This window comes from Topomyia yanbarensis, chromosome 1 (assembly GCF_030247195.1).
Source record: "Topomyia yanbarensis strain Yona2022 chromosome 1, ASM3024719v1, whole genome shotgun sequence".
In the NCBI taxonomy this organism is placed as follows: domain Eukaryota; kingdom Metazoa; phylum Arthropoda; class Insecta; order Diptera; family Culicidae; genus Topomyia; species Topomyia yanbarensis.
Genome location: NC_080670.1, coordinates 159760112 through 159904290, shown reverse-complemented (window position 1 = coordinate 159904290; position 144179 = coordinate 159760112). Strand labels below are relative to the sequence as shown.

The window sequence follows — 144179 nt, the reverse complement described above, 5'->3', positions numbered from 1 at the left end:
GACGCACGGCTGCTCCAACCGGTGGAGGTGGACACCGTGCACAGCTTTCTGCTTCCACTGTGCAATCTTCTACTTCGCTGTTTCCATATTACAGTGAAGGTTGTGCTAGGTGAAGTGCGCTATAGTTGCAATCCGCAGCACAAACTACTGATATACTCAATATCGGTTGGTACCTTCCACAAAGTATTCTCGCAGTCGTCGCACGTACGCTGCGCATAGTACCTGGATGTCGACTATTCCTTGTCACCTTCATCTCGTGGCAATGTGAATATCTCCAGCGCCGACTCAAGATGACGCATTCCTTATCTAAACGCCTTCCTCAATTTTCTCTCAAGATCTTCCAGGTCAGTCTGTCTTCATTTGATAACGCCTAAACTATAGGTCAACACAGGGACTGCAAACGTGTTGATTGCTCTGATTTTATTCCTCGCGATCAGGAAACACATCAAGACACAGTTCCCTGAACTCATGAACTTATCTCGAACCTTAAGCTTGATTTCAGTGTGGCGAATCCCGGGGAGCTGCTGAAATTCGACATACCCACCTTCGTCGATCTCGTAGCAACCAGTGTCGACCAATCGCCCTGGTAGTAGCTGAGCTGATCAGTATTTCTTTAGGGCAAACTCCATGCCTATGTCGCCATCAATCTTTTCGATTAGTTTGATGACTACACCCAGTCGTACCGTCGAGAACACATAAATCTTAAGATCGTCCATGTAGAAGCTATGGGTCACCTTTTCAGGTGAGCTTTCTCCATACTACATCGGATAACAATGCCCATTTCGATTGAGTGGTTCATCGTCAAACAAAACCAAAGCGGGCTGAAGGAACCGCCTTGGAATATCCCCCTCAATATGCAGAGTATTCTAGACTGCAACACGTGTTCTCCACTTCTGAGCTGCAGTGTTATCGTTCACCTCTCCATCGCCTGCCGCAGGAACCTCACGACTACAGGATCATATCTAATACCTTAACGAGAAACGAGTGCGGTATGGAGCCTTCCTGTAATCGATATTGGCCACACAAAGACTCCGTTTGTAATACACTGCTTTCCGACAATGACTGCATCGACGATGGCTTAATCTTTGCAGCCATGTGCTCCTCTCTCAGGCTCCTAATCTGTTCACAATGGGCCGATACATATGTGGTAATGATGATGCTCAGGATCTTCTACACACTCGATAGACAGGTAATTGGTTTGTACTTTAATGGATTGGACGTGTTACTGTCCTCGGGGAGGAGAATTGTGGTACCACGGGTGATGAAATCCGGCAATAAACGTGCTTCGTGTAACGTCCTGATACAACATACAGCCATAAATACAATAGCTAGCTTTTGTACCAAAGGTTTTGGACACCGTTTGGTCCAGTTACTGCCCAATTACTAGGGTACTGCGTTGCCTCGCGTACGTCATTGGTTTCGACAGTGACAGCTGACATCTCATTAATTTCTTCGCCTGCCCGTTCCTCCTCCCGCCATAGCCAAGGTTGCCCATTGTGATGTTCTACGGAAGCCTCCCAAATACCGGTGCAAAAGCTAGTGACATCACCGATATCCGGTGGAACGTCGCTAAAATCAGGGTTAATGGTGAATTGGTCATAGAAGGCTCGCTTTCATCGGTTGTCACTGAACATCCGATTTTATTGTCGTCGCTTCGCAGAGTCCCAAGACGTTACACTGCCTTAGCATTTTTGTTAAGACGCTCAATTGCTGTACTATTGCTTCGAGTTTCTCCGGTTGCTGATGAGCTTCCAGTATGCGAAGGTCAGTAGGTGCAATGGTCGCAGCCATGTGACGAAATAATTTCGCCGATCTTTTGTCGTCTCTGAATGCGGTCAGCCTTCCAATAGCGGCACGTTGATTCGAGATCCGGCTCTCCAATCTCCTCTGCCTTACTCGGTGATGTTGGAGTGGACCGCCTCTAGGTGTAACGGTTGCCACTGCATCACAGATATTCTAGGTTCTGGATACATTCCAGGTGCATTGAAAGAACGTTACCATCCATGACCTGAAGTGCGCAGGCACTACTATTACAAATACTGCAGCTTCGGGATCCAGATGACTCCATCAGGACTACAGATTCGCGGTCCTCACTCGCAAATGACGCGCTCAACCTTACTGAGCTTTTTCTCCTTCTACTCAGCTCTCTCTTTCTCTGTACTTCCTGCTAAATCAGATCGATTTCCGCTGAAGTGAGCATATTGTTTCGAAAGATTGCTCTACGCCCTACGTTTCATCGCGTTCTGATTCAGATATCCCGCAAACTCTGAATTCATCTCATCGAACATCTCGAGTGTCCGAGGTTGTACACTCGTGTCGATCTCTAGCGCTGTACAAAGATAGTTGGCGTGAATCGCGAATTTGTTCATCTCCGCCGTCCACATGATCCTACGTCTCTGTGTTCCACTGAGGGTGAGCGACTGGCATTTCCAAGACGCAGCATTCCTCACAGGTACAGCGTCCCTTGCAGTGTGTTATCCATGACTGCTCTCTCCGTCCGCTCGTAGCGGTAGCTCTTAGGACTCGTTCCTCCTGGAAGCCCGCTGTCCCGCCTCCAGTCTCTGATCGTTCGCATTGTGCCCCATACTGAGACCAGCAGTAGTTGGAGTGCTTTCCTAGGGCGATCGCATGGCCAAAATTCTTCTTGTTTGTAGCTCCATCGTTGGGTTGTAGTGATAAACCGCCCTTTGACGTCGGAAGTGCCACTCACCCAGTTCCCCCTTTCCTGGTAGCATACGACCAGAGATCGGATACCCGATTCTTCAGTATTTTTTTTTCTCTTTTTTAACGGACAGCTTTGTGAAACACACAAGGAAAAGCTGGAAAAGCACAACATTAATAAAATGGAATTTGTTGTTTCTAGCATACCTGGTACAACTTCTAGCATGCCTGGTTGTTGACTCTAGCATAGCTGATATGATTTTGGCACGTCGGATCGTTGTCGCATATAATGCATCAGACGTTTGTTCAATGAACGCCCGACAAAGTAATAATGTACATTAATTTATATCAAAATTAGGGTTATTAACCTATTACGAACATAACAACATAAGCCGCAATTATGGCACGTTAACAGCTGTGTATTGTGATTTAACAATTTGTTCTAAATATTGTTTTCCAGATTGTGTAATTGTTTATTATTTTTCTGGCACATACTTATAAAAATAGCGCAAAATTTAAAATCGTTTTTCTTTTTTTTTCGACTTCAGGTGAAAATTTCACCTGACATGTTGGTTTTCACCGAGTGCTAGATAATTCGCTTTTTTCACCTTGATTGGGCGAATTACTCGTGCTGTGGTGGACCAATTTTGTGGCGCTGCGAGTTTATCGTCGGTTAGTCACAAAAAGTAAAGTCCATTGGACTATAAACGAAAATTAACTGGCAATATAGCTTTATATGCTGTGCCATTATGGGCTTTGTTTCACAAACAAGCCAAACAGAAGCGAAGAAGAAGAAGAAAATCGTTTTTAATCGGTTCCAACATAGTGATCGAATCGAATTTAACTACAAGACAAAATTTGTTTTAGTGAAGGTTGTAAAATAGAACAGCCAACATAGAATACATCTGCGTTAAGACCAGCCTAAAAACACTCTTCCAAATGTTTTTTGCCCTTGTAGCAATAGTGAACCTATAAGTTCAATTCGCAAAAATCGATAATTTGATTTGACAATTCACGAGTACCATTAACATGGGTAACATTTGTGGAAAACTAGGTCCACACGAAGCAAATCACAAAAAAGTCCTTGTTAACAGTGCAAGCAAACTGTCAAAAATGAACACTCTAATGCATTTGTGACGTCATCGTAAAGTATTGAATATCCATCCGGACTTATCTTCAATGTTCAGTGACGCTACCGAAAACGTTAAACGAAGCAATTGCGCTTTTATTCAATGCAGGAATTCTTTCGCCTCTGTTTATTGCACAAAACGTACGTGCAATAGGGCATCAAACGCATCCAGGTAGACCCTGGTACAGAGTAAGCGGTGATGATCATTGGTTTATGTGAGGTTCTTTACTGACACAATTAACCTCATTTTTCTTAAGAGTTCGCTTGTACTGTTTACATGGACTTAGAAAAATTTGTGGACGACTAGATTCGCTCGACGCAAATTGTAAAGAATTTTTCTAAGTCCATGTAAACAGTACAAGCGAACTGTCAAAAATGAACACTCAGTTCATTTGTGACGTCACTATAAAGTATTCAATACTTTACCAATATTTGAAAACATGTACCTAGATATTTAGTGAAATGAATATTTTGTGCGATATGCAATTGAATGAATACTTATCCTTTTCATCACGAGTCGCATCAGATTCATTCTCAATCATCCAAAAAGAGTTCCGATCATTTTCAACTCCACCCCGGATAAAACAACAATAGTTGCAGCAATGTGACAGCAAAGGTCCAATAAAAACCAACAATCTTCATCCGAAACACCACCGTCGTAAGCCACTCTTCCAACATCTTAACCACACCGTCCAACAAAGGATGCGTGAATTCGCAGGAAGCCGTTCAGGATTCAATTTTCGCTGATTAAAACTTGAACACGAACATAAATAGTTTGCATTGCTAGCTCGCGAAAGGCTTCCGTTTACTCCAACATCTTCCATTTTCCCTGCCGCCAGTAGAGAACGGCAGCAGTTGCTTGCTTAACCAAACGGATCGTGCCAAACATATAGGACGCGAACAATATGACCACCATATCCATTCGATGTGTTGCCGAGCGGCGGTGGCCAAGTAGTTTCACCAACTAAAGACTGGAGAAGAAGCCAAGTTTTTAATAACTTTAATCCCTCAACTATCATCATCATGGTATATCCCTACAACGAAGCACCGGATGCCGAAGAAGTTCTCCCCAGCCGGGCGCTTGTTCTCCACTCACAGACATTTATAATGAAGATAACGCGCGATGAGTGTAATAAAGCGAGAAAGGATGGTTTTGTGCGAACGAGAGCATTTTGTAGTAGATGGCGTTGTACTTCATTCCGAGCACTATATCGCATCGACATCTTTCATAATGGCTGTTGCTTTACTACAGAAGGGAAGAATTTAATAATGTATAGCTTTTGCGAAATTTTCTTCTGCTTCGGTGGCGGGCTTACCGACTCTCGACTGGTTTCGCGATCCGTTCAGGCGTGAGAGGAAGCTTAAGGCTTGAGTTTGAATGTGAAACAATTAAGCTGCGTTGCACGTAGGGTAGGGTGCGATATTAACATCGTAACTTTGGAATACATCTTTGAAAGGGTTTCAACGCAACCCAAAATGCATCCAGGGTTTGAGCAATGTTCTTGTTTAGTCTATTTAAGAGTGATTTTAAATGATTATTCAGTTTAAGTGATATTTAAGTCTAAGTTCTCAGCGCATTTTTCCTTAAATTAGTTAATATTTTCGGGACGTCTAATAAATATACTGTTTCTTATGGGCGTAGCAAAGAAATCGATACCATATCCCTACTTGAGCTAAACTCGGCTGATTACCTTAAATTGATGTTCCTTAAAAGGATCGTTGGTAAGTGTATCTCAGCTGGAATCTCCGATTTGGTAGTCTTGTCTCCTCCTGTCACTTGTGATACATTTTAGAAAATCAACGAAATTACATGCAATTACTTTCCATCAAAATAGAAATTTAAAATGCAATTTGCATTGCGTGTAAGACTAGGGGCAGATCACTCTAAGAATGTATTCTGGTTGCAGTTGAAAATCGAATAATTGACTTGCGCCTTTCGTTTTTTCCCTATTTGCAGAGTGGGCATCTAAAGCGCATATTGTGTACATGTTAGAGAATCCACTTGCGCATTATCTACACCAGTTACGCTTTAGTTCCGTACGCTGAAAATAGGAAAAAAATCGAAAGGCGCAAGTTCACTATTTCGATTTTCAACTGCAACCAGAATATAACAAATTTGCATCAAATTAGAAAAAATGCATTTAATTTCCTTTTTGCATCAGCTTTGCACTCCCTCGCAGAAAAGTTTGTTTAACAAACGTCCTACGCTGATCCACTTTGTTCGACGTTTTGTTAAATGTAGGGCTAGTTTTTCTGTAGGGTTTTGACGTCTTACACGCAACGCAAACAACATTGCACGCAACGCAATAACATTGCACGCAACGCAAAATACATTATGAATTTCTATTTTGATGGAAATAAATGCATTTAATTTCGCTGATTTTTAAAAATGCATCACAAGTGATCTGCCCCTAGGTGTAAGACGTCAAAGCCCTGCAAGAAACTTACTCTACTTTCAATAAAGCATCGAACGAAGTAGATCAGCGTAAGACGTTTGTTGAACAGATTTTTCGGCGTGGGAGTGCAAAATTAATGCAAAAATAGAAATGAAATGCATATTTTCAAATTGGATTCAAATCTGCCCCTAGCATGTCTCTTATGATGTTAAATAGGACATCGGACCCGCTGCCTCTACCCTGTGCCAACATCGATGCGGAAAATACGTGTACCCACACTACAACGACGGTTGATTCTGATTCATGCATTGATTGCTTCCTCACCGTGGCCTTTTGTTGTTTTAGAAAAGAATACTGTTTACGTTTCCCTCCTTGTCGAAAATATGACACCTTCAATACCAATGCGTCCTACAAAGGTAATGTGAATATTGTGGAACGCAAACAACAGATAGCATGGAAGGTTGACTTGTTAAAGTAAAAGAAAACTTATAATCGGGAATTATTGGCATGGAAAACATCAAAATCGACATCGGCGCCCACAACAATTTGGTCACGCACAAGTTTCACCTAGCAAACATTTCCAACGAGTAACGCACATATCTCCTCTCGCTGCGAACTGCACTTTCTAGGATTGTCGCTGTGCTTGGTACCCACTTACACTTAACTATACTCACACTTACGAAGGGGGCAGTAGGGCCGGGGTTCTGGGACTGAACGTCCACCCGGATATACTGCGAGTTGCGGAGTCTTGCTTGGATATGGTGGGGTAAGGCAATGTTGGACTCTCCTAAACCCTTTATAAAAAGCCATATAAATCCGTCGAAGCGAGTCGGTGCCGCTTCTGCTAAGGTTTTATCCAAGACTTTAGCACAAAGCTCCCTAACCCAACTGGAGTGTCAACCGGCACATTACGATCGATACCAGTAAGATACTAATTACGACGTACTGACGGCGGACCAACAGCCACGCTATTTCACTACCCTAGTAAGGATAGGTGACACTTCCCAGAAACGGCGAGTGGGCTAATGGTACTGGCTGCCACCTGTCCCGTTAAAACTTTGGTAGGTGTCCAAGTACGAAACCCGGCACCTGTTAGTCGGTGGAAGAAAGCTCAATTGAACGTTCCTGACTAGCACCGATCCGGCTCTGAACGAGCTACCCTATGAAGGACCGCGTCAACCCTCACATGCGGCCTCACTAACGGAACCCAAAAAAGCGTGAAAGAAGACAAAAAGTACGAAAATTAAAAAAAACTAACGTAGCAAGTGTGGTGAACCCGTTCGACAAAGGTGGGCTACCGAGGTCGCCGACCCAGCAAAATGACCAAGTGCAACTGCAGCTGCAACCACAACAGCAGTAGCAGCGAGAGCAGCACAGGGAGGCCATACCGAGCACGAGCGGCGACAAACCAATAGGACGCCACGGAAAGCTAGAATTTCAGGCGCGCACGTTGAAACCAAGCCTTACTCAAGAAGACCAGCAGTCTGGGTTGCCTAAAGTGACGCAGCTGAGGAAAAAATTGAATTGAGCTCTAAGAATTCGTGAAAAGCAAAGGCAATGGGCAGATCAGGGATTTAGTGATTAGCATTAAATCCGCTGTAGCAGCCGAATGCGAACAGATGGCATTGCTGACGAGAGCAGAAAATACACTGGAGACCACGGAGATAGTGAAAGCAGAAACCTACGAGACGCCGAAGGGTGACCGTTCTATGAAAAAAGTAAAAGAAACACCAAGAGGAACCGAAAAAACCCAAGAAGGTCGGTGAAAGACGACGAAGCAGCCGACAAATGGAGAGTGAATGGCAAACCATAGAAGAGAGGAGCAAAAAAACCGGAAGGAATGGACAAAAAAGAAAAAAGGCCTTTCGTCCGTGAAAGGAGAGATATAGGGGAGACGCTTTAGTCATCAAAGCAAACGACGGCGCCGGCGGCGTGTCGTACGCAGCGATCCTCAAAAGGGTGAGAGAGGATCCCAAGCTGAAGGAGCTGGGGGATAACGTAATAAGAACTAGGCGCACTCAAAAAGCCGAGATGCTGTTCGAGCTGAAGAAAAATCCATTGGTCAAGAGCTCGACCTATTGGGAACTCGTGACAGAAGCGGTGGGAGGAGAAACGGACCTGAGAGATTTAGTCCAGGATGCAGTAGGCGAGTGCAGGAATCTGAACGAGATCACAGCAGAAGACAAAGTGAGGAGCGAGCTAATAGAGCAATTTAATGTCAATCAGCTTGAGGGATGCATACAGTGGCACACAGGCAGTAGCTATACTCAGCATCCCCCGTTCTACCTGCCTAAAACCCAGAAACCGAGCAAATTCTGAGGCAGTCAGAGATGAGCGCAATGTGACATTAAGACTGCTTTTAAACGCGAGATAGTGCTTAGTAAGTCCACCTGCTACAAGGAGCTGTATAGAGAAATAGACACTAATTCCTGGGGCCACGCACACCGTGCGTGATAGTCAAAATCTTTTGATCCAACGATGTCAGCTGAAATGTGCGCTGATAAATTGACAATTATTGAAGAAGCTCCCGGTCCGGACGGTATCCCCAACGTGGCACCGAAGACAGCGATCCTGGCGTTTCCGGACATGTTCAGGATAGTTCTACAGAAATGCCTGAACGAATGCCACTTCCCGGACAGATGGAAGATCCAGAAGCTGGTGTTGCTGCCAAATCCAGGGAGGCCACCAGGAGATTTAGTACCGTATCGGCCTATATACCTGCTGGATACTCTTGGTAAACTTCTGGAAAGGGCCATCCTATACAGGCTGCCGAACTAGACAGAAAGTGAGAACGGACTATCGAAGAGGCGCAGAGACGGTTCGGATTACGGAAAGGAATCTCGACGGTGGACGCCATCCGCAGTCATCGTGAGCGCGGAGAAAGCATTGAAGCAAAAGAGAAGGGGTAATCGCTACTGCGCCGTGGTTACAATCCAGGTAAAGAATGCGTCTAACAGCGCCAGCTGGGTGGTGCGGGTCCCGGACTATTGGTGGAAGAGATGTTACTTTTAGAATCGAGTACTGGTCTATTAGACGAACATGGGACAGAAGTCGATTAGGGTCACGACGGGAGTACCACAGGGCTCCATACTCGGCCCAATGCTCTGGAAGGGAGTTTCAACACTGCAACTGTCCAAGAGACGAAGTCGTCGGCTTTGCGGATGACGTTACCTGTCCTGACGATAACCCGCGAGACCCTCGAGGAAATGGAGATGCTGAAGGCAGAGATAATAAGCATCGTGGAAACCTGTATGGCTGATGTCAAGTTGAACCTGGCACACTACAAAACGGAGGTAGCGCTGGCCAGCAACCGAAAAAAATCCAGCGTGTCGTGATCAGTATCGGCGGACACTCAATTCCATCGATGCATGCGCTGGGGCACCCAAGTGTGGTTGTCGATCATCGGTTACATTACAACACCCATGTCGACTATGTATGTGAGAAGGCTTCGAGGACAATAAACGTATCGGCAAGGACCATACCGAATATCGGAAGTGCAAGATGTAGCACAAGACGTCCCCTGGCGGGTGTCTCATCTTCAATGTTGCTGTATGGCGTACCGACCTGGGCTGCTGCACTGAACTCAAAGCGGAACCAGACGAAATTGACAAGCACGTTTCGCCTACTAGCTGTTCGTATCGCGAGCGCGTTCAGAGCGATATCGTCGGAAGCAGTATGTGTCATTGCCGGGATGTATCCCATCTGCATCTTTCGAGCTGAGAATGTGGCATGCTACCAGCGGAGGAATACATGACATGCGAGGAGACTGACCAGAGCGGATTCGTTGGCTAAGTGGAAGAAATAGTGGGAGTCAGGAATCAGAATATATTGACTTAAATGGCACGTTCCCCGTATGTAGTCGAACGTATAGTGGAATAAATAGTGGGACAACACGGAGAAAAGAAGGTGGATCTACCGACTCATCCCAAATGTGTCGGTGTGGGTGCGTAGGGAGCATGGTGAGGTGAACTTCCATTTGACGCAGTTTTTGCCCGGGCACGGACCCTTCCAGAAGTATCATGGAGTAGGGGAGCTAAATGGCTCGAGGAAGCGGGTATTGTTGTCGGGAGAAATTCCTCCGTAGGGGAATTCTCACTCGGAGTAGAGTGAGTTCACCGCCAGGGACTATCAGAGCAGATTGTGATAAAACTGGAAACTGAATGGCTCACGGAAACAGGAGCGAAATAGATCATGAAATCAGCATCTAAACTGCTCACTGGGACGAGGTTGCGATGAAAACACAACGAGACCTCCCCCCCCAGGTACCACCTCGAAGTAGTTCCGTGGGGAAGAAGGGTGAAAAAAATAAGCAGTGCGTTTAGTGGTTAGACAGGAAAGTGAATCGTGATTCCCACGCAGTGTCAATAAACTAGAGGCCAGGCTTTTAAAACTTTTTAAATTCTGCTAGTTACGCCATCCATCCGGCAATCGAGTTTTATTCAATTAAAGTATTGAAGTATTGATAACAGGGATATTGAAGCTTTAAATATTTCTTTTTACACTCTCATACCATCCCAGTCTTCGAAACCGGTGGCAATGTCCAACCTTCTTTAGCGGGTGAGGTTGTAGAAGTTCCCTAAGGGCATAGACATAAACATACGCTGATAATTTCATTTAGATCGCACATTAGCGGAGATGACAACTTATGGAAATTATATTTTAACATTTAACCGCTTTTGTCTGACCTCTTCCTACAAATCCTCCTTCCTGTCCAAATGGTGCCTCCCAATCCACTAAATTTTGCATGCGACAGTAGCTAAATATGGCTTCGCTCATAGCCTCCAAAACAGGAATGTTACACTCTGGGGTGTAGATAGATGATAGATCACTTAAGCGAAGCTTTTCACCTTGCGCCTAACCTGACTATGTTTTACCACTCTCATATCGTACGAAACAAAGGCTGTAAATACGTTCGAGTACATGTTCCCTGCCAGCAATAAAAGTCCAAATTATTTTGTTTGCCATCATTTTTGCATCAACTGCCCAACATTCCTATCCGCCTAACCATACCAAATAATATGCCATTGAACGCTGACATACTGTTTTTTCTAGTTTCATATTGAGAATTAAAATCACCACAGAATAAAAGCAGTGCCAATGATTTGTTTTTAATAAGCACCTTTTTCACTAGTCCGGTTGAACTACTGAAACTCGAACCGCAACTTGGTTTTTCTCTCTTCTTTTCCCGTTTTTGTCGGTATTTCCCCCCTGAACCAAATGCCAAAAAATGCCGAATGCCGGCGTTAAAAGGCGAAGAAGAGACAGTATCGTTCATCGATCTACCCCCAAACAATATCTCGAAACTTCCAGAAAAGGGCATACTTAAAAAACACGGATTCGGTCTAGTGTTGGCCGATAGCAATAAAGAAAAATGGCCCGACGACACACAATCCGATAATCTCGAATTGATAGCTCAGCAAGAATCCACTATTCCTCCATCAGGTGGCCAGGCGGGCCCAGCGGCCGTTGGCCCCGTATCGGACGTCGAGCGTACGATGAAGAGCCTCAATGGTTATCACGAGGATATCCTCGAAGCCCTACGACGTTCGGCTGCCCAGGTGCCACGCAGTAGCGCCAACACTCCATCGGGCAGCATCAGCGAAGAGTTGCTCCGGAAGACTCTCTCCGATTGCGTCGCCGGAATGCAGCTTGGAGCGCCCAATGTCTATCCCACGGAGCGGGAGTACAAACGTAGCAGTAGTTCACGAACTGGCTCCAAGGAAAACATATGCGATCCCCAGCAGCATATACTCAGCGATGCGGGGGCAACCGCAGCCCTGCTGCAGCATCATCGCCAACAGCAGCACACTCAGGACGAAGACGACACACCCTCGGTCGGACCATTACGTATCCGAAATCTAGAAGACCTAATACGGCAGCTGGAGCACCATTCGTCACGGCACATGAGCCCCAGCGGGTCCGAAGATATACGGATGTCGGAAACGGAAGTCGATCGTCACTATAGAGTAGATAGTTCAGCCGCTTGTAGTGAATCATCACATGGGTAATAACCAAAATCTATCAATCACGTATGCTATGTCGACATCGTTTCACTAACTCTTTGTTCGCTTTTCTTCCAGCTCAAACCAACAACTAGCTCAATCGCAGAAAACTGCCACTATACTGCCGCCCTACAGTAGTCGCTGTCGTCCACCGCGATCGGACGACGAATCTCGGTTTTCGTACGGTGGTGGTGGCGGCCCCGGGAGCAGCGGTACCGGTCGTTATCGGCATCCAGCAAGCCGTCACCCCACACACCAATCGCACTCGCCTCATTCTCCCCACTCGTTCACGCACCATACCCATCACGGGCACGCCCACGGCCATTCGGCGCACGCGGGCCACTCGTCCCATCACTCGTCGCACACGCACCTGCACCAGGACGACGAGGGTATCTACGAAAGTGCAGACCCCCATCCGGTACATCCGATTCACCCGCACGAACGGAATGCCATGAGCGATCCGCGCGATACCAACGATAGCGAAAGGTAAGTGATCCGAGCTGACCACGATCGGAAACAGTGTCTAGAACCTCTGAGCTGGTGGTGTTTGGCTGCCACGATCATGCTTCGTATGTGCACCCGTGTATATAAATTTGTGGAAGTTTTAGAGAGTTTTTAGTTTTTGGTTGATTTTTTTACCCAATTGATCGATAGTACACGCTTCTTATTGACATGTTTTCTTTGGTACGACCGACCCAGTCAAGCATCCAAATCGATTCAAATGCACAAAGTATGCCCAAACCGTTCAGTTGTGATCATTCATCAACCATCATGCTATTGTATCGAGGTGGTAGTTCACGTGCAGGAAAGCTGTTCTAGTAAATTCGTGATAAATGAAGAAGTTCGAAACACAACAAATTGAACTAATTAACTGTTGAATGACTCAATTTTTGAACTGTCAAACGACTAAACTATAGAACGGCTGAACTGTTCAACGGCTGAACTGTTCGACGGCTGAACTGTTCAACGGCTGAACTGTTCAACGGCTGAACTGTTCAACGGCTGAACTGTTCAACGGCTGAACTGTTCAACGGCTGAACTGTTCAACGGCTGAACTGTTCAACGGCTGAACTGTTCAACGGCTGAACTGTTCAACGGCTGAACTGTTCAACGGCTGAACTGTTCAACGGCTGAACTGTTCAACGGCTGAACTGTTCAACGGCTGAACTGTTCAACGGCTGAACTGTTCAACGGCTGAACTGTTCAACGGCTGAACTGTTCAACGGCTGAACTGTTCAACGGCTGAACTGTTCAACGGCTGAACTGTTCAACGGCTGAACTGTTCAACGGCTAAACTGTTCAACGGCTGAACTGTTCAACGGCTGAACTGTTCAACGGCTGAACTGTTCAACGGCTGAACTGTTCAATGGCTGAACTGTTCAACGGCTGAACTGTTCAACAGCTGAACTGTTCAACGGCTGAACTGTTTTGCGGGTTTATGTCTATGACGGTGACGTGTGGCACTAATTTGGGATGTATTCAAAGTATTGACTTGAATAAACTTGAAACAGCTTTCCAGCACTGCTAACCACCAACCACGTAGTTGCTTATGTAGTGTTGAAGTGCATTTATATTTTCGTTATGTAGGATTTCTTCTGGTCTTTATAAGTTTTCTTCGTTATTTTATACATGTGTAACACCGAGTAACCCCGCACATACTCACTTACAACTCGCCGCACCCACGCTTGTGCTAAGCAAGCCGAACGCAGCCGATCTCCAGCGTTCGATCTTCTGTTTTCCTTATTACGATTACTCTTCAGTTGGTTAGTGCTCTGAAAGACCAAAAGAAAGTTTTTTCAACCATTTGTTTTTTTCTTTGTTTGTTTTGGTATAAACCACCACGAAATTGCCCTGCTGCCAATCACTGTTTTAGTGATGACTTATTTCAAGCTCAACAACAGTTAGCCCGATGGGCGAGTGAGGACGTGGTTTCCGTGGTGGTAATGGAGCAAGGATCGGATTCGTCCCACGCGCAAGGTCCATCATCAGCCAGTACCATGCACGGCCATATTCAACAACATCCATCGCATCAGCAACAGCAGTTGCATCACGACAACCCTACCACCACCACCAGCAGCAACGTCAATGGAGTACAAGCAATGGGCAGCTGTCACAATATCAACAGTATGAACCACCAACTGGTGAACAGCAGAGACTACTATCCTTCGCCACCCTCCACCGAGACCGAGAGCAGTGGAAGCGTAATCCAACCGTCGAGACGTGGACCCATTATGCCCGGCCCCGGACCAGACGGAAATCATATAATGGAGAGTACAGGTCGCTATCCCGAATATAAACACTGATAGTAGTTGAACGGGATTTGATCTTGTCACAAATTGAATCCCCACTAGTGAAACGTAATCTCAACAGTTATCACGAATACAGCTAAGCAGCACACACAGTGCACACAAAGTGTTTATCATCGAGTCGAATTTATACTACCGTAAAAGAGCGCCTACTGGGAAAATGTGAAGACGTCAAACCTAAAAAATCGTAATATAAAGGAATAATCACTTTCCACAGAATAATTCCAAACAAAATGGTTGAGAACAGTATGAAAAAAGTAACAAAGTGTTCACCGTTATCATCACAGCAACCTTTCGCTATAGGTCTCCGGAATCACAACTAATAAAAACAAACAAAAGCTGTATAGGATATAAAAAAAATTAATAATCCTCCCTCCCTTTAGGCATTGAAAAAGATGTACAATGGCGGCCTGTTTTTATCAGGCCATGGTTGAGACAAAACAAAACAAAAACACACGAAACGCGCACTAAACCATATTCATCATACGCAAAATTCGCCATCATCGACGTTCAGGAAGCAGATAGAGAAAAAGAAAAACGCTGAATCAAAATAATTTGTACAGAAAAAGTTTATATCACAACATAACACAGATGCGGTAGGCCAACGTGAACGAAGCGAGAAATACTGTATGTATGATATTTTTACTGAACTACACACACGAACAAAATAGCACGACAAATAAGCGATTAGTTGGAAACAGCCGAATGGTGCTCGCTCACGATGGCGCTAGGGAAATTTATAAATAATTGTTATAAATTGAACAAAGCAAACTAATTGGCTTCAACATACCCCCACAAACTAATAGTTTAGAAAAAAACTAAACTCACTGCATCTCTGGCACAGCATTCTAAGCGCATTACGAATAGGGTCATTTCAAACTGGGAAATCAATTCAAAACAACTGGAAAACAAACGTATAGCTAGAATAGGTCGTCCGTGTAGCAGAAGCGATCGAATTTCATAGAAAATTGCATTTACATTAAAACACAATAGTTCATTCATTTTACTATACCCAGGGCAAAATTCGATTACATATGCATCCTTCTTTCTCCGACTTGAAACGATAGAAAGGGAAATCATCATTACCCAAAATTAAAGGAATATATGTACTCCCAAAACCGATGAACATGTATACTCTAGCTCGCGGTTGTGTGGGAAAACTTCAAAACTAGCGGGCACAGCACTTTTTGAGTTCCTTTGTGGTCACAAATGCAGGTGCAAAATTTCGTTGCGGTTGGTTGCTTCCCGGGTTTGCGCATTGTGTTCAAAGTTTGTATGGGATTTTATATGGAAAAATAAGTTATTTGCATTTACGTTAGTTAAGATCGCTAATTCACTCAATATGAAAAACCAGCTTTATAAAACTATAGCCCAAACCTTGATTAACAACTTTGTCGAAGACGTAACTAGCTACGTGTTTTCAAAAAATAGTTATTACGATTTCAAAGTTATGGTTCAATCCAAATGCAGAAATTTATTATTTTTTCCAACACTGCCAGTGCACCACCGACATTGAGATGAAATGTTCAGAATGAATTGCTAAATAACATAAACGTAGTCAGAAAATGAAAAGAAATGCTGTGGGAAGTAACATTCACAACATTTAGGATTTACACCTAAAAAAAGCTTTTGCTTGAGGTTAAAGCTACTTCAATTCTGGAAATCGTCTTGGGTTCTAACCTGAAGTATGTTTCAGTGTTTCTAACATCGCCACTGTTTCGCGTGAACCCAACTCAATTCCATCAAAAACGCTTGTTTGAAGTAACTATCCTGGTTTCGTCCCTAGATTCTCAAACGAAAACGTCAATAGAAACAATTCCGAGACTTCAAGAAATCTATGGATATGCATTTTTTTTTTATTCTGACCCTGAACGGCTAAGAAATAGGGTTTTAAAATATGTAAAAGTTTTCAACTGTTTATATTTTATAAGAGATAACAGAAACGCCCTTAACCCTTTCATGTCCAACTTTTTTCTAGTGCATGTAGGGTTTCAAAACTATTTTTTCTTGAAAACGGTGGGGTTAAGAAACTAGAAAAAACTTTTTTCATAAAGGTAGGTGCTTCTCTTGCAGTGCTAGAAGCTGTTCAATTTTTTCCTTACAATGCTCACTACAATTCTCCTAGAATATTCACAATAGTCCGATTGCTTGGAAAACGTAGCCAAAAATAGTCTCAATTGATATGTTTTATCAGTTTTTACTAATATTGCATCATAACGAAGTTATATGAAAAATTCATTTTCCGTCGTCAACGTAAAATGTCCCTGGCAGCACTGCTCCATCGGAATTCAATCAGACTAATTGCAATAACTTCAGTTCTAGAGCTGATCCTTGTAACTGTTATAACTCAAATGAAAGCCAATAGTCACATTTATTAGTCTTACTTGTTTTTGTGAGGAAATCTTGCCTCAATCAAAAGTTATAGCTGTTTAAAAACGTTGTTGTCCACAAACAACATGGGCATGAATGGGTTAAGTAGTAGCATTCAAACATGTTAAATTAATTTTTAATTCCGCGGTATAAACCTGCGTTGAAGATGTATTCCTTATGTTATACTAAACTATCTAAAAAGTGGCTTGGGAGTGCTCAAGTCCCCCTCTCTTCTTCTTATCATTTTCTGACTACGTCTACGTTATTCAGCAATCCATTCTGAACATTTCATTCAAAGGTACCAAGACTGCGATGACTATATTCTCATTTATTTAAGTTTAAAGTATCGGTGTCGGTATAAGATTTAAAATCGTTATAACTATTTTTTGAAAACTCCTAGCTAGTTACTGTCTTCGATAAAGTTATTAACCAAGGTTTAAACTATAGTTGTATAAAACCGGTTTTTCATATTGAGTGAAATAGCAAATTTTGCATTTTTTAACATAAATGCAAAATAATTGATAATCCCATAAAACTTTGAACGCAATGCGCAAACCCGGGAAGCAACCGACCGCTTCCAAATTTTGTACATGCATTTGGGACCACAAAAAGGAACTCAAAAAGTGCTGCGCTGAAAAATGTCATATGTCGAGCCACTCTAGTTTATTCCCCCTCCTGGTTGAGTTCAATATTCATCTCTCTATCGTTATCTATCAGAGGAAGTAGTACGTCGCTGCTTGGTAATTCAATATGTCCGTACACTACAGTTTGCAAGAACATGACAACTACTCAGTACAACTCTACTACGGCGTAGCGTAGCTGGCCATGGAAGCAAGCAGGAATCAAAACAACAACAAACAGTGAATGTAGAGAATGGGCTTACAGTGACGCGAAATTGTTCTAAATGTTGATAAAACAATTAACTTTAAAGTTTTAGTAGAAAAACTCTAGTAAGAGAACTGCGGAGAGAAAAACAGCATTCTCTTTCTAGAGTTTTTCTAAGTTTTAGTACATTTATTCACTGATGCCAGGCGTATAGGTTACGTGTAATCTTTTATGTCGATATATACACGTTGCAAATCAGCTCAGCACTATGCAAGCTGTGGTTTACCTTGACTAATATGAATTTTTACCCTTTATTTTCCGACAAGCTCTCGCTGATCGACTAGTTGCAGGGGGACTGCCCCGGCAGTGCTCCTTTGCATTTAGCTAGGCTGTGAATGGCCCATGTAGACACCTACCGCTAGTAACAATTGTGGTTTTATAGCACTCTTGAAACCGCACTTAAAACTGAGACGAAAGATACAGTGTTCTTCTTGGCGATTAACGGCTATGGTGTCCTTTAGGTCCTTTTTGTTATACCGGGAAAGTCCGTGGATCCTGCTTGGCGATTAGCTATCCCTTTTCGGTGTTCCTACACTAAGAGTACCCGAACCATGGGCCGGCTCTATTCGACGGATTTCGACGGATTTAACTTGCCATCGCTCGCACGCACTTCACGGTTTGTTACTGAGGCGTTAAATCGCTGGTATAAAGGCACGATATCTTAATAGTGGGTCCACCACTTACCTGTCAGTGTCATTCCAATCGCAAACGAGAGCTGTCAATGGCCCTCGATCGAGAAGGATTTGGAGAGATTATCCTCGATTCGAATTGGAATGACAGGTCATGAGTCCGATTGTAATGACACTGACAGAGAAATGATAAACAAAAGATTGACTATTCAGAAAGTCTGCATCGCTAACCAAAACATTCGACGACGTTTTTTCGTTTTTCGTCAACTGAGAGCATAGTCAGCACACTCTTGCATCGCAAGAAGGGTATTGCAACCTGTCTAAACCTATGTTACTCAAACACAAATATGACAACAACAAAAATTATCTAGCCTACCTAAACCGACGAAACCGTTCATCGACTCGAAAACAAATAATTTAACAACTAATTGTGAATGGTACTGAATAGCGGTAAGCATTGTATGGCAAATACAAATATTTTTCCACCCAGTACAAAATTTTTGACAAACATGTCAAATGGTCATAAGTTCAAATGAGAGCCTCTCTTTGTTTACTTTTTATTTCAGTAAGGGGAAGTGAACTAATTGGGACCGCTGCTGGCCAATTCGGACCCCCAGCTATTTCTCAGTTATGGTAATTTTAAGAAAAGCGCCGCGTATATCATTTTCATGGCTATCATGTAGCTCTGTCCTATCTCACAAAATTTTGCGGTTGTCAGTTTTCGTGTGTGTGCGCTAGGGGCAAATCTTGTTTTGGAGCGCTATTTTGAAAAAAAAAATCTATGCCATATACCAAGATTTTTGTTGGCAACAAACACTTTCCCTGTAATATGTCACATTTACTCTGACGCAAGGCTCGATTAAAACGATTGGAGAGCGCTTACAATGGCCATTAGGCTGTTTCGTTGTGAGATAATGAACCTTTATGAGCTTGTAAGCCTTAACCTTCAGCCCATTTTCCAATATGCGTCAGATGCCGCAGTCGAATATTTTCAGTTCCTTGGCCATTTGATTGGGATTGGCAACTAGGAGGGTATTTCAAATGCAACATTTAGGCGATTTGCCGCCGTCATTTTTTTGGCGCCCTACCCGCTCTTAAACCGCCTCCCTTCGCAAATTGCATTTGTTCCTAGGGGCAATTAGCACAGGCGAGTTGAGACAAACGTCAAAGTGTTTAAATCGCTTGACCATGCTCGTCCGCATTTTTTTTTGACTGGGATTGCACGTGACGTTGCAGCCTTTTGAAGACCACCTCCGTGGTGTTTTGCGATGCTACCAGTATTATTATAACGAGTTATGGTGCGATAAACAAAAACTTTATTCACGTTTAGGTGTTTGAGCTCACGACCAATCGCTAATTGTGATTGTAATTGACTTCCATCGCTGACCACTTTTTGTTGCATTTACTTATGGCAAATTGCATTTGTACTCTTGTAAACAATACTCCGAACTGTCATTGAGCCAATTTATAGACAGCTGAAGCCAGTGCGACAGTTGCACGAACGGTCATTAACGGAAGTAAACAAAGAGAGTAGTCGAGATCCCGGAGAAGCTACTCTCGTCCATAATTCATAGCTCTACTTGGTACACCATATCATATGCGGCTTTGATTTCAATGAACAAGTGGTGCGTCGGGGCCAGATAGTCACATTTTTGGAGGATTTGTCGCATGTTAGAGATGTAGTCAGTTGTTGATCTGCCCTTGATGAAGTCGGGTTGAGAACTACCAACAAATCCATTTACCCAATTATGATAGGGATTCAAATAAGATCCAATAGTGCACTTTGTATACGACATTTGAAATCCTGCAGTCCTCACAGTCCAATTTGTGACCTTTCTTGTATATCAGGGTTCTGACGCTTTCCTTCCACTCCTGGGATAGCTCTTGTATATCCCAGATACTTTCGATAATTCGATGAATGCATTCCGCCAGTTTCTCCCGCTCCAACTTAGAGTTCCACACCTAAACCACCCTTACCATATGCTTCATTGTTCTTGACCTATTGGATAGCCTCCTTGACCTCATTCGTAGTGGGCACATCTCCATCGCCTGCAGTATTGACATAATCATGCTTCTCAAACGGTTATTCGCCTATGCACCATTCTCCGTTCGTAGTGCTATCTTCACCTTTCGACCAATATACGTTTGTCCATCCTTCTCTGTGTCTACAGACTTTGCTTCGCAGCATAAAGCCCTTGCGAGAATTACTCAGTTTCATGTAGAACGCACATCATTTCTGCGAACCATACAGCAGCTTCATCTGCTTCTCATTCCGTAGTCTCATTCCGACTACTCCAGGTGGCACTTCTTATCCCAAAAAAGGTGTCTGTTGTTTGTTGGTGCTTTGACGCAGCATTATGCATTATTGGTGCATTGCGCGTAATGCATTATTCTCGTCAAATATCGCTAGGTACTCGCCATCGAACCAAGCATTCCGTCGACTCCTCCGCACGTATCCCAGGACGCTCTCCGCTGCGTTGCTTATGGTTGCTTTTGTTCTGCTTCAGCAGTTCTCAAGTGGCACTTCAGCTACCTTCATCTGTGTTTCGAAATGCTGCGGTTGGTTTCAAAATCGTCCAATGAAGGACGTTCGTTGGACCAATTTAGACAACGCCCAAATAACCGTTCAACAAATGTCCATCGTTGGACCCGTCTTGAACGGTTTTGAAACAATTTTTTGGTCGTCTCAATGGGCAGGCTGTCGCTACGTCGGCCTCTTTCAGTCGGTTCAGGTTACACCGCGGCGGAAAACTGTATCTTAGGTTGTTCACTACGAACAATTTTAACGCAATTTAACGCAAGGTTTAGGTCCAAGGATATGTCATCGCCCTCCTGACACTACAGTGAATAAAGCGAAATCACTGTGGTAAAAATGTGGACTTTTGGAATAATGGGACAAATTGTGTTTTTTTTCCTACATCGCCAGGATACCAGGACAGTCAGTTGAAAACCATGGCAACCGCATAGAAAATTTGTCAGTTGATAAATTTACCAGTCGACCGACAAAATCGGGTGCTTCGAGGTCGATTAATCAACCGACTAAGTTGGGTTTCATCGGTGAACAATTTCCGTCAACATATCAATCTCCATATTTTGTATGTGCAATTGTGGGTCCATTTTTGAACTACCAACCAATCGACAAATGTAATTGTGTAAAATAGACCGCTGTCGACTTTCATATTTAATCGGTTATCGATTCGGTAGACGCCTTTGTTAAACTCCCATAAGAGTCGGTCACCCTTTACAATAAGGTCATACGTATTGAATCAAAAAGATGCTTTTGCGGGGCTTACTTACAACTTACATCTAAATTTCTTTTATTTCATTTCTTTATTGAAAACAAAACAAAATAACATAATAAAATGTCGGTTGGAATGATTGAATACATTTTTTCTACCAATACTAATACTTCTCTTGCATGTCCACCGCAATAGAGTTCTATGCAAATGATTTCACTCACACTACTGGAAGATTTGTTTTCCTCCAGCTGTCATATGTAAAACTGTCAGTCAATTTAAACGTTTGAAATCGTTTGCCTAAGGTATTTATAATGGTTTTTAAATGCTCTGTGTCATTGTGAAACTTATTCCGGAGACTACAATACCGGTTGGGTTGGATCCACCATGCAAATAATCCGACTGAAAAGCTTTTTTAGATTTGTTTTCCTCCACCTATTAAAAATTATGACAGGTGGAGGAAAACACATCGTTGACCACACTAATAGTTACAGCTTGTCAAATACTCTATATAAATGTTTGATTGCTGTTTACGGAAGTTGGCCACTAAATAAAGTAACCAGATTTTAAGGATGTGTCACACATGGCTAAACGTTCCGGAAAGTATCGCGCATTTTCCAATATGCCGCCTTTTATTGAAAAATACTCATATTGTACATTCAAAATTTAAAATATTCTTGTAAAAAGTTAATAGATGTGTGCATCCCGGAACCATTCCAAAAATATCTGATTACTTTACACTATCGACTAACCTGTTCAATAGGTAGATTTATACATAAACAGCATATGTGTTACGCTGACGAAATCGACCGATAAACCCGAGATGTACATCAAATTGCATCACAGAAAAAACGCTGTAGGAAATTACCTAGTGAACCGATCCTTTTCAAACTTTCAGACAATAAAATATGGCATATTTATTTAATTCAACTTCAATACCATAACCGCACCTTACGCTTAACTCCATTCATTAGGTTCTGTACAATATTTGGCTGCAGTTCCTTCTGTACGAAAATCCACTGTTTCTTCATGTGTTCCTCATTATTTGACCTTCTTGGGATGCTTCCGTAGTTCCTGTTTCATAATTATTCAGTATTTTTCATTGGGCCTTAGTTCCGGTGCGTTGGGAGGGTTGTTCTTGGAAGTGCTCCCGTTGGCTTCGTACAACTCCAGGACATAATCAATGGCACGAAGCTAGATCCGGCGAGAAGATCGTAGCTCTAGTGTTCAACAGAGGAAGGAGACGCTTCTTCTGACACTCCTTGAAGTAGATCTCTCCGTTTACAGTCCCGGTAATCACGAAAGCCGCACTCGGTTTGCCACATGAGCAGATCGTTTACCAAAGCATGTATCTATGGTAGATTTTGAAAGTTTCTGCTTCATTACTTCCTCCGGAACATCGAACTTGTGCTGGGCGGTGAAGAACAGTAGCCCCGAAAGCTACCGGAAGTCCACCTTGACGTAAGTATCGTCTTCCATGATGGCTTTATCAGCATCTGGGTGCACAGTTTCCGGGTCCGCGACTTTCCCACCATATTTTGCCGTTCGTCACTATTTGGAGCCTTCTGCACTTTGTACGTATGCGGCCCCTCCCGGTCCTTGACTCTCTGAACGAAAGACAGATTCAGCTTTTTGACCACATCCCTGACCGAAACATTGGGATTCCGCTTAAACGATTTCCTTACACGCTTGTGATCCTGATCACTAATACACTCAGAGTTTGATAGTAACGTTTAATCACACGACTCACCGTTAACTGCACGATTCCGAGTTGTTTTCCGATGTCCCGATGAGAGAGTTGATGATTTTCCAGGTGCTTACGCATAATCAATTCGCAACGTTGCTTTTCGGGTGACGTCATTTTTTCCAATTTACGAAAAACTGACAGCGATAAAAATAGAGTGTAAACAATACACTCTAGACTGCTTCTACCCAAATTTTCAAGAGAAAATTGATCCGTGAAGCAATTTGATGTGGCACACCCTTTACTGTGAGCCGTGTTTACCAACACCCCCATTGAGCTGTGAAGCAGTGTTTTTAAATACGGCTTATAGTAGAAGTAATTTTATGTTGTCCAATCAGTCGACTTTGTCAGCGTACACAGACTAATACATCAAGAAGTCGCGTACATCACAGAGAATAGGAAGAGATACGAATAGTGTGAAGCCAAATGTTTCTTATTAAACAGGCTGACGAAACCGAATCTCTAAATTAAGTCTCGACATATTGATATCTGATTTATTATTTATTTTGTCAATGTGATCTGAAATCCAAAAAATGGAACGATCACGATACGAACTCAAAATATTATTTGAGTCACTTAAAATGCTACATGCAGAAGCAATCGCCGAAATTCTACTGTTCAAATCGTAATAAAGGAAGAGTTGCCGTTTTGGCTGACATTCACTCTTCCTCTCTCTACCTAATTCCCCTGATGTGCATAAACTAAAAATTCAATTATGGTATAAAATGCCAGATTGTTTACAATTGTAAATGATATATGCATCGAAATTCTTTCGCAGTGCCGATAACTCCATCTGGAAATTGTTGAACACTGATGGCGAAACATCTATTTGGATCCTCAACTTTCTTGATTTGGTGAAAAATATATTCAACTTCATTGTTTTTTTTAAATTTATAAAGATTATTAAAGGAAATCAGGAAACATCTTAAAAATTTCATTTCAACGGAAATCGATTAAACATGAGAAAAGTAGGCTTTATGTCTGACGGGAAGCGCCTATTCTCAACATTAGATTAGAACTCAACGAGAATTGTAAAGCTTTCACAAAGCAAACCTATTTCCGAAATTACCGACCTTGACGATATTGCCTCCGATTTTGTTGTGCTCGGAATTCACTTAATTGATTCAAATCCGACTAACCATTGTAAATTCGCTAGCAAACGATTGAACACAGAAGCTGTTGTTTTACTTCCTGTTTTCCCAGAAAATAACCTAAACGAGCTTCAACTCCGTCGACGTTTGCAAAAGTCGAGAACAGAAGTGGGCCCTAGTTGTGACTGTAGTTTCTGGACATGTAGAAATATTTGCTGGACACACAAAATATTTGACGAATTTTTTGCCATTTTCATTTATATTCCAATGCAAACATACACCGTAAATGTCACTGTGCCTGCAATTAGGCGCCCTATTACAAATTAGACTCCCATTGATCACACCAACACTGAAATCTTTATACACATACTCACACGGATTGTACTTTCATGTCATGAATGTACTAAATTTTGTACTGAAAACACTGGGAAAACTATGTGTCATAGAAATGCTGCACTAGCAAAAATCAAAAGAAAAGTCTTGAAGAAACACGTTATTGAGTTTACTTTCTCGGAATTTCTACCACACGGTAGAGTTAGGAAATTTGTAAAATTGATTTAAATTAGGAATAATGTCAATTTTTATACAAACATGAACATGAAACGAATGGGAAAACTAGAAAAAATCAGTAAAATTACGATACGATTCTCAGAAGAAGAACAAATTCGGTAGACTTTTTCGAAAACGTTTTCTAAAAATGAAATAAATAGTTAAGGCAAGTAAATTAGTAATACAAGAGACGAAGAGGAGCTAGGAAAGACAGTTGACTTTTTTCATCTCAACTAAACAGCATCTTTATGTTACCTGATGTACCCGGGAGCGGGTCGCGACTAACTTACCCAGCATACATTGCATCATACCATACATACCTACATACTCACCACCCACACTCTGTACTGAATGTGTGAAACTCTCTGTTACCAAAAACCCAGTAAGTCTCGATATAAGCTACTAACAAACTCACGCAAGCATGGTATCACATGCGAGCAAAACGAGAGCGAGAGATAGAGAAACGAAAAGATAGGAAACATACGCTGGATGAAAGGATAACCTAATGTTAAGTAATTTGTAAGGAAAATCGTAAACGTCATTCTAAAATAGTTGTATATATTTACAAAAAGCAGCGTAATAGCATGTGGGAAAACTGAAACTAAAGGGCAAATGAATACAAAACAAAACAGTGTTAAACAAACCAACAAGTCAGTAAACGGATATAGCATAAGTTGAACTGTTTGTAAAAAAAGCTGAAAAAAAATTGAAAATAAAAACTATAGTCATAATCAAACTAAGACAAAGTCGAAAAAATACACTCACACATGCATTGAAACAGAAAACAGAAATTAGGAAAAACAATAGTCACATATTGAACGTTATTAAGGCATTATTTTTCCTCGGCAAAATACGATTCGGTCCTTGATAGTTTCGCGCGAAAAAGGGATTCGCTGGTACACGTAATGCGGTGATATATTATTAAATAATAGAGAAACCGCAAACCTCGAATCCCCGCATACTAGCAGAATGAGAAAACAAACGGGGAAAAGGTAAATAAATTTCATGCGATTGTATATAGTTACTGGAACAACAAATTTCTAAAGAAAAACGTAAACCAAATGTTTTTAAAACATATGATGCATTTAGGCATAGCGAATCTCACACACACAGAAAATGTTCCGAAATGAATCAGAAACAGAATAAATAGAATGTATAAAGTGGAAAAATAACTATATAATCGTTTTATATTAAATCAAAGGAAGGAATCCAAGGGAAAAGTGGTATTTATTAAAAATGAAACAAAAATAGTTAAATAAATCAAATTAATAGATTTTAAATTATTGAGATAAAAACGAGTGACCGAAGGCGTTAGAAATTAGCTAAAACCAGTGAATGAAGGAACTTAAACAAAATCAAGAATAAAACGAAATCATCAACCCCCGGATCAGAACCCATAGGTCGTCAACACATTTCATGCATTGGTTTCCTGTCAAATTCATAGCGAAAAAATGTATTGCAATTTTTTGTTTCGGATTTTCCTCAATTGAAACCAAACCACACATAAAATACGCCCTCGTACTCACACAGCCATAAGCAGCAGATCAGTTCTGTTATCAAGCAATTCTAAAGTTCGTGGTAAAATATGAAAACGAGGGAGAGGGAAAAACAGTAGAAACAAAAAAAATAATAACGCAAAACCGAGAAACGTGAAAATACTTTTTTAATTGAAGATGTATAGAAGCAAATACACATCACCCAGCTGTAACGGAAAGTGAGGTGTATTTCAAGTTTAATAACTAAGCCCATATGTAAAACAGACACACAACAACACAAGATAACAAGAGTAATGTTTTCGTTGAACAAGTCTACTGTAAAGCAGAACAAAAGAGGACCCGTTTGATTTTATACGTAGGTAAAACCAATTTTCTAAATTTGAGAGTATGTGGTTGGAAGGAGTTGGAGAATATTTTCGAGATGTGAAGTAATGTGTTCACTTTTTTGTTGCTGTACAAAACACAAAAGTGACATGGTTTTGTTAAACTAATTTTATGATAGAGAAATAAAGTTTATAAGTTACTAACAAATGGAAATCGTAAAAAAGTGGATGGTTTTAATATGAACTGTGATGACAACATTGATTTCCGAAAAGTCCCTTGACATTTGGGCATGGCTGTCTGGGCTCCGGGAACATTAAGGGGACAATACACTGTTTCCGTCAGTTCGTATCGTATACCGCATCATTCAATGAATTCATATGGAAAAATTGAATAATAACATAATGACATAATTGTTCGCACGGAGGCCTGATTAGATGATAGGATTTATTTTCGTTAGCATTTTGGCGATACATATGCGGTTAATAGAAACGATTGCAGTTTTATAAACAGTCGTAAGCAGGCATTGCATTTATCGCTCATATGAGTAAATGCGCCCGGATAATTTGCTACTGCGACAATAAAAACTCACATTTTCGCACGAAAAGTTATTGGCACTCACACAACTTCTGCGGATAAATACAACGTGTTATTTCTCCGGATAAATAAAACAGCCGGAGAATGAGTGAATGAGTTTATCACGGTATCCTTTTTGAGTTCCCTGCTTTGCTGTCGTTATTCCAAAACACGATAAAACAAGTCTATCATACTTCTTTGCCGCTTTTCTTTGTAATTAAGTGTATTTTTTGAAGTTTTAATTGATTTTCACGAAATTAAAATTTTATTACCTTCTCCGGTGAGAAGGAAAAAGTCAAATAAATTTTATCCGGAAAATCATTCTCACGCTATTTGTGGAGACGGAGAATTTTGCGACTCATCTTATCTCGGAAAAGTTGGACATCGGATAAGCTACTTCTCGCGTGAGTGAGAGAGAATTACAATGCCTGGTCGTAAGTAACATGGAGGTGGCGTACTCATCACCGTATCTACTGCATTGAATAGCTTTGTCGATCCATCACCTGTTGACGTTTCGTTTGAACAACTGTTCGTTGAACTGAAGCTAGCTGACCGTTTTGTCAGCATTGGAGTAATTTATTTACCACCAGACGATAAGAGTGATCTAGTCAGTGCAAACAACCATGTCCAATTGGTTGATGCTTTCTCTTGCCTTGGAAGTAACGATTGAGTGAGACAGCACTAGCCGACTGTTAGCTCTGCTGACTCTATTTCTGTGATTGATGCATATCATTCTCTCATAGAAGTTATTATCTGTCTGTCGAAACCTGTTATTTGTTAGGATATCCCGAATGATCTTGGTCTTGGCTTTCATGAGACTTGCATGGCTGATTTCTTGGGACTTGCATCAGCACTACATCATACAGATTGGCATTTACTTGAACATGTGGAATATATTGACTTTGCCGTTGAATATTTCACTGCCGTGATTAATGCTCTCCTGGCTTATCATGCTCCTCTGCGTAGGCCAGCTCGTAATCCACCGTGGGGTAATGCACATCTATGAAATCTTAAATTACTCAGATCTAACGCACTTCGACTGTATTGCCGTTGACGCTGTCTTTTTGCCAAATTTCGTTTTGTAATAGAAAGTAATAATTGTCGATCCTATAACCTTTTCTTGTATAAACGCTATTCCATTAGAACACAAGCAAATTTGCACAATGATCCCCGACAATTTAGGAAATTCGTGAAGTCTAAGGGGAAGGAGAACGGATTGCATACTGATCTGTTTTTGGAGGACCAGGGGCGGATCCAGAAAAAAAATTCGGAGGGGGTCTGAAATTTTGATTTTGAAATGTTCAGTGTATAATACGTAATATCTAATAACCTCAAATAAGTTTTGGTGGTTAAATCAGATTTAGAATTATTTTGAGCTTAGAACGAATTTAAAATAGAAATTATTTTAAGATTTCTTAACAAATTAAAAAATTTCGGAGGGGGTCCGGACCCCCAGGACCCTCCCTCTGGATCCGCCACTGTGGAGGACCAAACTGCTAGTCTGGCTTCGTAGAAGTGTGACCTATTCGCCACTCATTTTAAAACCGCATTCAATGAAACTATTTCATCTTCTAATCAAATTGTGCACGCTTGCAGAGACACTCCATTAAATATTTGTCCTTTGAGAAGTTTCACTGTTACAAAAACGGCAAGTTATAGCAGAAATCAGCAAGCTAAAATATTCAGTCACTCCTGGGCTTGACGGTATACCTTCATGTGTTTTCAAGAAATGCGCTGATGTATTAATTTCATCGTTGCCAACTCTATTCAACAGTTCCTTTGAGCGGTGTCTTTATGCTTCCAGCTGGAAAAGTTCAGTTATGTTTCCTGTATTCAAAAAAGGAGATCGGGAAAATTACAGAGGAATTACATTGTTATATGCCTGTGTGGTTTAGAGATCATAATGAACGATGTGCTCTCTGCATCCTGCCAATGTTACATTTCTCCTGATCAACATAGATTTAGCCCAAAAACCTTTACGAATCTCGTTCCATTCTGGTTACGTATTATGGACACTGGTGCTCATATCGACAGGGTATATACTGACAGAAAACCAGCATTAGACAGAGTTGACCACGAAATATGTCTGGTACGGCTGAAGTGCATGGAATGTCTTTCGATCTGATTCGTTCGGTCGAATCGTATCTGAGAGATCGCCAACTTGTAGTAAAAAATGGATGTGTTCTCTGCCCCATTTTTGAACAACTCGGGTGTTTCTAAAGGAAGTAATTTGGACCCACTCTTATTCACACTCTGATTCAATGATCAAGTGCATGAAGGACACTTTCAATTACTGCAATTACAATTACAGTTAATAAATAAAATAAAAAGTAAATAAATGTTCAAGCACTCCAATGTACAAACGATTCCAATCGTTTTGTAAAGGAATCTTCGATTCCCTCCTCAGATCGGTTGAGATATTAAAAGAATCCCAGTAAAATCCAGCCGGAAAGCGATTCGGAATTCTGGCCAAGTCGGAATCGGTTATGTCATTTGAGCTAGAGTTTCAGCTGAAGCCAACCGGAAGACCGTTTAGCTTTTGCTAGATTTACCGATTTGACAGGTGGGACGAGTTCTGCCCAGAAGAAAAAGTCTAAAGCCTTACTAATGATGTTAAGTAGACGGGCGGAAACTATTGTGAATCCCCGAGGTACGCATTGGGCAATGCTAAATCATTTACCTCCTTAAGGTTCCTAAAGAAGAGATCGCTCGGGGGCCCCATTCTCACAAAAGTTTCCACCTAGACACTAAATAACTTTAGGGTCCCTGATCTTTTCAGAATCTGGGAATCCTATACCAAACATTTTGAGGTCATTCTGGTTCTAGCGGAAACTGGGCATTTTCATAGTATGTGTTGAAAATTTCCTCCGCTTGATGGCATTTCCTGCAAGTACTATCTTGTACCTTTCCTAACTTGACTCTTCGGATACAGTAATGGCCTATTTATAGCTCAGGTTTAGGAAACGCAAGGAATTCTCTAGTCTTCTTCTTTGAGTATCAAATAAACCGTAAGAACGCATGAGTCAGCACCTATCACGTATATGGCACCCTATCCCATTTGTATTGAACTGACATAAGTCAACATCTCAGCAGGCACACAAATTATGGGCCCCACTGACAGTTCAAATTGTTCTGCTTGTTTTGCTCGAAGCTCGATTTTCACTTGTCAGATACCGTACGGCATGACTCAATTTGTAGACATTTGAATGACATTGGAAGAAATGTATTGTTTTGGACATGTCGGTGAATAACAAAAACTTTACACCATGGTGCACCAATAAATTAAACGAATTCGACTATCACAAAATTATGTCGAATGAAATTGATTCTGTTTATTGTGGATCGACCCTAACGCGACGTTTTAGATGTTGGCATAGAAATCATGGCGGCGTAGCAGATACCTGGCACCTATAGACTGAGAGCCAGCTCGTCAACCAACTCGTTTCCTTCGATTCCCATGTACCCTAGCATCCACATTTACTTGCCAGATCCTTCAAAATTTGCCGACAGACCTAGACGAGTTTAGATTCAAAGCTACATGAACCCAGCCAGCGCCCTTAACCTACTATGCTATATTTCACCCTAAGGAGGAAAATTTGGTAAAAACCAAAATTTCTCGCTAGGGTGAAAATTTGTTGGTAAAAACCTAGCCTAGCTACCTGGTAGAATAACCAAGTTCCTGACCAGGCGAGTATTTTGTTTTAGGTGATGATTCCCTTCCTGAAAACCTCTTGATTTCTAGCATACCATCGGGTACACCAATACCGTACAATATGCCGTACGCGTCACGTGACGTTGATAATAATTTGCGAAATTGTAGTACTGTTACGAATCGGGCACAATTCGATCCATTATTATAACTACTAAGAAATTTTAAAATACAGTACAACGACGAGAATTTGAATTGAATTTACTTTATTAATAGGCCCAAAGAGCGTTCTGCGAAGGTTTATTGTTGTCGGAGATTAGAAGTTTCGCACTGATTACTCAAAAAACGGTTGTGAGTTATGATGCTTAAATGATTTAATCATCTTAATAAATATGCAGCTTGAAGCAGTGTCCAACAGCCGACAGAACTCTGCGTTTAATTCGACCCCGGAACAATTTCTTCAAGAAAATCATCGCATAACCTCGCTTAACACTGGCGTATTGAATCACGGTAGCCCAATGGCTAATAAATCATCAGTGATAAAGGCTACAATTGTATGAAATGTTACCATCTAGATGCTTGGTGTGACCTCGTGCAGTGTGAAGATTGCCTAAAGTGGTGGCATCAGCAATGCTCCAGCGTCACCAGGTCATCACCGGTCATAACGTAATTGTATAGCAGCTACCAATGTCAAGTCCAAAAGCACCACCGCTATTACAAAAAGAAGATCACTTACCATACAGCTATCCAAGCTGAATGAGATGCGTGATGCGAAGAGAAGCTGCAAACCGATGCAGAAGATGATCTCACCCGCGGGAGAAGCAAAAAGGCGTACGCGAACTCTAGAATGGGTTCAATCAGAGCAAGAAGATGGCGCTACAGGTGTGGAGGATCAACAAGTAGCCGCTCTGCCCGATGGTATCCAATCTAGTAGAGCAAGTGAAACGAATCAGTCACACGACAAGGGCACGATGCCGAAACACAGTCCGAAGCCACCGCTGTCGAAACGAATGGTAGCGGACAAGCAGAAATCAACACCAGTGCCCAGAGTTGACGACACCAAAATTACCGCCTATGAAACAGCGGTTGTCGAAAGGAAATCCAACTATATTACAACCACTGCTATTCGGACAACCGCAACGTTTCACTCAAACGAAGCCACATCTGCTGGTTCAGAAGTCATTGCCTTCGAGTACTCCAAACATGGTTAAAACTCCACGGGCATCAGATAAACTCTTGCTAATTCTTGCAGTTGAGACCGATGGTATCGATACCAATGAGAACCAAGATTAAAATCCTGCCTTGCCTTAGTGAAGATGAGAACCTTAGTGAAGATGGGCACAAATCCCCGACTATGTACGGGGAACTTGCCATTTGAGCCAATATATTCTGATTCTGATTCCTGGACCGTCTGACATTCCCAATATACAACAATTCGCTCATTATGCAATGGATTGTGAGACAAGAAATGCCGCGCCACCTATCTCCGAAAATCCTACTACTAATTGGTCAATGATACATAGAAGACTCGTTTTTATCAGCCCCCGATTTTATCGGTTTTTTACCTAGTTTTGGCAATCAGCCAGGATTATAAGATTATGTTTTGGGATTGCAGAACAACATGATTACACCTTCGGTTTATTGAAAAGAAATAAACAAATATGTTTTGTTATTGTTTTCATGTTTTCAACCCAAACTAAGCCAAGGGGCTGATAAAAACGGGTCTTCGCTGTAGTAAGTTTATCACAACTCTTGCCTGTGGATACAGTCCCGCGGAAAACTTCATTCCTCTGCAAAGATGCCTAAATGGTCCGGCTTTAGAAACCGGTCGCAGGCTTTTACTCCTCCCAGAATCTGTCCCTCACATCATCGAAATGCTTCGTTTGCTATACAGTCGTCCTGGAGTATTGATAAACCTACTTTTGGCGAAAGTACGATCTGTCCCTCTACCGAAAGCAGAGAAGTGTGAATCCCTGATTCGGAGAGCAATTCAAAGTGTGTGCGTTCACTTGTAGACAGCCAATAAACGCGCTCACCTCTCAAACCTATCGTTTCTAATCGAACTGGTCGACAAACTACCGCTGTATGTGAGGCTTGATTGGGCTGCATACGAACGAGAGGTTACGCAGGTGAACTTGCAGGACTTCGGGGAATTTAGGTCCGAGGTAGTGAGGAATGCTAGTCATGTTACACTCTATTCCAGAATGGTAAAAATATGTGAGCAAAACAAACAACAAGGTGCGAAACACAAAACATACCTAACGACAGTGTGGACCATCGCCCAAAAGATTGCGATCGCTCAAGATGTAGTGTAGACGGATGTCATTATCGCCGCCACCCCCTACTGTACAAAGTCCATCACTCCAAGGAACTAATGCAAGGAGGAGTATCCACGATAGATTAGTGAACGCTGAAAATCATATCCATCGCCAGGGATGCATGAAGCAGCCTAACACGAGCTGAGCGGCCGCTTTGAACGAACCAAAAACAATAAGCACTGGAACAACTCGTGCTAGGTAACATGCATGCTCGAGCTGCAGGATTCGAAGAGCTAGCAAGATGAGTTAGCACCATGAGCTGGCTCGGTAAGCTGGCAAGAGCTAGTTCGGTGAGCTAGCACGAGTTAGCTCAATGAACTAACACGGTAAGCTTGCCCGCCCGATGAGCTAGAAAGGCACTGTAGAGTAAGCTGTGGAACGAAAGAATAGGCAAGAAATATGCGTTGGTAAATGTGCGACAAGATGCTGAAAAAACGATACAAGCATTGTTACTCACACTAACGCATTGTATTTTTTTACAACTTCACTATAGCTGAGCTATAGCTCAGTGCAGGGTACTAGCTATCACCGTGCCAACGAGAGCTCTCGCTCATCGGTGCTCGTGCTACCTGCTAAGTCTAACTCATCGAAAATCAGCACAAGTACTAGCTTAATGAACTTAGCTCTGACACATTATGAGCCAGTACACAAGAATAGAACACGATTCAGCACCGTTCTTGTGCATGCCTGTCTATCACTGTTCGAAGCAAGCCTTCAGAATTGTCCCGATTACGCTTCACAGACCGGAAGTGGAATGAAAACTTTCGCGTTTCTGGATGATGGTTCTTCTACAACACTGATCGAGAGTGTTCCACTTTGCCCGATGTGTACCGAAAACATGTCACGCGCAGAAAAAGTGTCGATGATCATCCAACTGGCGGTGTCGGACTGCAACTAATCGCGGTTTTAAATGAAAGACATGCGCACGATCGAAAATCCCAACCTGCCACAACAAACCCTGAGTATTAGAGTGGCTCGAATATGACATTTTTCAGCACAGCACTTTTTGAGTTCCTTTTGTGGTCCCAAATGCCTGTGCAAAGTTTGGGAGCGGTCGCTTGCTCCCCGGGTTTGCGCATTGCATTCAAAGTTTGTATGGGATTTTATATGGGGAAATCAATTATTTTGCATTTACGTTAATAAAGATCGCTATTTCATTCAATTTGAAAAAACCAGCTTTATAAAACTATAATTCAAACCTTGGTTAATAACTTTGTCGAAGACGGTAACTAGCTACGAGTTTTCAAAAAAAATGTTATAAAGATTTTAAAACTTATGGTTCAATCCAAATGCAGAAATTCATTATTTCTTCCAACACTGTCAGTACACCACGACACCGATACTTTAAACTTAAATAAATGAGAATATATTCATCGCAGACACCTGGTTCCTTTGAATGAAATGTTTAGAATGAATTGCTTTATAACATAGACGTAGTCAGAAAATGAAAAGCAGAGGGGTAGGGGGCTTGTGTACTCCCCAGTCCCTTTTTAGATAGTTTAGTATAAAATAAGGATCACATCTTCAACGCAGGTTTCTACCGCCGAATTAAAAATTAATCTTACGTTTTGAGTGCTACTATTTAAGGCCTCTACTGTTATATCATTTAAAATGGTACAACGGTTTACAAGTTTCACATATTTTAAAATCCTATTACTTAGCCATTCAGAGAGAGAATTTAAGTCTCGGAATTGTTTCTATTGACGTTTTCTTTTGAGAATCTAGGAACGAAACCAGGATAGTTACTTCAAACAAGCGTTTTTTGATGAAATTGAGTTAGGTTCACGCTAAACAGAGGTGATATTGGCTAACCAGAAATGTACCCAACCCAACGGGATTTCCAGACCTGAGTGCCTCAAGCAAAAACAACACATAAATTTGTAGGTGTAAATCCTAAATTTTGTAAATATTATTTCCCACAACAAAGATTGTAATATGATTCATATTTGCGTCTATTAAAAAATTAAGAAAGTTCAGTCGTTGACATTTACAAGGACGTAATGCTTCTTTGTCTTATACGAAACAATCTAAAAAAGGGACTGGGGAGTACACAAGCCCCCCTCTCTGCTTTTCATTTTCTGACTCCATCTATGTTATACAGCAATTCATTGTGAACATTTCATTCAAAGGTACAAGGTCTCTGCGATGAATATATTCTCATTACTTTAAGGTTTTAATGTCGATGTCGGTGGTGCACCGGCAGTGTTGGAAAAAGTAATAAATTTCTGCATTTGGATTTTACCATAAGTTTTAAAATCGTTATAACTATTTTTTGAAAACTCGTAGCAAGTTACTGTCTTCGACAAAGTTGCTAACCAAGGTTTGAGCTATACTTTTATAAAGCTGGTTTTTCATATTCAGTGAAATAGCGATCTTTATTAACGTAAATGCAAAATAATTGATTTGCGCCTCGTGTTTCATTTGTTTTGAAAAATAAAAAGGTATAAATTTCCCAAACGAATCAAAATTCCGTGAAGAGAATCTATTCATCTGCATAAGCTAACATGGTTACATACAGAGATACAATTTCTAAGCAATCTGAGATTTTTACATTTAAGTTACAAACGATTTTGTCTTGCGCGCCAATGCAATGTTTTGATTTTGACGATGAAATAAAAAGAAGAAGCAGAAACGACGGCAGCCATTTTAGCTGCCACCTTGTGACTCTATTCAGCATGTCCTTTAAGACAAGTAGGAAATCTGCTGCGCATTTAATATATGAAATCTGTCGACCTGTTAACAACGAATAAACGCAGCACGGAAAACCGATTCATCACAATTTCAACTAAACAATTAGTTGAGTTTTTGGTTTCGTCTAGTTAATATTTGGGCGAACTAAATTTTTATTGAAAACAATAATCCAACGCTGTTGGTTTGATACTGTCAGTTTCAGTCTAGCACAAAACTTTAAAAGCCTACCTGAGCTAAAGCTTGAAACGCTTGTCTCAGCTTGTAACGCTTGTTTTAGTCCAGACACAATTGCATATTGTTATTGTTGAATTAAACTGCTTCATCGTAAAATACAACAAAGGATATTTCAAACGTTTTGTTTCACCGACTGACGGATGAAGGTATGGAATTAAATTGTTGAAATACTCCGTATGCCAGTAATTCACACGTAAATAAAATATAGAGTTATGTTTCTCATAATGTTATCTTTTTATAAACTGCACTCTTAACCCTCAAAAAGGCAACCGGGTCTCAGAGGCCAGGCACGTTACAATTTTTTAGTTACAAAAAAATGTGTATGCAGTATAAGTACTCTTCAACACGTAACTCCAGAACCGAAAGTCGGATCAATAAAAAAATCAATAGCGACCGATGGTAAGGCTGTACCTTTCATTTGAGACAATTTGTACAAATCGGTCCAGCCACCTCAGAGAAAAACCGGTGAGATTGTTTGCCACATACATGCATCCATACATACATACACACACATACAGACATTTTACGATCTCGACGAACTGAGTCGAATGGTATAAGAGATTTGGCCCTGCGGGTCTCGGTTAAAAAGTCTAAATTTCGACCGATTGCATAACCTTTCTATATGAGAACGGCAAAAAGGAGCTTGAATTTAGACGGGCCTGAGAGGCCCGGCTTGCCCTTTAATGTTAGGATTTTAGCTTGCCTTCACAAGGGTTAAATGAGACGAAATAGCCAAAGGTATTTAAGGATTGTTGGTAATTGTTTGATGATTGCAATTTTAGATGAAAAGTATAATTTTTTTTCTATTTAGTCAGCCAGCACTACAAAAAAACTTCATACTTATTCCACATCTAGTTTGGAATCTCAAAAAAGATGAAAAATAATTATCATATTGCATATTACATTTGTTAATGATTCAAATTGCACTATATAATCGACTAAATACGATATAGAATGATTTTGACAATTTTCGACAATACTTTCAACTTTCTGTATTGAAAAAAATGTCAATCAAAATCATTCCTTTATTGAAATGTTTTTAAAGAAAAACTAGGTAAAACCAAAATGAGGTCAGTTGAATTTGTTTTTTTTTGTGTACTGGTTCAGGTAGTTGCGTCCAAGCTAAAACAAGCTTTCCAAGCTGAGACAACTACCTACGTGCAAAACCGTTATGCCCAGCGTGTATGAACATAGTTGCTGTCGCAACCTTGATGTATTTCAGTAAGGTGTGCATCTTGGCTACTTTGCTGTCATTTTGTATGATGTGCGTCATAAATCAAAATCAATAATAATTTTCAATAACTATTATTTGAGAATCTCGCAAAATTAAGAGAAAATTTAGTTACGTTTTTCATTTTTCTGTTGAAATCAACTAATTAGGAAAACAAGAATTTGTTTTGTTATTTTCTTCATCGAATGGTTTTCAGTGCAGAATAAACGCAAACCACGAACAAATAAGAGAGAGCGTAGCAGATCCAGGTTTCAGTCAGCCAGGGCATATCGACATCATGTTGTGTTCGGACGTCTTTCTTGCACTACTGGTAGCAGCGCAAGTCAAGGATAATTTAGGTGTTCCGGTTCATGCGCGTCATCGAACGGAGTATCCCTAAACGATCGGCTAATGGCGGGGCCTAACGTGAATCAGGAATTTCTTCAGGGTGTTTCTTCGAATTCGTTCGAACCAGGTGGTATTTGCAGCATAAGTGGAGAACATGTACCGCCAAGTGTTGGTTCGTACAGATGATAGAAACTATCAGCGGATCGTGTGGCGAAGCAGTCCCGAGCAAACGATAGAATTGCATGGTGACATACGGTGCGGTAGTGTACACCCGAGTAAAAGATATGGAAAGGAATATAATTATTGGTGGCTAAAACAAGGGTGGCACCAATCAAGCGTCTGTACCGCGACTAGAGTTAAATTCGGCGGTACTACTTGCAGAACTGATAGAACGGATAACAATCGCTCTCACTTGGAGGTGGAAATTTGGGCATGGACCAAGAGTTCTATTGTTCTTCAATGGCTTTCTGCCCATCCTCGCAAGTGGCAAACTTACGTGGGGAATCGTACCTCATTGATTCTAAACATTCTACCACGTGAACGATGGAACCATGTGGCCACTTACGATAACCCTGCGGATTGTGCGTCACGCGGTCTCACTCCAGAAGAACTTCTCACGCATCATATCTGGTTCCACGGACCGGACTGGCTAAGCATGGAAGCAGAACATTGAAAGCGGACGTCAATGAATGTGGTTGACGATGATTAGTTGTTGGAAACTCGCAAGGTAAGGGTAATGCAAGTGAGAGTCATAAGCGGCTCCAGCCGGTTGGCAACGAGGGGGGCACCCATATAAAATCCCATACAAACTTTGAACGCAATGCGCAAACCGAGAAAGCAACCAACCGCTACCAAATTTTGCGCAGGCATTTGGGACCACAAAAGGAACTCAAAAAGTGCTGTGCCCGCTAGTTTAAACCATTTTGAAGTTTTTCCATACAACCGCGAGCCACTCTACTGAGCATCGAACAGCTGTCGAGTAAACATCAACATGCGAGACATACCAGTATCCAGCTATTACGACGCGGAGCCACGTGTACTCTTCAGGTAAAAGAAGGTGACGTTGGAGAGCCAGTTGCTGTACGCACTCAGGTTAGGATGGAGTACATATATACGGTGGAACTAAATCTCGCTGAACTATCCCGCCATTGAACTACCACGATTGCCAGTGTTCGACCGAAGAAACACTCCCCGCCACCGTCAAAGACTGTTTTGCCAAGGAACTCATCCCCACCGTGCGCTAAAGACGAACAAAGAAAAAATAGCCCGATATGTACTGGAACATAGTACAGCTCGTGTTGGTGATAGGCTCGAGACAGACTTGATCTAGACATGTGACAACTTCGAATTCCCAGATTCTTCAGTATTCTGATTTTTAGGTCAACCTGAAAATAACAGGATTCCACCGAAATCCTTAGAAGGACTACATCAAGTGAGCTTGGAGTTGAGGAGAATTTCGTCGGAAATTTACAGAACTCTTGGAATGAAATTTTCAAAATCCTGAATAGCGTTCCATCATAAACATGGGCAGGACTCCCTCAAAATCTTGAGCAAATTTTCGCCAAAATATAGAACAGGATTCCGCAAGACTGCCATGTAGCACTCTGTCACAATCCTTGGTCAGATTACAACAGAAGGAACCAGAAATCGACTTTATGAGGGACCGGATTCTGTCAAAGTATATGCTATGTATCGCAAGTTTATAATTAATGACGTTTATGTCGCATATCAAGTTGCACAACACGAAATTACGGAAGTAACCGAAACCTGTACCAGAATTCAGCGACGGTCGGGAATCCTTCATCAGCGTAACTATTAGTATATAACTGTAGTCCATTACTGGTGGCAAACATGAGTTGAAGAGTTAGCGAAGACTATTTACATGCAAATTGAACACCTAGCCATCCAGTTATTGTTTACCTATACTTATTTATTCGATGAAGGAAGTCTGTTCTCCGCGATCAAGTTTCAAATGAATACTTTGGTTGGGTTTTTGGGATATAGCTAATCCAAAAATATTTTTTATTAAAATCAACCATCGCTAGAATTGAATCCGTCAGATCAACGAATCTGTACTTGATGTACAGTGTGTGAACATAATAAGCTGAAAACATCCAAATGATGATAATTGATAACGTGGTATTTTTGTATGCACCATCATTATCAGTTTCATTATAGGTATATTTTCTTTTACAAGCGAATGAAAGTATATGATGCGCACTGCTGTAAGCAAACGATCCGAATTCCCATAAGCAGTCCATTGTTTGATACTTAAAAGCAAACGACTTGATCGCGCAATCAGTTCTGTTTGGTGCCTCTTCGCAGATACTACGGACGATGGAGACACTGATTTGTATTTCGCTACTGTTTGGCATTCTTGTTCCTTTCACTGTAAGTCTTCACAGTGCAAACAGTGCACCAAAGATAGTTGAAGTACCAAGATCGGATTTGTTTCTCAATTTCAAACATAATTTATTGAGATCAATCGGAAATGAGTTTGCTGGACAGTTTCCATTCTTTCCATTCGGAGCAGCAACCGCAGCTTACCAAATTGAAGGCTCCTGGAGTGAAGACGGTAAAGGACCCTCGGTATGGGACACCCTAACTCATCAACATCCAGAGCTAGTAGTGGATCATGCAACCGGTGACGTAGCCGCAGACTCGTATCATCGCTTCCAAGAAGATATCGCTGCCCTGAAGGAAGTCGGCGTAAGTTGACTTTTTCTTTCGGTTAAGGTTATTCATCTTACAGAAAGTGTTTTTCCTAGATGCATTTTTATCGCTTTTCAATATCATGGTCACGAATTCTTCCAGAGGGAGACCTACCCTCGCTCCAACAGGCAGGTATTGATTACTACAACAATCTGATCGATTCGCTTCTGGTTGCCAAAATCCAACCCGTGGTCACCATGCTCCACTACGATGTCCCCCAGTACCTGCAAAATCTGGGTGGACTGGCATCTCCTTTATTCGTACGATATTTTGCAATTTACGCTGATACGCTATTTCGCTTCTTTGGCGATCGTGTCACGGTTTGGATCACCCACAACGAACCAATGGATTTTTGCGTTACCGGATACGGTAGCGGAAGCGAAGGCCCCCTAGTTTATGCTCCCGGTGTTGGAGAGTATCTTTGCGCTCATTACGTACTGCTAAGTCACGCGGCTGCGTATGATGTCTACAACAAAACATACCGAAATGTTCAAGAAGGGCATGTTGGCATCACGCTCAGTGGAAGATACTTCTATCCGGCAAACAATGCCACCGGAGCTGACGTAATAGATCGTGCGCTACAATATCAGGTAACATGTTTTCATGCCCTGAACGATGTTGTTTATAAGAATCTCTTGTATAGCTAGGATGGTTTGCTCATCCACTGTTCAGCGAAGCGGGCGGTTACCCTCCCATCATGGTACAGGATATTGCAGATCATAGCCTGCGTGAGGGACGCACCATATCGCGGCTTCCGGAAATGTCGGAATTCGAAAAACAATTTATTCGAGGATCAGTTGATTTTCTCGGTTATAACTATTACAGCAGCCGGCTGGTTAAATTGGATGAACGCGAGTACAATATCACAGGTCCACCTTCACTGGACAAAGACGCTGGTTTAGTGTACAGTGTCGATCCTTCGTGGAAGCGAGCTAAATCTAGCTGGCTATACGTGGTCCCGGAGGGTCTGCGAGGAGCATTGAACTGGTTGAAATCGGAGTATAACAACCCGTTGGTGTTGATCACCGAAAATGGGTACTCGGACGATGGTCAATTGGATGATCACGATCGGATCGAGTACTACCGAAGTCACTTGGTTCAGCTGTTGTATGCAATGGAGGATAAATGCAACGTGGTAGGGTTTACCGCTTGGAGCATCATTGATAATTTTGAATGGCTCAGAGGATACAGGTGAGTAGTTCAGAACCTATTTGGTTCAGCATAATAAATCTGTTCTTATCGATATACCGGATGGAATTAACATGATCATAGAATAATACATGTCATGCTACAAAATACATGACATTTACTTTATTACGATTAATACGAGGTTGGTTACCTACGTTATTTTGGATATATAGGATGGTTTTTAGGGTGCCACATAAAGTATTTATCCAATTTTTACTTTTTTCGTGGCATTAATATGGCCACCATCGCTTGGCTGTATCGAAGCCATGTGGTTCATAGTTGGTTCTCCTAAAAGGTAGTCGCAGAAGAGAGTTAGTACGTAGTATTCGAATGCGGGCTTGAAGATTAAGATCTTCTTCTGATCTTGTATTCCTGCGCACCCTTGATGGTGCAAAGGGCCGTTGTGAAAGATAGCCATCCTGGGCGATTGCCCGTTATCGCCTTGACCTGCTGCCAGGTGAAATTTTCGTCGACTTCTTTCATTTCCTTGTTGAGGCTGCGCCGCCATGAGCCTCTGCTGCGATGTCCTGCTGGGTTCCAGTATAACGCTTGCTTGCAGATTTCGTTTCTGCCCCTGCGCAGAATGTGGCCGACCCACCTCCACTTTCGTTCCCGAATTTTAGTCGCTATCGGCTTCTAATGACGTACCGCAGGTATCTACTGATGAAAACCTGCAGCCATTGCGTGTTCTCCACTGATACTCACCAGGTTTCACTGGCATATAGTAGTACAGATTTCACGTTCGAGTTGAATATTCGGATTTTGTGCGTCGACTAATCTGATTGTTTTTTAGAAATTTCTTAAATTCGCAAAAGCAGCCCTCGCCTTCTTGATCCGTGCTGCTATGTCGATCTTGGTGCCTCCATCAGACGCCATTTGGCTACCAAGATATTGGAAGCCTTCGACATTCTCCACTGCTTGCCCAGGTACCGTAAAGCTGGAAGGGTTGACCGTGTTTATATCCAACGATTTGGTCTTGTTGACGATGATTTTGAGACCTGCCGCTGAGGATCGATCGGCAAGATCATCAAGCTTACTCTGCATGTCAGAGCGCTGTTGTGCTAGGAGAGCAACGTCATCAGCCAATTCGAAGTCATTCAGATGCCTCATAGTAATAGGTTGCTACAGCAACCCACGATTTGGTTCACGGTCAATCGTTCCTACCTGGATCTCGTCGATTACGATGAGGAACAGTAGCTGTGATAGAATACATCCTTGCCTAACTCCAGCCGCGACCTGGATGGGGTCAGACAAGACACCATCGTGCAATATTCTGCACGAAAATGCCTCGTACTGTGCTTCGATTAGATTTTCTCAGGGACTCCCTTGCGTATCAGGTCTCCCCACATATTTTCGTGATTGAGACGGTCGAAAGCCTTTTCGTAGTCGATGAACACTAAGTAGAGAGACTCTTGGAATTCATTGACTTGCTCCAGGATGATACGGAGCGTGATAATATGGTCCGCACAGGATCGTCCGGCACGGAATCCTGCTTGCTGCCGTCGGAGAGTTGCGTCAATCTTCTCCTGTATCCGGTTCAGGATCACTTTGCAGAGAACTTTGAGAACGATACACAGTAACATGATGCCCGCCAATTATCGCATAGTCAGGTCACCCTTTTTGGGTACCTTCACTAAGTCGGCCGGAAAAGTCGCGGTGTCCCAGATATTGTGGAATAATTGATGCAACAGTTGGTCAGATACTACGGGGTCAGCTTTGAGCATCTCTACTGATATGCGATCGACCTCTGGGGCTCTGTTCGATTTCATGCTCCGGATAGCTGCTTCTATCTCTTGCAATGATGGAGCTTTAGTGTTGACGCGGGTAATACATCGAACCCTTGGCGGATCATGCCGAGTTGTTGGTCGCGTGGCCGACATTTAAAAAAGGTTTTCAAAGTGTTCGAACCAACGTTTCAGCTGGTCAGCGTGGTCGGTTAACAACTGTCCAGACGTGTCTTTCACGGGCATCGTAGCATTAATCTTTAATCTAAGGCGGTGTGAGATATCGAAGATTCAGGCGTTTTAGAATTGTAGAGCAATCCACTCTTGCAGAAACTAAGTCCGAGGCGAATAGGGATCGAGACCAGTCCCTCTGGATGCTGAGTGTAACGAGGTGTATTAGCTGGAAATGGTTTTCGTAGGTCGACAGTTGGAATCTGTTTAGTTGAGTAGATTAACGCGCAATAAAGCGATTTAAGACAGTATACGTCCCTGAAGTTTTTTTGCTATTCAGAAGATGAACCCCAGCTGCCTTGCCCACAATATATGAAGTATGTGGTTTGAACGTTAGTGCCTAATCCAAAATGACTCCAAGATCCTTGACTTGCGAGTGTCTTGGAATACTCGAGTCGAACAGACGGTAATTGAACTCGATCGGATGACGTTTCCGCGCAAGCGTGACGATTGAGCATTTACTCGGGTTAACAACCGCTCTGTTCAGATCACACCAAGCACTGAAGCTATCCAGTTCGCTTTGAAGAAATTCGGTATCGGTTGAATCCCGTATCTGTCGAAAAATCTTCGTATCGTCGATGAAGGAGAGGTTGGTTCTTGTAATTTGATATTGACGTCATTAAAATAGAGGAGAAATATTAGTGAGCCGAGGTTACTCACTTGCGGGATGCCGGATGTAGCGAGAGATGGTGCAGGTAGATAGTCCTTAATGCTGATTTAGAGTTGCTTTCCTTCGAGATAGGAACGTTCTGGCGAAGGAGTAAGATTCGCAGCAGCGGCCACTTGTGGCATGGAGCGCTCGTCGGAAACACTTGAAAATTGGTCGGAGAATAGCTGGCAGATTTTCTTAGTGTGGGTGCCTAAAACTTTATTTAATTACATGCATAACGATAACTCGGATTTTTTTCGCCGCTCATTCACATACTTCCAGAACGGCTTAGATATAGATCTCAGTTCACGCTCGACTTTCCGTAGGTGTCCGTCAGCTTTCCGAGGGTCGTCAGCTTCGCTGTCAGGTTTCCGAGGGTCGTCAGCTTTGCTGTTTGTATTCGTTGTTAAGTTGAACGTAGTGGTATCGTAATGCTTCGAGAAATTTTTGAATGCAGCTCGTTTGCCAATTTTTAATCATCCTACGACAGTTAGATGTCAGAGAGGAGCTCAGATTGTTCAATATCCACTCGTAGAAATCCATTGTTTGCTGGACACCATGTCAAGAGAGGCAGGTTGAAGTCGCCCAGAATAAAAATATCATTCGGGGCAGCAATCGATATCACGAAGGAGGAAAAATGTACATAGATCAGGCTGAAATGGCAAATTCTATCAGGTGGGAAATATACAACACACAGGAACAGCGAGCGACGTCTTATAGCTATTGAGGGCGTTGCAATCAGAGCGGTAGATTTCAAGAATTTGCGTTTCGATACCGCGAGTTAAACTTTTTGCCGCGGGGCTTACTTTTTAAAAAAAACAAAACGTTCTAGTTCCAGAGCTAAGCATAGAATAACTATATTCCCGTTAATTGCTTTACACCTAACCGACGATCACACTTCGATGACTGCTGCCTCAGCGCCTCGTGTGAGGGGTCCGTCCGATGACCGATGTATTGATTACTGTTGCGATGTGGAGTATTTTGCTGACCTCTCAAAATTCCGCGGGTGACGATATCGTTAACTTGCGCTGCAGTGAGAGGCGGAAGCAGGCAAACATTTCGACGTCAACCGGGCTGGTTATTGACTGTCGCCTTCTGACGGATACCGATGAATTCTGCACTTTTTGGCATCTGTGGTTGGTAGCATGATGATTCTCACCACAATGAACAAATTTCGGTTCGATGTCATCGGTTTAGTAGCACTTTGCAGTGGTATAATTCTTAGCACATCGATCACATGGCAGTTTTATGCCACCATGTTTAGTTCCATGGCCAAACCCAAGACAGTTCGTAACCTGCGTCACATCGCGATGTCGCGAATCGACATGGTTCCCACGTGACGATAATACAATTGCTGTCATTTACGTTGCGGTGACGAGTCATCGGGTAAACTGTTAGCGGCTCTAAGCTCAGCCTTGATAGCTACCGCGCCGAATGGCGACGATCTTGCCAAAACCACCTTCACCATTGCACCTGCTGGTATGTGCAGTGCTTCATAGCCACACCTATTACCGCACACCCTGCTTCCCATAAGCGTTAAGCGACTTAGACTGTCCTTCCGTGTTCCTCAGAGATACATTGCTCCTACGCGCATCCATATATACGGGCATACATTCATATATTCAAACTTACATGCATACATACATACCTACTTGGGGGCAACAGGGACAGGAAGGACAGGAGTTCAAGAGCTTAACGACCCCCGGCCCTCCTGTGACTTACCGCCAGTATGGGAGTTTTGCTAGGATATGGTGGTGTTGGGGCAGCATTAGGCTCTGTTAAACCTCTAAACAAAAGCCATAATTCCGAAAACACCTCCGACGAAGCGAGTCTGTGCCGCTTATGCTTAGATCTAAGATTTCAGCAATCAAAGATCTTAGCAATAAAAGCCCAACCGGATTGTCAACTGGCACATCAGGATCGACGCCAGTAACATCCTGATTACGGCATTCACAGGCGCGCTTCCTACTCCCTGAGTAAGGCAGGATGACGAAATGGCGAATGGGCTAACAGTAAGGCTATCTCCGTCCCATTAAAATTTGGTAGGTCTCCGGGTACGTTCAAAACTCGTCATCAATAGTTCACGCCGACCCGGCTCTAAACACTACTCCCCATGAAGGATAGTGTCAACCCTACCATGATCTCCCTGCTTGTATAGATAACCATGGGACCACAAGAGGCGACCACGTACAACGAGTGAAGATATCGGTCCGGAGTTGGCACTTAATAAAATGGAGAACAAACAAGAAACTCACACATACGGAGCTGGAGTACCGCTGCAGGTCGGAAGAAGAAACACGGGAAACAGCAAAAGCGCAAGGAAATGTGGCACAGAAAAGGAAAAAAAAAAATCTCCGGCTCGTCAGAAGGCGCCAAAGAGAAAAACCGTGCTCGTCAAAGGCAATGACGCGACGACGTATGCAGTACTCCTCAAGAAGGTCAGAGAGGATTCGGAGCTTATAGATTTGAGGGAAAACGTGATAAGAACCAGACGTCCCTAAAAAGGTGAAGTGCTCTTCGAGTTGAAAGAGGATTCCACTGGGTGAAGAAGTTAAAGCCTTAATAAGCTCGGAGACGGTGATTGTGTGCAAGGACCTGGATCAGATCACGACGGAAGACGAGATGAGAGGTGCACTGAAGCAGTATAAACAAGCGGAAAAATACTTCAAATGTTTGGGCTTTGGACATTTGACAGGGGCTTGCAATGGCCCGGATAGATCTATACTCCAACGGACGGAAACGACCAGCACACGGGTGGCTTCAATGTGACTGCAGGCCAACGGTAATGTAAATAACCCAGATAAATCTGAATCACTGTGACACAGCACAGCAATTGTGGCGACAGAAACAATGTGTGGCTTCGCTTTGATTGCAGAGCCGAATCAAATTCCCTTTGATATCGGTAACTGGGTAACGAACAGATTGGGAACGGCTGCGATGCAAGTTATGGGTAGATTTTCTATTCAAGAAGTGGTAGAACGCTCATATGAGGATTTTGTTATCGTTAAAATCAATGGCGTCTTCGTGTGCAGCTGTTACGCTTCTCCAAGGTGGACAGTGGAGTAGTTCAGCCTAATGCTGGATCAGTAAATCGAACAGTTGATCGGCTAAAAGCCGATAGTCATGATGGTGACTTCAACGCCTGGGCTGTGGAGTAATACAGTACAGTAACCAACACAAGAGGGTGTATCCTGCAGGAAGCTCTAGCGAAGTTAGACCTGCGATTGTGCAATGAGAGTTCCGTTAGCACATTTCGAAGAGACGGGAAGGAGTCTATCATCCTTCCTCACATCACGTCCTTCTGCAGCAATTTCCGTTGACCGATACGGTAGCGAATGGCCTGGTGGTATAAGCATATACTTCTCGCAAACTCTCCCATTCATGTTCGCCGTCAGTGAAGGGCTACAGCTTCACTGACGGCGAACATGAATGGGAGAGTATGCTAGAAGTATAAGCATATCGACCACCAGGCAATTCGCTACCGTATCGGTCAACGGAACCCTGCTGCAACAGGGAGAAGTATGATTGGCAATTGAAAGTGGAAGATGACAGCCTTCAGCAAAGACTTCTTCGTTGATGCATTTTGGTCGGACGACGTGACCGAGAACGAGGATGCGGATGAACTAACATAAAGAATTGTAACGCCACAATGCCGGGAAAACTGGAGCCACGCAATAGACGGTGCCAAGCTACTGGTAGAACGAGACACTCAGTACGCTATGCGTTGCTTGTCGAGCCAGAAGGCGAGCTCAGAGAACAGTATCGGAGCCAGATAGAGGAGCGCAAGGCAGCGATTTTTTTTTTATTTAGTCAAGCTTGTATGAAAATTTTGCAGAAAATTAAAAACTAAGTACAACAAAATTCTATTTCAAGAGCGTCTAAACTTATCACATTATTTTGTTTAATATAATCCAAATAACTGCAAATTAATTTTAGAATTTTTGCTCTTTTGAGAGGTCCTATGTTCTGCATAGTAGGGCTCTGCAGGTCTTCGAATGTTATTCTACGTCGCCCGGGAGTGATCGTTGATATGTTATGCAGCAGAAGATTCCAGGCCCGTGCTACCCGAGGGCATTCACAGAATTTGTGTTACTATGTTACAATGGACACACTCCTCTGTGTCTGCACGCCCTATTTTGAACAATAGACGCCTATGTTCGGTTTTCTCGTTTATATATCACTTTTTTGTGCAGACGTCAGATAGTAGTAATGTTTTTTCACGCACGCGTCCAATTCACTGCAGGGTTATTCCTCTCCACTTTTGGTACTTCTGTCATTGCTGTGTAATGCTGATGAATGCCCCCGGCTGACGGATCTTGTTTCAAATTGACAGGCAGATCGGTAAAAAGTTGCCTAACTTGTTTCAAACAAAGGAGATCAGAAGGAATAATATTTCTTATTTGTGTATCATTAGTTATGAATGATTTGTAGAATGGAGTATATTCAAGCTCTTGAATGTGTCCATTTAGCAAAAGAGCTTTGCATTTAAATGGAAGAATGTGGAGCTTTAATCCTCCTTGTTCTCGCTTTCGTGCAAGTTGTTGTATAGGAATGCGAGCTGCAACACCCCGCCAAAGGAATGTACCCATCGTTGCTGTTATTTTAGCAGTGTGTGCGCAGTACGGAGAGAGAATTGACGAGACATACCATATCTTTGAAGTCGTGTATGTGTTTAACAGAATTATCTTTTGGTGTAATGTTAACAGTCTTGTTGTATGAAGCCACACTTGTCTCGAAAACTTTTGTACTATTTCCTCCCCATTAATTCATGTCATGGTACGAATCGAATTGCTAAACACAACTCCCAAAATCTTGATTTGTTCTGTCGTGTGTAACCAAGAGAGGTTCATGAGATCGCCGTCAATGTGTCCAACGTTAATAGATGTCGTTTTCCTCAAAGTTAGCCTTGAACCTCGAGACTCGCTCAAAGCGTGAGAAGACGTCTTTCACAGACTCAATTTTAGTGAGAGATGTGACCAGGATACTTATATCGTCAGCATACGCAACGACGAGGTCTTGTCCACAAACACTTTCAAGCTTACTCACAAGCGGATGAAGAAAAAGGACAAAGAGATGCATACTAATCGAATCTCCCTGTCTAACAGATCGTTCTATTTTAAAGGCCGGAGTGAGATGACCGTTCAGTAGTAGGCGAGAAGACGAACGTTGACCAATTCGAGAGATAAAATCTACCAGCTCCGAGTTAATACCGAGTGAGCACATGGTGTTGTAAAGAAATCGCCGATTAACCCGATCGAACGCATGGTCCAGATCGAAAGAGATTAATTTTCCTTTTCGTTTTTGAGATATCAGTTGTGCTATTCTGTCCTTCAGAGCAAATTTTGCTGGAAATATATTACGATCGGGGTTTGAGCATTTTTGTCCGTCGCTTAAAAGTTTGTGAACTCTCAGTACGCTCTCTAATCTTGCCTTCAGAATGCGAGCAAAAATCTTGTAGTCGACGTTAAGCAACGATATTGGCCTATATGAACGAACAGTGTTATCAGTGTCCTTCTTTTTTACGAGAACAACTACTCCGTCGACGAATTCAGAGGAAAAAATTCCCGTATAATGCTTCATTTAATATTAAATTGAGCTCTCTATGGATGATGTCGAATGTTTTGAGGTAAAATTCTTTCGGGATGCCATCCGGTCCAGGTCATTTTCTCGATGCACTCGTCTTGATAGCGGTGAAAACTTCCATACTGGTAATTTCAGCCATACATGCCGCGTTCGTGTGGTCATTTTCCGGGATCATCCTGTCGCACTGGAATATGTTGTCGTTTACGCTCTCTCTCCTGTCATCCAGATACAGCTCTGAGAGATATTGGAAAATTTGCTGCTCTATTGCTTCGTGTTGATCTATCCATTCTCAGTGACTAATCGTGTGATCGTGATTCTCTTTCTTCTACGCTCACCCAGCTGGAATGTAGAGATTGGTTCCCCCGCAATGTACGTTTCATTTATCCTTGAGAACATTTGGTCGGTGTTAAGTCAGACCGGACTAAGTGACAAAATATTGATTTCGAGAAAAACGAGTTTAAAGTTTGAATCGTAGCATCATTTACATTATGATTGGAACTTAATTTTTTCCATAATTCTTGTTTATTGTTACATATTTCAAATCTGGCAAGAGTCGAATGTAGCTGACGAAATTCTTTATTCAATGCTATAGTTATCTCATTTTTTGATGTTTTGCGACTTAGTCCGGTCTGACTTAACACCGACCATTTGATGGAATTGCCTTTGCAGTGTCAGCATTTCGCCTTTCAGTCGTTTACTGGTCGTTAACAGTGCAGGATTGTTGTAATAACCGTCATACGCTTGTCTAAGGACGTTGGTGCTCACGATTGAATTGATTAACTGCTTGTTTAGAACTCCAGCGATAAAATGATTTTATCTTGGGTTTTACGTCCGAGATCCATCATGCTGTCCATGATGAGAAGTTCCGCCGTTGGCGAGTCCAGTATTCCCATTTGATGCTGAATTCTTCGAGTATTTCTGGAGTGAGGAGATGTGGACGAACCGACCAAAATCCGCGGCCTCTTTCCCTCCCAAGGTTTGGAAGACACATCCTTATCGTGAGAGCCTTATGGTCTGAGAAGGAGCAGACATGGGTGCTTGCCTCTCGCAGTTGATTTTCAAGTGATGCACTAATGTAAGCTCGATCCAGTCTAGAACTCGAGTTGTGCGAAATGTACGTGTGTCCTTGGAGTCGCGGATGAATTTTCTGCCACACATCGTGTAATCGGAGTTGTTGTACAATAGAGGTTTCTCGTCAAAAAATTTTATATACTAAAATGCTTCCTTTTTTACCCCTGAGTCGAAATTTCATATTGCCGCGATGATCAAGTGCCTCTAACTATTGAAAAAATAAAAAAATCGGCAAACTGCTCATTTAACCCCATATGCTGATGATCTATCTTGCCCCATTTCCCCATATTTTTACACCATTTGGATGAACTTCATGTGGGGAATTTGTCATCTCTTCATCTATAATGAAACAAAGATGCCAAATTTGCAAATACATCAGCAAATCTGCAGAGTTTCGAATTAAACTGCAGAATTTTTGTAGACTTCAGATATTTAGTAATACAAAGGCTTCACCATCCACTTGCAGCAACTATTTAACATTTTGAATTATTTAATTTATCATGGCACAATTCAATATTAATTCTTCAAAAGGGCTAAGGAGATTTTTGTAGACAAACTTATTTCGCTCATTTTTCCGCTGGCGAGTTGAATTTCATGAAAAGTACACGTATCAATATCTTTACCCTTGGTAGAATCAATTTCAAATCTTTTCTGTGTTGATATTATAACGAATTAAGAGAAATCAGCAAAACAAAAGTTTGTTTACAAATCTTATTAGCCCTATTCAAAAGTTGATATGGAATTTTTCTTACGCAAGTATCTTGTAGTAGCTTGCAGACTTTTCAGATTTTTGCTGCATACTATTGCATAACTCGATCTGGCATCAATGACGCATCAATGATTCATTCAACACTCAAAAAATAGGAACCTCCAAGTCAAACTGCAGAAATTGAATACTTTACGCTGACGTCACAAATGAACTGAGTGTTCATTTTTGACAGTTCACTTGTACTGTTTACATGGACTTAGAAAAATTCTTTACGATTTTCTTCGAGCGAATCTAGTCGTCCACAAATTTTTCTAAGTCCATGTAAACAGTACAAGTGAACTGTCAAGAAAAGTGAGGTTAGCTGTGCCAGTAAAGAACCTAATAGTGGATACGTTAATAACACTAATTTTAACCTGGCGCGGCACCGGAATTGACATCGGAAGTTTTGGGTGCATCTTCGTGGACTTGATTTGTAGGTGATATCTTTTTATAGGTGATAGTAAAATTAATCGCACCGCATCACGCGTACATTGAGCATCCCTGGTAGAAAACAACTAGCCCGAAACTAGCAGATTGTAAACATTTTTCTTTCGGTTGGACCGATTAATCCATCTCCAAGACGCAGGATCCTCCCGATACGTAGTATTTTACAACCCTACCAATCGAACCTCGACACGCAGAGGATGGTACTTCCATAATTGACATAGAGCGACGTGAAGTAATCATGTGCACTTAAGCCCGTGACTGTTTACATAGGGAAATGTTTCTCGTACTTCAACTTGTTTATTTTTCTCTTTACACCGCACATACATTATTATTGGTATATAATTAACTTGATTTAGAATCAATCGCGTCAATTTTTCTAGTCCTAACTGCTAAGGATAAGTTTTTTTAGTGAGCCTATCCCACCTGTTCGTTTTTAACTATCAGTCTGTTGGATGCACCTACTAGACTAACGTACTACAAACTCGGTTTAGTTCTTGCATGCTATGCACAAACTCGTCCTTATCGAACATTGCATTTCCGTTCAACCATCGGAGTAACTCGTTTTGCCGCCTGACTGCTACAACCGTTTCAACTGAAAACAATTCTCGAGTTAATTTCTTGTGGTGCGTTACTCTCTATTTTTCATTTTCCCCACCGAAATTTTCAACAGCCGAGAACATCTGATTTTGTTTATATGGGATTTGACTTTTCCGCTCGATCGGCTTGGTTACCCCGCCACCCGCGTTCCAAAGCGAAAGTGGAGCAACGTCAACAGGTAATACATCTTGAATTTTTTCATCCTTATCTCCGTTCAGAATGACGGCTTGAATAGCCACAGCTTGTCGACCAAAAGTTTAACGATTTTCCAAATCGAACAAGAATTTGATTGAGTTTTTGTACATTTTCGTGTCCGACGTTTACCGAAACAAATCCGAACACAGTGCTTGGTAGATCTTTGGTAGTAGATTCCATCCACTAGTGTCGATTTCGATTGTAGTCGCAGTACTTGATGATAATATAGGCTTTGCTCGTTCGCATGCCGTTCTCAAACTTACTTGCGTAAGTTACTCTGTGTATTGCCATATGTTTATCATCACTCCCAGGTGAGTATCTCCTGCACTATAGTTCTAATTCAAAGGTCAACATAGAAACTCCAATACTACGCCAGCCAGATTAAAATTCAAAACATTTCGCTCCCTCTTCTATTCTTGTACAATTCATAGGTAAATGTTACAGCAGTTATTATTAATTCATTATTAATTTGCACTACATTCAAACTGGCGATGAGTCCAGCATCGTTAATCTGAAAATTAAAATATCTTGAGCTTTTTTTCAAAACGTCATATCTGCAATGAGTTACTCTCTGTTTACTTTCTCTTTCGATTTTTACGGCGTCACTATAACACTTTTCACTTATTTTACAGTACAGATCGATAGGCGGTGGTTTTAACTAGCATATTATGCAAAGAGTTGAGGGATAAATGTTAAAGTGATCGAATTATTAACAGAAGAGAAAGTAAACAAAGAGAGTAATTCATTGCAGATATGACGTTTTGAAAAAACGCTCAAGATATATATTTTATTATTCGTACATAAGCCGGTGTCTGTGGTCAAGGGAGTAAGATATAGATATGACAAGTGGGTAAAGTTAAATAAAAAAGTGAAGATATGTACATATTTTGTTTTGAGGAGATTTCATTCATTTTCTTAGACATAATGTGAATTTAGTACTTACTTCTAAACGCCAGCCGTTCCTTGACGGCCTCATCCTAATCAGTTAGATTAACAAAGAGAGCTTCCGCCACAATTTACCGCCGGCGGGGAGTAAAAATGATAGAATATGATTCAACCCTTACAGCGCTCCGGCCAGTAAAATCAGTGAGAGGAATTTCCTTCCAGCAACAGTCCTTCTGCAGTACTCATGTTGATGTTCAAAATGTTCTGGTGCTGCTCGGAAATATATTCTGGAGAATCCTTTGTTAGAAGTCCGATGAGTTCGAAAACAAATTCTGCTGGAACCGGTTGGTCAAGTTTCGCTGATCGAACACGACTAGTCCGACCAGCAAATCTCCTAACAGCTGGTTTATGTCATGGCCCTCATCCAGACAGTTGTACACCAAAGGCGTTGTTTACAGACTCTATTGTACACCACTGAGAAGATTTTGCACGACTAAAGTACGATTCACACGATACGTTAGACTTCCGTCACGGTACGGAACGTCAACATTAGTTACACGCAACTAAATGGAGGCATTCACGGCACGTTTTGACGTACGGGACGTGTTAACGGGCACACGACAAACGCATTTAACTTATCCTGACGGAGCGATGTCGTATCGTTGACGTTCTTTTCTGTTGACGGAATCTGATGCATCGTCTGAATCGGGCTTAACTGACTGAAAATGATTGTATAAAATATGATACACACGACATATTAGCTCCCGTTAACAGAATAAAAAGCTAACGTTACGTCAGCGTTCCGTCAGGATTAGTTATATGCATTCACACATTCCGTGGGTTGATGTTGTATCTGAACGTATGTATAGGAACTGCATGTAACTAATATTGATATTCCGTTGACATGCTGTACCGGTGACTGAAGACAGACGGATAGTGTAAACGACACTTAAGCCAGATGCATTCTTTAAGAATCGTTATAGCGGACTATAGTTGTGATTGCTTCTGTATTGCGAATTTTACCCCTAAATAGACTCACAGCAAAATAATTTTGTCACACGAAAATATGCTCGCACTGTATCTACCATCGTTTGATTGTTGCGGTGGCTAACAAAAGCAATATTTAACACCCTCTCTAGGATTGTGCATAAGATGTTCGGTTTGTTTATTTGCTGTCCCCCGTGCAGTTTAATGTGAGAATATTTATTATGCTGCTTTCAAAATGTGCAGGAAAGTCTATCTATAGATGAAACGGGCAATACCAGTTTCCGGAAAACATCGAAAATTTCGAAACCTGCTGGGAGATTTTATGGAACATTGCAGAAATGCTAGGGCAGTATTTGTGTGGTTGAATATGATTCATTGAATTTAATTGAATTCCATTTGGTGGAGTTTGGTTTTTATTTAACAGCTTTGGCACAGTGCTGATAACCTAAACAGGTTAACGTATTTCCGGAGTTCTGTTAATTTGACATGTATTTTAGTCAATTGACTCTGAAGAAATCTAGCAGCTTACAAGCAACACAAACAGAAAAAAAATGTAGCAATGAATTCAAACACGTAACATGAATGCGAAATAAACAAGTTTTTAGTTGAATCCTGACAACCAGTGACCGTTGGGGAAATGCCGGTTCTTTGGTTTGCTGCGATTGTTGACAATGTCAACAGTGTTTGATGTCAGCTTGTATCATAAAATCATCGAATTTGCGACCAATCCCTTAGCTTCGAACATTATGTTTCGTGACTTCATCGTAAACTGATTCACTGCACCATCGATAATCAACCGCTCCTTGTCGCAAAAGGACACACTTGGGTTTTGCCCGGTTGGCTAGGTCGTTGGCAATGGCATTGTATACAAAATGCCAAACTTGACAGAGTGAAGTTCATTCAGCTTATTAACTGTCATGAATGAATGTTGTATCGCGATTCACCACTTCATTTACTGTGTTCCCGACAAAATAATAGAAAATGTATAAAACAGTGCTGCCGAAACGTATATTTCGCCTCTCACCATTCTTGCATTGGTGAAAAAAATATTCAACATTCTTGCAATTTTCATTTTTCAAAGTATCATAAAAAATCCAGGAATCGCCAAAAATGTCTCATTCAAACAAAAATGTTTATAAAAACATGATATCTTTCGAATAAAAATAAGAAAAAGAGGGGTTAGGTCTGACGAGAAAGGTCTATTGATTGTAGGGCTGCACTTCTATTAGGGCCGGTAGCGTCACATTCTCGAAGAACACAGTTAAAATCACCAGCCAGCCATGATGAGGTGATCGGTATTGCCCCGTAGATAATAAGGGACGGTGCTATTAAAGAATTAAATACTTTCGATGATTATCTGCGCTAGCTTGAGACTGCTGTCTTGGTGTTTCAGAGAGAGAATCAGATATTGTATTTGGTCTAAAGTCTGTAGTTAGGGTAGCCTCTGGTTGCCGAATTAGTTAATGTTGTTTTGGAGCCTCCAGGGGAGGTGGTGGAGTCATTGTAAGAGTAGAGCCTTGTTTGGATAGCGTTCCGTTTTTTGGTTTAGTTGCCAGATTCCTTGTGAGAGCAATGGCTTCTTTAGTTACGCTTGCGTATGATGATCAATTGTTATCTTCTGATACAACATTTCTTTGTTTTGTACACAGGAGATTCCATTGTGTATAAATTATCCACAGTGACGGCACGTTTGATGTTAGCCGTAATAAGAAAAGCATGTTGTTTCTCCGTCAATTGTGATGTACGACTCGACATTTTTCTTGACGATCATTTTCACCAGACGAATTCCAGAAGGGAGGCCCCCAAATAGAAATTTTTCGTCCCACAAAAGTTCGCGAATAGATAGCACGTCTCCATAATCAGTCATGGCTTCAGCGATTCTTTCGTTTGATACATTCCCAGATAGATCATGTAGTTTAACTTCTACAGCTCCGTCCTCCAAGGTCGTTTGTCTTGATAAAAGCACATCCGAGATTACGACTGCACTGGATACGTACGATTTGCTCTTTCTGCAATCCGAGAGTTGTGCATATGAAGTGATGAAGCTCTTCAAACGAAGGCACATTCGCATAGTCAATGCGGAATGTGTTTTCACGCCGACTCATTCCGACACTGAGACGCCCGACCGATACTAATTTTTCGGACTAATTCGCCCGTTTAAGACTTCCGCTCGCGAGAATAAAGACTTCTGCTCGACTCGAGAGTTGAGCGCAAACTTGCGATTCGGGAAGCTAGGGTCGACAAAGAAAGAAGGAACAAACAGAAACGATCGGCAAGTGACTAACGATGAGCTTGCAAAAGTATAGGAGTGACTAAAATCAAAGAAAGCTACGATCCTGGCATACCCGGGCGTGTTCAGGATAGTGCTGAAGAAGTGTCTAGATACAGGCAACTTCCGCGAAATGTGGAAGGTATAGTGGTACAGCCAAAGCCAGGGACGCCACCGGACGCTCCGGCCTATATGTTTGCTGAATACATTCGGAAACCTCCTGAAAAGAATCATTCTTAACAGGCTGGCGAAATGCACGGAGGGCGAGCGCGGACTTTTCAAGATGCAGTTCGGATTCCGCAAAGGAGCATCGACAGTGGATACCATTCGGACAGTGCTTGAGAGTGCGAAGAAGGTATTTAAACGGAGGTGAAGAGGAGATTAATATTGTGTCACGATAAATGCGAAGAATGCATTTAACAGCGCCAGCTGGGGAGCCATCGCCGCAGCGCTGCACAGAGTGAGGGTCCCCGACTATCTATACCGGGCCCAAAAGAGCTACTTACAGAGCAGAGTACTGTACCAGACGAACGAAAGGCAGAAGTCAATGCGAGTGACAGAAGGGGGGGGGGGGGGGCTAGTCTCACAATCACGTCACCTTGTGACTAGAATTTTTTTCTTCCAGTTATAGGTGACGTGACCAAGGATGCAAAATGCCTACCTTTTCTACGGCTGTAATATTTCTGCACACATTCTCCTTTCTCATACGACGCTGCTATCGTTCGCTACTGCATGACGCCCAGCGTTGTACGGCAGCCTGTGTGCAAAGCAGTAACATGACAAAAAAAATACTGCCCCAGTACAGCAACCAGGCGCAAGCGGTACAGCGTCTCTTTCCTTATTTTACACTTTTAATTTTATTAATTACAAACGACGACAATGAATGCGGTTCATTTACGCCACGACCGGCATCAACACTTTCGTGTGCGGGCATCTCCCTTTGACTGTGCACAGAAAAGTGTACAAAGCGAGAAGGCAAACTTTACTCCGCCACACTCTCACCAAGCATTCGGAGTAAAGCAGCAAAACAAAAATGTATTTTACTGCTGTATGGAAAAGTGTACTCGGTTTGGCTACCGTTCTGGCAAGAGCAGTAGTGATGCGTCGCTGTAGCGGGCTGTACGGCTTGTGTAAATGGAAATGTGCCGGAAGAATGCAGTTTACCGGCACCGTTCGCATCCCTGGACGTGACTGTGAGAATAGGGCCCCAAGTGTTCCTCAGGACGCCATTGTCAGTTCATCTCTTTGGAACGGGTCTTGACACTGCGGTACCCAAGCAAATGAAAATCGTGAGTTTCGTGGACGACGTGTCACTAACGGTAATGGGTGAAGAAGTGAAGGTGTATGTGACGGAGACAATGGACGCGATCGAGAAGTGGGTGGACGGGGTTAAGCTGCAGATAGCTCACTATAAGAGGTAGGTGTTATTGGTCATCAACTGCAAAGCGGTTCAGCGGATGTAGATTGACCTCGGAGGGCACATGATTGCTTAAAAGGTGCAATTGGAAGTGATAATCGACAACTGGTTTGGCTTCAACAACCACGTCGACTACGGATGCGAAAATTCGACGAAGGCAGCGAACACAATGGCGAGGATGTTTCGTCTTCGATGTTGCGGTAAGGGTTCCCGCATGGAGTGCGGCACCAACCAACTAAGCGGAACCACGAAAAGCTGAACAGGACGTTCCGACTGATGGCCGTACGAGTCGATTCAACATCAAACGAATCAGACTAACGAAAGATGTTTGTCGGAGCAGTAAAGCAAAACAAACTTGTTGAAAAAATCCACCGCTTGATTATCGCATCCATTTCCTTTGGGTCTCGTATATGAGACGATCAAGGAGCTCTACTGGCACGTGTACCAACTATCTGAAGCAGTGGCGTAGTAAGAAAATTTCTCGGGGGGGATATAAATTTTTTTTGCATATATGAAAAAATGTTCAAAAACATTCTGAGCAGGAAAAAAATGTTCAAAGCCAACAACTCAGGGAACGGGTTTGGGTAGTCAAGGTTAAGCTGTTGGTATAGAATTAATGCTCTTCTTCTACGAGAACAATCTGGGCGGCAAACTTCAGACTGTCTAATTTACTGAGCCCTTCAGTTCACTTGTGCAATTCAGCACCACTTCCTCGTTGAGCTTCCGACTGGTTCGCGAACTACTCGGTCTAGTCCCCGACGATAGATATAGCCTACTCCGACGAAAATTTCCCCGGCGAGAGAAGTTCGAAAGCTAGCCAACCAGCCAGGTGCTGCTGTCAGATCGGCGATTCCGGTAGAGTAGGGCATCCGGTTTGCTGGAGCCCCGGCGCGGCTGGTGATGTATCGTCGCGATCTACGCGGTCTCGTTCCCGGCGGTGAATCTGACTGTCGCTGACGGAGAGGTCTCAGACGAAAGAAGTTTTCCCGATACAGATTCTTATTTGGTTTCAGTACTACAACTTCTTGAGCCCTTTGGCTCCGTGACATGTGCCATTTAGCACCGCAACTACTTTAAGCCCTTTAGTTCTCTTCTTGGGCCATTTAGCACTACTTCCTTGATGATCCATTCAGCTCCTCGACTTGTTCGCGAACAACTCGGTCTATTCCCCGACGATGGACCTGACCTACTCCGACAGAGAATTCTCCGGCGAGAGAAGTTCTCCCGAGATCGAGCTGATCAGCGAGGTCAGTTCGGCGATTCTGGTGAAGCAGGGTGTCCGGTGCACTGGGGCGCCGATGACCCGCGACTAGTGGTGTCTCGTCGCTGTCTACTCAGTCTAGTCCCCAGCGGTGAATCTAGCTTACGCTAATGGAGATTTCCCTGGCGAAAAAAGTTCTCCCAATTGTAGAGTTGAGAGCAGAAGTAACAAAGAGAGAGACAGCTATATACATGCAAACACAAATAAAAGAGCAAGGAGATAGGACAAGAAAGCAGGTTGAACTTTAATGCGTGTACTCAGTATGAAATATAGTTTCGAATAAGCCGGACGTATACGGTAGTTTTATTAAAGCAACAAGACTCCCCGGACAGGATCCTACAATTGGCACAGTCGATAGGATTAATATTAGTAAGTAGTTTTTTTTTTCTCTTAACGACTTGGTCGATTGATGAAAACGTATTAACTTGGAAATGAGGAATTAATAATTGTGTTAGTAGCATTTTGTTTCGGCGTATATTCGAAGAACAAGATTATTTTTTACGGCAATATGGCCGCCAAGGCGATCCTGGGAAAAAAAAAACTTTCTTCATCGGTAATCGACCGACACATTCAACGTGGGGGAATGAGATGGGAAACGAGAAATGTTACTAATTTATGTGTGATGGATGCAAAAAGTGCTAGTGTGTGAAAAGCATAAGCCCACCGTCGAAGGGTGCTGAACACATACCATTAGCGGAAAAAAAACGTTAAGCGAATTTGTCTTCATTAGAGATGTGTATATAGTGCGTTGAATATCATAGCAAACCGAGCGAACCAACTTGTCTTGGTGAAAGACTGAACGTTCAACGCAGTCAGTGTGGGACCGACCCAACCATCATCGGATCGCGGGAGAGGGAGTAAATATGAGCCCATTCGCAGAGAGTGTAGCAATGTTACTAATCGATGTGCTAGTGTATGAAAAGCATGAGTCCACCGTCGAAGGGTGCAGCACGCACACCATGAGCGGAAAAAAAGCGTTTAGCAAATTTGGTATTATCAGGCGTGTGCATAGAGTCCGTTGAACATCATAGCAAACCGAGCCAACCAACATGGCTGGGCGAGAGACTGAATGTTCAACGCAGTCAGTGTGGGACCGACCCAACCATCATCGGAGCACGGGAGAAAGAGCAAATACTAGTCCACTCGCAGAGAGTGTAGTAGATCCTTGTATCTGACAGCAAAAAAAACTGAGACTGGAATTATCGTAGCGTGGAATATTCACGAGCCCGGTAGAACCATAGCAGAGAGAAATAATTTGGTTGAACGTCGTAGCTAAAGGGGTCCAGCAATAAAGCTGAGCGAGTGAGACCGAACGTTCAAGATCGTAAGGGAAAAGAATGCGGGTCCCTCACGATTTTAATTGAAGCAAGGCAGAGCGAGAGAGTAATATAAAATCATTTCAGAGAGTGCCCTTCCATGCCAATTGAGATTTTGCGAGACTGGTAAGCGCATCACAGAAAGTTCGTTCAGTGAGACTGAATGTTCGAAAAGTGTAGCACACAACCGCGAAAAAAACTGACGGTGGCGTGGAAAAAAAAAGTTTTATGAGCCCGATAGAAACATTGTTAGAGAAATCGTCTAAACTTTAGAAAATCGAACCACAGCCACACTGAATCAATACAACTTTACGTACGTCGCAGTTGGCAAATGTAAATCTAATACGAAAGTAAGTCAAAGCACACCACTGAAAAGCATGTATGACTTCGCTAACGATATGAAAATGGATAGAATTCCTTATGCATCGTAGTGTAGGTCATTGTGTAAATGAATAATTTAGTATATGTGAGAGACCGGTGACATAGTATGGATTCCAACGTGATTATGCGTTTCAAATGGGATTGTCTGGGGCAAATGGAATACAAGTGTTGCGTGGTAGAATGGAAATAGTAAATGAAAAATGGTGCGACTGGAATATATCCTATTGAATTTTTTTTTTTCGTTTCTTAATTCTTTTTTAGAACCATGAACGATAACGATTGGCCACTGCAACTCTTCAATGAGGCAGCAGATTCATCAGATCTCAGAAGAGAATGGGAGGAATGGCACCGTTCCTTTGAGCTCATTCTAGAGATGAAAGGCATCGAAGGTCAGCACGAGAAACTTGTGTTGCTGCTAGCTCGGGGAGGACGTGGATTGCAGCGCATTTTTTACAATTTGCGACCGGTGCCAGAAGAGGTATATCTGGACCCGGTTCCAGTACCACTGCTACCGAAGGAAATTCCTGAGTACGACAACGCAGTTGTCAGACTGAGCAAATTTTTTATCGGGAAGCGTAACGTTCGAATTGAACTTGAATTATTCCGTACGATCAAACAAGCAGAAAGTGAACCGTTTAGTCAGTTTCTACTGAGGCTGCGCACACAGGCTACACGCTGTGAATTCCAAGAACGGGAGGAGATCGAAATTCTACAGCAGGTGACCATGGGAGCGCTGGATGAACGGGTTCGAGATAAAGGACTCGAAGGAACATTGGATCTTGATGAGATCTCTAACTACGCTATGAACAGAGAGATGCTCCTTAAGCAGAAGGAGAAAGCGAAGGCTTCGAAGGAAGAACCAGCCGTGATTGCAGCGGTAAAGCAAGACTGGGTTGCTAAAGCACCTTTTCGAGGAAAAACAAGAGCACGGTCATTGAATTACAGCTCGAGAAGCATGGGTAACGAGTGCGATCGATGCGGATCATATCGCCATTTTAGTGATGGCGTAAACTGCCCAGCCCGGAAGGCTCGTTGTAATAACTGCGGAAAGATTGGACACTTTGGCAGGAAATGTCGAACCAGTGCTAATAAAAGATGTGGTAATTGGGATACTTGGAGGCAGCCGAAGGTTGGAGCTAACGCCGTTACTTCGGATCATAATTGGAATGAGGAGCTACCTCGTCGCCCGATTCCGGAAGATATCCAACAGGTAAAATGAACACATTTAAAATGAGGGTTGTAGGATCCCAGTCTAATGAATTCAATTTGAAAACAAAGAAAAAGCAAGAGTTGATAATAAAGATTGATTAACAATAAACAATTGTACTTATTAGGTTACATCACAGCCTCTCGACAATGGAATCATAACGTGCCTAATCAACGATTTTCCCGTTGAATTCCTTATTGACTCTGGAGCAACGATTAATACGATTACCGAAGCAGTTTGGACGGAACTGCTGAGGAATAAAGTCAGAGTATCCAAACGAAGCACTCGGTGCGATCGCCAATTCTCTTCCTACGCTAGTGAGAAGCCCCTTCGTGTGCTGGCAACAATTGAGTCTAAAATTTCCATAAATCCTTGTAAGCCAACGACTTACGCGGAGTTTTTTGTGATAGAGGGGTCTAACAAGTCGTTGTTAAGTAAAACAACTGCTGAAGAATTGAATGTTTTGAAAGTTGGCCTCAATGTTCAACATGTGGAAGAAAACATAAAGCCCTTTCCAAAGTTCCCCAATATTCAGGTGAAGCTCTCAATCGATCCGTCAATTCCACCAAGAAAACTCGCCTATTTAAGAATTCCAGAACCTATGAAACATAAAGTTGACGAGAAAATCCAAGAAATGCTCAAACAAGACATCATTGAACCGGTTAGAGGCCCGCCTGATTGGATTTCACCCTTGGTGGTTGTACCCAAAGGCAAAGGTGATGTTCGGCTTTGTGTGAATATGAAATTCCCGAACCAGGCAATTCAGCGAGAGCATTATCCGATTCCTGTAATCGACACCTTCTTAAACGAACTACGTGGAGCCACATATTTTTCAAGGCTTGATATGACCTCGGCGTACTACCATCTGGAGCTTCATCCTGATTCGCGTAACGTAACAACGTTCATGACGAACCGTGGATTGATGCGTTTTAAGCGACTCATGTTCGGGGTAAACTGTGCCCCGGAAATATTTCAACGAGTAATGACGGAAATGTTGGCTGGTATCCACGGAGTTGTAGTTTATATAGACGACGTCGTTGTTGCCGGGAGAACTCGTGAGGAACACGACATCAGATTGCAGAAAGTATTGTCCGTCTTGGAAAGCAACAATGCAAAACTTAATTTGGAGAAGTGCCTATTTGGAGTGACAGAGCTGGAAATCCTAGGGTTTAAAGTGAGCTCCCTAGGAATACGCCCATCTGAAGAAAAAATCGAAGCAATTAGAAACTTTCGACTGCCAGAAACAAAAGAGGAAGTCCGGAGTTTTTTGGGGCTCGTAAATTTTATAGGTCACTTCATTCCAGATCTGTCTACTCGTACTGAGCCTCTTCGTAAGTTCATCCGTGGAGAAAACGAAACTTTTGGGGAAAGTCAGCAAGCTGCTTTTAACGACCTTCGACAAGAACTAACAACAAAAGTAAGAATGTTGGGGTTCTTCGATCCTAAAGATATGACCGAGCTTTACGTCGATGCGTCTCCAGTAGGGTTGGGAGCCGTACTAATTCAACGTGACGAGGTAGGATGTCCAAGAATCATAAGCTTTGCCTCAAAAAGTCTGACAGATGCGGAACGAACGTACCCTCAAACGCAGCGAGAGGCACTAGCCGTGGTATGGGCGGTAGAGAAATATTACTTGTATTTATTCGGACTTCGCTTTACGATTTTCACGGATCACAAAACACTTGAGTACATCTTTGAAGGGAAATACAGGGATGGTAGGCGAGCCTGTTCGCGAGCGCAGAGTTGGGCTTTACGCCTCCAACCCTATGACTTTCAAATAAAGCATATCCAAGGAACCACCAACATATCAGATGTACTGTCTCGCTTGTGTACAAAAAAGGATGCGGCGTTTGATGAATGTACACAGCATTTCCTCTGTGCAATCGGTGAATCGCCTTCTGCCATTACGCTTGAAGAGATCCGCACCGAGACCGTGCTTGATTCAACACTTAGTGGAGTAATTGAAGCATTGAAGACACAGAATTGGCCATCAGATTTATTCCGATACCAAGCCTTCAGTAAAGAAATAGGTTTGATAGAAGGTATCGTGGTACGTGAGGACAGAATTATACTACCACTGAAACTACGACGGCGCGCGTTGGAGATTGCGCACCGTGGCCACCCCGGGATTATAGCCATGCGTCGTAATCTGCGACAATATGTATGGTGGCCTTGTATGGATAGAGATGTCTGCAGTACCGTAAAAGAGTGTGTTGGATGTACAGCTGTTAGTAGTCCAAACCCACCTGAACCCATGAGTCGTAAGGCAATGCCAGAAAGAGCTTGGCAAGCAATTGCCATTGACTTTTTATCAGCCAAAGAGTTTGCTACTTTCCTAGTCGTAGTGGATTACTACAGCCGATATCTCCATGTAGTGGAGATGAAGAGCACGACTGCATCTAGCACGATCGAAGCGCTTGCGAGGATTTTCAAAGAACATACGTATCCTGAATCAATTCGTTCGGACAACGGTCCGCCGTTCACAAGCGAACAATTTTCTCAATATTGTGCTAGCAGAAACATCAAATTAGTTAAAACTATACCTTATTGGCCTCAGATGAATGGTTTGGTGGAAAGGCAGAACCAGGGGATTTTGAAGGCATTACGGATTTCGAAGGCTCTCAAATCAGACTGGAGGAAGAGTCTAGAGGAGTACGTGTATATGTATAACACTACTCCTCATTCAGTTACGGAGAAGGCTCCTTTGGAGTTACTAACTGGACGGCCAGTTAAAGACCTGTTGCCGTCACTGCGGACAGATCCCCATTGGAACCGAGATGAAGATATTCGAGAAAACGATGCGATTAAGAAAATGCAAGGGAAGCTATATGCGGATCATCGAAGGCATGCAAAAAATTCAGAAATAACTGCCGGAGATGTAGTAATGATGGCGAACTACGAATCCGGCAAACTCGAGCCGAATTTTAAAATGGAAAAGTTTACCGTCCTCGAGCGATCCGGCAATGATACGACAATCGTTAGCGAAGACGGAGTGAAATACCGGCGACCAGTTGCTCACCTGAAAAGGTGGCCGTCTACGGCATTAACTTCCAATCTCTCTGACTCTTTCACAGATTTCCAGCAACCCTCGGAACAAGGATCTTTGCAGGCGCCAACACACGTGTCTACGGAGAAGAATATAGCGAAGCAGGATACCAACGAATGCGAGATGACTTGCCTACCACGGAAGAGGACTAAGCAGCCAGAGGATGATCTGGCATCGGAACCAAAACGTCCTAGGAGAGCAAAAAAAGTGCCCAAACGATATACTTGAATATTTTTTTTTCTATTTTCAAAAAAAAAATGTGATTTTGGTAGAGAGTAGGAGAAGGATGTAGAGTTGAGAGCAGAAGTAACAAAGAGAGAGACAGCTATATACATGCAAACACAAATAAAAGAGCAAGGAGATAGGACAAGAAAGCAGGTTGAACTTTAATGCGTGTACTCAGTATGAAATATAGTTTCGAATAAGCCGGACGTATACGGTAGTTTTATTAAAGCAACAAGACTCCCCGGACAGGATCCTACACCAATATCGATTCTTCTTTGGTTTTCGCTATTTTTCTATCGGAACAACCGGTGGGGTGCCGTGGTCGGTCTCATATTCGCTGCTCTGTTGCAGTCTACTCGACTAGTCCTCGGCGGCGAATCTAGCTTATTCCTGCGGAGAGTTCCCTGGCGGTGATTGCTCTCCCGAAACCGTTGTTCGATGTCCATTTTGTTGTAAGACGGTCATGATCTACATCAGCGGTTCTCAACCTTTTTCGTACCACGAACTCCTTAGATACCACACTGGGTCGCGCGGTCCCATAGATAAACATCAATTTTGTATGCTATCAATGTTATTTTCAATTTGTTAGGAAACATGACTTGAAATTTCAATATGCACTCGGAAAATATATTTTTCTTCGCGGACTCCCCCTAGTGGTCCGCGGACCCCAGGTTGAGAATCACTGATCTACATCATATCTGTTTACTGCGTTCCACGTCTTTACGTCGCTTGTCATTCTGTAGGCTACATTATCCGGGTTGATATCCGCTCCTCCCGTTTTAAGTAGCTCCCTGTACGTCACTTCAAACCTCGGACATTCAAAGACTCTCCTCGGACATTCATAGACTTCAAACCTCGGGCATTGAAAGACGCTCCGGTGTCTCCTCGACGATCTCACACTCCATGCAGTGTTGACGTTGCGTACCCACACCGATGAAGATACTCCTTAAGTAGCCGTGGCTCGGTAGGAGCTGTTTCAGGTGGAAGTTCATCTCTCCATGCTTTCTATTCACCCACGCCGACAGGTTTGCATGAGCTGGTAGGTCCACTTTCCTTTCTCCGTATTGTCCCATTCCTGCTGCCACGTCACCATCGAATCGATTCTCATCATCTTCCTCACGTTTCTGGCGTTTCATTGTTTGTAGCACTTGATATCCTCCGTCAGGGTAATGCAGATGGGGATCATCTCGGCGACAAGGCATACTGCCTCCGGTACGCAATCGCAACTCGTACGACCAGCAGTCGAAGCGTCCTGTTCACCTTTTCGCGGTTTCATTGTCTCCGTCACCGACACCTCCATTTCTTCAAGTGTCTCACCGTTAGTGACACATCGTCCGCGAAACCAACGATTTTCACTTTCCTGGGAAGCCGCAGTGTTAAGATCCCATCGTACATCCCATTCCAAAGTGTTGGACAGAGAATGGAGCCCTGAGGAACGCCCGCTGTGACTCGCATTGCCTATTGCTCGTTTGTTCGTCTGGTACAGCACTGCTCTACTCTGGAAGTATCTCTTCAGGATCTGGCTCATTCTTGTATGCCACGCTGCGGCATTGGTCTATTCGAGGCTGGATGGCTCGATGGCTTCCCACACTTTGCCAGCAACATCAGTTTCTGCATCTTCCTCATTTCGGGGATTACCATCATCTAAAGACTTCAGCAGTAGCATCCTGAACATGTCCGGATATACCAGGATCGCAGCTTTCAGCGCCACGGTTGGTATTCCATCCGGACTGGGGGTTTTCTTTGATTTTAGTCACATCGACGCTTCTTTGAGCTCGTCATTAGTCACTTACCTCCTGTGTTACCTCCTTCTTCGCCGTACGGTGTCGATGACCAGGGGTGACATTGCGCATCTCGAAACGAAAGGTTTATTGTATGCAAGCTTGTATGAAAAAGTCGATTCGAAATGGTTCCATAATGTAGCCCCAGGTAGTTTAATCGTGATTCGCGAAGAGACCCTCAACGATTATCTTTAGCTTACCCGGGTATATTTCAGTTGGTGTTGACGGACCCTCGTCTTCGTCATGACGACTCAGTACGCGTCCCCCAGGGATTGGCGTTTATTTCTCAGCACAGCTACTTATGGCAATTGGCTTGCTAAGCTTGATCTCCCGTTTTAAAGAGTCCCTACCTTCTCGAAACATCGCTTGCGCTCCTCTCTCACTCTCCGATCTTACGCTCTGAGTCCGCCTTCTGGATCTAAGACAAGCAGCGTGTAGCGTACTGAGCTACTCATTTAACCCGTAAGCTGCACGCCGTCTACTGCATGGCCCTAGTTTTCGTGACATTGTAACCTCACAAGCCGTCACAATCCTTCTTGTTGGATCAGCTGCATCAACGTACTTGATTCCGTTGTTCGCCGAAGTAATTCAACAAAGAGATTTTTAAAGGCTTTCGTCTTCCACTTTAGCTTGCGGCCCGTCCTTCTTCGTACTGCTTCGCCGCGATCTACTTGTTATAGTCCTCGGCGGTTGAGCTGCCGTCAGGTAGGTGTCGAGTCTGCAGCAAATTTTCACTGCAAGGAAATATTTAAGATATTTAAGATAACTTTTGCAAATGAAACTTTGAGAATTTTATTTGAAATCTTAGGCATATTTTTAACATATTGAATTTTTTCAAAATTCTCCAAAATGTTTCGGGGGGGGGGGGTTTCGTCCCCAAACCCTCCCCCCCCCCCCGCTACTGCGCCACTGATCTGAAGCGAAAAAGGCATTATATCGTACAAATTCCCTAATCTTATAATTAGCAAAGGCTGCCTGCCGATTCTAACGTAGAGTATAACGTATTTTTGATGTGACAATCAAAAATATGTCAAACAACCTTAAAACCTTTTAACACTAGTTTGGCCTTACCAAGCCATAACGCAGGTGACGGCTAGAGATGGTCGGGTTCGGGTTTTTGGACCCGAAACCCGGACCCGACCCGAACCCGACGGGTTTCGGGTCGGGTTCGGGTTCTATAAATTTAAGCTTCTCGGGCTCGGGTCGGGTTCGGGTTTTTCAAATTAGAAATGATCGGGGTCGGATCGGGTTCGGGTTTTGAACAAAACAACCCAACCATTTCTTGATGTAGTTGGCGTCTGTACACAAAACCCAGTCTCTTTTTGTAGTAGTGTATTATACTTCTTGATACGAATGGATGACACATATAACCGTACTAAATGTTAGCACATTTGAATCGCTAGAATTCGTCGTTGTTTTCTGGTGCTCAAATATTGTATTTTTTCATTCTTGTATAAAACCCTCTCTTCAGATTCGCAAGCTACTCGAATTATTTTATTTTTTAAACGAACATTCATTTTAGAGTATTCAACAATACGTTTCAAATCTAAAATGTTTTTGCAATTTATTTTTCATGATAATTAGTAACAAACCAAATCCACAGAAATTTCTCGGAAAATATTGGTTCAATTTTCTATTATAAATTTCGATAGGTGCTTTAAAACTGATACTTAGGCCGCGGTTAGATTAAACGCGTGAAACTCGGCTAAAGCCTACAGCAAATCGTATCTACACCAAAGCGAGTGAAAATCTACGGGAAGTAGAGACAATAAAAAACTATCTATTGATCCGCTCCTGATTGGTCGTTTTGACAGTCGAAAAAAGGGTGTCGCGAGTATACTGAATAGTAGTACTTTTTGCTACATATTGAATTATAATTGTTTTAACTATGTATATTATAAATAGAAACATGAATTAAAATGATAATTAAATTTCAAGCCAGCACGATTTATATATTCTTGGCATAATTGTGATCCACGGGATGCTTTGCTTTTCAACCATTGACTACAAAGACAAATTCCCATAGATTGAGCTCACAGATTGTCAGATTGTCCCCGGGCTGGCCCGTTGCATGATCCGGATTTCTTCATGAAAATATATGAATTTCCACGCTCTTGAGGAATTAATCGCAAATTGTTGAAGCCATTGACGGATTTTTTAAAGTTTGGAGTCGTTCCGAAAGCTCCGTTGGAGATGTCGAAGCATCTCTACTGGCGCGCTTACCGTATAATCTGAAGCATAATATAATTTAGATACCCCATCATAGATAGTCCTAACGCTAATGATGTGACATGAAAAACGCGTCAGAGTATCTTGATTGACACCCTTCGACACAAGTTTGACCGTACCAACCAGTAATAAATTATACAAATCTGCCTTTTCAAGAATGGTTTTTGATAAAGAATTAGAAATTTTGGTTAAGTGCGACGGACAACGTTGTTTGAAACTGTCACCATTAAGCTTTTTGTTTCCCCTTGAGTTAGCCACCGATTTATCCTGATTTCCGATTAAGATATCGACGATTTATAAGTTTCTCAGAACATTACAAATTCGATGTTCAATAATAGTCAATATAAATGCGAATTCTACTCGCCAGTGATTCGTTTTGCCATAGACAGATATAACTCAATGCGTATGATGATTCGAATGATTCTACTACTCTTAGATGAGCCTTGGGTCCAGCTCGGGTGCCTAAAATTAGAAATCTTCGAGATCTTTGGTTGATTCTACGTACTAGCAAGTTGGTTTCGGATCGGGTTTCTCAAATTTTAAATTTTCGGGTCGGGTTCGGGTTTTCAAATTTTAAAATTATCCGGGTCGGGTTGGGTTCGGGTTTTACAAAATTTTCATTCTCGGGTACGGGTCGGGTCCGGGTTTTTCAATTTTAAAATTTTCGGGCTCGGGTCGGGTTCGGGTTTTTCAAATTTTATAATTTCGGGCTCGGGTCGGGTTCGGGGTTTTCAATTTTCGAGCTCTCGGGTTCGGGTCGGGTTCGGGTTCGAAAAAATTGAAACCCGACCATCTCTAGTGACGGCGAGAGAATTTCCGAATAGGGGTTTCGAACAGCTTCAAGCAACATGTGATGTCGCTCCAAATATTTGTGACCCATCGAGCCTTTGTATACCATACATAACTAAACTATTCTAAATTTATCAATTTCAACATATTTCTAAGTCACTTCTTTTTTACTTCCAGCGAAAAATTCGGTCTATATCATGTCAACTTCTCCAGTCCTCACCTCGAACGCAAGCCAAAGCTATCTGCGAAGTTTTTCAAGGATTTGATAAAAACTGGAAAAATTCCAGAGAAGCAAATCTACTAAATTTTGCATAAAATTGGAAATTTGGTCACATATTACAATCGTAGAAAATCACTTGAGATGTTATATTTATTGAGATATAATAAAAAATGTTTAACAAATGTTCAGGTATCAATCAATACACGTGTATCGTCTTATCGTTAAAAGATTAATTCAAACAAACGTCAACACTACCATAAGCACATTCAAATAAAAACTTGCCATTCGCCAATATTCGTCAGAAAGAAATAAAATTCATGATGCACTTCATTGCCATAGAAAAAAATGTTTCGAAAAATATGTCGCATCTTTACCCTTATCATAAGTGTCGCTTTTCACTTACGCACTAGTTAGTCTAAACTTTTAAATTTCAGAAATAATACGGTGGCGCCATCAAATGACCATTAAGCTGCGGCGGTGGTGGACCAGCGCTCATCGCTGTCGGTGGTCCAAAGAACGTTTGCGGGGGCACAAATTGATGCTGGGTGAATCCGAGCTGTTGCATTGCCTGGGCCAACAGATTGCCCTCGTTATAGTATCCAGGTGGTGGTGGTGGAAGCGGTGGTACGTACATCGACGGATGCGAATGCTGCGGAGGCATCAGCGCCGGAGGAAGGTTCAGACTCTGGTGCGAATAGTAGCTACGCGGTGGTTGGCGGTAGTCATTTCTGACTTGAACCATATTGTCGGGGTTAGGCATGCACAAGGCTAACCCGCCGGGAACTTCTGTGTTCGAGTAGGGATTCAAGCCAAAAAAGACAGCCTCGATTTTTCGTCCACAGCTGGCCTGCACGAAACGGGATGGCAACATGGGTAGTATTTTGTAGGTAATCGTGCTCAGACCGATAGCATCCACCATGGACAGTGGCTCGGCTATGTAATTATCCTTTTTGGTGAAATTGTAGTTCGTTAGCGTATACTGATCACACAGAACCAAAATGATTTCGCGATCGTCCAGTTTCCGGTTCAGTGCTGGGCGACAGCGAAAGGACTGATGAAGGCAGCCGATGATTCGATCGTTCAGTACGATCGACTCGAGATAGGGAAACGGTATACCTTTTTCGAGTTCTCGGTGATAGAGCGCGTATAATTTGTCGAAGGAAAACTGTGTAAGCTTATGAGCAGCCGCGCATAAGTCGACTATTTCATTCCAGAACAATTTTTGCGATTGGTCCACATTGCGAGCTAGATTCATGACTGGCTGTGCCAACGATGATACTGAACCAACTGAAAGAAAAATAATTTGTCATTGTACATTTTACACTGTTGTTAAACAGCATCTATCTCACCCAACATCATCGAATCATTTTTCAACTTAAGCACCAGATGCGGCAACGGAAGCGTTCCACTTTCGAGAATCAGAGAAATGATCGCTTCACAGATTCGGCTCTGTACGTCGACCAATCCGGTGATGAAGATTTCGACAAAGTAAACATGCACTTGACCTTTATTGCGCAGAATAAGCGTTGCGTACTGCAGGCAGCTAAGCGTAAACACACGCCCGTACAGTATGATAGGTAGGTCCCAACCGTTGGCGATGCACTTGATGCGTAGCAACGAGTCAAAATCGTAGTTCTTCATGTTGTGGAACGAGTTCCTGCAGGTGGGTCTACGAGTTATTCGGTGTGTCAGTTAATTTGTGTGTCGAAGTTACTCAACATTGGAAACTATGTAATTTATCAATGTGTTCGTTATTCGCTGGGTACATCAAAATTTGAAAATGTGGCAGTTATTTGCCTACCTAAAAGATTCAGTTTTGTCTCCCTAAATTTCATACAATCTTAGGACAACACACTTTGGAAATTTGAATGGTTCTTGAACTGAGGATTAAATTACTCCCTCTGAATCACTCAAATTCAAAAAAAAAAAAGAAATTTTCCATTTATTACTTAATTTGTTGAGAAGTGCGTCAATCACCACTGATACATACTGCCTATAATTGTAAGTCAATTTCATGTAAATAGGGAAGCCCATAGTACATAGCATAGGATATAGACAAAAGTATTTTACTATCTTTACGTCACGTGCCAATGAAACGCATCAGGATGGTCGTGCAAGTCATGTAGTAGTGCCAACACTTTTAAAGCATATAGCAGCCATTACACATTCAACACAAACTTACCTAAGTGGTGGCATAGCCCACTCAATATCCAGCGAGAACTTATTCAGCGTGTACCCCTGGATAGCATACATAACCAGCTCTGCCTGCTCGCGCGAAGCAAGCTCAACAAATGCAAACTCTCGCACCCGGGATATCTTGATAATGTCCTGCCGGGGTACCACCCGGGTGAAGAGATCGTACAGATCTTTCGAGTTGACCGTTAGGTCGATGTTTCGTACGAACAGTGTCTTAACTTCGTCCACCCCAGAGTGATCCAGCGACCGTTGTGGGTTGGCCCAGACGATCTTAATATCACGATCCCACATTCGCATGCAACCCGGAGTGGTTTCCTTTTTTGCTCGCAGAGCCGCCGCGTGATCCGGGAAGTCCATAAAGGCAAAACCGCGATTCTTTTCCCCGTCAGCTATTCGGTTATGCATTACAAATCTAGTCATTTCCGGAAAAAGTGAGCGGAACGAAATTTCGATCGTTTTACGATCAAGATCTTTCGGTAAATTTCCCACAAATAGACGACACTTTTCAAAAGATTTTTGGACTTCGAGCATTTGATCTTCCTTAACAAAATGATGATTCAGGACTTCGATTGCCACTTTCGCATCTTCTTCGGTTGTGTAACGCACAAAACAGTATCGGCGATTTTGGTTGTTGTAGTCCATCATTAGCCGCATCTCATACAGCCTGTTACAATATATAATACTAAATATGTTTGTTTCAAATTATGATACTGATACCTACCGACCGAAACGCTCAAACACCGGTACCAATTCCGATTCAGTAAAATCCGGTGGGATACGCTTCACGTAGATCTCACAGCCGAAGCCAGGAATCGGTCCAGTCCAGTTCATTGGTGGGCCATACTGACGGCAACCATTGATCTGCGTAACCGGATACTCGCTCCGGTAGATTTGGGGGACTGAAGCATCGAGTATGCGAGAAAATTGTACTTCGCCACGGGATGTATTCAACTGTTGCTCGGAAGTACTGTTGTTATTCACGTCCTCTTCATTTGCTGCGGGAATGAAACACGTTATATTAACCGTGCGATTAATAAATTGCAATTACAACACGTATATCAGTACATAAAAAACCGGAGATATTTACCGGAACCACTAGTCACAAGCAAAGCGCTGCTGCCGTCAGCCGACTGGCTATCAGCGTCAGTCATCGTGAATCAAATTCTCTACGTTTTCTAGCACAAAACAATCTTGAATTTTATCTAATTTCACGTTTTTCGATTACAGTCTTGGTTCTCTCTAAAATATGGCTAACATTTACGCCTTCACGCTAGTGGTGCAAAAGACGCTAGCGTTGCGCTAAAAGAGCACACACTTCATCCAGGAGGAAAGGGAAAAAATTTGAAAACGGTATTCAGGGGGCTTCTCAATGTTAAAATTGCTTTTGAAACCTAAACAGAGTTGCCAATTATACAGATTATTTTGAAATGTGCAATCCATGAGACGTTTCTAACCAGATCATTGGAAATGAGCCTTTTAATTATTTTGACACTGCGAATTAAATGCTACCCCATAGAAAATCCTCCTGATTTTCCCACCGACTAAATCAGTTTGCGTCGGCACAATTGGCCGACTATGCCACCAAATAATCGGTCGATTGTTGCACCGACTCTTATGGGAGTTTAACGTGAGCGTCTATCGACGCGACAACCGATTAAATATGACCGACGAAATCTGTTGAGATCGGTCTATTTCAACCAACTAAATCGGCCGATTAGTTGGTTGAACCAAATTATCACGGATTAAATCTGGCGATTAGTATGTTGACGAAAATTGTTCACCGACGAAACCCAACACTGAAAAAAATCCAAACGTTAATTCTATTTGCTTCGAAGCGCTTAAAACTCATATGAAGATGAAATGTTATTGTTATCACGCGCACACGATTCTGTCACGTTCGCCCGAATGACATTCGCCCGAAAGCCATTTACCCGAAGGACATTTGCCCGAATGTCACATAAACCCGAATGTCATTCACCCGAATGCCACGAACGCCCGAAAGACATTCGCCCGAATGCAACATAAACCCGAATGCCATTCGCCCGAATTCCATATACCCGAAAAACATCTAAATGTCAATCGAAAAAATTTAATTTATTAAGATGAAATATAAATTTTATTACATTTGATGCTATGAAGAAATTAACACTAAAGCTATACCAGTCAAATAGTTAATCCAATCGCCTGGTTTGTATGATTTAACTAGGGTTTCCAGTTTTAGGTCCTTTCGTGAGTTTTTTTTAGACTTTTTAGCTGTTGGTACCGCTTGTAGTGTACGTAAAACATACGTACTAAGGATTTTCTCTTCAAGCTGCAACTGCTTGAACACACCATAGAATTTCCACGGCTTAACAAACCGTTCCATTTATTGTGCTAGTCTTCCACATTATTGGTGGTTCTAGGAATCTTTTTCGATACATGTTCGAAAACTGACCACGAAGCGGGGGGCAAAAAACGTTTATCGAGAAACTTTTTGATTAGTTTCCTTCCTACCGAATATACAATTTTTACTAATGTAATCCAAAAAATCGCCGAGAGCCTTTGGACCTCGCTTTGGACAACTTTTCCTCAATTCTTCGAGTGCCATTGGAATACCTTGATGGGGCAAGAAAGCCAAGGCAACAACTTGTTTGTATATTAGTTGTATTTGGTGATCTTCCGAATATTTTGTCTGATGGCCAAGTTGTTTTATTTTTCTGAAAACAACTTTGGTTTAGATGGGCAGCACCGGGAAAAACTCTTCTAGCAACGTTTATCACAGCTGTCTCGAAATCCAATATTACGTAGAGAGCTATTTGGAATATAGATTCACGATATTGCTCTTGTTTTAAAAGAAGGAATCCGCCCTTATGCATGAGTAAACCGGGCAGACGAGTGGATCAACAGTTTCTTTGCAAACTTATTTGGCATGCAGATCCAAGGATTTGTTCATGTTTAAAAGAAGGAATCAATCCTTAAGTGTGAGTAAACCGGGCAAACGAGTGGATCACCGGTTTGATTGCGAGGGCTATTTGGTATACAAACTCAAAGAACTGCTCATATTTAAAGAAGGAAGCAACCCCTATGTCTCAGTAAACCAAGCATACAATGGATCACAGGTTTTCAGAGTAGGGACCTCCGCCTCGGTTCCTCGACCTCGGTAATTGTGGCAAAGCCGCATCACACTAGCTTCGCCACGTAACATTTATGAGCTACTATTTACTAACGGTGTTGTGCCAAATGGACTTCCACCATATAATTACTAATTTAATTGATTCAATTCGTTAACGGAACATCTTAATATATAACATTTCTTATTATTTTGACCGGTTTATCACACTTTTCCACCACTTGAGCTGACAACTACGCCCTATATGCATAAGTTTGCACCTGAAGAGCATTTGTGGTGTTGGCAACGGAAGCTCAGCGACATCGGATAGTACACCTAAAAGCGATGTCGTATAGCCACATTGGTCAGTGTACGGTTGACTAATGTGGCTACGCGACATCGCTTTCTGGTGCACTGTCCGACTTCGCTGCCGCTCAGTCGGCTTTAAACTAGCTATAACCCCTATGTTTGAGTAAACCGGGCAAACAAGAGGATCACAGGTTTGCTTATAACTCCGGCGACGGGTGGATCAACGCCTCGTCCTACGGAACCTCAGCGGCTTTGCGTCGCTTCGGATCCTTGGTCTCGGATATGCGGCCAAGCCGCAACACACTAGCTCCGCTGTATAAGCTCGCTTATTATTGTTCAATTTATCAAATTTTGGTTACAGATTTCACATTTCCCACTCGGATTTGGTTTATTTAGGTTAAAATACATCCTTTTGGCAAAAAACCGCATTAAAGTCGAACTTCTATCACTAAAGTCACTAAACTAGACAATTACCGATTTTAAATAATGCATGAGTGAATGTGGTATTCGGGTTAATGACATTCGGGCGAGTGGTCCATTCGGGTTTATGGCATTCGGGTAAATGGTCCATTCTGGTAAATGGTTTTCGGGCGAACGTCATTCGGGTAAATGACTTTCGGGCGTATGTCATTCGGGCGAATGTGATAGAACCGCGCACACATACCTTCTATGTGTCAACTGTATAAACCAATAATATTCATAGTAGTTAATTGTAATTGTACATGCAAATCAAATAAGGCGAATCTGGGCATTGTGCGGAAATATTTTATTTTTCATTTTCAATTCAATAGCAAAAACACTTTGGTTTGTGCACTTTCCACTAACTTCACAAACTGACTTGTGAGGAATAGTTCACATTACAGCGCACGGAAAATCAAATTGCTCACATCAAATTCTGTGTTAATGATAGATAATCCTTCTTGCTCACACAGTGTAGATTCCTGCAAAGAAATCTATACATTTCTCGGAATTCGGCGTCTCTTCCGTTTGATTAATGGTTGTTGTTAGTTTCTGTGGTCTATAATAATCATTTACGCATACCAATGCACCGCCATGTCAAATACAGAAAAGTGTCAAACAGATGGTAGAGTTCAAAAGATCGCCACCAGGCGGTGATAGTGTGCAAAGCGAAATTAATTTCGAAGTGATGATCACATTTTTTCAATGAATTGTTCTTAGTGTCATGTCTGGTAGGTCTGTGTCTTCACTGAATCTCCTACGTTGTCCAAAGTATGAAAGAGATTGATATTGGTACTGATTGGGTCACGGTTTCGAGTTGGTAAAGCGCAAATTCGTTAGTTGGGTGTTCGCTAGTTGGGCTGTTCGTTAGTTGGGTGTTCGCTAGTTGGGGCATGCCCTAACTAAAAGACACTCTTATGTCAAAACTGAAAGTCAAAAACTGATTGACGTTTGAATGTCATTGATTTCAAGGGGTTCATTGGTTGATTTCTGTGGCGATCCAGAAAAAAAATCATACTTTGAAATTCAATGGAATTTTATTTTTTGAATTCATATTTCGGAATGATTTTAGTGAAATAAATGTGTTAAATATTCCGCTTCTTCCATTCAGCATCAATTAGTTTGTGTCGCAGAGACATTAGTTTAGTAACTTTTGAAGGTCATCTCTGATGTATTCAATCACATTATCCAATCTTTTTTAGCTAAGGGCAACGTAGTATGTTTGTGCTTTATCGGCTTTTACCGACGGTGTATCCATTTCCTGTTTTATGTGAAGGAATTTATCAAAAAATAATTGATGGCAAAAAGAACACTTTGTCACAAAAAAAACTTTAAACTGGAAGGAAACAGCCAACTTTTGTGAATTGTAAAATATTTCTGTTTGTTTTTTATGAAAGAAAACAAAAAATCAGCGTTTCCCTTGGGTAATTTTTATCAGCTGTCAGTTGCCCCAATTAACGGATACGATTCGCTAGTTGGGGCGCAGTCGTGACCCAACTAACGAATTTGTGCTGTACTTCATTTATGATTTCATTTTCAGTTCATGAGCTGAATCATACGTGTCGCATGACTAATTTTGGTTTTGCCGCAAATCGCCAATTAACCGGATATATTCTTTCCTCGTGTGATCTGGAGAGTTTCATGAATTTAAACTATCTCATGAAGCTTTAGCCTAACTTAGGATGAACGGGAAATGATGTTGCGGCGGCTACGGTGCTCAACAAATTACATTTCGGAACAGAACACATATAGCTCTGCAAATAGTATTACAAATCACTATTTTACGCTCTTTTCGCAAGATATTTTACAAGTTATTTTTTTTTTTTTACCAATGTTTACAGAAAATATATGCACTATGACAGAACAGAATCCAATCAGCAACACTTTGCTTCCAGCGCTATCTGTGAGCGGTTTCAACGTAGAATCGCCAATCAGTAAAATTAAGTCATAAATACTATTACTTTTTCTCAGTGCACTGTAACTGTGGTATTAACTGTTCTATATAAACTGTGGCCATTGATTTTAATATCCCGCCTGAATCCCGCCTGTCAAACCACCGGCACCGGCTAATTTTGTTTACATATTTTTTTTGCATACGTTAGAAAATCTGTCCAGCTAGTTATCCAATTTTTATATGAATAACATCGTTACAATACGTTCTACAAAATGAGTGGAGAAAACTACCGTAGTGCTACAAAATGTATATCTACACAATATAACCACCTTTGGTAACAAATATAAATAATAATGATATTAAATTTGCTACTTACAGCACACGACCCCGGATGGAACGATCCCCCTAAACTCGATTACAATACAACCGGAGTAAGTCCCGGACAATCTAGCAAGCTAAGTCTAAACAAACGTGTAGCATTCCCTGCACTAAGCGCTACAGATCCTGCACAACCTACAGGCTCTCTAACTGGAAACTTGCTTCCACGATTCGTTCCTGGTGATTCTAAACCACCGAGTGCACCGGTTAGTCCTGCTACCCAACTGTTATCGCTTTCGACTCCTCCGAAATCTACGCCAAAGCAGAATCTAGAGATTAAACTAGACCAGGACGTGACGATTTATCCGGAAAATGCGGCGATGTTAAAAATATTTACAGATGCACTGGAACAGCTCCTGCTTAAACTAGATAGTTCCAAACAGGTGGAAATTCGGAAACGATGTGCACTAATTGAGCGAGATTGGAACGGAGGCAAATTAGGTGACGGTTTAACAAAGAAGTTGTACCGATTAGCTCAAGGTACTTGTACTGCGTCGTTAGGGTCATTATAATAGAAAGTTATTTATTTCAGCATTGACTGATGGGAAAGCAATCGAAGCCAACGAGATTCATCGGTCGATAGTTGTGGGCCACGGAAGCGACTGTGTTCAATGGGCTCCGGCGTTGAGACAACTTGTGCTGGCTGTTCCGAGGGAAGAAACTTCCTCGTGTGACGATGACGGTAAAGTGGAGTTTGTTATGAATCCTATTTCTAGTGCTTGAAGCAAATTATTTGCACCATCATTTAGCGATCATGTTTCATATTGCTTGTACTCGGGATTTGTGTTATTATCTATAGAAAAAATAAAGTATGCAATATTTTACACAGAAACTTACTACGAGGAGTGTTTTTCAAGGCCGAATGTTATCAGGATACTGTTAGATAGTCTCGTGTCGATAAAAAGCAATCTTCTGAGATCGTTCTAAGAGTTTTGACGCCCATGACGATAAAATTCTTTTGAAACAAATAGTATCCAAAATCCAAACAAAATTAACATTTATAAGTATTATAGAAATGCGAAGCTTGACAACTTATTGAAAGTGTTTGGTCGGACACGACTGTTAGTTTTCACGTTTGATTTAGTATCGATTCATATGTTAGCTAATGTGGAATCGGAACTGGACTTCCGGTAAAATGCCATAAATTAAACTGTTAAACAAAATAGGGTTAAAGCAAATCAAGTTTTTAACGTAGATGTTTTCGACACATAAAATCACACTCAATTTTCGCCCAAGAGTCCCATGTAAAAATGAATAGGCCTTGAGTGATAGTATACAGTTCACGTCCACGAAATGAAGCACAGTTTTCTCTGATGGCAACAGTCTTTATTGGGAGAGGAACAAAAATTTACGCTTTATTGTAGTACAGGCGCGGATTTTGGTTTTACCTAAAATTTACACACAAAGCAGTTCGACAAATGACTGTTTTCAGCAAGGTTTAATACAGACCCTTTGACATTCGAGAGGTCTTCATACAACAGGGCAATTTTTATTTCATCAATTTACTATCTTTCGTACCACGTATGGACCAACCACAAATCTGCTGCTGTGCTCAATAAGGGATGGAAAATCCTCTATCACGGTCGGTTGCTCAATCTGAACAACCCTGTCATAGTGTTTCAGTCGAATTTTCTCACTCGTTCTTTCTTATCTTGCATTCGAATTCGTATCAACACTTTTGTAAAAATTCAATTTTGAGATCGAAAGTGGCGTAGCCTCTTTTGTCTGGATTTCTCCCTAGTTTCGCTTTACTATGACATTCCCACGCATTTCGTTTTTGATGAAATTGAGTTGGAAGATATAATTTGAAATACAACCAAATATAATTACAAAAAAAGTTCAAATATATTTTAGGTGACTAAGGAAGGATAGATAAACAATCTTAAAAAAAGATGAACGAAAAAACTGAAACAGTAAACACGTTTCTCTATTTTATACTCATTTAGTCGTTATAGGCCATACGCCACAGCGTTGAAAATCGCACCCATACAAATATATTTTATAATTATTTTTTTTTCGACTAACTACCCAACGGATGAACGAGTGGATGAGGATACCGCGCCCTCCACATTCTAGTGCTTAACAGAACACAAGGGATCAAGTGAATCGTAAGGATTAAACGTTGTTCGCCACCAATAACAACCGGTCTACCCAGTATCACACTGTTGTAGTGGTTGTTGTTATTTTTTTGCTCGCGGCTTGTGACTGCTGTGATCTGGTTGTAGTCGGTACACTACTGATGGACACGATCGGAGTCGTCGGAGCAGGCGAGCGCAACGGCTGGTAGTCGGTCGTGTCGAACAGTTTGGTCAAATCAGTGATGAAAGGTTTTTTCGCCGACTCAAAGAACAACTCGTGAGAATACTTGTGTCGGACGGTGTTGAGAGATTCCTTCGGTTTGCGGGTCATGATGTTGTTCAGCAGAATGGCGATCTCGGCAAAGTCTTCGATTTTGTAACCTAAGCAGTGAATAAAATTAAGATGTTAGTGTTGATAAACTATGTAGTCCACGGAAAAAAGTGGGACCAATCCAATTAATTTCAACTTATACTCGACTAAAACCAACTCGGGAATATAAAATAACTAACTCTCACCAACCTGAGTAGTATTCCAACGTCTTGTTCCAGCCAGGCATATTGCTCATCCGCATAGCGATGAATAGTGCCGCACAGGCCAGCTTCGAATCCCGCAGCTGTACGATGGCATAATCCATCAAACTAAACTCCAGGATATAGCGTGCCAGCGTCAACACTTTCATCTCGATTCGATTCACGCGAGCATATCGCCGTAGGAACCGATATGATAACGGAATGCCCAGATCATAACCAATCGTTTTGAACACGGTCATCTCCATCAGAATCATCTCGCGTCGCTCGTAAGCCCCGTCACAAATGTAGTGGAAATCATCTACCGTTGGTGGGACTCGTTCCTACGAGAAAAAAAAAGCGAATAAATTAAGACTGTTCACATCTGCATTATTGTGTCATCGACTTACATCATACTTGGATGCGATGAAAAGTGCTGCTGCTCCTAGCAACTGCAACGAATCCTTCTGCACCTCTGCCCTCGACAGGTAGATGTCGACAATCTTCACTGCAAGGTACAACGTTTCGTGGTTTAGCTCAAACGACTCTTGAATTTCTACCATCCAATCGACGAGAAGAGCTCGCATCCACTTGCTAATATGCGGCTGTTTTGAAATGTAGTCCGGTATAGCAAACTGCGGCTCACGTTCTTTCTGGTAAAGAAAAATATCCTGAGCGTAATGGGAAATCTGAAAGACATCGTTCCAGTTTGCAAAATCGTAATCTTCCACGCCATCGGGTGTTCGCTTACGCGGCGACGACGTGTCTTCCTCTACTTTTGTGGCATCACTTGGTGTGTTTTTCTGGGAAGAAGCCTTCGTAAAGTTATCCGATAGCCTAAGTGATCCGCTGGAGGTAACGTCCTCCAGAGCTGACACATACAAACTATCATCAGTCTTCTCAAACTCATTGGATATCCTACGCTTTGGCTTAGTCAACTGAGTCACTAATCTGTCTACCATCGACGGCAGCTTCTCTCCTTGGAAACTGTTTTCCTCTTTCGATTTCACGATGGTGTTGGCTACGTCCGAAAGTTCCGACTTAAGTGTATCGCTAGCGGATGTCTCATTTTTGGCACAACGAGCTACTGTATTCTTCCCACTAAGCTGTTGGCGACTGGCCGCACGGGTCAATATTTTCGTTGCAGCACGAGTCTTTGGTCCGTCCGGGTCTGGTTTGGTGAACACTTCCGTCTGAAAAAAAACGAATCGAAAAGTTTAATCTGTACCTTTTAAGGTTACCTATGCTAAAACGTACCTTCACGGTCGTAGCAGTCTTGCATGTTGCAGTCTTTTTGCTGTTTGCGATGTTAGTAGTCAACTGGTGGATCAGCTGGGAAGCCTGCTTGCCTATAGTGATAGCACCGGTGGTCGTTACCGTGATTGCATTTGCCCCCTTTCCACCCTTGATATCGGCATCGGCTTCTGCGTTGTGCACCACGGCATTAGTCAAATTGCCGAGGGCCGACCGTTTCACTCCACGGTCATTTTTCAGCGGACTGAGGTCAGCTTTTCGCTTGCCCCGCTGCGCCGGTTGCTGATCGTCAGTATTTTGGTTTTGGTTGTTATTGGATTGTTTCGATCTGCGGAAAGAAAAGTAGATATACAAGATTTGAGATATTTTTTTTTAACTGAAACAAATTACCGCTATACATATAGGATGCGCTATGATAAAAGGGCAAAAGACTATGTAATTATTAATTTTTTAATTTCGATTATAGAGGTTTTAACCTTAGGGTTATTCGAATCTTTTTTCGGATTGGAAAATTTCTTTTAGAAAATTTCTAACCTGGACTGCCGTTTTGCGGAAGAAAAAAAGATACGCGGCTTGAACCTCAACGCAGGGTCACCATTCGAACGACTCCTGGCGCGTCTGGGTGAACCTGAACCACGAGTGCTCAGTTACATTGTTCCGGTGGAGCGTTTTCATTTCTAAAGAACACCAGTTGACCCATGTCAACGAACTGGACACCACTTGCTGCGAGGTTCAAGGCTTACCAGCCAGGTACTCAGTTTTCCATCGATCCCAAACTCTTTCAGACTGCTGCTGCACTTCTCGCTATTGATCCGGCTGTTTTCCGGCAGATGCTTCGTACCGATCAGAAAAGGAGCCAGCCGGAGTAAGGCTTCGGCACTGTCGGGATCGCTGAATAAGGGACATTAGGGTGGCAAATTAAGACGAGGATGACAAAAGCTCAAACGCGATTGCCGACTCTCCAACCTCAGCTATCAGGTGCTTCTTGACGCTTAGCACGGCGGCCTCCCAGATGCCCCCCCCCCCCATATGCGGTGCTGACGGCCCAGTTGATTGGATTGGAAAGCGACTAATGTTCTTGATGTGTGATAGGATCTGATTCAAAGATTGATACGCAGTTTGCGGTCGGCACCTACAAAGATTCCGTTGTCCGACCGAATTTCAACAGGATAATCACGGTGCGAAAAAAAAATCGCTTCAGGGTGTCAAAGAGGTATCTGCGGACAAATCACTTACCACTTTTAGGTGCACAGCTCGAGTTGATTAGGTATACAAACACTACAATGTATCCATTTGTGATTTCCACTCCTCGAACCTATATTGCCTTCAGCTTAACAGGCCCAGCGTAGCCACGCCTACATGTTTTTATAGTAAGGTTTAAACGGCTTCAAAAGCCTGGTCTGTAGCGTACTAGCACTGTGCTGTTTGGATCTCACGACTCACTTTTGCGCCAAATCACTAAAAAAACTCCTTACTCTTTTATCGCCCTTCTTCCCCACAGAACTACATCGAGGTTTTACTTTGTGGGAAAGGAGAAGGGTCCGTCCTGCAGTCGTCGCACCTTTTTCTTCTGTTCTATGTCTTAGCCTCACCTTTGAGCTTTGATTTAACTCTCGATTCTTCTCTTGCTTCTTGTCTCCATCTTTTGCGTCACCTCTAGCTCTCGTTCCTGTGAGCCGTTCAGATGATGATTCCGTGAGTCATTCAGCTCCAGCCTTATCACGATCTACTCGGATAGCCCCCGGGGGTGAGCTCACCCTACTACGACTGAGAGTTCTCCGACGGAGGAATTTCTACCGACACCGATACCCGCTTCGTTGAGCCACTTAGCCCCCAGGTTTATCAAGATCTACTCGGATATTATCCGGCGGTGAACTATCCCACTCCGACTAAGAGTTCCCTGGCAGCGGAATTTCTCTCGGTAGCGATATCTGCTTCGTGAGCCAATTAGTTTTGTCACGATATAGTCGGATAGTCCACGGCGATGAATCCACTCAACTATGAATACCCCGGCGGAAGATTTCTCCCGATACCAATGTTCGTTTCAGTGAGCCTTTTAGCTCCCCACTTCGTCCCGATCTATTCGATCTGGCGTTGGACCAGCCTACTCAACGAGCCAGCCAGTAGATACTGTGGTCTGTCCAATGATTCCGAGTGGAGCGTAGCTTCCGGTTCACCCGTGCCCCAATGACCCACTGCTAACTGTTCGACGCGATCTACTCACTCTAATCCTCGGCGGTGGAGCTCACGAGCTACCCGGTAGGGTGTCGAGGCGGTCCGGTGAAGCCTAACGTCCGGTTAGCTGGCACCCGATAACCCGAACCCTGTGCTACGTCGTGTACTACTCAAATGGTCCCTGGCGGTGGACCTAGTCTACACCGACGGAAATTCTCGTGAAACCCAATTTATTATTTCTCAGCGGCTTTCTAACCGACGGCGCCACTTTCTCTGCAACTGGGAGTATACCCGTAACCACTCTGTTGACAGCATCCCAGATATGCTCGTCATGGCACATCTCCTCGATAATATTGCCAAACCTAGGGCATTCGAAGACCACGTGTTCCGGTGTCTCTTGCATGCCCATGCACTCCGGGCAAAGGGTTGACGATACATGTCCAAACTAATGCCGGTATTTCTTGGAAGCATCCGCGCCCGGACAAAAACTGCGTCAAATGGAAGCCGGCATGGGGACATTCACAAATTCGTTTGATTGCATCTGATAGTCATTCGTCCTTGGTTCAACCGCACACAATCAGCGTAGTGAGCATGGAGCAACGAACCGCGAGAGAATGCGATGAATCCTCTCTCCATCGCCATGTTTGTGCAATCCAAACGGACCGCGAACGCACTATGTGAGTGAGTGGTTAAAAATATACTAGAAATGAACCGAACGTCAGCGAACAGGCAAGAATTTGAATATGAATGAATCAAAATTCGCTCACTCATCGAATGCATTCGTTAACTCTTTCAGTGGATTCCGTACATGTAATTCCAATAATAAGCATGAGACGTTGTATACATCGTTTAGGAAGAGCTGTAGGAATTAGATTTGTCTTTAATCTTATTCGGCTGGGAAGCCTTTTCGTGATTATAAGCCGGCGAATTACATGGAAATATAACATAGTTTGAATACTGTTTCTGTCACATGCGACATGGGCGAGGACTTGACGTCGCTTTTGGGAATGATTTGAGATAGTAGCGTCTCATCTGGAAAGCAATACAAATTGATATATTTAAAATTAATTCTTTATAAAAGCTAAAGAGGTGTTCTTTTTTCGAGAGTTGTCCTACTGGAGCTGTAGAGCCAGGTTCTCGGAAGGGCTCTCCGTTAGAATCACACACTACAATTGCAGACGAGACAAGCGATGGCGCCCACTAAAACACTGCTTTAGGCCAATTGTAGCGGACCGTGATTCTGAATGTGATATTCATTGTACAGCTCAGATATGTGCGGCGTGGGGACTTCGTGATCGTGTGTATCATCGCGAAGGACTCGAGCATTTGTACGTTGACGTGTTCGATCGCGTGTGCGTTTGTATGTCGCGTGTGCGTTTGTATGTCGCGTGTGCTAACGTGTATGTAACTTCGCGTGTATAAATTCTATATTAAAACCGTGTGCCTTTCGCATATTCGCATGTGTTCTAGAATGGTCGGCCACGGACCGAGAATCTGATACTTAATTTTTCGTGTGCGGTTCATATTTTAGAAGAAAGTGGGTTCTTCCACATCACTAGAGTTACCAGTCATGTCGCCTAAGACTATCAGCACCGGTGCGTAAGCAAATGCGTGTGTATTTTGATTACGCTAAACGATAATAATATATTTAGACACCCGTTTTCGCACCGGTCGTTGGTAAATAGGTTGCCAAAATAATAACACCGGTAGTTGTTATTATAGTTACGTTACATTTTTTTGCAATCATGCAATAAAGTATTTTTTTTTTAAATTAATTATATGGATTTAATTCAGTGAAAAAATATAGCTAGAAAGAAAATACATTTATTTATTGAATTCAATCAAATCATTTCAGTAACAAATATCGTTCTCTTTTCCAAAAATTATATTATTGAAATGATTGCAACATTATTCGAACTGGAAATGTTTATTGAGATTAAAAGTTAATTATTGTTTGAATGCAAAAAATGTTCGTACCATTAATTTTGCCGATTGAAGCAATAAACATTGTATAATTGAAGTCAATAAGACATTTTTTGTTCAAATATGTTAAAATTTTCTATGTAATAATAATTATGAGAATTCATAGAATTCTATAAACTAATGATTGCCCGGCAGTTATTGTCTAAAGCACATACTACGACGGTTCCGAATCAGGAGTGCAATGAAGAAGATCTCATCCTAGATATTACGAACAGACTTGCGGTGAATGAAGCTTTTCGACCATTCAACGATTGTTTTGCGGAACCAGTTTTCACGAACGATTGGTTTCGAAGATTTTCGTTTTTTGTATTTCGAAGCCTTTGAAGAGGAGACAATACTATAATAAAAAGCTAGAGAAAGCTGGGTTTTACTAAATTATGTGAAAGCCATCTGACATACGTCCTTCGGACACTACAGTAAAATATATTCGCATGAGAGAAAATTTGCGCCTTAATCTATGTGAGAATCCTGCTATACCCCAGATAATAGATGTTTAGACAGATTTTTACATAAATTTTTAGCCCAAATGTGCGTCATCTGTGGTAATATTGCAGAGTATAGTTGGGTAAATATATCTGCGTTTTAAGAATTTTCAAAGGCGATTTTGAATCGCAGAGTAGTGGGCTTATTCAGGAATACTTGGTACGCTGGACTGTACCCACTCGAAATGGAAACATTACTGTACAACTTGGGCAGAATAGTATACAGTAAAACAAAAATAATGAAGTGGTAGCATTTTATGCGTGGCTTCAATAATGATATTAACTTGCTGAAGTAAACTGCGTTGTTTTCCGAGGTTGATACATGAGGTTGATTACGTTGATATAGTCATCACATCTCGTCTAACTTAGAACTAGAATCAGGAATCAGTAGTGGTTGGCTCAAATGGCACGTTCCTAATATAGATCCGAGCTTTGTGCTTAAAAGACAATTATCAAAATTCACGTTGAGGGGGAGTTCCAAACCAATATTCACCAAACACATCTAGTGCTCGTAAACAAAAGGAGTATTGCCATCTGTTTCGTGACAGCTATGAACTGCGCTAAGCCAACAATAGTTTCTCCGGACATCAGCAAGCAACAACTAGCCGCTAGCCGGCGCTACTATCGGCCAACAGACTTCTAGTAATCGATATACGGACTTTTCGTACACCCAGTAAAGTTCAATCGGAAATGAGCCGGAATTCTGGCTGGTTTTAGTCCATATTCCGGCTCCATTGATAAAACCGATTATAACTAAAATGTGTCACTAAAGCCGGAATGCAAATTAGAACCAGCCAACATTCCGGCTGTGCTTAACTTGTAGTATTCCGGCGCCAATAACACAACCATTTCCAATTAGAATCGGTTGTATCACTGGAAATGAAATACTAACTACAACTACATCTACTTCAAGAAATAAACATTAAGTGCGTACCCTGGGGCAAATTGATACACACGAATTTGTGGCAAATTGATACAGTGTATCAATTTAATTCAACATTTTGTCATCGATACGGTAATTCCAAAGATGGAATCAAATTATCACTTACTGTTTAAAATTATAAATTTGGTTCCAATTTATCAGTATGGCAAATTACAACACGGAATCTTGCTTTCAAACAATGGTCCTGCGGGGTAGTGCAAAATTCCTAACCAGAGTTTAATATGGTAAACACTTTAAACGCAAACAATTTGAAATTCTACTAGAGCTTCGCCTGTTAAATGCATCGCTTTTTGCGATGCGATGAGCTGAAGCGACAGTAGGTAGCATAAGGTAATGTAATGTTCAGATGTGCTCCTTTGAATATGGTCTCAAATCAGTCTGTTAGGTCTGTTTGTCTGTGCATAGACCGAGCCAAAGGATCCTCCGGCGTTTATCATGGCCTGACACAGGTCATATTCATAGGAAGATTAAACAGTCGAACGTTCGAACATTTTTGAGCATGACGTTTGCTGCTTACCAAATTGGTCGTCAAATCCACATCCATGTATCAACAGTTTGGATAAAATTCTCGGAGTAAGTCAAAAACTATTGAAACGAATTAACAAAAGTAATTATCCTTGAATCATAGAATATTTCTACATTGTTCGACGTAGAATTCTTCTAGTAAATTTGTAATAAAATTTCTTGCAACAATCAACTTTATTGTCCAACAATAAATTAGTTAATTAACATTTCGTGTTACTGTTTCTATGAGCAATATAAGAAATGTTTGAATGTATTAAAATATCAATTTTTATAATGTACTACCGTCCAACCCCGCCATCTCCTTTTTCACAAAATTAGTGAATTTTGAAATTTTATGGAGAAAGGTTAAAATTTATTGATTTTGTATTGTAATGTCATATTAGACTGTAGTATAAATTATTGTTAAACTACTGTTTTGGTACAATGAAAAAAAAGGCTTTAAGTCAACACATTATTATGGTAGTGCATTCACGTTCATACATTTCACTATACACCACAACATCATATTATCCCCCGAAAATATGATGAACCACCGCCTGAAACTAGATGGTGATGATGTAACAGGTGTGATCTGTGTCCGTCCAAGTTCTTTTTAGGTATTCTTTTCTGAACCAAGCGCTGCAGAGTGTGTGGCAAACCATTATGGTCGTTATCTTCCACTTACTATTGGACCTGAATTAAAGACTTTTGCACAAGAAAAATTCACGCATTGCCTTTCTTTTTGAATCTTACTTTCCACAGTTCCATTTGTTCGCAGTGTTTCCTCATACATTCTATGCAGATTTTTAGTTTTTTGATTTGACCCATCAATCTGATCCTGGGACACATCATGACAGCTTGACATAATGCTATATCTACCAGTTCAATCCAAGTTGCTTCGATGCACTTATTTTTACTTTCACGCAGTAAATATACAGCATGATCATAAATATGTGTTATTGAATTCAAACAAATACTGTTCATTGCATCAAACGACAAAATAATTGGTGTGAATGAAGGTTTGAAAATATATTTTCATTAAAACAACAATAAACTTTTAATTTCAATAATTCTGTTGTAATTTCAGTAAACTTTAAATAAGTGTTATTTAATTCAATCATCGCGAGACCCTATTTTTTACATTTTCCTTTGCTTTGCTTCCTTTCTACGAATAGCAACGTTGCCGTCAGTTGGAAGAAGTTATCAAATATACGCACTTGCTTTAAACCGAAACGATAAGTTTCCATTTCCCAACCTGTTTACGAACCGCCGGTGCGGTGTCGTGTTATGATGGCGGTTAGCAAATCGCTTTTACCCACGCTCCGGTGCTGTTAGTCTAAGAATGTGTTGTCTAGTGGATATGAGCTTTATTTTTTGATTGATATAACTGAATGTATGGTCCTAAGATGCTAGAATGAAGGGTAAAGGTTTCCGTTTGTAACTTTCGTCGCGTTTGTAACTTCGTAAGTACTAAAACGTTCACATTACCGCAAGTTCAAGTTTGGGCGATCGCGGGCGTAGGTGTGCGTAGATGATCGCGAAGAGCTTAAGCCTTCGTATGTTGACGTGTTTGTCGCGTGTGCTCGTGTGTATGTGACTTCGTGTGTATAAATTCGTTTTTGTAACCCGGTGACCATTCATATATCCGCGTGTGTTTTTGGATGCTCACGCGGACCGTCATTCTGATATTCAGTTTTCGAATCACATTCTGACAGGGAGTCAGTTACCTCATATCACTAGAGTTCCCGATCATGTCGCCATGTTGTCTAGTGGATATGGGAGTTTTTTCTCAATTCATGTTATTTTTTTTGTTTCTTTTTTTATTAATTGACATGACTGTTGGTTCCGAGGATAGAGACTTCCGGATGTGCCCGATTCATGATCGTACGAGCGCGGGAGTTTGTAGGTTGATGCTTGAGAACGCGTTTGTAAGTTTATGAGTGCCGAGACGTTCACCTTATCACCGGGGTGTTATCTTGTTTGCGAGAACGTGGACGTAGATTGCTTGGATAATCGCGAGGGGCTCAAACGTTTGCATGCTGACGTGATTTTGTAACATATTGGCGGGTGTTTATTATGGTCATAATTATTTTACTCTTTTCTTGTGTTATCGAGTGTAGAGAACCGAAAAGAACAAGATTTTTTTCTGTAACACCAAGAGATATTCGCACAAGCATGAAATCATATCATCATTCATCATATGTTCGAATTGGTTTTTCTATTCGTACATGTAAAGTTTTTATTCACGACGACACTGAAATTATTACGCTAGAGCTTGAACATTTGCATGGGATGCCAGTGTTTTCTTCCTGAAATAAGAGATGTCAGTTTTCCGGCTTTTGTGTCCTTCTAACTCTTAATATAGTAACTCTACGTAGAACCTGTAAATTAAAAATTGCATTTTTTCGAATCCTTATTAGTTTTGTGCCACTTTGTGATTATTTTATCGGTAAGTAATTAGTGTATTGTCATTCACAACAGGTAGGTTACTATTTTTGTTTTACTCTGTGAGGGTTTGTCGAGGTATAATTTTGTTTATCGTTCCAATACACTACCGTTTTCGGTTGGAAAGGAATGGGAATTACTTCTCTGCACTAGCATTAGATGTTTTATTCGAAAAACAATTACGAGAATAATTAATTTTTTAAGACGTACGTAAAATGACATTAATTTTAAAAAATCGGACATAGGTCCCTTTTATATAAGCGTATGTACAGTTGTAAAAATAACTGAATAAAAATGTCGCTTACGACATTTTGTTACGCGCGTATCTCCACATCGAAGCGGTTCTAATATTGGTGTTTATACGACCATGGAAAATCAAAAGGACGTATGCGTTGTTTGAAAAAAATATGATTAATAAAACGTGTACGTTTCTTAATTTAATTAATAATTTGATAGCCTGCCGTTTTTGGAGAGTCCAATTCGTGTGATACGATAGTAAGGTCCGAAAAGAGTGAGGCTAAGATCATAGTTGATCCATCTGGCCGGTGTCGTCTTTTTAGTTTTCTTTGTGTACTTTCCCAGTTCCGTTTGGTAGTTACGTTGGTTTGGCGTAAATTTAAATTTGTATCTGTGCTTCTTTGATGAAGTTGCAGATTTGTTTCATGCTCTCTTCGCAATTTTCCAGAAATATTTCCTCTAATGTCTTCATATATTCTAATGCGTAAAATTTGATTCTGGTGTTGTTGTATTTAGTGCAGTGATACAGGCTATGGTTGAGATCTTCCCGTTCTATGCACATTTCACAGCATTCATCTACTTCGAGACCTCAAAGGGCTCTCATTTCTTTGGTGCAGGTGTGCCCGGATCGGATTCTGTTTAAGATTTTCTTTTGTTCTGAGGACATGATCAGATCTTTAGACCAACAGTTTCTTCCTGGATTCGCCATAATTTTGTAGTGCCACCGTCCTTTTGTATTTGAAATCAGTTTGTTTTCCTATGTCCATTCGTTCAAAACCTCTTTCTGACAGAATTATTGCATCTCCCTGTGTTATGCCGATATGTTCCGTCAGTTTTCCGCTAGATTTGGCCACCGCTGCTTGGTCGGCTATTTCGTTGCATTAATGCCCATGTGACTGGGGATCCATTGCATTTGCACTGCCCCTTTTCGCATGCTTTTCATTTCTTTGTGGATATCCCATATCCATATTAAATTTGCAAAAGGGCGAATAAGATTTGTAAACAAACTTTTATTTTGATGGTTTCTCTTAATTTACTATAATTTCTAAGCACAAAACAATTGAAATTACTTCTACGAAGGGTAAAAATTTACATTAACGCATATTTTTCATGAAATTCCACTCTACAGCAGATTAATGAGCGAAACAAGTTTGTTTACAAAAAACACTTTCGCCCTTTTGACGAATTAATATTGATATGATGAAATTTTCTAACAGTGTATTTCGGTTCATAAGAGATTGACAGGCGCTTCTTGAGTCGTTGAAAAATACAGCATTTAATGCTTCGATCAAAATTGTTATTTTGATTTTCATGGCAGTGTTGGTGGCAGTACAGAGGTGCCTTCCATGACAAGGGGCTGGTAAAATCCCATTTGTTGGTGTATAGGGTTGCCAGGATGCAAAGTCCTTATATAGTGTGACAATTTCTACGGTGAATAGTAGCGTCTACGTAATCAACAACGCATTTTATATAGAGCAGCAACACATTTTATATAGAGCGCAAATTTGACTATCCAAACGAGCGAATATTTGATGTATTCAAACGAGCAGAGCTTCTTGTTTTGGAACTACGGGAACGAAGTATTGTGATCTTAGTAAATAACTTTTGAAATTTTCGCGAGCAATTTTGATCACTAGACTAAATAATATTCTGATTCAAAAGAAATTACGTTTATCATTTAATAAAAATATGCTCATAACCACTGCTGGATTTTCACAATCGAAATACTACTAGTCTGAAGACTGGCTCAGTAGCGCTTCAAATAAGTTCCGTATTTGAATTATTGTTCACTGATTACATCAATTCAGCGCAAGATAGTACACATTGTTGTTCTCAGATCAAAATACTATTGAAAGTATTTTGATCTGAACATTTTACCAGACAGGAACAACATGGTCAAGATTAGCCATGTCAGTCAAATATGCATATTCTGGTTTGATACTTAAAGTTTTTACCAGCTCCGATAGAAGATCTAAAACATTGCAAGGCAATTTATTTTTCGTTTCAAAGAATACACTTAAGAGCTTGAACATTTTCAAGCGATGCCAAACTTTATTCTTTGCGGGCACTGGTTGCCAATTTATCTGATGTTCTCTTGTCCAGGCTCTACCTACACGGAAAAATAAAACAAGCCGCAGAATAAGTTCTTTTAACTTAAATTTAGGTAGTTTTGAGTCTTGCGTCGCTTTCGCACTTATTAGTGTTGTCAAAAACAAAGACAGAGATTCGACTCCAGTCGAGGCCTTCCATGGAATAAGGTACTTTTGAGTTGTTTGAGGTATACTCAAAATTGGGTTGATTCAACTTAAATTAGGCATATTTAACTCAAGGTTGAGTATAAAAACCTGTCAATGAGTTTAGAGGGACTTTGGCCAGGAAGCTGGTTTTTGCAGTGCAAAATATTTTGTTTTCTTCACGAAATAATTTGGCACCTTTTCTTTTCTAACGGGAGTTGAAAGGCTTATAAATGTTGCATAATGTTCTAGCTTATTCCTTCTTAACAGCATGTACCATTTTGTCATACACCCTCCTCCTTTCCTAAAATTGTTACGTAAGTTATGAATGGTCCTTTTCTTGCTAATTTGAGGAGGCCATGGGATGCAGTTGAATGCATAGCAAGTCTTTTTTAAATAAGTGTATGGTATGGTGTATAATGTGTGTATTCAGGTATAATGATTTAATCAAGGATAAACTAGGTACACATTTGCACGTTTGCTGCTACAATGAAAAAATAAATTTGCCTTTACAGTAAACACCAGTTTTTTTCAGCCCCTTTATGCTGACAAAATGGAGACATCAACAGGACGATTTTTTCCTTCATTTTAATAAACCGAAGCTATTAAACTGTTCTTATTTAGTACCTAGATATAACCACACTTTCCGATAATTTTATAAAAAAATTCCCCCTTTCAGTGCAAAATTTGATTTTTTTTAATTTTTGCATATTCGCCTATATAAGATAAGAAGAATATGTTCAAGAAAGGATTTACTCTAAATTGAATTGGTTCGTCTGCCGGAGCCCCTCGAATGGACTTTCCTGTGAGGCTAACAAAATCGGGGACTGATAAAATTGGGTCTTCACTGTACTCGACTATCAAAACATAACATCATCAACGAATTCGCGGTTAATTTCCTAGTATTAAACCATCCGAAACTCACCTCGTCGTGATAGTCTTCCTCATCAGCTGAGGTAACAGTGCTGTTGTACCATTCTGTTTGACTGGAGCCATTTCTACGTCAAATTAGATCCAGCAGCGTCAGAGATAGCCTTGTCTTTCTAATATTTTTGTTACACTACTCCCTCTAGCGGCTTCCTTTTCACCAAGCAACGATTTCAAGTTTCGACCGTTGCCCGCCTTGCACACACGCACTCAATCACAATGCACAAATGACGAACGTTATTTCCTTTACTTTTCTTCACTGTACAGCTGCTTCTACGCTTTCGTATGAAGGGCAAACATATGCTATCCCAGCATTTGTAACGGACACATTTTACAGGTAATTAATCGCAGATAGTCGCTCGATCGTTACCTATATTGGGACATTTTCTTGTGACACTGACACTTTTTTTCGACTAGCCAGATATATTGCAAAAAAAATAGTTGGTTTTCCGTGGCTGGTTATTGTCGATCGGTCAGATAATGAATGTCAAAATATGCACGTCGTCGTTATCTGTGGTCACTTCGATCTTTATCGCACACTGCCACGAGGATGACTTTTATTAATCACTGCTGGAAGTTGAATAGCACCGTTGAAGTCTGAAACAATAGAAAACAAACGTTGATATGGTGGACACTACTTTGTAATTTGTGATTGATTCCGGATATACTAACGAATACCACATATCACCGCTCAGCTCACACTAACATACATATAAATAAACAATAACAAAACAATAGACATTAACAAAACAACTGGGAGACGAGACAGTCAACAACAAAGCCACAACATAATACAACTTAGACCAGCCCCAACCCGGTCAGAGCACCGTCTACAAAATCTGTTGCGCCGAGGATCACTTTTTTCCTTCTGTTGGATAAGCTTTCTGAACGCTTCCACACAAACCACCAATCGCTCATACTATAAGCGTGAGCAGGACAGACGACCACTATTGCAGTCGCACTGGTAACGACGGATAGAAGGGCCAAAGTAAATAACCGAAAATTGTTCTGGTAAACGCCTATAGGTACGAAGTCTGGTACCGTAAGCATGGGTGAATGTGGAACAGAAGTGAAAGGATTATAATAACAATTGGGAAAGAATGATAACATTTACAGTTAAAATATTTAAAAATCAGAAGACGGATTGAGGATTGGCAGCAGATCGGTGGTAACCCAACATAATTTAAAGTTCAATTACTATACTGCCTATAATCGCTTATTTGTCCCATTTTCTATGGGATTTCCTGTATACAGGGGATTGACTCACGATAATAGGGAGTATAAAATAGGTTTGAATTTGCAACTGAGTCAAACAAACATTGTGTTAGTCTATAGTCGTAATTTTTCGTGTTCAATTAAAAAAACAAGTGACTGTCAAAAACGTATGTAAAATTGACCCCCTCCTCCCCTATTACGTAACAATTTCTTTCCAATTTTTTTCTTCAGTAAAACATGTTAAGTAACGTTCTAGCTTACACCCCCTCCCCACTATGTCACAACTAGTCGTGCCCCATAGCCCCCCCCCCCTCTAAAAGCATTATGTAATTTATGAATGAACCCTAATGTAAGCGATTCATTCGAATACAATTCGTTTCTTGGGCAGTGATTTGTGACCCAACCAAGAAATCACGACTGTATTCTCCTTATGCCATCCACGTATAACTTTGTGCGCCACGCTACGGTATGTAGAAGCAGGATCAAGAAAAACTTCTTATTTACCCAAGAATTATTCGTTCTTCTAGTCCTTCTTTTGTTGAACACGACATGACATATATAAGCCGACTACATGCTAGGACTTGTTTCGCGCCAACTCAAAGATGATAGTATCGTCGGACAATCTGGAAACCCCGGTTGAGCTTTCTGCTCGATCAACCCCTCGAGAAAGGGCGAGCAGGCAACGGATGGAAAATCAAAGTAAAAAAGCCAAAAATCCAGCTGATGTCAATTCGACCAGGCAATAAGACTCTGGAGAAAATTTGCAATAGGACGTAAATAACAAAGAGAGGGGGTCTCTGTTTACGTTCTCTTCCGTTAGTAACATGTTCACTTCTAAGTTTGCCCTATTGCTATTTGCGTAATATGATAATCATCATCAAGTCTTTCGATTTGTTCGGAGGAATTAGGCCTCTGAAGATGTTTAAATGATAATCGAAAGAGAAACGGAATAGAAACTTATATCGTTACTTACGTAATATTGAAAATTTGCTCCATTTCTATTTCTTCTTCTTTGTAGTTACAGAAAATTGATTGGAAGTTATGTGCACTGTGGCGTGTTGAGATAGTATAAACAGCCTGAATATACACATCCAAAGGATCTTTGGAAGGGGGGTTGTGTAAAAGGCACGACTATGGCAGTATTATAACATTTATTACAAATGAATTTTATCCTGTTAAAACAAAAGGCGCTGTTGAAATTCCAATGATACTATTGTATTAGAATGACATCGTGGAAAGCGGAGTAAAGGATTTTTACTGCAATAACAGATAGGTGGGTAATGTCAGAGACATAACCGAAGTGAAGTAGAATATACTGTAATAAGGCTGTTAATTCGATTGTTACAATTGTATCTTCTGCGTGGTAACATTAAAATCAGTTATTTCGATATTTCTGGTGGAAATCCCGATATAATGGGACACTTACATTGGAATGAAAAATATTCAATCATTTGAACCTTTCTTCAAGACTATAATGAATCTAGCGGTCATATGTTTTACTTACGAATATTGCAAATCTGTCTCGTAAATATAGGAAATCCCATAGAAAACGGGACAAATATGCAATCATGGGTAGTATAGTGGGATCAAAATATGTTCGTCTAGCAGCATATTTTCAGAAAAAGGCCAGCTTAAAGTGTGGCAAACCAGAAAACCAACACTTTTTGGATCCACTGTGTGTTAAACCAACTCCTCACCAGTTAAGTTTCAACTGAGAACGAAAAAAGCTTTTCCCATCGTTGGGATTATCTTAATGAAAATGAATCAATGTGTTTGGGGTATTAACTTTCCGCCTATTTTTTATATTTCAAAGTAACTTATAATGATTTTGAAACATTACATATTTTTCATGTTTTTGAATATTTTTTTTGTTATGAATCGAAATTGGGGAAAAAAGTGGGTTTCATCATTAACTAAATTCTCCCAATTTATGTTCTATAGCTAAGTTATGATCATATTTCATTAGGGGGTGCGTTTAGTCCCATCTTCCGCTAAATAATAATATGCTCAAACCTTAACCAAGAAGGATTCTGGGATGAATCACCTTACACCCATACACATTTTTGTAATGTGGAAGATTTACGAGCAGATATCTTTCGATAATAGTTTTCACTTCTTCTATCTTACTTCACTTCCGCGTATGCCCATCCTTCTCTCTTATAAATCCAAAGACCTCTGCTTCACAAATACCTTGCAGGCCTGCCTAAATTCTCTTAGGTTATCAGTCCGCTTGGCGTATTCTGGACTCTGGTAATGCGTTGAACAGATTGTAGCCTTTATAAAATAAGGTGTGCTGCTTACAAGATTTCTTAGCGCTTAACAATCTTAGATTGCCCAGCTTGTCTACCGGTGCACATATCTTCCGTGCACAACAATGCTATACAGGTACTGCGGTGTCATTCCATTTATTACTCTGAAGATGAAAACAAATATTGCGGAGTTAGTCTGTCTCGTCGTAGTACCAGTCGTATTACCTTGTTTTGTAAGATCTGCATTCGCTTATGCTGTTTCTTGGATGTTAAGAATAGAAGCACAGTAATCAAAATGAGGGGCTATTATGATCTTGTAAACAGTTATTTTTGAGTCAAATGTGAGAAACCTATTAATCCTACCACAACAAAATTTCTAAAGAATTCGACTATTAGAACTGAACAGCACTAAGGAGCTGAAAAGGTCTTGCGACCTGACTGTTCAACTTTTACGCGAGCAGAGTTTTCCCCAAAAGACCAAATGCGCATATATTTAAATGCGTACCGAATGCTTGTTGATTCAGGAAGTGCATTAATGATCTTTTGAAAAGTTGTTTGCAAAATGTGTTGGCGGATTCGCTTAGAACAATAGCGAGAGTTATAATGAACTCATCTCGAAAATTAGTCCAAAGATTCTTCCAGGAGGTGTTTTGGCAGTCGGCATTGCATCTTTCACCTTCCCTTATATTTTCAACTAAGGAAATGTTGCAATTTCGAAGATATTACAAGCATTGGGAGTATCTTGTCCTAAAGTCAATCGATTTGCTGCAAAAGAGAGCGATGCTAGAGGCTACTAAATAGGAAAAAATGGCACTTCGTTAACATCGAAATGACATTCTTGGCACTACTGCGACCTCCAAAGATAGTCAGTATGGCCTTGGAATAGATGACTCTATGTAGGTCGAGTAATACTCGTTTTAACATTGCACAATATTGACATGATGTGTCACTTTCTAATTGTTATAAAATTGACACTATTAGTCCCAGTATCAGCAAAGTATTTTCACATATTTACCCGATCTACTGTCCGTATTTAGAATGGACCATGGTAAGTTTCCAATATATAGATTTCAAAGCTGAGTATGCTAAACGTCTATGTTCAACACCCATATTATCGCAAATAACAATCAAATATCAATTATTGGTTGAAAATAGTTTTTCGCAATATTATTCTACCATTGTTAGACGCCTCTGGTCTTGCGATCCAGTACACAGGAAACAAATTGATCAAACAAAAATGGACTGCAAGAAATCACGAATTCACACTGCATTACTGCGTAACAATAACAGTATAACTAAATTTGTTTCCTTGCATTCATCTGGCAAATTTTGTAACTGAAACAGTTCATTCGAGGAGCATAATTTGGGAAGCATAACTCGTATTATACGGAATGGTCTCGCACTAGTGTAAGCAGTTTTCAACGAAAGTAAGCATACATATAGAAGCTTACGATTATCAATCTGTCAAAAGTGCGCAGCGTCGCTATCTTCGATGAGGTGAAAACAAAAGTTGAGCAGGAGCGACGTTAGGTAGCGCTAATGGCACACAGATATGATCTGTTAAGTTTGAACGATAGAATTTGCTAATTATTCTTCATAGTGTTATGTCTGTTTGTCTGTGCATATACTAAACCGATCGATTTGAAACCTTTCATTTATTAACCTTACTTGTTTTTGTGAGCAAATCATGCCCAAATCAAGAGTTCTAGCTGTATAAAAACGTAGTTGTCCACAAACAACATGGGCATGAAGCGGTTAAAGTACTGGGCAAATATCTAGCCTAATAAAATCAGTGTATTCGAAGAGACTACGATTCAGTTCTCGTTGTTTCAACATCCATAGAAATAGTGTCATCTCCAATGGTTGTCCTTCCAAAAGAAAAGTATTCATATCGATTCAAGAGAAAATGCATATCTCTATACCGTTTATTCAATCGTAATATCTAACAAATGTAAACAAACTGAGTTTATTATGCCAAATAAAAGCTAAGCATTGACTCTTTATCGCCCACAAATAATAGAGAAAAATGATAACTCTTTATATGTTAAGGTTGCACAGAGAATGCGCAAAATTCGCAAACGAAAAAAGCAGTTTTTTCCACACCGTATGTCAGATCTTCATAAAAATCAATCAGCAGTACTGTAACAACATTCTACACACGCTGATTGATTTTTATGAAGATCTGACAAACGGTGTGGAAAAAAACTGCTTTTTTCGTTTGCGAATTTTGCGCATTCTCCGTGCAACCTTAATTTAATCTTAAGTCAAAATGTCACATATGTGATGTATTGCTTATCAAAAGCGTTCAGTGTAAAGTTTGCGTGAACGTACCTCATGATGTATTCGCTGGTCGAATGTCATTCAGAAGTATGGCCAACGTAAATTAAACAAATCATATAGGCTTAAATGAAACTGTCAGCAATAAACAGAAACGACGTTCTCTTTTCTTTTGGACGTACATCAGTGCAGATGTTAATTAGTATACCTCCCAAATATCACCAGCCCTTTATTCATTACACAGTACTCTTTATAATAACTAAATATATAATAACATATAGTATACAAAAGCTTCGCTAATATTTGGTAGATGTGTTTTGCGTTGTGATGTTTCTCCAAGTCGACTGTAGTTAGTATGTTTTTCCAATGCCAAACCTCATATCTACACTCTCGGTTGCAATACAGCACATGAAATATATCACAACTACAAGCCCGTCTCTCTAAACGTCACAGTAAAATGTGTCATTTACAAACGGTGTTGCCAAGACCACATATGTAAAAGAGCATAATAGCAAAAGTGATCGGCAAAATGTAATAAAATAATAGTTATCAATTATCTCCCTATTATCTTCGCGAAAAACATGTAATATGCTTATACGATCCTGCAATGAGTAAATGCAGAGGTGATAGTAGAATTAATAGCCTTCCGTGTGCTTTAATTGTTAAATAAATTTGAAAGTTGCAAGGAAATTTTTGCACGCGATTTTCTCCGTTTGACGTTTCTGTTAGATATGATGTAATGAAAAAACGAGATTCTCGGCATACCTACCATATTGCGTATATTGTTTTTCTCCTTATTTTGTTAGATTTTCCTGCGGATAATTAACAATTAAGGAAGGCGTCTGATGTAAAGTGCTCAAATCGGAAGATATTTTGTTTAACGATTTTGAAGGCAAGGCAACAATGGATCTTTTGTGTAATGTCAAGATTAATTTATACATTCATTGTGCACGAAAAAAAAAATATTTACAGTTATGCAGAGCCACACACACATGAGCGTTCCATAAGTAGACGTCCAACCATTTCCACGTCGAGGAGCAGCGCGGAGAACACGATTACTCTCGATAAACTAGTCTCCACAGGAAATTCAAGAAGATTAAAGCTCTTAGACTTGTAGTTACACGATTAACCAAAGAAATAGAAAAAAGTTTGAGTTTCGGAAAATGGCTTCATAATTCATAAAATTCGCTATGTTAAACCTGTCTTTGAATCACAGAAAACTGAATAATTTCCCTATTATTTTGCAGAAAATAATAGGGAGATTTTTCAGTTTTCTGTGATTCATAGACAAGTTTCACATATTGTGTACTCTCATAAAAAATCAAGTCAATTCGTTGATTAGTTTTTTAGTTATCGTGTTCGCCAATTTGAAAAACGCGGTTTCGAGAAAAACGCTATTAAAGTTGCCGATAGATTGAAATCGGCATGTGTTACAGCAAATACGCGTGAGGAATGCTTGGCTGTTTTTAACAAAAGAAGCTCACTACACCTTACGCCCCCTTAAGTGAACAGCGGCGAATTTTTTACCTGCTTGCATCAGACGTCCCCCTTAAGGACACGGCAAATAAATTACGAAAAAATTAAAACAAAAATTTGAATCGGCCGAAAGATATTTCGGCAATCCTAGTCATTGCATCAACATTTTTGGTAAAACATGATTTTGAAATTATTCACGTTTAAAGCGCTATAACTTTGCTTTTACTGCATAGACATCTATTAAATAAAAGATACTTTCTTAAGAATCTATATTTCAAGATAAAGGAATGAAATGGTTCAACTTTTTGATCAAGCTTATCATATATAAACGCTTAACGAAATAGTCCGAAACCCACTAATAGGCTTATTACCCTACATGTAAAGAAGCAAATCAATTGTAAAAAACAATCTTGCACTTTTAACACAGTATGTGGTTTGTTTGGTTCAAAACGGAGTGCGCCTTGTCTGTTTTTCAAAAAGCGTAATATAATCGAGGGCGATATGAACAAATATTGAGATAAACGCATAGTGATACAATCGAAACATTACTGTAATTTTATTATGAAATAAGATTCAAAACATTAAATTTTGCTTCAATAACTGCAATTGATTCGTAAAATTATGCTTTTTTTATAGTTATTCGCGTTTACCCATTATGAACTATCAACAATGAAATGTATATCGTTTTTTTCGAGAGTTGTCCTACTGGAGCTGTAGAGCTAGGTTCTCACGGAAGGGCTCCCCGTCAGAATCACATACTACAGACGAGACGGGCAATGGCGCCCACTAAAACACTGCTTTAGGCCAATTGTAGCGGGCCGTGATTCTGAATGTGATATTCTTTGTACGGTTGAGATATGTGCGGGCGTAGGGACTCGCGATCGCGTGTATCATCGCGAAGAGCTCGAGCATTTGTACGTTAACGTGTTCGATCGCGTGTGCATTTGTATGGCGCATGTGCTAACGTGTATATAACTTCGCGTGTATAAATTATATTTTATAACCGTGTGCCTTTCGCATATATTCGCGTGTTCTTGGATATTCGCGCGGACCGCGGATCTAATACTTTATTTTTGGTGTACGGCTAAAATGCTAAAAGAGAGTGAGATCTTCCATATCACTGGAGTTCCCGGTGATGTCGCCATGGAACGTGTTGTCTAGTGGATACGAGCTTTGTTTTTGATTGGTCCTACTGAATGTGTGGACCTAAGTTATTAGGACAGAGAGTAATGGTTTCCGGACGTGACCGATTCATGAGCGCGCGAAAACGGACGTTTGAAGGTTCGCGGTTGAGACAGCGTTTGAAACTTCGTAAGTGCTAAAACGTTCTCCTTATTACCGGCGTGTTATTAAGTTTGCGCGATCGCGAACGTAGGAGTGCGTTGTTAATCGCGAAGGGCTTAAGCGTTCGTATGTTAACGCGTTTGTCACGTGTGCTCTCGTTCATGTGACTTCGCGTATACAAGACTGGATTTTGTAACCGTGTGGCCATTCCTATATACGCGTGCGTTCTTGGATGGTCACGCGGACCTTCATTCTGATAGTTAGTTTTCGGTGTACAATTCACATTCTGATAGGGAGTAAGTTACGCCATATCACTAGATTCCTCGGTCATGTCGCCATGTAACGTGGTGTTCAGTGGATATGAGAGCTTACTTTTTTTTAATTGAACCAATTGAAGACATGGACCTAGTCTGCTGATATCAAGGATAGAAACTTCCGGAAGTGACCGATTCATGATCGTGCGACCGCGGGAGTTTTTAGTTTCGCACTTGAGACCGGGTTTGAAAATTTATAGGAGCTGAGACATTCACTTTATCACCGGGATGTTATCATGTTTACGAGATCGCGGGTGTAGGTGCCGTGGATGGTCGCGAAAGGGTTCAAGCATTTGTATATTAACGTGTTTGTCACGTGTATATGACTTCGCGTGTATAATTTCGATATTATGATGATGTAACGTGTATTCTTGTTTGATCGCGCGCGGACCGTGAATCTGATGCTTAATTTTTAGTGTATGGTACAGATGGTAGTCCGATTCCCCATATCACTAGAGTTCCAGGTCATGTCACCATGGAACGTGTTGTTTAGTGAATATGAGCGTCACTTTTTTGATTGGTTCAACTGAAGACGTTAGTCCAGACTGCTAGGACCGAGGTAAGATTTCTGGACGTGACCGTTTCATGATCGCGCGAGTGATGGTTTAATGTTTGAGACCGCGTTTAGAAGTTTAAAGATGCTACGTTTACTTAACTACCGGGGTTTTCTTCATGTAGGCGAAATCGCGGGTGTAAGTATGTGTGGATTATTGCAATTGCATGGTCGTGTTTGTGGCCAGGTTTGTGTTATCGTGAAGGCCACGAGTGTTTGTTGCCGAATAAAGAAAAAAGATGAAAAGAGCTTGATTAGAAGTGTATAAATTGAACAATACTATTTTGATATACATAAATAATGGAAAAGCAAACTACAAGCAAGATGTACAAAAGAAACAGACTAATGAAGTAGAATAGAAAAACATGTAACATGCAATCCAACTCGTCTAAATGCAGCAAATGTTGTATATTTATAATTAACGACAATTGCATGCTGTTAGACTTTCATCATGCTATGCTGGCCGGGAATGGATGATTCACGTGCATCGGGAAATTCATTGTACCCTAATTTATCCAACCCGACTTTCCCGAATGAAGAGAACCAAAAGCTCAAATTGATCACCAGAAGTGTTAGCAACTATTCCATCATATACGCCAGTTCTCCATCCATTCCCTGATTCAACTGTCACAAATACTCAGACGAACACATACATAGATAGACATACGACTAGCACATAACAATTGTACACTAGTACGAAAAACTACGATTATTACAAAAGCGACAACTAATAGGTTTCTACTACTTTATTAAATTAATTTAATTATTAAATTGATTTAATTGGTATATGCACAATGACGAAGTCGAACGATAAATCCCACTGTGAGCTCCGTCCACGAATACCACTAATAGAACAATATTTGCAAACACGGCACACAGCAAAAGTCAATCCACGTCGACCCGCCAGTCAGCCACGCCACCGCGCATAGACCAGTGGTTTAGCGTTGGCATGCGCAGGTGCAGAGTATGAAGAAACATATAACATAAAGAAGGCGCATAAGCCCTCTCGGTCTCCTCGATGCAGCACTATCAAGGTGTAATGCAATAACCATGTCAAAGCAAATGTCTGTACGCAATATGCTTGAAGATGTTTGCAATACCAGTGGTATAACAGTGGTTAAGTATAACAAATTAACAAATGTTTGATCAAATGTCCTTGCAAATTTAAAGCATTCCTTTGGGCAATAGTCACACATATTTACTATTATACTGGGCCATTGAATTAATTGATCGGGGTAGGAGTTAATTGAACGGAGTACTTATATTTACGATATTACGATCGTTTATAATGTATGTGACACACTCATTTGTATATGACCAATACTACAATAGTATCAACATTTGCAATTCATATAACCTGGATTTGTCAAGATTATATTTACCATACCGTACTAGGTATGTGCAATACATTTCTGGAAACCCCACATGCACTGCTGCAATCCTTATGGATCCCATTTCAAGGGTCACGACTTGTGCAACAATATGTTCATCTTCACGCGGAAGAATGGGCTGGGAAGAATGCTTGACTTTCGGTTTGCTGCCGTGTACGTGTAGTAAGGTTCTCGATGATCGGGAATGGGAAACAACAAATTCTGGTTTCTCATCATAGAAAAGATGTACATGCTTGTATAGAGCACCGAAGGGTGACAGCCTTAAAGGAATAAATTTAAATTTACAGACAGGCGAACTAATTATACGAAATAGTCAAATAACGATGGATATGCATTGTTAAATTTTGTTTTTGAAAGGGAACCAGGAAGCAGGAATGCTGATTTTTCGTGGATTTCTGCATCAGTGCAATCACTGTTTTTATTAGCGAGAAGACATACACTTCGAACTGGCGCTAACGAAATATAAACAACGTGTGCTTAGGAACTGATGGTGATAAGATATCAATAATAAGATAAATAGCAATGATAGTAAACGATGAAAATTCCACTCTTCAAATAAGCAACTGCTGATGCTTAAAGAGTTCGATAGAATTGCAAAAGGAGTTATACTAAATACAACGGCGTGTAGGCTGGAAGGTTAAGAAGCCCCGTTAGTAGTTATGGAACGTCTAAAATCACAGTTATTTCTCTTCAACTAGCGGCCTGAGACTTGATTGAGGACGAAACAAGACAGATTTCCTATTCCAACACCGAGTGTCACTCACTTTAACGGGTCAAAGTTAACCTGGAAACAGGCTTTAAAACTAGAGTGTGTGCAGAATAGTTTTGTTGCAGCAAATCTAGAACTGGATCAAAAATAATGAAAACACGTTTGCCAAAAAACATGCACGCAGACCGTCCCTTATAAAAACTGGATTCAATATCATATTTACCCATAATTTGGATGTCCCGCTAGCGGCAATTGTATCAACCGTTGGTGAATGCAATGGTGTCCCCTTATTGTATGCTGACGTATTAGTCTACCGGGGCCAACGCCAGAATCGGGTAAGCGCTTCTTTTTAAATCTTTTCCAGCGGTTGTCAGTTATCTTGTCATACATGAGTCATATGTAGACGAGCAAAATAGTAAGACTCAAGGGCTGGCTATGTGCAAAGAAACTACTGTTAATAATTGCCATTTGTTTTCGGGAAATATATAGACCCTAGGCAAGGGGGCGAAATAAAGCTTCTTAGCGCCAAAGTGTTACTTTTTACCTCTCGAATAATAGCAGGTAAACGACTAGCCTGATGAGAGAAACATATTCTACCTGCCCAGTTTTCTCTCCCTCTGAGGTCTGGGATTGTAACAGAGGCACCTTGAGTAAACACACAATCTCAGATGTTGCCAATCAGATGTGGAACCGATACCGGGGTGATTCTCTCCGATTGCATTAGATATATTTTCATGAACGAATGAGCAGCTGGTAACAGCATCGTTTGCGCCCTGGAAAGGTACACATAGGATAGAAGAGAAACTATTATTTGCAACGCAATCAATTGGAGTAAATTATGTTCAAGGCAGACTTCACCAAACCCAATGTTTCTAAGTTAGGTGTTGTGATCGTATTCAAGAATTGATTCATTCCAATTTTTTCTATAAGGAGTACATGTTGCGCGTTTGATAGCAAAGTCATAACAAGAGGTCCTTTTTCGCCAGCCAATTTGGTGCTAGTCTGTAATTAGCGTCTTACTAGCCCCAAGTTGGTGTTAGTTACTGAGGAGATAAATTCGAAACACCAAATCCAACTTTTCCATAAAACAATAAAACCAACATTGCCCTCAAACAATGGCTCTCTAGAACAATTTTGAATTTGTTCTTCAACACGAAGTTGGTGATCTTAAACGAAGAATATCAATCGCTCGAACCAAATACCCATCTGAACAAGCCGAGCCTGTGCATCACACAACCAAGTTGTTTATCAGTATGTTTCGATTTCGGTTCTGTTCGTATGTGAGGTAGTTCGGTCGGTTCTTGTGGTTGTATTATTACCCAGTCAAATTAGGCAACGTTTGAGCCGACATTGTGACAGAATCCAGCTAGAATTCTAACTGGTTTGATTGGGTAAGTTGGATATCACGAGTATGATTTTCGAAATCCTTACGATGCCTTGAACATGACTCTCGCCTTTGGATCCAAATGTCTTGTTCCTATTAAGACTTGCAGCCAACCCTCGGACCCGTCACAGTACCATGATCCGGAGCAATACCCGGATCTGGCCTTGTCGTTTGGACCCAAAAGGGTCTGAATCTGAACCATCAGTTTAGGATCTAAACCATAGGAACGCTCCAGTGATATGGGGAAACTCATTCTCTTTTAGCATCTGAACCGCTAACTGGAAATTAAGTATTAGATTCACGGTCCGCGCGATCATACAAAAACACACGAGCATATGCGAAGGGCCTCACGGTTATAAAACGAAATTTATACACGTGAAGCTATACTCATTACTCACGTTAGCACACGCAACATATAAACTCCCACGCGATCGAACACGTCAACATACAAACGCTCGAGCCCTTCGTGTTAATATAAAAAGACGAATGCAATCGCGATCATCCTCGCACATCTGCGCCACAGTTTACGCAAATACAAAAATGTCCTAATGAACGCAATAGCATCTATAATCTGATCCACGCGGTCTCAACCCGAACAAATAAACGCTAATTCCCACGCGATCATGGCATCCTCCGTACACTAAACAGCACAATCAGAATGATGGCGTACTGCAATTGGCCTTAAGCAGTGTTTTAATGGGTGAGGTTTCCCATCTCGTCTGCAATTGTAGTGAGTGATTTTGAAAAGGAACCCTTCCAAGAACCCAGTTCTACCGATCCAGTAGGACAACTCTCAAAAAAACCAGAAAGTGCAAAAATCTCGTTATTTGATTCGTTACAACGGCAATTATTGCGTGTGACGCGAAAGATGATTTGGTTCGTACGTTGTCCTGCTCCTTAGGCGATGGATGTAAACTGTACCGAGCACTAAACCTGAGGTCGCGTGCGAGTGTGGCACCATTCGCGTATTACACTCGTGCTTACTACATCACGTACCACATAAACAATGCGTCTAGACACGGTCTCCAGGTCCCTATGGGCCTAATCCATCGTTTGTTGAGAAAAAGCCACTACGCCACGTTGCAAATTGATAAAACGTGGAATATGTTAATGATTTGTCGTGGTCACGTTATAGAAGTATAGCATCTTTCGCAAAGTTGATACTTAGCATCTAGGCCTTCATGTGGTTTCCTGAAAGTAGCTCGAAACTCGGTCGTTAGGGCGGCGCTTCACCTCACATACAATGAGGCATGATAGAAGGATGGTGTGTCTTTGGAAATGCTATTCTAGGTAACTCTTCTGAAAGTACTAACTATGGAGGCCCTAAAGGTTTTCAGATACATTTTATGAAAAATAAATTTCACAGTTGATTTTTACCCAAAACTTATTTAGTTTCAGTCCAGCTAGCTTTGTTCTACATTTTTCCTCGGTAGAGAACCATTGCGGCCGGGTTTATATTATTGTTAAGGCTTCGAGCGTTTGTATATCATTGTGGTCGTTCGTTTTCATCGCGTGGGCGTTTGTGTGTCGCGTGTGCTAGCGCGTTTGTAATTTCGGCGTTTATAGCTGTGAGTCTATAGCTGTGTAACTATTTGCATATACGCGTGCGCTTTTGAGTGTCACCAAGAAAGAAACACCAAGGAAACAACAACACATTAATTACACTTCTTAATTTGTTTAAACTGAATATTTGAATTGATATGCGGTAGGAGACTTGTGAGAACTAAATTATCTCATCGTTTGACAATCTACTAATCAAGTGACTCTGTTGTTATAAATATGCGGTGTCGGGACGACAATATGGAAACCATTATTTTGAGATTTTCCCATTTAAAGCATGAAGCATGATGTGAATTTCTCAACAATTTGAAAAAGGAAATCTTTCTGTTCTAATGAAAATTCTGAGAGAAAATTCACTTAACCGTTCAATGTCATCAAAATCCTTTGAAATATACTAGAGTTATGAAATTGTTTAGTAATAAGAAAAATATTTGCATAAACTTTTATGAAAATTTGGTATATTTTACCGAAAGGTAGTTATACGACACCTTTTTGTAATAGTAAAAATAATAATAGTAATAGTCACAGAATATATTCTCATATTTTACAAGCAATAGAACCGAATCTCGATTTAAATTGCTAAGGATCGTTCGAAAAAATATACAAAATATTATCAGCATCGTCTGATGATAACAGGAAAACAAGATTCTGTTTTTCGTTTCTTGTTTCGGTCCGAATCTATGTAGATTTTACCACTAGTGCCAGTTAGTTTGATGTGACCCTATACAACATTCAGTACGCATGCGACACTTCTCTTTAGTCATTCATGCTTCCGGTTACTTTAACGGAACAGCAGATGGTTTTCCTCCTACTCCACTCATTACATGGCTCCAAGTAGGAAACTGATCATGATTCCGTGCAGTTCAGTGGAAGGTCCCCATTCCCTAACTCCCAACATTACCAAGCAGTACCCCGAATTGGGTTAAAGTTCGCGATAAACTCGTATCGAAATATGTTGAACATGACAAGAGTTAAGCGAGGTGGTTTGAAATATGCCGGAAAGGGCAGTTTTAAACAATTGATTATTTTTGGGACATCTTTTGCAGATACAGATTGAATTTGATTGTAACGTCACTCTTTTAGATTTTTACCCAAAGACAATACCTAAAATAAAATCGTGTTCGAGTTTTTTGATTTAAAATTTAATTCCAGCGATATAAACCACAAAATATATATCTGATTTCTTTCACCTCATGCTCAGAGAGCAATTTTAACCAAGCTCTCGTCATCCGGTGATGCTTCCAGCACGCCAAACTCCATCAGCTGTTGAACCATACTGTGCAGATTCTCACCGGTAACCTTGCAGTACTCTACGCCCCGTAACTGCGCCTGCATCAAATCCTGCAGGAACTGGCAGATCTGGTCGGTCTGCCCACCGAACACCTGCTCGACGATTGCCTGCAGTTTACTGTTGCAAAGTTCCAGCGTCCTGAGCGATTCCTCCAACAGGTGACTGTCGTTATCTCCGCTGCCTTCCTCCATCAATCGTACTAACTGACGGAGGGATTGGTCCGCTAGGAGCAAGTCTTGATCCAAGGCTGATTCTCCACTGTCGGGGAGCGAAGGATCCTGCACCGGTAGCGGTTCCTCGCATTCGATCGCCGCGCGGTCCTGCTCCGAGTGTGCTTCCTGGCTGTCGGACATCTTTTTACCACGATTATGACGGTTTGACAAAGAAAACGACTCGCTCGATTCGCGATTGCTGCGATCGGTGTAAATTTTACTGGATAAAGTATACTTTAAGCATGCGATTCCAGTTTTATAGCACACTACAGCAGTACAATTGCAGTTTTAAGAAAGGTTTCAAGAGTACCATAAAATCACAATTGTAACTAGGGTTTGCACGATGCTTCAGCTTCCTTAGTCAGAACAGAGTTTTAGTGTCAGGCCTCCCTTTCGTCAGGATGTCAGGAATGCATTTCTCGTGTAGGCACTCACGTTCCGTGTGACAAAACTGTCCGTGCCGTGCGCACAAAATTATGACCGGTTTCTTTCCAAAATATAAATGCAGATACTGCCTGTTAAAAATACTTAAATATAAAAAATATCGTCCTTTTTGTATGTTTCAATCACTATTAATTTTTTTCTTAAAACTGAATGAAAAGCTTCCTAAGTTAGTAATAGAGTAAATAATAAAGAAGAAACAAGTCGATTGTCTTTTATGCCTACGATTGAGGCCAGAATCAACTTACTTTTGTGAGTTGATCAAAGCGTACTCCTGGCAAGGCAATTTGATCGCATTGTTTTCAATGTTCATATTTCCAAGCTCTATATTTCATGAGTGATATCATTTGACATAATGGTCGTTTGGTTGACACATAAAGCCCTATGTTTGTGTAATCCGGGCAAACAAGTAATCAGAGGTTTGCTTGTAAGAGAACGCCGCTTCCGACGGTCACCTCGCCCGACTGATTCTCACCGACTTTGCGCCGCTTCGGATCCTTGGTCTCGGTTATGCGACAAAGCCAAGGGCTTTTTGGTATATAGATTCAAAGAACTGCTCATGTTTGAAAGAAAGAATCAAACCATAAGTTTGAGTAAACTGGGTAAACGAGTGGATCACCAGTTTACTTGCGCGGGCTATTTGGTGTACAAATTCGTAGAAATGCTCATGTTCGAAGGAAGGAATCAACCGTTATGTTTCTGGCCAATGGCTGATAACGTCTATGCTGCGAACGAATGTTGTTCCAAAGGCGACGGAGCCGATGGTGCGGTCTTTTGCACTCAGACGACAGCAACCTGGAAATCAGCAGACCACGATGATGATGATGTGCTCAATACCCAGACTCTGACGTGACATTGTGGAATCGTTTTTTTAATTCATTTATTTGGCACGGCTCAAGGCGTTAGCTTCACAGAGCCGTGGGTCTTTTATATATTTACATGATGTAAAAAATAAAAATAATAAACAATTAATACTAAGAGTCTATCCAATCCCGTACGCGCGACTTGCCATTGCGCGCGGAGATCCGTTTTTATGTCGTAGAAATATTTGCACTCACGTCAACTTTATCGGGGGGTCATTCATATCTCTGTCGTCGTCGCACGTGTCCGGATCATCATCGGGGTTACTGCCTTGATGTTCGCGATCAGGTGTTGTTCCTAACTTCGGGTTACGAGTGTAAACCCTCGAATTTTGTTGTTGGAATTGTAACAATAGTAAAGCATCTTATAAGTATAGGGTTACCTTCCGTTGCATTTGATTTTATATTATGTTTGAGTGAATGCGGTATTCGGGTTAATGACATTAGGGTAAAGGGTTTTCGGACGAACGTCATTCGGGTAAATGACAATCGGGCGAATGTTATAGAATACCTTATAATTATTGCACACAAATTCACACCGTTTAGCATTCACAATTATGCCAAACGACCATTACGCCAAACACACATTATACCAATCGAAACCATGCTGTTATGTCAAATGAACTTTATGCTAAATGAACTTATGTCAATCGACGTACTCCCCGCATTGGCATGTCCTCCGCCGATTTCAGGGCATTTTGAACTGAGCTTTCAACATTCTTTCCGGACGAGCAGGCTTTGTTCCAGATTGTTCGAAGAGGTAAATGTCGAGTTACAGCGGATGGATGTATTGGCCACAAACGTCTTCCTCTATGTCTCGGAATAGCTGTATTAATTTTTCTTATATTATTTCAAGACCATTCAGGGCCGTTTTAAAGGGTTACAACTAAGGTCAAAGCTTAGGCGTAATATTCAATCAATTGAAAAAAAATGGCTTTTCTCCTTCACAAGATATTCTTATGAATAGTAAGGCAAATGGCACTAACAAGCCGTCACGCTCTGGAATTATCCAAAAGCTTTAGTTCATCTAATCGTAATGAGGTTATTAATTTGAAAGTATTAGAAAAGGCACGCTTTATGTTCCACGTGCGGGTAAGGTGGGAACATTATAGACGACATGGAAGCAGCATTCAAAATCTGATCCCATGTCATGACTGCCACGGTTTTGGGCACGGCACTACAAATTGAGGTTTAGATTCCAAATGTATGATTTGCGGTGATAATTCGCACTCTATCCTACAATAGTGCGTCATCTTACGCTAGAGTAGTGGGTAACGTGGAAAATAGAACGATAACTATCACGTCTTCAATTTCAGCTCCATATAACGCTTCCTACGCTCCACCCGAAAAAAAAATTAACGGCAATGTTTGAATTGACAACTGCAATGCTAAATTCTACCTTCATGCTTGTTTTTCAAACTAGGTGGGAATTTAAAGCTTAATTGATTTTAAATAATCATTTTAATTTTTCAAATTGGAATACTCGTTTATTCAAAACGATTTTTTCAACTTCTTGGGGGTACACAGTGTGCATTTATTTGACAATTCAATATTCAAAAACAATTCTTTTAGTAACTTTGTGGAATGTCACAATCAACGGCCTTAAAGCGGTTAAAGTGACATTTACACGATACGTCAAACTACCGTCTCCGGTACAGCACGTTAAATGGAGGTATACATAGATGTAACATCAATGGCACGGAACGTTTTGACGTCCAGAATGTGTGAACGAGTTTATTATTATTTATTCATTTATTTATTATCCTAACGAAAAGGGAATGGTACGTAGACGATTATTCCCGCTGACGGAAGCTGATGTATCGTCTGAATCGGGCTTAATTCATTATTACATCTTCAGTAGGACAGAGAGTTTATGAACATACATTTTTCATTAATATTCCGCTGCAGGGTGGAAACTCATGCAAAATACACATTAATTCAACTGCTTGTCTTTCGTAGAAGCAACTGCAAAAGCTTTCTGCGATTCAATTACAGCAAATTGGGAAAAATCAGCAAAATAGTGGAATCTGCTGTCGTTTTGAAAAATAATATTAAAATATTAGGGGCTATTTGGACCTACCTAAGTAAATCGTCCTTTTAGGTGGATAGACGTGAAAAAATTTAACGGTCAAAGGTCCTAAGTGTTAGTTTGGAGCCTCAGCTAAATTTTGGTGCTGTAAAAGTTCATTTGCACCACTTCATGACAACACTAAGCGACGATTTGCAAAACTTTACGTTTTTACATCCTTTTACTATGTAGGGATAATTCTGACCTCCCTACGGGACAATTCAGACCGTCAATTTTTTTACGATGGTATTATGTTTACCTATGAAATATTTATTTGAGAAACTCCTTAAGAATCAAAAAAATTAAATTGCGATACAAAAACTTAATCAGGTTAATCAAAGCTGTCAATTGGTGCATCATGTATTTTCTTTGCTGTGGTGTGCGCAAACGTGTGTGCAGCCGCAAGCCGCTGAACTGTGGTTAATGGAATATAGGGTCCGAATAGCCCCGTACGCTCATTTCGCAACAAAAGTGGTGAGCGTCTTGAAAATATCTGTGTGTTCACTCAAACAAAAATCATACCATAAAATAGGAATGTCAAACTTTCCAAAACACTTACCTGTTATTTTTTCACTTTTATTTGTTGCTTTAATCACGGTTTTACCATTATAATGATTTTTGTTTTGAGGATGGCAAAAAAAATTAAACACGATTCATCTGTCAAAATTAATGTTTTAGAATAGCGGTTCCACGAATATGCATGACAGTCAGAAAGTCTTACGATTTTCTGAGAAATCGAGGGGGTTTACCCCTACGGTCTTAATAGCCCCGGGTTCCCCTATATGTTGTCGTTAACGTTAGTGAGACAGAAACGTACATATTCTGCTAAATTTTGACAACAGACCTATCGTATCGGATTGGTACAGGCCAATTTTCGCTTAAAATTTAATAGCAAATGGCATACACGATTATTGTTAAGACAGGTAATTGTCTAGTTTTCTCTTTAGTGATAGAGGTCCATTTTTAATTCGGTTTTTTTTTTGTCAAAAAGGGTGTTTTAACCTAAATAAACCAAATCCTGGGGACGGACATAGCGTAGTTGATAAATCGATTGCCTTGTACGCAGCTCACCTGGGTTCGATTCCCAACCCCGTACATAGTTAGATTTTTCCAGAACAGATTTCTCTAACCCGAAGAGACGAATGACTCTAAAGTTAAAACCTCTTAATCAAAATAAAATAAACCAAATCCGAAAGCGGAAATGTGGAATTTCTAACCAAAGTTATATGTGGGTATATTAACAAAGATCTATACTAATCACTGAGGTGTAAAAAGCTAATAGGTACGAGCAGGCTCGAAATTGAAATAAATATGGTAATTGTTTACTTTAGCTACTTTTCCCCCTGTAAGTGTAAAACATGTTTTTCTTTCGTGAATATGCTAGTTTAGTGTTGCAGATTCATAAAAAAGAGGCGGAAAGCGAAAATTTTTAATAATTTATTAATGAGACTAAAAATAAGTTCTACCTACTAACCTTGCACATAGGGTTATTGTGCTCCCGAAAGTAAGGTTTTTGGCGAAGCTAGTTTAATGCGGCTTGTCATCAGAAACGCAAGCAAACCTGTGATCCACTCGTTTGTCCGGTATACTCAAACATAGGGGCTATCCCTAGTTTAAGTCCGACTGAGCGGCAGCGAAGTCGGACAGCACCTAATTGAAACGATGTGGCGTAGCCACATTAGGCAGTGACAATAATTTAATTTTTGCCGATGAATACAATCCTATTGTTACTAAATAAAATATTGTTAATGCCTAATGTGGCTACGCCACATCGATTTTTTTCTCATGCTGTCCGACTTCGCTACCGCTCAGTCGGACTTAAACTAGGGATAGCCCCTATGCTTGAGTATACCGGGCAAACGAGTGGATCACAGGTTCGTTTACGTTTCCGATGACGAGTACGAGGACTACGGCTGTGCGGCATAGCCGCATTAAACTAGCTTCGCCAAAAACCTCACTTTCGGGAGTACAATAACCCTATGAACAAAGTTATTAGGTACAACTTACTTTAAAGCTAATTAATGAATTATTAAAAATTTTCGCTTTCCGCCTCATTTTTATGAATCTACAACACTAAACTAGCATATTCACGAAAGAAAAACATGTTTTCCACTTACAGGGGGAAAAGTAGCTAAAGTAAACAATTACCATAAATATTATATTTTCAGTGATATGTTTTTAATAGTTTACAATTAGGTACAACAGTTTTCCACTAAAATTGGGCGTAACGCAAGCACCTAACGTTTCGGGTTTTCAACTTATTTTTTTCTTTATTAGGTTTAAAAAGTGTAAATGGTGGTGATATTTAGTAATCCATATTTGACGACAAAACCAAATTCACTAGTTTACCACTATTCTTGACCTGATATACAGTCCTGTACTGAGATTTTCGTAACCAATAAAACAAATTACAAATTACTATATCGCATAACAATTAATAGAAATTGCTCAAACATGCAACCAATAATTCTTGTGTGAAACAAATAAAAGTGATGCATACTGATCGAACATTTGTCATTGAAGAATCATAATAGCCATTTTATTCTGCAAACCACCGCCAAGCAAACCGCTGTAAGTCCAACGGACGATTTCAAGTAGCTATGCGGTGTCATTTTTTCTAGATTTACCTGTTTTTCGTCGAATTACCAGCCAAATTTAACTGTGTCGAATCCGATAGCACTATTTTTCAAAAACATCCAATAATTGTATTAAGTATTCGCCGCAAAACCTCGTGCTTTTCCAATATGACGACAGTTATTAATTTTCCGGTGCACAACTGCTGTTAAATTCAACACGTTCAGTACCTATCCAGCTCGCTTTGCAGTAGTAGTACTCCGCATCACGTAGGTACTCGAATCATTAAAAACAACGAAACGTCACCGAAGAGAGCGAGAGAATGTACCGCAAACATATGAGAAGAATAATGAAAGAAAGCGGCAAATCGACCGTTGGGAGCGTGATTATTGTCAGTTCCGTTGAAATTATATGCTGCATGTTTTTGCCTTTATTTACGTCATAGAAATTATATTACAGCTAACAGCGTCGAAAAAGATCAAAGCTGTATAGCAATAGGTACTCTAGAGTGACCCTCAATTCCTAAGGTTTCTACTAGAGTTTCAGGAGGCTATATCATAAAAATAAGACAATTTTATACAACGTTACGATACATGCTATTTTATACAACGTTGGTGTAGCACCATGGAGAAACCATAGTTTAATTAGAAGGATTGGATTCAATATCATTCCAATTCATACATTTCCAGGCGAACATATTCATTATGCATTTGACACATTCTTTCGTGACGCTTTCAACGATTTGACAAATCTTCATTTGACAAAAATATGTTATAACATTATCAAATGAACGCCTACGTCAGCACTTATTACAGTTTCGGAAAGTAGACAAAATTTCACGAAAGTTTCAAGCAACATAAACTGAATATACTAGAATTTGATGATTTGACTTTTATTGAAATACGTTAAAACTCTAATTTGTGACGCATTGTAACGTCACGTTACATTACCGGTCATAAAGCAATCCTCTTCCAGTATATTCAGTTAATGTTGATTGAAACTTTCGTGAAATTTTGTCTACTTTCTGAATCCGCAATAAGTTTTGATGCAGGCATTCATTTGATAAAGTTATAACATATTTGTCGAATGAAGATTCGTCAAATCGTTGTAACGTCTCGAAAGAATGTGTCATTTATATACTGACATTGCAAGATACACAATTTTGTGCGCAAGTCGCAATACTTGAATCGATCGGAGATGACAGCTACATTTTTTTTAAATCGCCGGCGGTTTTCGCCCCACTTTAGACTCTCTTTCGCTCTCGCTTGAAGAATGAATATTATGAACGTGCGAGTGTGTGTTTTCCAGCGAAAGGTTTGCTTCGGTAACGAAACTGATCAAAACAAAAACCCACTAGTTCACAACTACAAGCACCGTAGGCTTGGGTTTTAAATGAGGGAGGGCAACGAAACAAGGATAGTGAGAAAATAACTCACGGTGGTAAAATTATTGCTCAGTCAGTAACATAAAAAACGCACAAGAATTTCACGAAGTTTTCCTTAAGAAACCCGTGCGAAACATATTATTGAATTCATAATCTGCTATCTATCTATATATAAAGCTCAATGTTTGTATTATGTAATTTATGGTCTCTCAAAACCCAAGGCAAGATAACTAGTAATACGATTTCTAGAGCCAGCGCGGAACCAATTTGAGTCTTTGAATTTGACTTATGTGATACTGTTTTAATTGCCACATGGCTCATCTCATCGTGTTTCGTAATGTTGGCATGATGACCAGTGCAAGATGCCTAATAAAATAATTAGAATTCGTCAATTATGTATCGTAAAAATGAAGCTGTGTTTTCCAATAAAAGCTCGACATCTCAATAATTTCTTTACCATTTATATATCAGTTTCCTTCCGATAGAATGCGTGACATCCCAACTGTAATGTCTACAGATATGGTCAAGTAGGCTAAGAAATGGATTGTTTATAAATCATCATTTAGTTAGTCACTCTTGGTCGTATCTGACGTCTTGAGTCTGGGCTACTACATTGGCGACGAGGATGTGATCTTAAAGAATAGGCTGAGTACTTCCTCGCGGTGCAGCTTTTGCATTACTGACTGGGAAGAAAAATACTTTGACAGAATGTCCCTAGTAACTATATAACATTTTTGAAATTTAGTGTAAACCGTAATCAGAACGATCCACTCGTTTGATTGGCTTGTTCACGATGGGACTCAGTTCCATCCAGAATCCAGCAGGCACAAATCCCCGACTATGTACGGGGAACGTGGCATTTGAGCCAATATATTCTGATTCCTGATTGTTCAAGATGGGACCCAGGTCCATCCGTAATCATAACGATCCGTTCGTTTGATTGGCTTCTTTATAATGGGACTCAGGTCCATCTGAAATCAGAACGATCCGCTCGTTTGATTGGTGTGTTTAAGATAGGACCCACGTCCCCATAATCAGAACGATCCGTTCGTTTGATTGATTCTACCATATGGGTCCCAGGTCGATCAATAATCGGAAAGATCTTATTTTTAATTAGATTCGATTAGATTAGATTCTTCACGCTAATGAAAAGAAGTTTTGATAAAACACACCCTTGACAACTTTTGCTAAGAAACAGAAAACATAAAAATTATGTGATTGTTACTTTGAAATGTTTTCTGGGTAGAAGCAAGAGGACACTATTGAGCAAGTGTTTCGTAACCAACATCACCTGGACCAAACCCAATTATCGCTATACAACTGCACCAAACAAAACTTTAAAAAACGGGATACAAAGTTAAGTACGCACAAAATATAAGTCGTTTGACAGCCACAGTCCACCTCTAGCTAGAACATAGAAAAAAAAACTTACGAAGAAAACTAACTAAATCTATATCATAATGCTAGTAGATTTCAATATAACGCGCTTTGTGGAAAATAGCGCAAGGAAAACAAGTTTTCGGGGAGAATCGTGAAAAGACTAATCCTAATCCTTTTCGATGAAACGAAGTGTTGGATGATTATTTCTCACACCACAGCCTCTACGTTATGAGGTTGAATTTCAGCAAATGAAATTCAATCATAATGACAAACTGGATTATTTTGTTGAACGTCTACGATCATAAGTTGTTCATTGTAGGTTTGGAGATCAACTGAGTTCACGTACAAAATATCTCTAATGCGACAGACATATGGATGAGATGATGAAAATTGGTCGCACACTTGAGTTTGTTAAAAGCTCGGGTTTAAGAACTAGGAAACAAGCCTACATCTGATTCGAAAGATATTTGTGAAAGAATGTTAAGTGTAACAGCTGTTCGGGAATCCATTCGGGGAATTACTCATGCTCTACTCTGAGTCATGCCGGTTATGTGCAAACTAGGACACTTCGTAAGATGTTGTAAGGCTAATCGGAAAAGATCCTCAAAGCAACTCGGAAAAAGACATACTTGGAGTTGAGCCATACATTAGTCTTAATCAAAACCGACACGCAACCAGGAAACAGGAAAATAATCGAGAAGTTCATGATGTTACAGAGAAGATCGAAATCCATTATTTGTTCCACCTAGAAGGAAAACAATCAATTGCGATTGACCTAGGTGGAGTCAAGAAAAAGTTCTTCGTAGGCACAGGTGCAATTGAACAACGAATTGAACGACTTTTATCGTTAAAATATCATTCGAATTTAAAGATATAACCCGCTTCCTCGCACATACTTAAAATAGGATATTTTCAAAAAATTAGATTATCTTCAAAGATAAATAACTTTATCCGAATACCTGACGAACAAAGGAAAAGAAAAGCGTTGGAAGATATCAAAGGAAAGGCTAAATATGCAAATATGATAGGCGATCATGTAGTTATTGAAAATAGCACCAACGAAACAAATTGGCAACAAATTTCATTCCATATGTATCCCATGCGTTGCTGAAAAGAACCGGACAAGATTGAATGTAAAAAATGGCAGCAGGAGTTGAGTAGGGCAGGCATGTAAATCATTAAAAAAGCAGGGTCAATACGGCTTTGAGACACCAAAATCCAAACTAAGAAGACTAGTTAATTGAACGAGTATTCAGTATATGAATGTAATTATAATTGAATAATAAAAGATTAAATTACTAATAAAACAAGGAAAACAAGTCTACAGATATGGTCAAGTAGGCTAAGAAATGGATTGTTTATAAATCATCATTCTGTGAGTCACTCTTGGTCGTATCTGACGTCTTGAGTCTGGGCTATTACACCAACAAACAATTATGCTGGATAGTGACCTATCCAGTTCTTGTTGAGCTTGTTCTCTCGTAATAAAGGCTTGCTCAGCTTTCGTTATTTGTTGGGCTGTTTATAGCATTCCTATTGAGAAAAATCTTTTGTGTGCATTCCTCTGTAATACCACAGACCCTAATAGATATTTGTTATGGAGTGTGTTTGTGTGCTATTTGTTAGAGATTATCTGCCCACTAGATGGCGCATCGGATCAAATATATGAAATTCGGAATATTACTGCTATTTCGTTGAAAGTCGCAGCAACGTGCGTCGTGTATTAGCTAGTGACTAAAACATTATAAATGTAATTGCTTCACTGAGAAATTATCATAATTAATTGCTTAGCTGAGAAACAGCTGAGGATCCGAATTGATCTACTTCCCCCTACCAATTGATTTGAGCTGTCGTAGACAAAGAAACACCGTGGAAAGCGTAATATTGACCGATGCGTTTTTATCATTATTTTAAAAAAAAATGATGTTTAATTTTTCTTTGAAAATTATAATGAGATTCTATTAAATTCACATTTTACACAAATAAATGAAATCGATATATCTACGTACTTTTAGGAAAGGGGGGGGGGGGTGCGTTAAATCTTGGTCTAGATGGTTTTTGAATTGTCCCTGTACATTTGCAATGGGATGAATTACTATGATGTAGCACTTGTTTGTTTGCGCTGAATTCAACAAATCAATATTAATTCGTCGAAAGGGCAAAAGTGTTTTTTGTAAACAAACTTGTTTCGCTCATTGAGTTCTTGTCGCTCGGTCTCACGTTCTCAGGCTTCCTGGTTGAAAACAATCCCATTTGATGTTGCCGTCTTTGTTTATTATTTTCCACCAGCTAGTGATGTAGTGTCTGTGTCATGTGACGTGTACGTACATGAACCGTAGAAAAGTCTATTAGTCTACTGCACACTGAACAAAAATGATTGCAATATAGCGTACACTGAACAAAAATTGTTGCGATATAGCATATGATTTGTCATTTGAACGACATAAAAACTCAATGTTGACGATTTCGAATGGCAATCATCTAAAAAATGGTGGATTCAAGATCGAATGACTTCATGTCTGTATTGGAATGAACAGTCTGTGATATTCGAAGGATAGACATAACGCCATATGAATTATTTGCACCCAAAAAAGTAAACGATGGTGCTTATTATTATCATCTCAACTAACAGTAGTTGATCATACGTGTTTCATCTGTTTCCAGTGTTTGGGCTGGCTCGAATGACAGTCATTTGAAGCGCTTCATGCGTTTGCGAGATAAGTTTTTTCATTATTTCTGTGCAGTCGCAAAAAGTCAGTTCGCGACATCAAAACGTGAAAATACTGCTGCTTGTCATCTTCAAGACTAACGTACCCTAGAAAAATTGCTTTGGAGCTGATTTCCTGGTATTGGGAGAGAAACTAGCGTCCGGATCAAAGGATTTATTTGCATATTTTCGAGCAATGCCACTGACATGGTGTCTTTCAACATACAGGGAATAGCCGTTATTTAGTGCAAATAACTGGTCAAAGCCATAGTATGCAAGGCAAAGAGGGAGTACTGGAAAGGGAGTGAAATATACAATAGGTAAAATGTTTCGTAAGTTTGTGCACAGCTAGTTTCACGATCATATTTTTTTAGGATGGATGCCAAATAGCTGTCAATTGATGACTATGTTGATCGAAACTATTATTCTGGTGAAATGGTGGCACTAACGATTCAATATCGTACGGGAATCACAGCCCTAGGAACCACGAGTCCTGAGAGATTGTAGTTACAGGTATTCCTATCCCAAGGTTTGGAAAATTTCCACGCGACCGGCACTAGGTGATGGCCAAATCTACTGGTTTCACATAGCCGTCTTAGTCCCTGAATCAGATTCGAGAGCTAGACGGATCGCATGATATGCAACATGAGGAGCCAATGTTCGATCTGCTTTGGTTCTATCCCGATGACCATGGCGGCTGAACTACATTGCCCCACAATGCTGATTACCTTTGGAAATGTACAATCAATTAAACAATCTGACGCAGGTATTTCAGTTTTATTATGGAAGGGTTCAATTTATAGCATTAAGCACTATTTACACTTATCCGATCCGTTTCAGTTCCGTACATGGACACCAATATTCTTTCATACAAATCAAAAGCGAGCATTCACACTTGTCCGGCACGGCACCGTCCCGGACAAGTGTGCTCACATTTGAAGCGTGTGAAATAATATTGACATTCGTGCACGGTACTGAACCGTTGCCAAAGCGGATCGGAAAGGTGTTACTTTGACTTTATCGTTATGTTGTTACAATATTCTCTGCACAAAAGTACACTAAAAAAATCCAAACGTTAATTCTATTTGTTTCAAACCGCTTAAAATTCATATGAAGAAGAAATGCTATTGTTATCGCGCGCGCACATACCTTCTATGTGTCAATTGTATAAACTATGTATGCACACACATAAGTTATATGTGCATATTGTTATAGAATGGGGTTTTATGTGCCTAATAATTATGAAATGTGAATGTAAGATTAATATTTCTTGTAAATACACACATTAGGTTTATGTGCCAGTAAATAGTGTCGTAAACGTATTCTTCCGCAATAGTGCAAAAATCTATACACCAATAGGCATAACGTTTACTTTTTTGAGTGTACTATGATTGTGGTTAATATACAGGTGGCATTCATGACACACGCCTGTTTACGAATATTTTGACGCATGAGAATTTTTTCAAAAAGACATCTGCAATGAGTTACTCTCTTTGTTTACTTTCTCTTTCGATTTTTACGGTGTCACTACAACGCTTTTCCCTTATTTTACAGTACAGATCGAAAGACGGTGGTTTTAAGTAGCATATTATGACCAGACTTGAGGGATAAATGTTAAAGTGACCGAATTATTAACAGAAGAGAAAGTAAACAAAGAGAGTAACTCATTGCAGATATGACTTTTTGAAAAAACGCTCAAGAATTGCGTCCCACTATTCATCATCTTGCTGTAATAGTGATTTATTTCCTCTTTTCAGAAAACACCAGCACCGCACAAACGTAAGAGATTCTGTGATGGACCAACGTTGCCGCAAGAGAACACTGGTAGCAATAGGTTTGTTCCAGTACCAGGAGAAACTGGAAGTACTCCGGAGAAAATCGTTCCTGTATTATCTTCTTTTCTTTTCCTTCTTCTGGTAGCAAATCGGAGTGAAAAGGAGCAAGAATTTTTTGTTCCGGAGCAACAGGGAGTGAGTTCCGTGTACTGGATCAGACCTAATCATTGTTAGCAGAAAGGAAACCACTCTTTTGCGCTCAAGCAAGAAACCAAGTCACCCAGCAATTTTTAAGTTTACCGTAAAACTTGAAGGCACTGAGCTAGATCAGCAACCTCCCGGTGCGATTGTTAAAAATCGATCAACGATCCAGTAGAATTACGCACTATGTCCGGAATTACAAATTCTGACTCATCAGAAAAATATCTTTAAAAAGGCACTAGCTCGGAAACGGTATCAATCCAAACTATGAAAAGTTTCGACTGACTCCGACGCAAATTCCGGAAACTTTTCTTCGTTGATTGCGCGAATATTATATTCTGGTACTGCTAGGTAAATTTCACATTGAAGAATAATTCCGTTGCTAGCTGCCATGATTCAGCATCGAGAGATAGAACCTATAGTCGAGATCGAACCAAGAGAGCAAGGCAAACCGTTGTCACTAAACGCCCTAGCACTAAACTAAAACAAGTTATATTACACATAAGACATAACTTTCTCCGTTAAAGGAAGGCAACAAATTTTTACCGTTAAATTTGAATACTGCGTAATTGTCTCCCTTCGTTTACTTTCGTAGTCACCGACGTTACGTAACATGTTTTAACTGAAGAATTTTTTTCGAAGACTCACGTACCGGGGGAGTAGCGATAATAAAAGTTGTGGTTCAGCCGGAAATGAACTGGATTTCTGGCTGGTTCCAGTTCGTATTCTGGCTCCAGCAACACAACCGATTCTAATTAGCCACTGAAGTCGGAATACGAACTGAAACCAGCCAGAATTCCGGTTCATTTCCGGCTGAGCTTAACTGGGTGCTAAAGCTGTAAGATTGTCATGATGACATTGGTAACGAAACTATATTAAGCAAAGTGTCAAAAGTTTGAATTCAATGTGAGGTTATTTTTTATACTACGGTAGCATGTTACAAGCATTTGGATTGTGTTTTGATGTTTTTAGAATATATTATTTTGATCAGTAGTTTTTAAGAAACCAATACAGTCGTGATTCGCTGGTTGGGCCACAGCCTTGTCCAACTAACGAATTTGATTCGCTAGTTGGACCGACTGACAAATGTCAAAAACTCTCCAAAGGAGATGTTGGCAGTGTAAATGCATCTGTTCACATCTCTAAATATTGTCAGATTGATTTTCAAAGTAAATTTGACACTAGATTTTGACGTTCAGATGCTTTTTAGTTGGACAATGGTCCAACTAGCGGAGGTCCAACTAAAAAGCGGTCCAGTTAAAAAGTGTCCAACCAGCGAATCACGACTGTAACAATAAATTACGTTTGCAAAATGCAATAAACTGTTTCAATAATAATTATATATGTACAACCAATTCCTTGATTTGAACTGATCTTCTGCTTAAAACCAAATATATATCGTCTTGTTCTTTGAGCAACTTTCATTCAACTTTTCAATGACATTTATGCTAAGAAATAATGGAAGTATTTCGATTTTCTGATTTGGTATATACGCTGAATATGGAGATGTCTTATCAAATTCGACGTTTTAGTTATTGTAAAGTTAATGTTAACATTCCAATCTTGATCGGTTGTTGCTTTGCAATGCGAAACTTTTGCTTCTATTTTCTGAATGTCTATCATTTGATACTTGCATACAAGGGTGGAAAGTAACTTGCAACAAAAATCAAAAGGCTGTCATCCAAAACACAACTGACAAATGTTAAAGGGCCGGGTCATATTGAATATCATTCGGAATAACGCTTCAGTTTTGGTACAGTGTATGATTTATCATATGAACGGCCTAAAAACTCGATGTTGACGATTTCGAATGGCAATCATTTAAAAAAAAGTGAATTCAAGATCGAATGACTTCATATTTGAATTGGAATGAACAGGTTGTCGATTTTCAAATGATAAACATAACTGTAAAGGAATTGATTGCACTCGAAAAAGTAAACGATGGCGTTGATAATCATCATTCCAAATCACAGCAGTTCATCATTCGTATTTCATCTGTTTTCAGTGCTCGGGCTGAACCAAATGACAATCATTTGATGCGCGCAATGCGATTGGGAGAAGTATTTCTTAGTTTTTTTTTCTCTTTACTAGTAACAGCATTTACTAAAATCACATCCGTTCACGAGAGCAAAAAAATATTTGTAATTTTATTAGTGTTAACGATAACCTGGTAGTGTAAACTGTTTTTCAGGTCAAGAAAAATAACAAATATTGTTAATAGTGTTTACTGGAAAAATATATCCAGTTCAAACGATTTCTTTGTGCCCATTTTCGGACAATATCACTGGCATGGGGGTCTTGAGAGCATACAGGAAATCATCTGCGACGGTCTTGGAACTGCAAAAAGCAAACAACTGTGAAAGACGAGGCGAACGAAGTATTGAATAAGGTGTCAAAAAGACAAGAGGTAAAATGTTTGGCAAAGGTTTGTACACGGTCAGTTTCACGATCTGGTTAATCATTTTAGAATAGGACAGCGTTCATCGGATGCCAACTCTCTGTTAATTGGTGCCTACATCAATTGTGACGCCGAAATGGCCATTAAGTTTTGATATCCCAGTAAGAGCACAATGGATATCATTGGGAACTACTGGTTCCGAAATATTACGGAGGTATATGGCTTCCACAACGAGTAGTTACGTGTGGCAACCCAAAAGTCTGGAAAATTTTCACGGGCCTGCTCGATTCTTGTTTTCAAGGTGGTCTCAGTCCCGCAATCAATACACTGAATTTTTGCACATTCGGGAGTTGCAGGATATGCCACATGCCACATGAGGAACCGATATGCGATCGGATTTGGTTCTATCCCGATGACCGCGCCGGCTGGACTGTTGCCGCAGCTACATACGGAACGTGCCATATGCCATATATATTTAACCCAATATATTCCGAATCACTGTCGCGAGGAGAGGGATTTAAGAAGTATAGCTCCCATGCCTCCGCATAGCTCAATGTGGTCCTGATGTTCGTGTGCCAACAAAGTAAAAGATCATGGCATGTTCGGTGATAATAGTGAGAAAAAGAAATTGCACATGTCCCTCGAACAAGAAACTAATAATGTTCAAAGACAATCCAAAATTTAGTAAAATTACTCACTATACAAGACGTCCGGATTTCCAAACAAGATTTGATTGGATATTTGAAAACAGCGCATTCCCGTGGAGACCATTTTGAATAAACCTTTAGCAACTGGCGTCTCCTGCACCAACGACATATAAGTTCTTGACTTTGAAAAGCTCCGATGAATTCGAAACCAATGAAACCCTGGCCGAAGAAGTTGGTAGACCAGTGGACAAGTTATACCAGATGTGGCCAACTTTGTATCTATTGTTCGTGAATGGAAGCAGACATGCTCCGCTAGCATATTTCCTCTATTCAAAGAGCTTGGCGTAATAGGTTCTCCGAAACGAATGTGACTAAAACGTAGTATTGATTCAATCGAACAGCAATTTTCAAATATCAGCGGCTCGTATCAATTTGTCCATTTTTACAGAAAAAGTAACAAACCGTTGAGTTCCTATATATTAATCAACTTCCAAACGACAATGTCCTGGATTTATTTAAGCTTGAGAAGACGGATGTTTTTCTTATATATACGATGGTATCAAATACGACATCATCGCACAGCCATACAGTTTTAGGTGTACCTATGAATTGCCGTCTCTTATTACCGAGTAATTTTCAAAAAAATACTTGGTTGGAAATGAAGTAAATCCAAACTACGCTAAATCTCGACTGACTGAATGCATCCTACGGGTAATATCCTAAGTGGGAACAAACGAACTATACTGAAGGGAGCAACGGAACCGGGTATCACCTCAGACTATTTACTATTTAAACAGATTTGAACTAAAAATGTTGTATTTGTTTACCATATCTAGCCAAACATTTGAAAAGAACCCATCTGTCAAACGTAAAAATAGAGGAAATTATAAAAGGAGTTTTGAATTTGTTTCAAATTCATTATAATCTTATTTAAAAAATTGTTACTATTTTATTTCGTTTGATTGCGTTAGATGTATCTTACATTTGATTAATAACCGACAACAAATAAGTGTAGCATGGGATTTAACTTTAATAAATTTAATAGAATCGCATTCAAATGAATAGCTAAAGGCCAGTCAGCAGCTGACTTCATTCAGTAACATAAATTATGTAAAGCTACAAGGTGCAGTGTCGCGACTCGATTCATTATGATTGGCAACTATACTAAGCAAAATTTGGAATGCAAAAACCATCTTTTTATAGTACGGTAGCAAGTTTTAAGCATTTGATTTGTGTTTATGGATACGAATTTGTACAATGTAGGCTGCGATAATATGTGTGTCCTACTTAAGGGGAATTGTTTAAATACAAACTCACCGAAAAGCAGCTATTAGATACTATTTAGAGATGTTTTCAAAAGTTTATTATAATAGCCAATAGTTCTTAAATAAACCAATTAAAATAATATTCGTTTGCATCAATTTCATCACGAAGTATATAAAAACAAATTCCTTTGAACTGATGGTCTACCTAAAACCAAAAAACTATCGACTTGCTGTTCGAGCAACTTTCATTCAATTTTTTGATGACATGCATGCGAAAAAATATTTGGTGTAGTTCGATTTTCTTATTTGCTATATAAATTAAACATGAAACTATCTGATCGAATGTGACGTTTTAGTTGTTGAAAAATAAATGATCACATTTCAAAACAGAATGATTGCTATTTCGAATTTTACAACTTTTGCTTTTATCTTTTGTATGCCTATCATTTGATGTTTGCATACAAAGACGAAAAGTTCCAAAACACAACTGCCAATTGTTAAAGGGCCAGGTCAACAAGAATATCATTCGATTTAACGCTATGGTTTTGGTACAGTGCAGAGTGGAGTTTCATGAAAAAATATGCGTTAACCCATTCATGCCCATGTTGTTTGCGGACAACAATGTTTGTAAACAGGTATAACTTTTGATTGAGGCGAGATTTGCTCACAAAAATAAGTAAGGCTCATTAATGTAATTATTGCCTTTAATTTGAGTATTAACATTTACAAGGATCAGCTCTAGAACTGAAGTTATTGCAATTAGTCTGATTGGATTCCGATGGAGCAGTGCTGCCAGGAACAGTTTACGTTGAGGACGGAAAATGATTTTTTCATATATCTTCGTTATGGTGCAATATTATTGAAAACTGATAAATCTTATCAATTTAGGCTGTCGTTGGCTACATTTTCCACGTAATTGGGCTATTGTAGTTATTCTAGGAGAATTGTATTGAGCATTAGAAGGTAAAAATTGACCAGCTTCTAGCACTGCCGTGGAAGCACCTATCTTTATGAAAATAGGCTTTTAGTGTTTCTTGACCCCACCGTTTGCAAGGAAAAATAGTTTTGAAACCCTACATGCACTAGAAAAAGTTGGGCATGAAAGGGTTAATCAAAATAAAAGTTTGTTTACAAATCTTATTCGCCCTTTTGTAAATTTAATATGGAAATATTTATGGCTGCCGGTTCATTTTACTCACTGTTCCTTACCTACTAGCCTGATGTGATATACACTCAAATAACTTTTTACGCGCTGTTTGCAACAATTACTCTTGCGATGATTTTCAGACTGATTAATGTTCTGTTAGGTATCCCCGCGTAAAAACCCTATTGAACTCAGTTCGTGAAAGTTTATCTGCATGCATTTGATAATAATGACTATTATTACTATTTAACTCACCGTAAACACTATCCTCCAAAAATATGAAACGTTGTTGTTGTTACACTTCCGTAAATTAAGAAAATAAACAATGATTATTCACCGGCTCGGACAGCTTTTCACGTTAGATGTTCGCGCTATTCAATCCACAACTTACAAGTTTCCTTCAAATTTGACATAACGATATACGCAAGATAAAATAATTAGGTGCGATTATTCAGTTCTTATCGTTTTTATGATTTTTGAGAGAAAGCGTTGGCATTCGCAGCGTTCGCAGCAGCTATAGCGGATAACGAACGTTCTCTATTGAGCAAAACATGCCATGTTATATAGCGTTGCTTCTCGAGGCTCCGCACGACCAGCGCTCTTCTTAACTGTTTACAATACCACAAACTCTGTGAACAGTAACAACAGTAAACAACAAATGCACCAAAGTACAAGTACACCAGAGCAAACAGGAAGAAAATCGTTCATACATTTCTCTTTTTTCTTGAACTAGTAGCAAACCTGAACACAAATAAAGTTGCTCCGGAGCAACTGGGAGAAGCACTAGTGTGTACTGGAAGAGCCTAATTGACTTATTTGATGTCTAGGACAACACAATTGCAATTTTCATGAACATATATGTATATATATTTTGTTTTTCTTTTGTTCGTTCTATCGTTCGTCTTACGTGGCCTCTCTTTTTGCTTCACATTCATATAGTTCAAATCCTAATAAATAAAAATTATACACGAACTTTAACCCATATAGTGCAACGATTACACATATTGTGTAGATGATACCCTGAACAGATCGTTAGGCTCTTGAATCATCAGATGTTTATTAGGGATAGTGATGTCTTTTTTACTCGATTAACGCAAATAATCGATTAATTTCTAAAATAATCGAAAAATCAATAATCGATTACAAGCTTTCGGTATAATCGAGCAAATCGAGTAGCTGCTATCAATTAATCGAGAGCATAATTAATGAAGGGTGGCATTGAAAATGAAAGTCGCAGGGCAAAAAAATATGACCTAAATTCTCCCAATTTTTCAAAATGTGTCGAACGACCTTTTTTTTTTTTTTTGGTTGACAAACTAGGATTTACTAAGTAATCGATTATTGTTTTAATCGATTATATTGGTCGATTAATCGAATAAATTAATCAAGCTCTCAAAATTTATTCGATTAACGGATAATCGATTATTTGCAAAAATCAGACATCACTAATTAGGGAATGGACTGGCTGCATTTGACGTTCGATTTTTTAGTATTTGCATGTCTTGTCTCAGGTTCATGCCATTCCAGTCCAAGATGGAGAGAAAGGTGGGAACATTTGATACTTTTTAGTGTATTAGTATTATACTTGCAAAATTAAGCATGGCGGCCGGGGTCCTTGAACATCCGAACGAGCATCCTGATTCTTTGGCGTACGATGAAAAGTGAGAAAAAGCCGAGCTTCACCTCGGACCAACCGATTAGAACACTTACGGACGCTTTTTACCTAAAAAACCGATTATATTAACTATGACCGAACCAAAATAAAACTTATGGTAACAGAAAGGCCCACTACGTCATTTATTTCTCGACAAACATATGATTACGGCTTAAAAGCCAACTGTCAAAATTCTCTTTGAAAGGAAATTCCGGAAAATTGTATCCGTCTTGATTCCGGTCGAGCTCTGCATGTAACGCTTGTTTTGCTCAATATAGGTGGAAGCAGTTTCCGTCAAAATTTGACGAAGAATATTTAATATATTTCGTTTCTTTCGCTTTGTTATGAATGTCAAGGGTTAGAGCCGGACAGTAAAATGCGCAACAGTCGGCTGCAGGCAACAATATTATTGTAGAGACAGTGTCGAAAAAATGATAAGTTTACCAGTTTGAATAAATTATTTTTTCGTTCGTAGTGTAAAAAAACACCGTTCGTTTGTGTATAATTCGAAATATGTTGGAATAACGAATAATAAACGAAGCTATATTTTCGTTTTAAAAATAGTGCTGATGTGATACTCAGAACATTCCATTCATTTCGTATTTGCAATCAAGATTGTTTTGAGAAACTACTCAGGGTTTTTAGTCGGTGAGTGTTTTTCAATCAATTGTTCGTGCTAATTCTGCATGTAGCTTGTGTATATAACGCTTCTTAGATAAATTATCAACATTTTAGCTATGAATTGAATTCTATTTTTGTTAAATCGGACAAACAAGTAGTTTTCTTTTACGCCCACCAGCGTGCTGTGCCCAATATTAATCTTGTATACGCCAAACGATGTATAAGCAATTTATGTATACTAATACTAAAAAATCGCTCTTGGTTATTGTAAATAGAGCATGTAAAAATAAAGTTATAAAATTTTACTAATTGTATTTTTAGACAATATGTTGCATTCTACATAGTTTTGAATAAGGACAAGTAATATAAATATTCTTTTAGTAATAAATGCTTTCTATTTCAGATACAACTTTTGCAATCGATTCGTTAACAATACCTCAAGCATACGTATGCAACTTTACGCTTGACATATCACAGATCAACTCCACAGCACAGAAATGACGTACGCTCAACCATCTATTCCGACCTGTTTGGCCCATTTGATCTTGGCTGGTGTTACGGGCTGGTCCCTAAAGCATGTTCCCATTAGTACTGCCAATACTTCAACCGTTGATGGTTCAGTGCCGTTCATGCTCATCCTATTGGTGTTCCTATTTTGCCACAGTTTGTTGGGAATCTTCCGCTACAGTCACCCGGACCCGCACAACCATCTGCGCAAGTTGTATGAGTTATCGGTTCTAGTTGCCACAGTTTGTCCACTTCCATTACTGAACACACAACTGTACCTCAAATATCAAATCAACGAATCACAACTGTGGACTTACAGTTATTTACTAACGAGTATTCTAATACCAACTGTAGCCGGTTTCATGTATTCCGAGCTCAGCCAACGACACAAAAGTGATTATGTGACCACAGCAATGGCCATCGTTAACCTGGCTACGCTCGTGTGGATTTCGTTTCAAAACGAAAACATTTGGGGAATCGGCTTGGCGGTGTCTTATGGAATGAAGCTTTTTGCTCTTCCACGGTTGGCCGGTCGATACAGTGTTCCGTTTGTGGATCTTTACACATATGGGTTGGGCTTTTTCGAAATATTTGCCGTTAATGTTGTGATAGATGCGGATCTGTATAGAACTGAACTTATTATGCAGTAGGAGATGCGCAAACATGACCGAATGTGAGCCATAGGTTACTGAAATAACTGCTTATTCCACGACACACGAAAATTTGTAGAGATGTAGAATAGAGTCGATATACATTTTATAACTATGTATACATGTTAAGTATTTTTGAAACCGAGGAATATTTTTCGACGCTCTGTCTACTGTGCGCTTTGAAACAGATTTTCTATGACAATTCAAATACTATATTTTAAGGGTGTTGAATATATTTATACCGTTTTTGATAGAAATCAATGCACGAGCCTATTCATATACAATTCAAAAACTTATTGTAAACATTCTAGAGAGACCTAAAAAACTAGAATATCGTTGAATAAATGTTAATTTCGATAAATTATAATTGCAAATTAATTCATACGTACCTATTATACATATACTTGTTTTTCAAACTCCACACAATACCAGCGGCACATATAATAAAGTTGTTTAATATTTAATTTATTCTCCATTGGTTAAAAAACAACTGCAATTTGATAAACCTTTTATTAGCGATGTGATTTTGTTCGCAAGAAATATAATAACGAACAATTGCAGCATTTCAGGGGTTTTCACGATCAAATAAAAAAAAACTTGTCATACGTTTTTATCCAAAATTGGGTAAAATTTGTGGAAGGATAAAAACGAAAAAGCGCACATGCGTTATAAACATGAGCTTTTTATTAGAGCCATCTAGACATGAAGCTTTTGGTGGGTGCATTAATACATTTTTTTCGTGCTGGGAAAAGCTTTTTTATTATGTGGACATTTTCCTGAATACAGCCAACTCTTCTAAGTGACTGGAGCGCTATGGAAGTTAAAAGCAACTAAGCAATGAGCTAAGATTTTTTTAATCATTTTTTGGTCAGTACAATATTTGTTCGCAAAAGTATTTAAGATGTGTGTAATCTCAAATGCGACCACATTCCCAACTAAAAATATATTTAAAATGACCGTTAAAGCGATCGAAGAATTGTTTTCGAGTGTTATGTCTGTTAGTCTGTGCTAGTGTTCTAGTAAAATAGGCGGATCGATATTTTTTGAAGAAATTTCGTCATAGTGTTATATCTGTTCGTCTGTGAAACAAGGGTAAATACCTAATTTTGTCCCCGTTAGGGAGGCTACCGCACTATTCTATTAATTACGCAGCCTACAATCGAAAAAATGCGCATAAATTACCTTCGTTCCCAAGAACGAATATAATAACAAAAATGTTTCTGTTTGGTTTATTATTTAGTTTGAACTAGACTCCATATATTACGCACTTCAAATACGTGCTTTTCACGAAAGGATGTTGAAACACATACGAACAATTTTATTGAAGATCCTACTTGGATCACTGCTGATCGGTTCATAATAATGGATCTATAGAAACATTTCTCTTTAACTGTTCTAAACCAATCATTCCTTTTTGCAACGAAGGTTGAAAGCAGATGTCATAATGTTGGCCTAGTTGGAACGTGAGTCTCTCCAAGGAATCGATGGCAACGAAGTGACCGACGAATTAGCCAGGCGTGGTTCATCAAACATCCAGATACAACGAGAGTAAAAAAAATAATGGATCTAAAACGAAAAGATTTACGTATAATCACAGGTTTATTTACGGGACATAAGCTAAGTATCATCTGAAAAAAATTGGCGAAAGTCAAGATGACATTAAAAAATTTTGTTGATTCGGTAACTGCGAGCCCGAGAGCTCGGAACATATTCTCTGCCATTATGCAGTACTATTTCTTCGAAGCGAGCAATATTTCGGAAGGCATCTTATGACGTCTCACAAGATATGGCATACCTGTCCCAAACGGATCCTCAGCTACATTAATAATGTACTTCCCGGTTGGGACGATACATGTGAACAAACAATCAACTCGCTTCCAACTACATTGGATTCGGGCAATTTGTAACATGTAGAGCAAACAGGGGCAGCCCCAAAAGATAACCTGAATAGGGGTTGCAGTGGCACAGTTTCCCCCAACAAAAAAAGTGAATCTCTGAACATCTAATGGCAGTGGCGTAGCCGTGGGCAGACTATAATACCTGTCGCTGGTATCAGTTATGTGGGGATGGCGGACAAGCTCAACAAGTCGTCCAGAAAACACCACGTTACGAACAATCAGGGAGAAAATACGGATCTAAACAATCGGTCAACGATTGGAAATTTGGGATTGCAAGTTACGTAGCTTCCCTGAGTTCGAAAGAATCCTGGGGTAGCATCGCGCATCTCGAAACGAAAGGTTTATTGTATGCAAGCTTGTATGAAAAAGTCGATTCGAAATGATTCCATATTGTCGCCCCTGCTTGACGAGCTGAAAACTCGCAACTTCGAAGCCGTAGCATTGTAGGAACTTGGTTTAGCGGGACAGAGGGTTTGGAAAACCGGACATCGAGCTGCTAGATTCTATTAGAGTGACGGCACAACAAACGAGATGCGAATCAGTTTTATAGTACCGGGCAAGATGCGCCAACGCGTGTTCAGGTGATAGGCGATCAGCGAAAGGATGTGTGTAGTGTGGATCAAAGGCCATTTGTTCAACTACAGCATCATCAAGAGGACGAGAAAGATGCCTTTTAGGCGCAGCTGGAGCATGCCTGCGGCGGAATGTTAAGCTAGTCATCGGCGGCATGAGCGCTCAGATAGCTTGGAAGGTATATATGGATCATTCACTATTTACACAATGCGAAAATCGCCCAAAATTGACTCCCCCTCCCTCCATGTAACAAATCGTCACAAATTTCTCTGTAACACCCCCTCCCCTATTACGTAATGAATTCTTTGAATTTGTCAGTGAAAATTTGTTACATAACGTTCTAGCTTACTCCCCCTAAGTGCGTTACGTAATTTATATGTGGCCCATATCGGAGATCGCACCGGACAGTCTGCACATCGTTATAACTGACAACGGCCAACAACGCGTGAACTTTGCAGCCTCCCGAGGAATGGTAATCCGAACCACCTGCAATCTGCATCCACCGCAAAGGCCACCTGGAAATCACCTGATCAACAAGCTGAGAACCTAATCAACGGAAATTTGTTTTTCGACATCACAAATGTTCGCACCTACCACAGTGCGATTATATCGAGCACGGACGTCTAGTCTCACCAGTGAGCAGTTATGAGACGATCGTGATACCGAGCAATATGCGCAGCAGCTAGAGACAGCGCTACAATCAGGAGAGCAGCTACTTCTGAGAATGTCTGGACCAACCTACCTGTTGACTACGACCCGTTAGCAACCACCGCTTTGTTGCCCCCACTAAATGTCACGCCACTACACGCCGCACCCGACCTGATGAAAGGATCGGGAGCAACCTGAAGGACGTAAATATAAACAAATCGCCATCGTAAAACCTACTCGATACTATATTCTATTGCTATACAAATTTAAAAGTGAACTAAACTAAATCTTAAACTTATTATTTATAAATCTACTACTATTGCTAGCGCTATTGTTAAATCTACCTAGTGAATAACCTAGTAAATAGCAACATAAGCTAGGTAAGACTTGGTGTTAGATGAAAACAATCTATGCCAATTTCTGCTCATTTATGCTACCTTATTCTAGACGAAAACAGTGAAGTTGAGATCATAACCGCGTTCAATTGACTGATAGCTATTATTGGCATAGGTCAGTGTAAGCACAGAGAAAGAACATATAAGCTATAACAAACTTTCCCGAAAAACCTGTGTGTTGGGGAGATGGCCAATTACCTTCAATCCGTCGATAGTCCTGAGCAATGGTAGCGTTGGAAGGAATTCCAATTCCCAACATCGAGGGGCACTGTAGCAACCCAGCCACAGCACAACCAAATTTCGTTCCTATTCCAAGGAACAACCAACCATGGAACCACCAGCGAATGTTCTTTCTGGTTAAATCCGTAGCACACTAACAAGTCATTGACTAATTAAACGCACATTTATTGACTACACATCCGAACATGCAAAACTAACTATATTTGATACTTTAACTTAATCTAACAGAAAACAATTGATGTATAAAATTGCATGCGGATCCACCGCGCATGCTTCCCGGTGAACTAATCTTAGTGTGATTTTGATGGTGACTGATCGGTGCTCCAAATTTAGATCATCATCAGACCTTCGGCAGCAGTGATGCGATGTTTTCCGTCGGGTGTGGGAGCGGGAGATTGTTATCAACTCTCCCCGCTCTTATCAGTGGTGTCTCCGGGATAATCGGCCGTCCTTATCACTCGCACGGTTGATGGTTTCTGTCGATGTGTTGCTGGTGGTGATCGTCAAAATCGTCTCTGGGACATCTCGCGCTGCTACCTGCGATGGCAATCACCACACGAATCCCCATATGTGGTTTTACTTGCTGGTGTGATATAGTCGCAGGGTTGTAGTGTAGGGTGGTTGATCGTACTCCCAAACATCCTCACCCACCCAGAAATTCATCAAATTTCTGAAAAAGATAAGAAAAAACGGATCCTCTTTGATGGGATGGGATAGTGGAAAGGTGGGTTTCAGTTGGACGTTTTTGGTGCATCGGGTCCAGTGTCTTCATCCGAGAGTGGTAGCATGCAAATCTTTTCCACCGGTCGAGAAAGCAGTCCTGTGGCTGTCCTTAGGGTGACTACTCTCACCACTCCATCTGCACCTGGATGAACCTCGCAAATTCTTCCCATCTTCCATTTCATGGGAGGTTGGTTGTCTTCCCTGATGACTACTAGCCTTCCCACCTCAATGGAACTTGCTGGTTTCCATCGCTTCGTCCTCGCTTGCAACTGACAGAGGTATTCCCTACGCCATCTAGTCCAAAAGGTTTGCAGCTTGCATTGGATGAGTTGCCAGTGGTTGAGTCGATTCACTGGTACCGTAGCTAGATCTGGTTCTGGTATAGCATGGATAGACGAACCGATGAGAAAATGCGCTGGCGTCAGTGGTTCTAGATCGTTGGGATCGTCAGACATTGGTGTTAAAGGTCGGGAATTCAGACATCCTTCCACCTGAGCCAGCAATGTAACGAAATCCTCTGGAGATACAGGTGTTTCACCAACTACCCTTAGCAGGTGATGCTTGGCCGAACGAACTGCAGCTTCCCAGAGGCCCCCGAAATGGGGTGCGCTTGGCGGATTAAAGTGCCATTGAATTCCTTCTTTCGCACATTCCTTAGACACTGCATCATGGTGATCGCGATTCTTTAGCATCTTGAGGAACTCTTGCAATTGGTTTCGCGCACCAACAAAGTTGGTTCCGTTGTCGGAATACATGTCCGTGCATCGTCCTCTCCTGGACACAAATCGTTGCAGTGCTTGAAGAAACCGGTTGGTAGAAAGGTCTGTAACGAGCTCCAAATGAACAGCCTTGGTGCAAAGGCAAATAAAAATGGCTACGTATGCCTTAACTGCTGCTCGTCGCGGAACAGGCCTTATGTAGACAGGGCCAAAATAGTCAACTCCGGAACGGGAAAACGGGCGGGACACCGTAACTCGTGAGGCTGGTAGGTCTCCCATAAATTGTTGAACTAGTGTTGGTTTTGAACGAAAGCATCGTTGGCATTTATGCACGATGTGTCTTGCAACACTTCTACCCCCCAATGGCCAAAACTTGAGCCTGACTACTCCCAATAACAACTGCGGGCCAGCGTGGAGTAGTCGCTCGTGGTAGTATCGTAAAATCAATCGAGTAAACTGGTGTTGTGCGGGTAAAACGATTGGATGTTTGGTGTTCTCCGATTCGAGAGAGTGCCGCAATCGTCCTCCTAGTCTGATTAGCTCATCATTCGAAATAAATGGGTTGTACCAACGTATCGGGGATCCCCTTGAAACTGCAGTACCCTTGGATAGGGCCTTCCACTCATCTGCAAAGACCTCTTTCTGCACTCGACGGATCAGTGTGTTCTCCGCCTGCCTCAATTCGTCCGTGGTAAGAAATGCTGCGCAATTTCGATCCCTTGCTGGTACTCGTAGAAGATTCATCAATCGCAACCAGTATGCAGTACGGCGAATGAGATCACTATACGTTGAAAATTTAGCTATATATTCTTGGTTGAACTTCTCGTGAACGGAAACAGTTGCAGCAACCACCGTGCGTCGCTTCTCTTCCTCTCCCTCGTCTATCGGTTGATCCACGAGATTTTTTGGCCATTCATGCTGCTCCTTCTCCAACCAGCATGGACCTTGCCACCAGTAGGTGTTCTTAAGAATATCTTCCGGACTGATTCCTCTAGATATCAGATCTGCTGGGTTTTGAACTCCTGGGATGTGTCCCCATTGACAGCCCTCCGTAATTGTTTGAATTTTCGCCGTTCGATTAGCGACGAATGTAGTCCATGTGGTTGGAGTCGCTTGAAGCCACCGTAAGACACATGTCGAATCAGTCCAGAAGAAGGTTTTTGTAGGTATCCTAATCGATTGCTTGACCTTCTCATATAGCTGGGCTGCTAAAAGAGCACCGCAGAGCTCCAGTCTAGGTATAGTTTGGCACTTCAGAGGAGCAACCTTTGATTTGGAGGATAGCAGTCGGACTCTAAACCCCCCTTTTGCATTCTGACTCTTCAAGTACAGACATGCGCCGTAAGCTTTCTCCGAGGCATCCGAGAAGCAGTGAATCTCGATCTTAAAGGCTTCCGGTATGATCACGCAACGATCAATCCGGAGTTGGTTGAAAAGCGGAAGTTGTTCGTGGTATCTTTTCCAGGACTCACCCACCGTTGGAGGTAGTGGCTGGTCCCAACCTAATCTGTTATTGGTTTCGTCTCGTAACGTCCACAATAGCTGCATAAAAATCTTCGCCGGCGTAATAGCAGCTCCCAAAAGCCCCAAAGGGTCAAATAGAGTGGCAATCACAGACAACACATAGCGTTTAGTTAGCGGTGTTGCAGTGTCCAGGGTGGGAATCGTGAATTGGAACTTTAACGTATCCGTGATTGGCATCCATGCCAATCCTAAGGTTTTAACTGTCGGGTCTGGGTCCAAATCGATTCCATCCGAAGTCCGTATTGCTAGCTCCTCCTCGGAAATACCTTCTAGCACTGAAGGGCAGTTCGATGCCCACTTTCGTAATCGAAATCTTCCCCTTGACATCATCGTTTCCAGCTGCTTTCGTAGCTTCAGTGCTGTATCGACCTCGTCTGCGCCAGTGATCACATCATCCATGTACGTGTCTTCGGTGAGCGCCCTTGCAGCAAGTGGAAAGTGGTTCTCCTCATCTACAGCCAGCTGTTGAATCGTCCTGGTAGCCAAAAACGGTGCTGGTTTGGTACCATACGTAACTGTATTCAGCTCATAAGTGTCAATCTTGTCTGTTGGCGTGGCACGCCAAAGAATACACTGAAGTGGTCGATCTTGTGGGCTTACGTTGATCTGCCGGAACATTTTCTCCACGTCGGACACGAGCATGATCTGTTTGGTCCGACTTCGTAAGATTATTGATCGTAGATCCTTCTGTATCACTGGCCCAACCAGCAACACATCGTTGAGCGATACTCCCGAAGAGGTCTTACAAGAAGCATCGAAGACCACGCGAACCTTGGTGGTAGTGCTCGATTCCTTGACCACCGGGTGGTGCGGTAGATAGCACCGTTTGACTGATCCTGCAGAAACATTGTCGACCTTACTCATGTGCCCCAGCGCTAGGTATTCCTCCATGAAGGCAGCGTACTGATCCCGTAGTGATGAGTCTCTTGCCAGCCTACGTTCTGTTCCCTGAAGCCGTCGGATTGCGATGTCCCTTGACTCGCCCAACCGTGAAAGTACGTCTTCATTCTTGGGTAAAGCGACGGTGTACCGACCGTCTGGATTTCTTTGAACCGTACGTAGAAAAAGCTCCTCGCAGCGTATCTCCTCCAGTGAGTGAGCCTTACCAGACTCTACCTCCTCACAAGACCAAAAGCGATACATCAACTCATCAAGCCCATCCAATGTAGATACGTTGCAATTAATGTGTAGGGCTTGGGTTGAAACCGAAACGCCGCCGCATATAACCCATCCGAACACGGACTCGTTGAGAGTCGGTAGGCCTTCCCCAATGGAAATTCTTCGACCGGTTTCAAAAAAGTCGAAGAAGGATTCGATGCCGAGCACGAGGTCCACTGCGCTAGACTCGAAAAATGCAGGATCTGCAAGTTGAATCCCATCCGGTATTATCCATCTATCCGTGTTGAGAGTAGAGGTTGGAAGGTTGACCGTAGCCTTGGGTAGAACTAATAAACCCAACTCTCGAGAAAATGAAGATATACGTGACCGGATCACCGCACGTAACCTGTGCTTAACCTTGGTTCCAGTTTGTCCAATTCCGAGGACTGATATATCCACGCGATCACGAAATATCTTTAACCGTTGACTTAACCGCTCCGTAATGAAGTTGCTTTCCGAGCCCGAATCCAGAAGGGCGCGAGCGGGAAGTCGATTACCTTCCTCGTCCTCAATCAAAACAACTGCTGTAGCCAGTAACACCTTAGAAGAATACTGGTGAGTCGCACCAGACACCAGGACATCAGTTGCAGCCACATTAGCCACTTGGGTTGAAGTAGAGGTTGTTGGTTCCTTGGAAATTGGTGGTTTACTGCTCGCAGCAGCTGCTGTAACCTTAGAATCCTTATTTCTCTCCGACTTAAAGCAGACCAGTGTGTGGTGACGACCCTTACAATTTCGACAAGAGAATTTAGATTGGCAATCCCTTGCCTGGTGTCCTGCCCTGAAGCAATTCCGACAGAGCGCATGAACCTTCAACAGTGCATCTCTGTCCGTTACGGCCATCTTTTGAAAAGCGCTACACTGGTACAATAGGTGATCCGCTGAACAGGATACACAGCGCCCCCCAGACGCTTGGGTCGAACTATAGCTGGTCCTCACTGGTTGCTGTTTCGGCTTCAGTTGTTGCGCTGCCTGTTGAACACCCCTAGTGTCAACCGCTCTTGACGGTAAGCAATCCAAAACCTGGATTCTACGCCGCAGAAAATCCGACAAATCTACCAGCGTATCATTCTCCCTTGAAGCGGAGACCTCTTCCCACCCCCGTCGAGTGACCGGATCCAGTCTAGCAGTGAGAATGTTGACCAACAGCAAGTCCTTATAATCCGCCGGTTGAATCACCTGATCGAGAGTCTGCACGATTCTTTCGAAGCCTTCAACGAGAACGTGAAGATCTGTGACTGATTCCTTGGAGAGTGTAGGTAGATTAAAGAGCGACTGCACCTGCCGCTTCTTCAATTGCTTGCTGTTGTTGTATCGCCTCAACAGCATTTCCCATGCCACCTGATAATTGGCTTTGGTGATTTGGAGTGGGTCGATCAAGCTTTTAGGCTCCCCTTGAAGACACCCCTTCAAATAGTGGAACTTCTCCACCTCTGGTAGGTCCACCTTCCAGTGTATAAGCGAAGTGAACAAGTCCCGGAAGCTCAACCATTCGTCCACGTCACCATTGAATGTTTGAAGTTTAATTTGTGGAAGGCGGACGTGGTCTGAGGTCCCATGCGGCAAACCATCACCTGCTCGAAGAGACTGCTCCAAAACCTGGGGTTCCTGAAGCTCCTTGACCTTGTCCATTAAGAAGGTCTTGACCTCGTAATAGTTGTCACTGAATTCCATTCGCTCCTTCTCGTACGCCGACCCTTCGGCGTTGTAGTCATCGTGGGATAGGATTTCAACAAAGGTATCACTGAAGCTTTCCCACAATTCTTCCAACTTACCAAGGCGTACTTCGATATCAGTAACCGTGTTAGACTCCTTGAAAGATTGTACAAACCGCCAAATATCGCTGAAGGATAGTTGTATTTCCTTCAACCTTGCCGTCAACGCCCGCATTGACGGTGGTTTTTTGTTTGAAGACGAACTTGCCGCAGGCATCATGCACTTCACAGTAAACAGAAAGAGAGAGGCGTGGTGTAGTTATCTGTGAAGAATCCTAGCTTCGCTAGGCATATACTGCATGAAGCTACTGACCCGACAGAACAAATAGCGACGCTCCAGTCCTATCAGTCAGATAAATCAGTCTTCACAACGTCGTGACGTCACACCAAATCCTCCAAGGATATTAAAACTCGCAAATCAGCAAACAAGTGGAGCAAAGAGGAAAGAACGTGGTGTAGTAATCGAAAACCTCCGGCTTCGGCCGGGCATATACCGTGCAACTCACCACACAAACCAATAACGGCACCAATTGTTTGATAAGTTCCAACCAAATGCAAAAAACGGTGAAATATTCCAAAAATGTTGCAAAATCACCAGTTCGAAGACTAATTTGTGCCGAATAGGCAAACAGGGCTCAGCAATAGTAGTGGTAACACGAAGAGGATCAATTCAAAATTAAAATGGTGTATTTCTGAATGTCTAGCTTCGGTAGTACACTAATTGTAAATTTACCTGAGCAAAAAAATCGCGGCGCCTCCTCTTCGTACCACGGGTGTCCTTGAGTTGCTCCTAGCGTAGTCGATTGGCTTAGTTCATCCTTGCAAAGGACGGCTTTCCTCATCGTCAGCGTTGTTACGATAATTTCATACTCGCGAATAACCGCGCCGTGTAGAAATCGTAGGCCAAATTGCCGAACCACGGCAATCAACCGTGTTTTCCAGCAGATGATTCCAGTTGAGTCACACAACAGCTCCAATGAATGGGTTCGGATTAACAAGGGCATAGAAAACCATGTGTTAGCTTGTTGAATTTGCCAAGTTCGGCTGGACATATAGCATGCAAGAATTCACTAACCTGGACAAAAATCCAATCCGCTGGGTCCAAGCCACGTGTAAACTAGCAGCAGCAATGGCGGTCCGTCCGAAGCGATGCCAATTCCAGGCGCCAAGCGAGTTGTTGAATAGGCCAATTGTTCGTTGGCACGATGGCGCCCGCTATTGAATTCCTGCGGCTTCAGCAATGGCGATTCCTAGCGTCGGTGTGGTACCAGCGTCGACCCAGTGTCGATAGCGTCCTTTCCAA

At 41.1% G+C, this 144179-nt stretch overlaps 7 protein-coding genes and 1 long non-coding RNA gene across 24 annotated transcripts in view; 5 read left to right on the top strand and 3 right to left on the bottom strand.

Moving 5' to 3' along the window:
• The window catches only part of LOC131679280 (disintegrin and metalloproteinase domain-containing protein 33), a 1109813-nt gene extending 1091081 nt beyond the window's left edge, over positions 1 to 18732 (top strand). For 10 of the 13 annotated variants that reach the window (XM_058960010.1, XM_058959995.1, XM_058960002.1 and 7 more), the window contains 3 exons: positions 11437 to 12190; positions 12267 to 12674; positions 14062 to 18732. In XM_058960010.1, coding sequence (XP_058815993.1) covers positions 11437 to 12190; positions 12267 to 12674; positions 14062 to 14491 — 1592 coding nt within the window. In that variant the 3' untranslated portion in view covers positions 14492 to 18732. The remainder of the gene's footprint in view (positions 1 to 11436; positions 12191 to 12266; positions 12675 to 14061) is intronic. The other 3 variants (XM_058960055.1, XM_058960041.1, XM_058960062.1) reach the window with 2 other exon arrangements.
• Positions 18733 to 40158: 21426 nt separating this feature from the next.
• LOC131679255 (myrosinase 1-like) lies at positions 40159 to 71170 on the top strand. Its single transcript, XM_058959954.1, has 4 exons — positions 40159 to 40550; positions 40610 to 41143; positions 41197 to 41744; positions 70957 to 71170. The coding sequence occupies exons 1-4, from the start codon at positions 40179 to 40181 to the stop codon at positions 71081 to 71083; spliced, it is 1581 nt and encodes a 526-aa protein (XP_058815937.1). The 5' UTR covers positions 40159 to 40178; the 3' UTR covers positions 71084 to 71170.
• LOC131679260 (uncharacterized) lies at positions 60597 to 64167 on the top strand. The gene is made up of 2 exons (XM_058959968.1): positions 60597 to 61471; positions 61764 to 64167. Exon 2 carries the CDS (start codon positions 61768 to 61770, stop codon positions 62719 to 62721), a length of 954 nt encoding a protein of 317 aa, XP_058815951.1. The 5' UTR covers positions 60597 to 61471; positions 61764 to 61767; the 3' UTR covers positions 62722 to 64167.
• A 5-nt stretch (positions 71171 to 71175) lies between the features above and the next one.
• LOC131679270 (uncharacterized) lies at positions 71176 to 74412 on the bottom strand. The gene is made up of 5 exons (XM_058959977.1): positions 74283 to 74412; positions 73917 to 74190; positions 73182 to 73859; positions 72349 to 72656; positions 71176 to 72286 (listed from the first exon to the last, which is right to left on the bottom strand). Exons 1-5 carry the CDS (start codon positions 74344 to 74346, stop codon positions 71430 to 71432), a joined length of 2181 nt encoding a protein of 726 aa, XP_058815960.1. The 5' UTR covers positions 74347 to 74412; the 3' UTR covers positions 71176 to 71429.
• Positions 74413 to 79113: 4701 nt separating this feature from the next.
• LOC131676391 (steroid receptor RNA activator 1-like) lies at positions 79114 to 80155 on the top strand. Its single transcript, XM_058955458.1, has 3 exons — positions 79114 to 79251; positions 79324 to 79803; positions 79856 to 80155. The coding sequence occupies exons 1-3, from the start codon at positions 79218 to 79220 to the stop codon at positions 80044 to 80046; spliced, it is 705 nt and encodes a 234-aa protein (XP_058811441.1). The 5' UTR covers positions 79114 to 79217; the 3' UTR covers positions 80047 to 80155.
• Positions 80156 to 80627: 472 nt separating this feature from the next.
• Positions 80628 to 130262, bottom strand: LOC131679226 (G2/mitotic-specific cyclin-B3). 4 transcript variants are annotated; one of them, XM_058959911.1, is made up of 6 exons: positions 130107 to 130262; positions 95091 to 95689; positions 83166 to 83490; positions 82319 to 83101; positions 81922 to 82252; positions 80628 to 81782 (listed from the first exon to the last, which is right to left on the bottom strand). In XM_058959911.1, exons 2-6 carry the CDS (start codon positions 95159 to 95161, stop codon positions 81481 to 81483), a joined length of 1812 nt encoding a protein of 603 aa, XP_058815894.1. In that variant the 5' UTR covers positions 95162 to 95689; positions 130107 to 130262; the 3' UTR covers positions 80628 to 81480. The 4 variants fall into 4 exon arrangements, with proteins under 4 accessions (XP_058815894.1, XP_058815886.1, XP_058815910.1 ...); XM_058959903.1 differs by lacking the exon at positions 130107 to 130262 and adding an exon at positions 117004 to 117221; XM_058959927.1 differs by lacking the exon at positions 130107 to 130262 and adding an exon at positions 95920 to 95943.
• LOC131679246 (uncharacterized) lies at positions 122113 to 124574 on the top strand. Of its 2 annotated transcripts, none has more exons than XR_009303815.1 (4): positions 122113 to 122307; positions 122379 to 122741; positions 122796 to 123187; positions 124179 to 124574. It is a non-coding gene; the product is annotated as an uncharacterized LOC131679246 (long non-coding RNA). The 2 variants fall into 2 exon arrangements; XR_009303814.1 differs by having other exon boundaries at positions 122113 to 122317.
• A 7506-nt stretch (positions 130263 to 137768) lies between the features above and the next one.
• On the bottom strand, positions 137769 to 143093 carry LOC131676047 (uncharacterized). The gene has a single exon (XM_058955176.1). It carries the CDS (start codon positions 143091 to 143093, stop codon positions 137769 to 137771), a length of 5325 nt encoding a protein of 1774 aa, XP_058811159.1.
• Positions 143094 to 144179: the final 1086 nt, after the last annotated feature.

What these genes read in the sequence shown, in the direction of transcription:
- LOC131679255 (XM_058959954.1), top strand. Translation starts at nt 40,179, where the DNA reads ATGGAGACACTGATTTGTATTTCGCTACTGTTTGGCATTCTTGTTCCT. An exon ending in ATCGTGCGCTACAATATCAG is followed by an intron (nt 41,144 to 41,196) that starts GTAACATGTTTT and finishes TCTCTTGTATAG; the next exon opens with CTAGGATGGTTTGCTCATCC. An exon ending in GAATGGCTCAGAGGATACAG is followed by an intron (nt 41,745 to 70,956) that starts GTGAGTAGTTCA and finishes TTTTACTTCCAG; the next exon opens with CGAAAAATTCGGTCTATATC.
- LOC131679270 (XM_058959977.1), bottom strand. Translation starts at nt 74,346, where the DNA reads ATGACTGACGCTGATAGCCAGTCGGCTGACGGCAGCAGCGCTTTGCTT. An exon ending in GTGTTTGAGCGTTTCGGTCG is followed by an intron (nt 73,860 to 73,916) that starts GTAGGTATCAGT and finishes ATATTGTAACAG; the next exon opens with GCTGTATGAGATGCGGCTAA. An exon ending in TGGGCTATGCCACCACTTAG is followed by an intron (nt 72,657 to 73,181) that starts GTAAGTTTGTGT and finishes ACCCACCTGCAG; the next exon opens with GAACTCGTTCCACAACATGA.
- LOC131676391 (XM_058955458.1), top strand. Translation starts at nt 79,218, where the DNA reads ATGAGTGGAGAAAACTACCGTAGTGCTACAAAAT. An exon ending in CTACCGTAGTGCTACAAAAT is followed by an intron (nt 79,252 to 79,323) that starts GTATATCTACAC and finishes TGCTACTTACAG; the next exon opens with CACACGACCCCGGATGGAAC. An exon ending in GTTGTACCGATTAGCTCAAG is followed by an intron (nt 79,804 to 79,855) that starts GTACTTGTACTG and finishes TATTTATTTCAG; the next exon opens with CATTGACTGATGGGAAAGCA.
- LOC131679226 (XM_058959911.1), bottom strand. Translation starts at nt 95,161, where the DNA reads ATGGCTCCAGTCAAACAGAATGGTACAACAGCACTGTTACCTCAGCTG. An exon ending in AGGAAGACTATCACGACGAG is followed by an intron (nt 83,491 to 95,090) that starts GTGAGTTTCGGA and finishes TTCTTTCCGCAG; the next exon opens with ATCGAAACAATCCAATAACA. An exon ending in GACGTTGGAATACTACTCAG is followed by an intron (nt 81,783 to 81,921) that starts GTTGGTGAGAGT and finishes TTCACTGCTTAG; the next exon opens with GTTACAAAATCGAAGACTTT.
- LOC131676047 (XM_058955176.1), bottom strand. Translation starts at nt 143,093, where the DNA reads ATGCCTGCGGCAAGTTCGTCTTCAAACAAAAAACCACCGTCAATGCGG.
- LOC131679260 (XM_058959968.1), top strand. Translation starts at nt 61,768, where the DNA reads ATGAACGATAACGATTGGCCACTGCAACTCTTCAATGAGGCAGCAGAT.